General features: G+C 43.9%; 1 protein-coding gene and 1 long non-coding RNA gene across 2 annotated transcripts; one reads left to right on the forward strand and one right to left on the reverse strand.

The window, feature by feature from the left end:
- Positions 1-35,733: 35,733 nt before the first annotated feature.
- LOC149870116 (uncharacterized) lies at positions 35,734-40,735 on the reverse strand. Its single transcript, XR_016440691.1, has 3 exons — positions 40,629-40,735; positions 39,181-39,938; positions 35,734-35,855 (listed from the first exon to the last, which is right to left on the reverse strand). It is a non-coding gene; the product is annotated as an uncharacterized LOC149870116 (long non-coding RNA).
- LOC149870117 (uncharacterized) lies at positions 35,751-100,528 on the forward strand. The gene is made up of 5 exons (XM_090035606.1): positions 35,751-36,147; positions 53,309-53,437; positions 54,183-54,296; positions 72,066-72,232; positions 98,676-100,528. The coding sequence occupies exons 1-3, from the start codon at positions 35,751-35,753 to the stop codon at positions 54,275-54,277; spliced, it is 621 nt and encodes a 206-aa protein (XP_089891732.1). The 3' UTR covers positions 54,278-54,296; positions 72,066-72,232; positions 98,676-100,528.
- Positions 100,529-144,179: the final 43,651 nt, after the last annotated feature.

The raw sequence follows: 144,179 nt of genomic DNA on the forward strand, positions 1-144,179 counted from the left end.
CACTGCTGCTGCTCTCTGGGTGGGCTCAGCCCAGAGAACAGCAGCAGCCCCCTGGTGGTGGCAGAAGATGGGCAGGCAGGTTAAACCTTCCCTGCCTGCTCCCCTCAGGCAGACAGTGTGGAAAGCCACAAGTAAGTGGCAGGAGGTTGGTGGAAGAGCCACGGTAGAAAGGCCCTGGGGGTGGGGGTGAGCCCCAGGGAGTAGGGGGGAAGCCCAGAATGGTAGTGGAGAGATTCTTATCTTTCAGTCCTCCAGGCCCTGCTGGCCTGAAGTGTGACAGCTCCAAACTGGAACTAGCACTAACGCCAGTGAACATTTGTGCAGTTCACAGTGTAAGGTGTAACAAGGCTCTTAAACAGCTACATTTGGACATGTAAAAGCACTTAGCTTGAAAAGGTAAAACAGCATTTGGCCCAATATCTTAAACTCTGAAGGTGTTTTAAGGGCTGATTACATCTGTGTAACACTTTGGTTAATGAAAGACAATACTTCATTTCAGTTCCACACAGTTGTGTTGGCTGGACCTCAATGTTCCCAACTCAGTTGGCTAGGTTTTGAGTCAGTGCTATTGTTCTTAAACACAGGGCAGACACAAGCTTGAATCCCACTTTTTAAAAAATAAATGTGGTTGCAAAGTTTTAACTGCCATGTTCTATAAAGCTACAAAGTTGGATTTTGCTTATTTTAAACGTAAGGCTCTTATTTCTACCAGATTCTTTTCCCCCACAAAAACATTATGTTTTTTGATGTAAAACAGATCTCCTTTTAAAAAATGCCATAGAGAGGTTCTAATTATATTATTGAAAAGATGTATAATCTTGGACAGGACCAATGATCACCTCTTACTGTTTATTTAAAACCTACATGGGTCTTTTAACAGAGACACAAGCAGATATGCAAACTTATTTGCAATTAATGCTTAACAGCTACCCACTTTTTATTCTATTGTATATTAAATGTTTGGTCCCATGTTCTAATTAGTGTTTTTATATCACTTAAAAGCAAATTTTTTCTTAAGCAGGATTTTTTTTTTTTAATTTTGAAGTGTCTAGCTGATATAAGCTACCAAACATTCATCTATTTGTTTAGTTATTTGGTTTAAACAATGACCAGTTCTTCAGTACTTTACCTGGAATTTACCAGGGTGAGGCCCTGAGCTTTTTGCCTTAAGCACAGACCTTGCATCACAAATTGTAATGCAGTCAAAGCACCTAGTATGTTTTCCAAATGATTCCATGCAAAGAGCCCATATTTTGTAGTTGATCCTTGATGATGCTGACCTAGTGCATCTATGGGTAGAATGTATAAGTATTTACATTTAAATGGGCTTGGCTAATTAGTCTATGGTTTGAGACTCAATTATATCTTATACATAAATTGATTAGGAGTAAAAACAAAATCAAACTTAGAGATTCAAGAGAAAAGGAATATAGTTTTAGACACCATTGTTCTGGCAGGATCTAGAGCTGACTGACCGGTCAGGACAGTTAGCAATCAAGGATCCTCCCATTCAACTTTCCTAATCCTTTTCTTCAGGAACCACCCTTTATACATTCTATCTCCAGTATTATACATATGCATACTTATACCATATTCAGACATCTGAACCTCTCAGATTAATACCGCCTTCACCTTTTGTTGGTTAATACTAAATTATATATTCATCTCATTTTAATATAAACATTACCATTACTACAGCATCCTTTACAGATTTAAAGACTTTCAATTATTAAAATATCCCAGACTGTCTGATTGTGAATGTTTGTAGGTACTACTTATACACATTTCTCTGAAATCACGTGATGAAGCCCATGTCTTAGTTATCCATTCTTACCAAGCTTAGAGATGCCTGAAGCCTACTCATGGCAAGATTATTTCTGTAAGACTCATGGGTTTTTCTACTGAGCCTCACTAACTAGCATCCTAATTCATACCCTATTGACAACAAATAGCATTTGAAATCTTCAAAAATATTCTAGGAAAATGCTAAGGAATACTATGGACAGAAACATACATTAAGCCTACATCAAGTATGTCTTCATGTTCACAACATAAAAAAGACCAGTTAGCTCTGCTGACCAAGGCCATGATAGCTCACCAAAACAGCGTCTATGGCCCTTGGGCTCCACAATTGCCACCTCTGCTCTAGAACTGTCCTGTCACACCTTCTCCCCCTCAGGAAGAGAGTGACTGGGGCATCAGCCCAGGGTGCCAACCCTAAGGTGGAGAGTGAAAAAACAGAAGTGGCTGCACTGCAGGACTACCTGCCACCATAGTGCTGGCAGCACAGACAGCAACATTGTCCTACCCATGCAGTGCTGCACTCAGAGCTCTCAAGTATCATGCTGTGCCTGTGCATGGGGTGGCCCCTGGAGCACGACCTGTGTCTCATGCCCAGTAGTGAGCACACGATGGCTAAAAACCTTGTCATGTTAGCTAGGTGAATATGGTGCAGCTGCTGATACTCACTAGAATTAATCAGTGGGAAAATTATTATCTAGGGTGGTGGAATGGAAGGAATATGGTGCAGCTGCTTAAATATTCATTTTAGGGATATAGTTATGTATCTCTGTTATAGTCAAAGTGGTGGACCCCCCCAAAGCATGCTAGAAAAATGTTTTATAACAGCAATTCTGGAATGAAGAAAGCTGATAGGAATGTGGATGTTATCAAAGAAAATGCTTTGAACAGGTTTATTTTGTGTTGTCCCAGAAGACTGGGAGGCATCGGCCTAAAAGTCAGAAGTCCTGAGCTCTACTTTTGACTTTGGCACTGAATTAATGTTTAATATTGGGCAAGTCACTTTACCCTGCTGTGCAAATATTTCCCTCCCCATCCTTTGTTTATAGACTACAAGTTCTTTTGGAGGGAAAGTCTTACTATGTTGTTATATGACACCTAACACAACGGATCTCTGATTTCATCTCAGATGTGTAGGTGCTACTGTAATACAAATAACAGCAATAATAATAATAATACATCCTGCCAATAAGCATCCTTCCCTTTCAATTATTTGGTGCTTTGGTAATTCATTATGAACTATGTTGAGTGGCCAAATTTTTGCCTGAAGTAATTTTCTAACATTAAAAACATTATTAATAGAGTAAAACTCATCATTACTAGCTATCTTGATCCTATAAGACAAAATCTTTTTTAAATGGTTGTTGACAACAAAAAATGATTTATTGATTGTAGTTTTTCTAAATAAAATAGACTAACATATACTTATGGCTTTGTTGCACATTACATTTAGGGTATGTTAACTGCACTTAAAACCTAAGCATCAAGCAGGAAAACGTGCTAAGTGCTACTGAACTGTAATAAATTTAAAACTTTTTGGGTGAGGCATGTTAAGTAATACAGATTGTTTTAAGTAATCCTGTACATGTTAAGCTATCATGGAACTACTTGTAGAAGTAACAACAGTGGTCCTTACTGGCTCCAGTGCAGTGCTAGCACTGGGAACCAATAAACAGCTGTTTGTGGGTGAGGGGGCTAGGGCCAACAATCAGCTCTCTGCCAGCCCCAGCTTCTGAACTGCACTGGAGTCTTGAACTGACTTTGATGAGGTACCAGGGCTGTTTGTTGGTCCAAGTACCCTCCATGCTCCCTGCACCCCCTTCACCACACTCTTGAATTGGCTCCATGTGGTTGTAGGGGGAGAGGAGGGGACTGAGACCAACAATCAGCTGCTTATCAACCACTTAGGTAGCTTCAGCTCTGTTCAGAGGCCTGAGATCATAACAGGCATTATTATATGGTTACTCAGAAAACTCACTCAGAGAAATACTTACTATAACCTAAATAAAACATGTCCAAAGTGTAATGTGTGGCAAAGCCCTTATTCATCAGTCATTAAATTAATGTATATTGTGTTACTATATTCCAGAATAACTCTTTAGAACATTCCCTTTTTTTGTTCTAGAAGTACTAAGTAACTTGAGACCAAGGGTAATAGGGCTATATTTGCTCTATTTTTGCTTCATTTTCATACTCTCATTAGCATCTTGTTACCTATGCCATGACAAAAGGTCTCTAATTTATCTGCTTTTCTCTTCCTGGTAATGATTTAACTATGTTGGTAGCAACTGCAACAAGTGAAGCAAGAAGTTCATTAAACAAGAATTTTCAGGGTGTCCCATGCATTGTTATACTACCTTTGGTAAAAGGTAATGTCTTCTACAGTATTATCTTAAGCAGAATAAAGGAAACAATAAGTTAAGGATAAGACTGAACAACAGGATAGATTTTAAACTAGAAGATCGTATGTTGACCAGATTTTTGATCTAAGAATATGCATCAAAGAGAACACTGAATGGGAAAAAAACACTCTTAAACTTCATAGATTTCAAGAAAACTTTGACAGTCTCCATTGTGATTCATACTACAACATCTTGAAGTATTATAGTATGGCACCAAAAATAATCATCAAAACTTTATATCAAAGGTGCTGCCTGCACCGCTGAAGTCAATGCAGACTTGAGTGAATGGTTCAGACTAGATACTGCTTTCAAGTAGGGGGATGAGTTCTCTCAATGTTACTGTTAGGTAATGCCTTTGACTTTGCTATTAAGAAAAAAGTATAGGCTCACAGCACACATCACATGGCTGAACAAGAGAACACCACACCAAGTTCTCCTTTCTCTTGTCCTGGCACTACATAGATAATTTTTGACTAGGCAAACTGCCTTCTTGTTATCACCACACTGGTGTCTGAAAACCCACTCCCAGGTCCCACAAGCAGTATCTGGCAAAATTGCTCCAGGGTTATCAACACTATTTCTGTGGCTGAGCAGGACTCCAGTGTAAGCTACTGAACACACAAATTCTTGAGGTGTTGGGCAACTGATCAGGGCCAGGAATCTGAATTAAATAGTTCTTCCTGTTGGTATGTCTCTCCAGTGAGACTCAAGTGCTCTAAAATGGCTTGGAGGGCTTCATAATCCTGAGTGGGCTCGACTCCAGACCTCAGTATGTTGCTTGAGCTTCCCCTGTCAGGTAAAGGGCTAACTTAGTAGCCCACTGACCCCAGGTCCTTTGCTATATTCTGGCCACCCATTCAAAGGTTTCCAAAAAGGTCTCAGGATCATCATCTGGTCCCATCTTTGTGAACATTTCACTATCTTTTGTTTGGACTATGCTAGTCACCCCCCTGTGCTGGGCTTCCTCTGTAGCTAGAAAATAGTATTGCTGCTTCTTTTGCAATTTCTTCTGAAACTGTTGCTGGTGAAATTGGATCTACTAGGACACTTGTTGTTGCTGATGGTGTAGCCTCTCAAAGCCATTTTAGCAAGGCTTCTGTACCCATTCTTCAGCTGCTGATGGCTGAGGCTGCCTGCCTTTTCCTTCACCTGTAAGCAGATCCTTTAGCCTGCTGGCTTTTGAAGGAGAACCTGCTCCATTAAGGGAACCTCAGGCAGTTCTTCAAAGCAAAGTTTAGCCTTTAACTAAACAATCAAAACAAAACGTCTGTTTTCTTTCCAGACACTAGGAAGTGAGCCCTTTTCTGCTCTGGCCCAAGAATAGCAACCTTGCCCCTCCCTGCAGCAAGCTATACCTTTACAGCCTCCTTGCTTCTTCCTCTTGTGCTTATTTTTGTTTGGGGAGCTCTCAGTGGCATACTCCCTGCTTAGCTAAATGTCTCACAGGTGGGCTTTCTTAACAGGGCTGACTGTTCCTCCTTAAATGGACAGACCACTCTGTTACACTACCATTTACTGGTTTAAACAAGATTTGGTTATTGAAAAATCTACAACTTAAAAATCAGGGCTTCATCTGAAATAGTATGTTCATCTTAATGTATGGACATGAATGTTGGAAATCCATCACTAGTGGATATGGACTCCTAACTACCTTTGAAAACGCATGCCTTAATCAATATTAGGGAGAGGGTTGGCTACCTGCAACAGGTAGCAGCCAGAGGTTCTGAGGCAACAGTGGCTAGAAAAGACATCAAGTAATGAGCAGGGTGTGCAAGCTGACAGCTGCAGTTAAGGGCAGGGACACCTCAGAGGCATGTGCGGCTCAGTGTAGAGCCCCTAAAACCCTCCACCTCTTTTCTGTTTTGCAATGCCAGCTTGCAGGCAGCTGGCTATGAGGATTGCCAGCACCTGGGCCAAGTAGGTAGGAGGTCCAGTCACCTGACTGAGGGACAGGGGTTAACTGGGATATAAGCCTTTCCTCAAAGCAGTGGTAGTGTGGACTGGTTCCTTTGGTAGAGAAAGATGAATGCAAACCCAGCAAAAGGGTCTGTAGCCTAAGAATAGGAACCTTTGATGGTGGAAAAAGAGTGCGTGCATGCATGTATGCATATTTGCATAGGAAACACTAGGGATTTTTATGTTAACTCAGGAAGGATCCTGGGGGAGTGGTGAGTGCACCCACAAGGCTGAAGACAAGTTACGTTAACCCAGGAAGAGTCATAGAGAGTGAGCACAGCCAGAAGATTGGGGACTTTGTTGGCCCAGGAGGGGTTTGAGGCAGTGGGTGCACACAAGGGGCCATTAACATTGACCCAAAAGAGAGTCACTTTGCCCTTTTTCCTCTGCTTATTTGCTAGTGACATCTAGTTTACCAGGGCAGCTGTGAGGGTAGGTATGAAGGCCACAGAGCAGAGTGCTCAGCACTCCATGAATTTTCCCTGGCTTTTTTTTTTTTCTGTTAACTCTTCTAATATTTTGTAGTGGTCCAGAGAGGGAGGTGGGCAGCTGCCTCTGCCAGGCAGAGGCCTAGAAGGGAACTGAAACTTCAGAGACACTCTGAGCTACCCTCTGGCTACCCAAGGAAGCCTTTTAAACAACCTACTAACTCTAACATCAAAGCATGGCAGGCAGGAGAGAGGAGCCAGACTAAGGGGCCAAGTAAAGCTATACAGCCACGAGGGGGTGACACGACCACCCCTGGAGGTTCCGGCATGTAATCATCCACTTGGATGACAAGAGGTCCACTTCTAGGTTTCACTTCCAGTCTTTAAGCCAATCCTGAATGAAATCCTTTATGGGGTTTGAATAACTTGTTTTTTTTCCACATTTCTTCTGTTTCTGGCTCGACCTAGGAGACGATGTATCAAATTAGCCCAACAAAGGATCTGTATGTATTTCAGATTCAGGAAAAGCTAGAACTATAAATAATCTTATAAGAAATCTGGTTTTGTGAGTTTTCCAGTCCTGTATTTCCCTACACATGAGATTCAGAATTAATAGGAACATCTGAACTTTTGAAGGTGGCCAAACTAAACAAAAAAATCATTAAACCATGATGTATGAATTTCAAGGACCTGCTTTTCCTCTGGGAAACTGAGAGTTTTGCCATTGGTTCAGAACAGGACATGTCTTTAGGCTCTCCCATCTTCCATGAATGAAGTCAATGGGAATTTTGTCCTCGTTGGAAACCAAAATAACCCCAAATGAGCAGTTCCCAAGATTGCAGAGTTGATTTTAAATTATCAAAGTAGGCAGATAGAAACATTTAACTGTAAGAATCAGTTTATACGGTATCTAATGGATTTGATCTACTACCAAAGGGTGTCTATATATGTGCTCCAGTTGGGAGAGGGGAGGGGGGTGCATTTTAATTTGATCAGCTCCCAGACAGCCATTCTAATTAAAACTCCACAGAGTCATGTGTATTCAGTATCCAACATATCAAAATGGGTAAAGGGGCACTTTAACTAAAGCTCATTTAATGAGCTTTGAAATGTGGTGCTGAATAAGTGACACTGAAGCACATGTATGGGCACCCAGACATACCATTTTTTCCATGTCAAATGCAATTTCTCAGATGGAAATATAAACCTGTTATTTTAATGTTATCTGCCTGAAGAAATTTATTACCTCTAAAATACTTCTCAAATGTGAAGCAGCATTATGTATGTCCAGGCTAAATTGCAAATGGGATATCCTAATGGAGCATTTTGTGCTGAATTTTATATTTTTTATATTTGATGGTATAATTTACCATCTTAAATTGGGCATTCAGGCACCCTATATAAAGGAGTTACACACTCATGAAGTAGATTCATGGAAGCCAACAAGCAGAGGACAGCTTCCTTCCAGTAGCCTAAGCTAGCTAGAAGGAAAAGTCAAGGATAGGGATACAGCCCATGCCATGAACCTCAAACGTGGTCTTTCTTCAGGATTTTGAGTCATAAACACTGTCCAGAAGTGAAGCATTTAGGCCAGATGAGCCCCCACAAAACCAGAACACTGCCTTCCCAGTACTCCATTACACCCTAACCCACAGCCCAGTATGTTAGGACACTCACTGGGAAGGTGGGAGACCTATTTTAAAATCTCAACTCTGTCTGATTTGAAGCAGAGGTTTCTCAATTCACAAGTTGGTATACTCACTACTTGGCTGTGAAGTCAGCTATACTTCCTCTTGCCCACTAAATATTTAATTACGGAACAGCTTCAAGCAGAGAGAGAATCACCCCAGGATCCCTAGAAAGCTGTCAGTTAAGGCACTGTCCTGAGACACTGGGGATCTCCATCAACTGCCTGCTCCTATTAGAGAAAGTAGAGATTGAAATCAAAGTCCCCAGCATCCCAGGAACATGTTGGGTACCATGGGTTTCTGTATACAGAGAAATAGACAGGCAGCCAACCAAAGTCTCACCCCTTTTTCCACTGGCTACCTAGTCTCTGGGATTGCCTACCCTACCAGGCCCCAGAGATGAGATGGGTGTCACTCCCTATTTTAAAACTCTTTATGTAGAGTCAAAGGTTCTCTTGCATAACAGATCCATAAGATTTTCTGGAAGAACTCATGGGAAGGTGACCTAGGGCAGAAAGCTATTCAATACTATTAAAATTCAGACTTTTTGGTACAGACTTAGTGGCAGAAATGTAGGCACCTATGGGTTCACATGGCAGCTAAGTGGGAGTTTTGTGAATGCTAATGGCCATAATTGTTGGACTTGCATACCGTAAGAGCTACAGTTCCTTTTGGATCTCACACTTATTACAGAACTGGTGTCGCTGCCAGAACAGCAATGCTTACATTCAGATATATAAAAAAGCAAAGATATAAGAATCTTTCCTTTGTTTTAAATTTCTTAGAGATTGGACAGAGTTCCAGTATTTACTGAGAGAGCTGTATGCCACCCTTGAAGGGGTGTTGAGAAGAAAGAACAGCCCACAGCCCTACCCCAGTACTTGACTCAAAAAGAAACACTGGGAAGTTGCATACAGCACTGTGCATCCTGCTCTTCACAAGAGGACAGACATTTCCACAATGCTGCAAAGAGTACACATCCTGTTTATCTTCAGGTTACTGTAGACCTTTCTAGTTCTATAACAGTAAACAGTAAATGAGATAGTAATATGTGAAGGACTGGGACCTCTCAAAGAGAGTCAGAATTACAAAGTGAAGTATTGTAGTTCCCAAAGCAGCCACTCTACCACTTGAGCTGTGAGAAAATATCCATTATAATTTATTATTAGCTGTCCCAATTGAAGCCTATGAATGAAGGTTTTATTAACAAGAATGCTTTGCTTTAAAGGAGACTCAAATCACCGCTATTAATCAAAGTGCGTAGATCTAAATACTAGTTTCTGGTAGGCAATAACCACAGAAAATTATCACCTGCCTACAAACACATAATGACTCATACATTTACTGTGTCATGCAAAAAGGTACTCAAGCCCAGTTATCTTGGGAAAGAAACAACTATAAAGGGAGAGAGGAAAAAGAAAAAAGTAACCCATAGTAAAACCTTTTTTTCCTTCATAAATGAAAACTTTATCACAAAACTTTGTATTTTCCCCTTAGAAACAGATATCACGAACTCAATCAGGGGCAATCATAAAAGCTTACATATTATTATTAAAACAAAGTAACAAGACATCTATATAAAAATCTGAGGTCATATTCTAACCTTTAAAGACTCTGTGAGATGTCCTGCAGAAGAAAAGATGCTAACTTCAGACCTCTAACCAATTTTCAGCTGAGCTGTTACATTCACCTTGACTCTAACTCCTTGGTTTGAGCTGTGTAAGATATCTTTCTCATCCTGTCCTTAAATGTTTAATAGATTCATAGATTCTCTTCGATAATACTGTAAGGACACAGGATTCTCTTGAATTAATTCCCACTCAAGGCCAGTAGCTATTTGTTGAACTGAACTGAACATTTTAGAAAAACACCACACAAGCGTGGACATGTTTGGTTCCCTGGGGATAACTAGCAGGGGCACATCTTGTGTCACCTTAGTTGTCCCTGGGAAATGCCTGTGCCACATGCCCTCTGGCACCCAGCAGGTTACCCTGGGTGAGGTAGAGGATGCTTGGGACAGCACTGAGCTGACCCCAGCAGCCTTACCCGGGGTCCTGGTGGCCTCCTTGGGCTGCAGCAGTGGCAATCCTGCTGTTTAAAGTCTGTCTAGCAGCTTGAACATAGCTCCAGCTTACTAGGCTCCAATTTTGAGTGGTGTGTGCTGCCCGTGTGCGCGCTGCTCCACTTTATTTTTGTGCGGGTTTTATTGAACCCCACCCCTCCATGCTGCTTCCTTGCAGCATGGAGAACAGCTGAATGTGTGGTATGTGGCACCACAGACGTGTCTGGATTGCCACATACAGCACGGTAGGCCTGTGCAAAGCAGCAATCATTTGCTTTGGATTTGGATTCAGCTAATTCAGAGGGATGGTGATTCAATTCTGAGATTCAAATCACTGTCCCAATTCAATTTGTCTGAATCAGATCCAAAGTTTGGTGCCACTTCAGAGATTTGGCCATAAACTTAGGCGGCTGTCCTCATCATGCTGGACACAGCTGCCTCCAGCTGGTAACTCTGTTGTGGGCAGAAGAGGGGGGAAGGGGCATGGAGGAGGGAGTGATTAGGGCTAGGGCTGGGACAAGCTGCCCAGCTGGGGCAGGGGGGGCACAGGACTTGGGGATGAGGTCGGGGGGGGCATGGGATGCAGGTGTGGCAGCGCTGAGAGCGGGGGCTATGCTCTACTGCCACTTGCCTAGCTGGGGCAGGGGGTGGTGGAGGTGCAATGGAGGCACAGCTTGCTCTAGGTGGAAGGGGGCAAGTGGCAGCAGGGCATAGTCCCCGTTCCCAGGGCAGCTGTGTTTGCATCCCATGCCACCTGCACGCCCCCCCCCTCCCAGTTGGGCAAGCGATGGCAGCGCCTCCTCCCCCCAGTTGGGCAAGCAGCGGCAGTGCCTGCCCCCCCTTCCCTAACTGGCCAAGCAGTGGCAGCACCCACCCCTTCACCCAGGCTGGGTAAGTGGTGGCAGCACCTGCATCCCACATCCCCCTGCCCCAGCTGAGCAAGCAGCAGCAGGGCATAGCCACCACTTGCCCAGCTGGGGCAGGGGGGCACGGGATGTGCGTGCTGCTGCCACTTGCTCAGGCAGGGTGAGCGGTGGCAGGATGAAGGCATGGCAGCACTGGGAGCAGGGGCTATGCTGTACTGCCACTTGCTCTCTGCTGCCTGGAGCAAGCCATGCCTACATCGCACCCCCCCGCACTCCAGCTGGGCAAGCAGCAGCAGTGTGTAGCCCCTGCTCCCAGCACTGCATCCCACACCCCCCTCCCTGAGTCCCACACTCCCCTGCCCTGACTGGGCAGCTTGTCCCAGCCCCAGCCTCAATCCTTCCCTTCCTCTCCCATGCCCCTTCTCCCCCCCCCACAGCAGACTTACCAACTGGAGGCAGCTGTGTCCAGCACGGTGAGGACTGCTGCCTGTTTAGTCTATGGCCAAATCTCCAAAACAGTGCCAAATCTTTTCGAAATTGATTAGGAGGCTTTCAATTTGATTCAAACCTTTTAATTGATCTCCCAACTTGATTCAGATTTGGAGATTTGGCTGCTGAATTGGGTCAAACCTTTTCCAAATTGAATTGACAACCGAAGTTTCACACAGCCCTTCCGCACAGCTGTGCTTATCTGGATGTGGCTACAATCTTAATTTAAACATTGCAAGATTAAAAATTTAGCACAATTTTTGGTTAATTATTCAAATGTTAAAGTATTGTTTAAAAAGTGAGCTTTGTGTCTAAACTAAATTTATCTAGCTTCATCTTCCAGCTAATGCAGCTCACTGTAGAATGACTAGTTCTGTATTATCAAAATTTTGGTTATATATAGCAGCCCACAGATTGTGATCAAATAACTGTAACCTTCTCTTTGATAAGTTAAATACAGTGGATGCCATGGGTCCTCACTATAATTGGCATGGGTCCTCACTATAATTTCCTGTCCCATAATCATTCTCATGGCTCTTCTTTAAACTGTCTTCATAATTTTGAAGTGTGGACTGCAGAACTGGACACAGCCCTCCAGTATCCAGTGTGTCAAATATACAGGTAATATCATCTCTGCTTCTCAATATTGCCTTCCTTATACATCCAAGGATTGCATTAATTCTTTTGGGCCTAACATGATGTATTAATCTAATATTCTGCCAGGACCCTTAAATCTTTCTGAGTCACAACTTCTCAGGAGAACCTCCCCATTCCTTTACATAGGGCTTTCACTCCTTTTCTGTGTGTAATGATCTCATATGTTTCCATACATTTTCTACAGTCATGAACTTCATGCCCCTCCCCCAATCTGAGTTTTGGTGCTGCCTTCCAATAGCATAACTTAGCAGGGGGTAGAGACCAGGGGAGCAGCCCCAGGTGCTTCCTTTGTGGCTGGGTGCATAAATAGCTACTGCTGCAGTGGCAGCTTGTTGCACCACTGCCATTGGCAATGCAATAGCTGGCACTGCCCTGTGTGCCATGCATACCCAGGGCACAGAGCTGATCTACTCCCTTCCCTTCCCTTTTTACCCATGCTGTCTTCTTCCTTAATTTTGAAATCAAAGGGGGCAAGAGTCCTCAAAAGCCCCCATGGCTCACCAAAGGCATCCAGGAACATCTTAAAACCAAAAAGAAGGTGTATACCCAATGGAAGGGAGGGGCCATCACCAAAGCGGATTGTACATCTACTGCTCGAGATTGTAGTGGGGCTGTTAGGAAGGCTAAGGCAGAGCAACCTGGATGAAAGATAACAAGAAGTTCTTTTTTAAATACATAGGGGGTAAAAAGAAGTTATCAAGCAACGTGGGGCCTCTGCAGGACATGCTTGGTAATCTGGTGGTAGCACCAGATGACAAAGCTAATCTCTTTAACAGATTCTTTACTGACCCTACCAACTATGAAACTAAGAAACTATGAATTGTGATCTTCTAGACATGTAATAAAATTTTATGAAACAGTCTTCAGTTATCATTCACAGTTCTCTGTTTAATTTTTTCTTCCAACTGGTATGAGTCATAATTCTTTCAGCATTATTAACTTGGACCTTTGAAAGACCAAGTATATATATATATTACTGGTTGGAGATAATTATATTAAATATAATTTAATTATAACAAGCCACTTTTACTTCTGTGATCATTTACTCTGTATCTGTCAATCTGAAGCCTAATACATAATTCCCTGGGTTTGAATTCGTTTTGCATAAAGAAATGGTTTTCTATAATTTTTAGAAGGGCAAAGACTTACCTATTTCTTTTAAAATGAAACTGACAGTATGTGTCACTCATATTGTGGTCTCCCTGTGGTAAGGAACTGGTCATTTTTTTCTCCAGAAAGATTTGATAACCTGTAGCAGACATCAACTATGATCTCCCTACCTTGCATTTTTAGATCCATTAGATTTCAAGATAATCTGTTCCTGAGTTATTAGTGTCTCAGAAACAAGTAATGCAATTTTTGACAGATGACCATTCTCTCTCTCTCCTTTTACTGACTCAATTCTTCCTAAATAGTTTATAACTAGTGATTTTAACATTTCGGTGATTTGAATTTCTTAGTAGGTTTCAGTAATACCAAGTCAAATTTATACTTATTCATAAATGAGGAATTCCAGTTCCTCTTATTACTCAGGCACCTAAAACTGATATATAGGTAATTAAATAATCTCTTCTCTTCATGTCCCTTTGTGCTTTGATTAATTTTGTTCCTGACACTTCGATTTTCTACTAAGTGGATCATCTCATTTTTTGTTTCTTTCCACTTTCCCCTTTTGTTTGTAATTTAACATACTCCTAACAAGTTTAGCCAATCCTTCCCCTGAGAGGGCCTGTAAGAGAAATCAATTTATCCCCATAAAAGGTGGCCCATTCTTCTATAAAAACAAAATAATCTACCTAGAAGAATTCACTTAGCCAGTCAAATCCTTGGTCTTCCAAGACAAAATTTGAAAATTCTTCTGATTCATCACCCTTCCAAGTACTCTGAAGTCATCACTAAAATATCAGATTTAACATGAAACAGTATCATTCATAATGATCCTGACCTCCATGTGTAGAGGCCACCATCTTCTGCAGCCTTCCCTGAATGACATCTCATGCCTTGGCTCCAAGGGTAGCGCATCAGGTTGTTATCCATCCACCCCTTCCAGATTGCTCTTTCCATTCTATTGAGAGTAGAATATTTGGCTGGTTGGGGAGATTTTTGTGGATATTCTTTATAGTCTTACAGGTTAGCCTGAGAGAGAATTCATAGGTGTCACATACAGCTACTACGATAGATATTTTCTCCATCATTTAATTCTGAAAACTTTAAACAACTGGATGAAATTCTTCCATATTCTTGCCCCCCAGAGGCTTACAGTCTACCCATTCTCCTTTGATTTTAGTCATGTAGAATGCTGCCTGTGGTGAGCAGCCAGTCCTTTTTTCTACTTTTCTTCTTTCTGGTTTCTTAATCACTAAGTTACTGGCTTTAGGCAGGAAAGGAAATATGGCACGTTACAAATTACAGTAATTGATGGCCATTATGACACTCTTAGAACAAAAGCCTTGAACACTTTCTTTCTAAACTTCCGTAATGTGCCATCCCTGTACACCAGCTCAGGTGTTAACCTAACAACTGACTTCTTATAGTAGTTTCATACTTTCTAGGGTCGGAAGGGACCTGAGCAGATCATCTAGTCTGACCGCCTGCCATGGCAGGAAAGAGTACTGGGGTCAAATGACCCCAGCAAGATGTTCATCTAACCTCCTCTTAAACACCCCCGGGGTAGGAGCCTGCACCACTTCTCTTGGAAGCTGGTTCCAGACCCTAGCCGCCCTGACCGTGAAGTAGCGCCTCCTGATATCTAACCTAAACCTACCCTCTGCCAGCTTGTGACCGTTATTCCTGGTCACTCCTGGTGGTGCTCGGGGGAACAAAAACTCCCCCAATGCCTGCTGATCCCCCCTGACTAGTTTATAACAGGCCACAAGATCCCCCCTCAGCCTTCTCTTTTGGAGGCTGAACAGGTTCAGGTCCCGTAGCCTCTCCTAAGGTGCGGTTGGCCTTCTGCAGCTTCTATATGAAGCTTTTCTGCTAGCTCCACCTCCTGCTAATTAGGAATGATTAATGAGTCAGTGATTTCAAACCCAGACCCATGGGTCCCATTTTCATGAACTTAAGAGAGGTACAAGCAAACAGACCTATCTTACCTGGTTTGTTTAGTGCCCAATGGCCCAGCCACATGATCCTCACATAATAAACATAGTAAGCATAATTGTCCATTTTGATTTTAAAATCTATGGATTTAGTTTGGAGTTGGATTCACATCTGAGAAAATGCAGTGACTTACACTGTCTGGAACCTGTTTTGGGGTACTGGTTCTTAAGAGATGAGATGCTACTGTGCAGTCATTACTACTCATTTATTTAGTACCTGTATAAAGAAGTACTAAATAAATGTGCAGTAACCCAATTTACTGCATAGTAGTGTTGGTGAACACCTTTTTGTGATGCTACTTTGCAGCACCCTAATACTACTGCACAGTAGTGCTGTGTCATGGTTTTTGGCATGTGATGCTACTGCAAAGCAGTATCGGGCTACTGTGTAGTGAGCGTCTTGTGTAGACATACCCAAAGTCTCTCAAAAACTTTTTGCAATATTTTAATCACGATAGAAGGAATTTTAGGGGAACAGCTATTTCCTGCTATTCAACAAAACTTGCAGGTTTAACTGCCCACAAGCCCCGAGAAAATTTCTTATATTTTAATGTCATATCTCATGGAAACACCTCACATAAGGTAAATTCTACCAAAGCTAACCCCTACCCTAAGTCCTTATTTCAACTTAAACACAGACATAATCAAGAACTTGATCAGAACACCATTTCTGTTGCCCAACTCTGGCTAAATACAGTTTTGAGTTTACACTTCATTAATCAATTTTCTTAAAATGAAAGCACCGCCATTGTTTCATAATCATCATCAACTGTCTCTTGACTTGAGGATGATCTCTACCACTGTTCATTGATGGGTCCTGAAGTGACATAAGAGTCTGATCCTTGAGCCACAGATCTGTCTGCAGAAGTTTTAGGTCTTTCTGCAGGGGAAAGCAGGCAACAGGGTGGGATTCCTCACCTTTTTCTTCTTCCACTCTTTCTTCTCTGGTTGAGGACAAAACATTTTACCATGAAATGGGCAGCCATTTAGTTAAGGTTGCAACACGGTTGGAGTAGACTGGCTCCTCCCAACCCTTGAAGTCTGTATCTATTTTCTTGAGTTCTGCATCAATGTCTTTTTGTAGTGTTTCCTCTGGCTACCATGAAATCTCCAGCTCTTACTAAGCTTGGAGTACAGTGCTTGTTTTGGGTCATCCAGGTTATCAGTGACTCAAAGTAGTTGTCATTTGCCATGTTTCTGGTGGCCTATGTGGAAGAAATGTTAATGGACAGGTATTCACAGTACAGTTGGCACAAATGGGAGCCTTGCTGATTAGTTTTTCTGTTGAAACTAAGTACTGAATGGGGTATAGAAAATTACTGTCTCTCAGATAATTGGCCCTTCCTATCAGGCTTGAAGTACAGCGATAAGAAGATGAAGGAAGCCTTAAAAATGACTGTTTATGCTGTGTCACTCTTGTGAGCAAAGAGTATCATTCTCCACATCTGGCAGCTTGACACTGTACCTGAGGATTATTAGTTTTCAGACAGGACAATAATAATAAATATAATTGTAAAAATATGTACTGCTGTTGAAACGAAAGGGAATCTGTCTAATCATTTAGTTGGTAGCTAAAGGAAAAGGATAAATCCTTTCCCAACAAAAGCAGACAACTCTGGATATAGAAGTTTACCTTTATCTACTGCTTTTAGTTATAATGATAATTGTATTCTGTGCAGATTCTTCCTGGAAAAGGCCTCATGGTCAAAACATAATTGCTAACTTTATCTTTTCCTACCAGTGGCCATTTAATAAGCTCCTTCCTGCATTCACAGCCCACACACTGACGCAGAATCTCCTCCTGCTTTGATACTTCACCCATTAAAGTCTAGGCCTGAATAGCTTTCTAATGCTGAATGAGCGGTTAGGTCTTTCAGGTCAATGTGAAAGCCATCCAGACACACTTTACTGCTAAGAGTATTTCTATACATAAGTCCCCACATATCTAAGCTCTAATATAATCTAAATCTATATCCTAAAAGCTTTAGGAATTCAGTAGATGCAGGCACAAACTCCCTTGTTTACACCCAGTATCTCACAGGTTTGAGAACATATTTGTTTAAACTATAAAGGTGATTCCCCCCAGCATTATAGGCTAAGGTCAAAATTTTCAAACCTAGAAGCCCAGTTCTGCACCTCAATCCATAATTAGGTACTCGAATGAATGGTTTTATTTTCAACACTAAACACTTGCACCTTCTGTACAGCACTAATCAGAACCCCAAGAAGTCAATCCTTGGATGTAAATGCCTAATTATAGTTTTATAGGCCAAATTCAGTAAAGAATGTAAGTATTTAACTTTTAGGTGCCTGGCCCTTAGGTTGCAATTTGAAGCCCTCTGCCAGCTGCTGAGGCTCCCTATATGTTGTGTGGGGAGAGTTAGATACCCGAGAATAGGCTCTGAAGCAGCCAGGATATGGAGCAGGGAGTCATCTCAACTCAGGTGTACCTGAGAAGCTTTAAAGTAAAAAAAGGAAGTTGCCAATTGAGCCAAACAACTCTAGGGTTAGAAGACAGGTAAGTTGGAGTTTTGGTTGCAGTTTTAAGCTTAGATGCCTAAATCCCATCTAACATACCTTTAAGGTACCCAAGTCCTCATTCAGGAAGCCAGGGATTCTGGAAAAATCCTGGAATTTTCAAAGCTGAATAGAAATGTATACAACTCATCTAGCAGGTCAGGATAAGCCATGTTCTCACAGACTTTACAAAAGCATACATGATTTAAGTGTAAGGCAACTGTGTAGCTGTGCAAGAGCATATGTATCTTCTGGGTATTGTGGCCATAAGCGGGAGGGAGCATAATAGGAAACAAATAACATGGATTTCTGGAAATCACAGGAATAAATCTGGATAAAATTTGAATAAAGCAGTCATGGATCCAGGCATGTGTTCAGTGTAAGCACGTATGAACAAATGCAATCTATTATCTTTCATCAGAACACGTTATTGCCCTAGAAAAATGGTAAATGCCAGTTTTCCATGAGGGGAAGCTGGATTGTAAAGGACAGCTGGTGTGTATCTGATATGGCACTTTTTCTTCCGTGCTGTTGTCAGAACGTAGCACAATGTTGGCTCCTACAGTAAAACAGAATTTTAATGAATAAGCTGCAGGGAGAGAAATAAAACAAATTTGTCTCTGTCCAAGCGATCAGCCACCAGACATGCACATAAAATTCAAATATGGCAGAAAAGCGAGTGCGTCTCTGTGGTCAGATTTGATTTTTGTTTTCATTTACTTACTCATATAAATTCCATACCCACGCTTCTGTGTGAATATAAATTTACCTTGAAACTGCTTCTAAATCCCAATCCATTAGTAGTTATCTTGTTCTCGCTTCTAGTACTATCTATTGCTCTTGCACTTTTTACATTAGAAAGCCTATTCCACATAAACAATCAGTCTATTCAGGGGGATTCATCTTTGCCTTAAATTCATTCTACAGTTGTTATAAACAAACCCAGGCAATAGACCACAGTCCCCACTGGTGTCCTGCAACATCAACATCATCACCCTAGTGGTCCCAGGGGATTCCTCTGAGAATCTCCCTGTGTCAGGGAATCGCCCCTTCAGAGGCTTCTGCTTTTGTCCACCTAAAATTGAAGTAATTTGGCAAATTATGCATGAAATTACTTCAATAATTGTGGCATTTAAGATTTGCTGTGAAACGATTTTATTGTACAATGATATCTCCATGCACACTCAGAGAAATATTCTGGCACAGTCAACATTGTCTAAGTCGTCATAACAGCAAAAGATGTATACTGAAAATGGTTCTCATACAGCTAATAGTTATCTTGCTGAGGGAACAAGTTTGGACAGGACATGAGCCCAAATGAGGAATTGCATTGGTCACAATGACTCCTTTTACAGTCTTTGTTCTGTGCATTTCATGTTATTCAGTATTATGCACCCCAAATCAGCAAAATCAGAGGAGCAGAGAGAATTAGAAAATAAGTTGATATTCCAACCATGTTGAAGTAAAAGACAAAAATCTCTGAGATTCACTAGCATAATAATTTCCTCCTAGAGATCTGGATTATTTTTTAAACGATCATAATGAGAAACTCAATGAAATTGAAGGGCATATATTCCACAAATCTCCCAATGGCAGCAGGATTCATTTAACTAATAGGGACAATAATGAAAGAAGGGAGAGGAGACTATTTTTAATAGTGAGAATGGGACAGCTAGATGCCTAATTTTCCTTCATTTTATAACTTCCAGTGCAAATCTGGCTGGTAACTTTCATTTATACCTTTGAAAATCCCTCCTTCCCCCATGGCAAGTTTAACCATAGAAAAATAACTAAATAATAGTTGTTTGTATTTTTGTCAGTATTTCTGACTACCTCAGGACCTTTTCTCACTGTAGATATCTTAGCATTGCAGAACTCATGACTCTTACTTCACTGTAGTCAGTACCAATATGTACTTTCCAAGCAATGTTCAAAAGACAGAACAGAATGTATTGACATTTTGATAAGAAGGGAGCAGTGATAACAGCAGCCCTACAGAGGAGAGTGCTGTCAGCAGGCCACGTGGCAATAGGGGCCAAAATCTCCTTCCACCTAGTGTGACTTCTTACATTTCCTTCTGGTTGTTTACATCCAGGACTGCAAAGAATAGAGATAAAATATGGGCTTGATCCAAAGTCTGCTGATGTCACCAGCAGCCTTTCTTTTGGCTTTAGTGGTCACTGGCTTCAGTGGTCATTGGCTCAATCTCTAACAGTTTACAGCCCTCTCATCAGGACACACTGACAGCCTTTCACCCTGGCATCAGGAGACATTAATTGGTTTTTGGTCCTTTTCACCTTTATTTCTTTCTCACTTTTGTGCTGTCTGTAGCCAAATGATCTAACGCTGTACTCTAGGGCGACATTTTCATTTTCAACATAGAGTGGAATCTCTGTAGCAAAAGAAAATCAATGTATTTTACCCTTTCCAAGTCTTCATCTTCTACAAAGACTCCATAATTTTTCTCATATTACCCCTTAAGCCTGGAATCTACTCCTGGATCTCCTTTCCTTCAGATCCCTAAAGACTCTCTCTTCTCATTTGGTTGCTTTTGTTTTTAATGTTTATTGTAGCAATGTGTAGAAGCCCCAATCAGATACGCACTGCCCTTGTGGCAGGGGACAAAATATATAATTATTGCCAAAGTACACCGGTAGATGAAGTGCTGGCAGGGAAGAAAATTCAATTGAAAATCTCAGTTAAGAGTCAACCAAAACGTATGATAAACTACAAGAAGGAAAATAAGAAAACAGCTTTCATGGTATTAAAGCTAATAAGTAGGGCCTGATTCAAAGCCTAGAGGGAATCTTCCCATATCTTTAGATGGGCTGTGGATCGCACCTTAAGTGCATAATTTAATCATGCCAATCTTTATTTAGTTATTATTTAAAAAATATGTATGTGTTGCCAGGCTCTCTCTACTATTTGCCATGCTCCTGATAACAGTTAACCCTAGCTGAAGGCATATTCTTTTTCAACTATTATATTTAACAGATTCCTTATGTTGTTTTTTCTCCTTCTATCTGGTCTATACCCAAATGCTACCCTCCCAGTGTCACTAATTCTCTTAAATCTATATTCCCAACTATTTGACAGATGATAATCCCCATCTCGTAAAGTGCCTGTCCTGCACCAGAATGGGTCTCAAGGGTTCTCCAGCTCTTTGAGTACGTCCAGGAGTGTGGGGCTAGGTCCATGGAGATATTGGATGCGATAGGTTGTTTTACTTTAGATTTCTGCCCTGCTTTGTACCACTCCAAGCCTCTTGATGACAACTCTCCCACACATTACCAGACTGATGTTTTCCAAGCTATCCAAGGTATTCACATCCTCCAATTCCCACACCCTTTAAAACAAATCCCTTCTATGTCTTTCAAAATCTTAGTTGAAATATATTGCATTCAGTGTTAAGAGAATGTAAAAGCTGTATGAGTAAGCACTCAACACTTTGGACAAACAGGAGTTAAGGCTGAAGGAGACTGGCAAGATGTGAATGCAAAGAAAAAAAGAAAAAAAACTATTGCTTTGTCTCTCTGTAAAAGCCATCTACTACCGATGCTTCCCTTTTGTTTTCCATCCCTTGCTGAGCTAGATCTAACATAGATTATAAACTCCTAGGTGCAGATACCTATCTACTTTATTCAAAACATAGGTTGCTGTTTGAATAAATTACAAACAGCACAAGTACTGATAATAATTCTGTGCAGCAATGATATTTAGCATTGCTAAAACAGATAGTTAGGAATTCCTTGCCCCGGAATTAATAGTCAGGAATAGGAATAGTTTATAAATGTGGCACAATTCAAAGAAACTAATCCCATTAATGAATTGTATTCATGCAGCTCAAGCAAGATCAAGGGCCAATTCTGTGCCATGGTATTCAATGTAAAATAAGTGAATATTTCTGTCATGGACAGTTCATTGTTCCAAGGCTTCATCTTGAAAGATGTTTCCTGATGAGGTATCCCTGTCCATAGGCAGATCAGGATTGGGATGTCAACAGAGGAGTCAGACTAAGGATGTAGTTATCCCCATTTCACAGACAAGGAACTGAGGCAGATTTTCCCATGTGACTAAAATGAAAGTATGTGTCAGAACCTGTAATTGAACCCAAATGCCAGATTAATACCCTAAACACAGCAATCTTCCTTTCTTCCTAAATTTAAATGAGATCTATATTTAAAAACCATCAAGCATTTTCTAATGTTTCCTCAGTAATGAACTTTTGGCCGTTCAGCAATGAACAAACTAAAATTTAATTCCTTTGAAATGAAGTTGAATTCGATTTCTACTAAAAAATTTAACATATAAAAGCATGGTGGTGTGTCTGTGGGGAAAATAAAAGGAATGACTTTAAAAGATAAAATTAATGAGACACAGACACAAAAATGATAGCATGAACTTTCTAACTGGGGTCTTAATAAAGGATAATGTTCTGGTACACTGAAAATTGGAAATAAAGGAAAATTTTATTACATCAAATAGTATATGACTGTAGGGCATATCTGACCCTTCAGGTGATAACATTTCTTGTGGGGTTTTTTGAGCTATCTTCCTGAATTTAATCTTCTACTTACCATATAAAAGTTACTTTATACCCACCTAAAAATCTTGAAATGTAAAACTCTCTTCTATTTCCTCTTTACTTTTCTGAACCTTAGCATGCCCTTTTGTTATTCTAAATTAATATAAATCCAGAAAAAATTATGAGCAAATTCTGAATAAAATAATATTTACATAACAAGATACTTCACAATCTACCCAAACTAAGGACAAAAATTATTAACCTCCTCTATTTTTTATAAAACTCCTAAACTTTTAAAATTTGTTTCAATATTAATCATTTGAGAAATTAAATTTTCTACTACAATTTTCATGGTGCTAATGTAACCCTTTGGTTTGCTTAGTGTGTATTTCAGGGCCTGACTGGCCCTGACTCCTAGGGGATGAGAATCTGTAGCAATCACAGCTCAAGAATGCCAAATTAAGTGGTAGCAACTCATAATCCTAGCTCTCAACATCCCAGAATCAGATCTGCATGTGCATACTCAGTAGAGGAGAAGCTGAGAGCCAGAGCAGTGGTTCAGATGGCTGTGTCTGGCTTCCCATTTCAAGTTGGTGAGTGTATATAGCATATTATTACAAGTGCTCACCTTTGTTTTTCTCTTCATGATGTGTTTTTTGTATGGGAGGGTTTTATTGAGGGTACCTCCAAGGAAAACTGGGTTTGCACAGTGGGAAAGTGGGGTCCCAGACCATGTAATGTTGAGCAGGTGGTCGGCCTTATGGCTTTTCAGATGGAAGACACATACTTGTGTTTTTGCTGGGTTGGCATGTAATTGATTGTCAATGTTGTATGAGGTTAGGCCAGTTAGTGCCTGGCTTAGAGATTTTTCAACATGGTCAAAGCCAGTGTTTTAGGCTGTTATGCACAGGTTGTCGGCGTAGATGAAATATTTTGTTTCTGAATCAATTGGTTGGTCATTTGTATAGATCAGGGGATTTCAACCTTTTTTAATATGCGTACCCCCAGCAGGGGGAGTGGTGGATGGTATGCAGCCAGACATAGAGCAGTGGCAGTGCGGGGTGATAGGTAGCGGTGGCAGCTGCCATGTGCCTGCCCCCGCCCCATGTCCGGCTAACTGGGCAATGCCTGTGTGCCACAGAGGGGCACCACTGCCCTTGCGGCTCACCCCCCTTCCGGACCTACTCCTGGGAGGCTACGGCATGGGGTGGTAGGTGGCGGTGCTCTGTCCCTGCCCACCTGCATGTACTCCCTACGGCTTTCTCAAGTACTGCTGGGGATATGCATACCCCCGGTTGACAACCCCCAGTATCACTATTATACAACAGTGGTGCAAGTACACATCCTTGGTGGAGGTCATTAATCTGTCACCTCCATCTGCTTCGCTTCCCATCCAGTTTGACAAAAAAAAAAGTCTTTTTTTGAGCAGGGTTTATACTAGCTTGGTATCTTTTGTCATTTCCAGGGTCTTGTGGACGAGCTGTGGATGGTTGACTGTATCTTAGGCAGCTGTTAGGTTAATGAACACAACTCTAAACCATGATTTTGTAAAGATACTGTAACTTATTCATGGTCTAGTTGCCGTTCCATCTGTGTTAATATTGAAAGGTACATCCTGTTTGCTGTATGCCACAAGTGATGACTTTCCTGGACAGCACAGTATCCTCTCACTAAAACACTGGAATCTCAGTGACATGGATTGCTATTTGTTTGCACACAGGAGTGACTTCTTCATGATGCTTTCTAACAGCTTGTGATCAGACTTCAGACCCACTTTGTTCTAAAGGTGAATTTACTTAACAACTCCAAGAGTACAACGAGCCAGTCATATCTTCTTTTCTGGGTTTGTCAGAGATCTATGAGGAAAGGCTATGGGCTGCTGGCTTTGCATCAGTGTTCAAGGCACCACACTACAACTTAAAATGTTCCATTGACTTGTAGTGCCTTGGAACAACTGCCTTGTTAATAATTTTATTCACTCTTAACTATTCTCACACTGCACCATTAGGCGTTAACCATCTCAAGAGTCCATGGGCTTTTTATAGTTGGGTGCAGAATCTGGAAAGACAGTTGGCCTCCTCTTTAAACTACTTAACGTCTGTTGATCTGGGCAGTTCCTTAATATCTTTGCTTTGCAAAGAGGTCTGACTGGAGTTCTTCAGAAATTTTGAGTTCAATATAAGGGACCATACCTCTCCTCAGCTTCACTTTGTTTGCTTTCAGCCTAATCAACTGCTTAGAAATGATCACATCTCAGTTTCATGGCCCTTGACTATATACCTTATTTAAGAGAATGGGATGTAAAGAAAGAGATAATCTGCCACATTATTGATGTCGGAAGTTGCGTCTAACCCCTGGTTCAATTTACAGTGAAACAGCCCTTAGGATGGGCTGGTTCTCAAAGGCGTTCATACCAGACTGGACATTAGGAGGAACTTTAGACTGGACATTAGGAGGAACTTCTTCATAGTTCGAGTGGCCAAGGTCTGGAGTGGGCTCCCATGGGAGGTGGTGCTCTCCCCTACCCTGGGTGTCTTCAAGAGGAAGTTGGATGGGCATCTGGCTGGGGTCATCTGAACCCAGCACTCTTTCCTGTCTATGCAGGGGGTCAGACTTGATGATCTATTGGGGTCCCTATCAACCCTAGCGTCTATGAATCTATGAATGTATGGATCTATGAAATGCTGTCAGATGGCTGGACAACTTATCTAGCTCAGAGCCCATTCCCGACATGGCAAACACTTTGGCTCTGGATAAAAAGGGTAGCATATCCTCAGTCTCTGGAAATAGATGACTTTTTCAAAAAAAAATTCAGTGGTTTTAGATCAATGCAGCTCTCTATATACCAGAAGGGTTTTTTTGTTTTTTTGTTTTGGTTTTTCAGTTTTTATTTTTTACCACTATTAGCCTGTTGATTGACTCTGTACTAGTTTCAGTTGGTTCAACCACATCCATGAATTGCCTTACCCTGCTGTGCAGAAGTGGATTATACTTCTGTGTGTCAGGAATTATATACACCAAACAATAACATTTCTTGTTTCCTAGGTTTATTATGAACAACCTGCATTTGTCTGCTCAGCCTCAAAGTGGTTTCACTGGGTGCATCTACATGTGCCATTAAGGTGATGTGATAAGCTCCAGTTCAGTTTCTAGTGGAGTCAGCTGCTTCCAGGTACAACAACTACATGTGCGCCTGGGACTGCACCAATTTGAGCTGGGGTGGAGCAGCCCCATACCGGAAGGTACTCTGGGGGATCAGCCCCAGGCTCTGGGGGGCAGCTTTTCATGGTTTTGAGGCTGGCTGGGACATGAGGGAGCTACAGTGCAGGGCTAAGCGGCAGCCCCATGCACTTTAGTACCTTTGTGCCCCAGCCAGCCCCTGTCACTGTCGACATGTGCATTCCAGTGGAGTTGATTAATTTTGTATGCCCTAATACCAGCACAAGTGTAGACTGTGATGCTTTACTGTGGAACCAATTAGTCAACTCTGAAGTAAAGGGCATGTGTAGATGCACCCACTATATATCCTTAGCATTTGGTACATTTCTTCATCTAAAATTGCTGCTTATCAATGTAATTGGGATTACATTGCAGCTGACATCAAATCTCTCTTTGATCTAATAGCATAGTTGCAGATATGGCAGTTGAGTGGCTGGCAGCTTTCTTCTGCAGTGTGTGTGCATGTACTGAAAGCTAAAGTCACACTTCAGATGCTCTCCTCAATGGCAGACCTCAATTACTGCATATACTGCCGCATTTTTCCCCCTGAACAGTTGTGATATTGGTTCATAGAATGGTTCTGTTTCCCATACTCTGTATGTTTCTGTATGCCCACTGGCTGGGCATTTTTTCAAATGCTTTCTACAGCACCTTTCAAGCTGCTTTTCACAACACATATACTGGACTATGTTATTAGTATTCTTAGTCATATTGGGTGTACCCAGCTGCCCACATTGCATTAACTAGAGTTCATACATGTTTTTTGCAAGAATGTCCATTAGTTTTGATCCCTTCCCTTAATAATTCAGGTACTTTTGTTATATGAAGACTTTTTCTTGAATTAGACCCCTCTCAACAGTCTTTCATGCAGTTTGGAAATACATACCCCACAGATGTCTGCCTTCAAATAGGGAACATTTCCCACAAAGCTGTGTGTGGGTACCAGAGTTCGCAGGTGTGTAACCTAAGTATGTATAGCACAACCCAGATATTTCATAGGTTTAGGTTTCATAGCCTTTTCTGAAGATGTGGATTTGCCAGCCAAATGGGACTATGTGGAGCCATAGCAACAGCTGCCCCTGCCTGCTGCGTGGAGAAAGAGAGTCCTTTAAAGTAGAAGCCGCAGCAATAGCTCATCTTCTGTTTGGCTGCTCACAGAGAATTTAGTGGGACACTGAATAAAGTACAAGTCAAATCATTCCGGCTTACTTCATTCTTCTGCATCTTGGTCTCAAATTAAAAAAAAAAAAAAACCTGCCAAGATATACTTTCTTTAAAAATGTCTTTCTTCACACTCATTCCATCTGCAGTTGCATGTCTCATTAAACTGACCATTGTTTTAAGCATCATTTCTGATGGAGAATTCTATATTAATTTTCTGTAAGTGGGAACAGAGTGTTGTACTGTAAACTACTAGACCCAAAGAGGTTATTTTTTTCTAGAGAAAAGGAAAATAAAGATGGACCTTGGTCAAATGAGCAAGCCAAGGTTGGTATGACTGAATTATCAAGGACTGTCTCAATGTAAAAATGATATTACTTCAAAGATGCAATGGAAGATCACCAATCAGACACAAACTTTTAATAAGTGCCAGCCAAGAGAGGCAGAGGTGGTGAAAACAGTGTGACTGCAATTAGAAATGAAGAACTAAAGTGCCAGGACACTGAGTTAAGATATCTCCTGGTGCAAGGAACAAAATGAAATTGTGGTAGAGAGAGAGAATGCTGCACTCATGGATGAGCTTGTAAACTTTTCTTTTCCATTCTCACCAGAGGACCCCAGAATACTGTGTTCCAGTTAGCCAACAAATTCTGGCTTATTTTGAAAAGGCTGTTTTGTGCATGTCACTAAGTGTGCTGGTCAAAGGCTCCTAAGAGGGACCAGCCCCTAAGAGGGTGGAGTCTCTATCTATTCTTGTCCAGCTGGCTGGAAGAACCCTGGTGAGAAATTAGAGGTATTAAAACCAGGGTGATCTTGTGGTATTGAAGGTAGGGGACTCTTTTCTTACTGAAAGTGGAAGCTTAGATCTTACCATTAAGAAGTGCCTTCCCAAGTGGACTATACAAAATTCAAAGGTACAGAACTACCTCTGGAATACCTCGGAGCCCTGTTCTCCACACCCAACTCATACCTTATCTTCTCAAGGAGATAGTAAAGAAGTTTTACCTTCACTTTTTGTAGAATGCTACATATAATAATAAATTATGATGATATAAGTTATAATTCATATTATATTATAATTTATAGTGTATATACATTTATATAAATTTATATAGATCCCTAGTTATAGAAGATTGTCATTCTGGGTGGCCTAGTACTTGAGGGGGATGAGGTGCACACTTTTACAGTGGGTTTTACTGACAGCATAGGAATGCTAAGGCTCAAGAATTTTCCATTCCATTCCAGGTACCCCAGGGGAGTTTCCTATACTGCACAGTCTTTTTTTCACTTTTTCCTATGACCTTGCCCCCCCATTTAGCTCATTCCCGCATGTGGGTTACTGTTCTAGTTCTCTCTTTTTCCTACCCCACCTCTTGTTCCAATCTCACTCTCCTTGCCTAATCAGCTCCAGTCTCCACTTCTCAGGCTTCTCATGTCATTAATAGTCTTCATATTTAATCATTCCTAGTCTCCTCTTCCAAACTGGCTGTCTGAGTTTGTTTCCCACTAACTCTCTCCCCATACCCTATCCTTGTCTCCTTACTCAGGATGTCCCTAGATTTGTCTTCTAATCTGTCTCTCCTGCCCCTCTCCACTGCCTCCTCATTCCATTTCAGCCTACCACTACCACCATCTATTTTCTTTCCCCTTTGTTTTTGCCCAGACCTTTTCTCTCTCACCTTAGCTATTTTTAGACCTGCCTCTCTTCCTCATGCCTCTCTTGTTGTTTTGACTCCACTCTCCCCATCCCAACTCTTCACTCAACCTTAGTGCTCCTCATGACCCAACTAGCCATAGTCACTCCAATTCCCTTCATTTACATTTGATTACAAGTCTCTCTTTGATAGTGTCTACTACAAGATTTTACCCAAATAGTAGCACTCTCCTCCTGTCACCTACTTCTTTATATAAGTGTCTTTGTCCCAGCTGTTCTCAGTTTTCTACCATCAACTTCTAGTTGGAGTTTCTCAGCCTACTTGCCCCTGGCTCTTGAGCTCATTGTCCAGCAAATATAATTTCCCCCAACGGCCAGTCTCAGTGTTAGTTTTCTACCATCAACTTTCAGGTACAGTTTTTCTGCCCATTTCCAGTTCCAGCTAGACTTCTTATCCTAGTCTACTTTCTCTTACCCAGTCTGTTTTTTATCTCCTCTGAATTCAAATCTGGCATATTTCTTATCCATACTGACAGCTCTAAAATTACTAAAGGTGTAGACAGAAAACCTCCTGTACACAATTCCAGTACCTAGGTTGGAACAATCTATAACAGTCATTATAAGGCAAGTCCTTTTGAGCCCCTGTAAGCCTAGGCTGGATCCTGCTTAATCTTCTTGTGGTGGTAGCTTGCATATTTGCACTTCTGTCATACAAAGGAGCTCAGAGGGGAAGGACCACATACAAGAGGGATAGAATTAGAGTGTAGCTGTGACGCTTCCCCAAATTGCAGTTAAGCATGTGAACTGTATGGCCTGAAAGTCTCTGCATGCTTTCCCCTCCCACTGCCTGGCAAATAAAAGGAATAAATCATCCTGAGGCTGACAAAGCTATAAGTAACTGAACATGGAGGCTTTTCATTGTAGGTGTCAGGCAACCTAAATAGTAGGTGGTGCTACCAACTTAGATATGTTTTGTTCTGGATAATGTGTATGTTCCCTTTCCTTTGTTAGTGCTTTATATATACCTTGCTGACAAGGAATTTCCTGTTTTTTTTTAAATTTAAATGAAGATATTCCATATTCTTATGAGCTTCATTTAATTGGTTACATGTTTATAATTGTGTCAAAATCAACTAATGTATTAAAAAAACAACTAAAAACATCTTTCCTTCAGGTGCCTCAGAAGATAATGTTTTTGTGTCTCTACTTTTTTCCGCAGGCTTGTTTGGGTTCTATGATCTATGGTGATTTTCACAAGTCCTATGCACTACTCACCTGATTTAAGCCCTAAAAGAGTAAATTGTGTGTTGGTGCATCTACACTAAATGCTTTACTATGCATTGGACTAATCTAATGTGCATTAAAGGGTCACCATCTACATGTGTGCAGCAATTACTGCACAGTAGATTAGTTTAATATGCTATTTTCTAGTACCTAGAAATCAGTGCATTAAACTAATGCACCAAAATGCAAGTGTAGATGCAATTTGCTCCTAGTCAGTCTAGGCAGCAGGGGGCCACATGGGGTGGGGACAGCTGTTCCAGCTTGGTGGGAGGCTGCCTGCCAAATATGTGGAGATCAGGAAAGGTCCCAGTCTCCCTGTGGCAGGAAGAGCTGCCCTGACTGTTAGGCAGCTCTCTCCCAGCCAAGTGGAGATTGGGACTCATGAACATAGGGACCTGGGACTCCAGGTTCCCCTGCGTGCCAACCCTGAGTTGGCAGGAGAAAAGGTGGCTGGTCCTGATCTCTTCAGGACACAGGGGAGCTTTCCAAGCTGCTGGGGAGCTTGGTCCCAGCCATGTGGAGATGGGTTCTGATCTCCATGTGGCTGGGAGTCGGCTGCCCAGCAGCTGGGAGAGCTCTCCCCTGAGCTCTCCCTGGCCCTGTGGAGATTGGCACCCACCCCTTTTCCCCTGCCAAACCAGAGCTGGCACCTGGGGGAGCCTGGAGCTCCCCCTGGCTGCTGCAGGGGGACAGAGCAGGGCAGGAGCAGCTCTGAACTAAACTGCTGCTGTCAGAAGCAGATTTGCTTCTGATGGGTACATATTTGGATGCATGTGAGGATGTAGTTTAATGCATCAGAATTTTCTGCACAGAAAATTCAGGTCAATTAATTGCACATGTAGATGCACTCTGTAAAGACTCCAGTGGGATTGAAGTGGTATACAGCCCTTTGACAGCTCCTCCATATATGCATGATATGCTCATTTAAGAAGGGAATCAGATACATTTTTCCTACCTCAGGATTTGCAGACAGTAGTTTAGGTTCCTCTTATTGTCAGCAGTATGAAACCTCATTTCTCCTATTGACTTTGAATCATACTATGCTAATCCTGCCATCTTCTTGATTTCCAGCCATGTGACTCTTTTATAACAATTTCAGAGCATGTGGATGCAACATGTATTAGCAATCACACCTCACCTCTTACTAAACTTTGAGAACAGTAGGCCAATTTCATCTCAGTCACTCAACAGACATCATGGATCATCAGAAAGGTTAGAAATCCTGAACTGTATAGACTACGTTCTCATCCATGCTTCCCAAGTGATGCATGAGAATATGCAGGAAAGTTTTTGGTTCTCTTTAATTTGATAATATATTAAGTGAACAGCAGGCAGTGAATGAACAGGGGCAGCAAGGAGGGCAAGCAGTTTGCTGGAAGTTTGCTGGGGGCAAGAGGAAGAAGGGGAACAGGAAGAGAATCCAGGCACCAGATCCTGCCTGGACAAGGTAAGTGATTCAGAGCTGCCTGCTCCTGTGGCTTGCTGAATGTTTTTGGTGGGCTATGTATGCTTTGGGCATATGCTCTGAGAAGCTGGGAGTTTTGCCATCTGAGTGATTGCTGAGTGATCGCTGCCTGTACCTGACAAAAGCCCCAGGCTATAAAAATGGACTTCCTGACTGACCAGGGGGTAAGTGAACAGGGGCAGCAAACAAGGCAAGCATCTCGCAGGCAGTTCGCTGGTCAGTTTGTGAGTCAGTTTGCACTCCACTTTTTGAGGGGGAGCCTTTCAGCTTAGTGTGAGGAAGCAGGGGAAAAGGAACCTTTTAAGACAAAGGAATACTAAACAGACCAGCTTCCAGGGGAGTTTCCTAGAATCATAGAATCAACGAGTTGGAAGGGATCTAGACAGATCATCTAGTCCGACCCCCTGCCATGGGCAGGAAGGAGCACTGGGGGTGGCAGGGTTCATAAGACCCAGCCAGGTGCCTATCCAGTCTCCTCTTAAAGATTTCCAGGGAAGGTGAGAGCACCACCTCTCCAGGAAGGCTATTCCAGGCTCTGGCCACCCTTACAGTGAAGTAGTTCTTCCTAATATCTAACCTAAACCTATCCTCCCTCAGCTTGTGGCCATTGTTCCTGGTGACTCCAAGGGGGGCCCTGGTGAACAGACTTTCCCCGAGTCCCTGCTGGTGGCCCCTGATAAAGTTGTAGGCAGCCACAAGATCCCCCCTCAGTCTCCTCTTGCGGAGACTGAAGAGATTCAGGTCCCTCAGCCTCTCCTCATAGGGCTGGCCACGGAGGCCCTCAGCCATACGAGTGGTCCTCCTCTGGACCCTCTTCAGGTTCTCCACGTCCTTCTTGAAGTGCGGCGCCCAGAACTGGACACAGTACTCCAGCTGTGACCTGACCAGCACTGCATAGAGGGGGAGCAAGACCTCTCTGGACCTGTTAGTGATGCTCCGTTGATGCATGACAGGGTCCGGTTAGCTCTGCCTATTGCTTGGTCACATTGGTGACTCATATTCATCCTGGAGTCAATCCTGACTCCACGATCCCTCTCTGCCTCTGTGCTGCTGAGAGGGTCAGCCCCTAACCTATAACCATAATGCTGGTTCCCTCTCCCCAGGTGCAGCAGTCTGCACTTGTCCTTGTTGAACCACACCCTGTTCAGATCCGCCTGCTTCTCTAACTTATCCAGATCTGCTTGGATGCGGTCCCTGTCTGCCAGTGTATTCACTTTACCCCACAGCTTGGTGTCATCAGTGAACTTGAACAGGGTGCTCTCTACACCCTCGTCCAGGTCGCTAATGAAGATGTTGAACAGCACTCGCCCAAGGACCGAGCGCTGGGGGACTCTGCTGCCTACACCCTCCCACGTCGACATTGACCCTTCCACTACCACCCTCTGGGTGCACCCCTGGAGCCAGTTTGCTACCCATGTGGCTGTGCATTCGTCAATACTGCAGTCCCTCAACTTGACCACCAGAATTGGGTGGAACACTGTGTCGAAGGCCTTCTGGAAGTCCAAGAAGATGACATCGACTTCCTCCTTCCCATCTAAGCTCTTTGTTACCTGGTCATAGAAAGAGACCAGGTTAGTCAGGCAAGGTCGGCCTTGCATGAACCCGTGTTGGTTACCCCTCAACATCAGTTCCCCTTCAGGGCTCTCACAAATGTGGCCCTTGATAATTTTTTCAAAGACCTTCGCCAGGATAGAAGTGAGGCTGACTGGCCTGTAGTTGCCAGGCTCTTCCTTCCTCCTCTTCTTGAAAATAGGGACCACACTGGCCCTTTTCCAGTCCTCAGGGACTTGCCCGAGCACCAGGACCCCTCGAACAGTCATGCCAATGGCTCCACAATGACACCAGCCAATTCCCTCAGCACCCACGGATGAAGGTCATCCAGGCCCACCAACTTGGACACATCTAAGCCCTCCAGGTAATCCTTAACTAGGTCTGAACTAACAGTTGGGGGACTTGCATCCTTCCCAGGCCTCTCTACGCTATCACCCAAGAGCACCTGATTGTCAGCGGACAGGAACACAGAGGCAAAGAACTTGTTGAAGAGTTCTGCCTTCTCTTGCGTGTCTGTCACCAACCACCCTGCCTCACTGGGGTCCAATGTTACCCCAAGACTTCTTGCTACCTATATACTTGAAAAAGGACATTTTGTTATCCTTAATCCTAGAAGCTAATCTAAGCTCCAGTGCTGCTTTAGCCTTCCTCACCAAATCCCTACAAGCTTTGGTCAGGGAGGTGTACTCCCCCTTTGTCCCTGCCCCCTGCTTCCACTGCCAGTATGCTTTTTTCTTTGCCCTCAGGCCAGCCTGGATATCCACGCTCAGCCATGAAGGTTTCTTGGACCCTTTTCCCGCCTTCCTGCACAGAGGAATTGCGTCCTGCTGCACCCCAAGGATAGCCTCCTTGAGGAAGGATCACCTTTCCTGGACCCCCATACTAGCTACCCCCTGGGCTCCAAGTGCCTCCCTGACTATTGCCCTGAGCACATTGAAGTTAGCTTTCCTAAAGTCAAGCATTTGCACTGTGCTAGTTACCCTCCCCACCTTTCCTTGAATAGCAAATTGGATCATTTCATAATCACTGTCCCCTAGCCTCCCTTGTACTAGCACCTCCCCCACCAGATCGTCCCCAGAGGCTAACACCAGATCCAGTATGGCATTTTCCCTGGTGGGGATGAGTACCTCTTGCATGAGGCGTAGGTCCTGTACACACATCAGGAACCTTCGTGAGTGGCTAGACCTGGCTGACTGCTCCTCCTACTTGATGTCAGGGTACTTCATATCACCCATGACCACAACATCCTTTGCATGCATGGCCTCCCCCAGCTGCCTGGAGAATTCCACATCCAGCTCTTCCTCCTGATGTGGTGGCTTGTCGTAAACCCCTACCACCAGATCCCTGTCCCCCCGCCCTCCTTGAAGTTTGACCCACAGGGTCTCAGTTAAGCCTTCCTCTGGTCCCTTTTGGAAGGTAGAACTCGTATACTAACATAGAGTGCAACCACCCCACCTTTTCCCCCCTTCCTAACTCTTCTAAACAACCTATAGACCTCTATGTCTACTGCCCAGTCAAAAGTTTCATCCCACCATGTCTCCACTAGGCCAACCAGGTCGATTTTACTACTTGCAAGCAGGAGAGCAAGCTCCTCCTGTTTGTTCCCCATGCTTCTTGCATTAGTGAAGAGACACCTTAATCCCCCTGTGGGACCCCCAGGCACCCCCCCTTCCTGAGAGACAACTGGTCCCTTGGTATTTACCTGAGCTCTTACCTGGGCAAGTCCTACACCTGGTTGAGTTATCTCTTGCTCCTGTGGATCGCCATTCCCCGATGAACTTAGTTAGATGAACTTAGACAAACTTAGGAAAGGCCTGCTTGGAAAGAGAGGCAGCAGGAGAGAGGTGGCAGATTAAGAGACTTACAGAAATGGCTGCAGAACATTGCAGTTGTAGAGCCACTGTCACGACCTCTGCTTGCATCTGTGAGCAGGCCAGTCCAAGGGTAAGTGGCACTCTAGGTGAACTGTGTACTTCGGTGCCCCCACCACTTCCAATATAGAGGAAAATAAGAAGCCTAGAATGAACTTTTACATGTACTTATTTGATATTTGAAATGAAGAATAAAACAATAACAACTTTTTTTATTGATAATACATGTATAATTAAAAGAAAATCTTCATGAACATTTGTGTAAAAAATTAGAACTTTGCTTTTCATGCTTTCAGTTTCTGTTATTTAGAATGATGTTCCTTTTATTTTCTTCTGCATATAACTTTGGTGCCCCCCTCAAAATTTATCAACCTAGGTGGCTGCCTAGTTCACCTAATGGTTGGACCGGCCCTGTCTGTGAGGTGTATCTCCAGGTAGGACCACTCACCATTGAGGCTGCCACCCAGCAGTGGTGTATCGATGGGCAGGGGGTGGTAGAGGGCCATGGCCCCTGGGTGCCAGCCTGGGGGGGTGGGGCACCAGCTGGAGAGCCTCCTGTGTTTGCTGTGTGGCCCACCCTACCACCCAGTGGGTTGTGGGCTTGTTTTGCTGTTCTGGTTGAAAATTCTGGCCAGCACCCCTCCCCTCACAGCCAGTGTGCCATACTAGTAATTCCCCCATGGACATACTGTGGGGCGGGAGGCAGGGCCCTGCAGAGGCTGATTTGCCTCGACCCCACACCCTGCTTGGATTGTTTTGGGGGAGTGGGGAGTAAATGGAGGTGTTGGCTGTGAGGGGCTGGAGACCCTTGGTACTCCACTGCCTTGCAGTTCTGCGTTTGGCACTGTGGGGAGTGCAGCTTATGGGTTCCTTCCAGTAATGGGGAGTGCCTGTGATGTGAGTGGTGTCTCCTTGTGGTGTCTCTCAGGGAGCAGGCAAGAGAGCTACAGGAGGAGGTGGTGAGGCTCTGATGCATCCTTTACCATGAGGAGTTCAACAATTCAGTGCTAGAGCAGAACTCCAAGACTGTGGAGCACTAGAGAAGGGAGAGGACATGGACTCCAAGGATGGTGGAAGCTGGAAGCTTATGACCTCTGGCAGCAAGCAGAAGTGTTCATCTCCATCTGCAGTAGTTCATCTGGACAACAGATATGAAGCCCTAGCAACAGAGGAGGAGGAGCATGTTACATTGGTGGAGGACAGGACAGGTCTCCCAAAGGTGGAAAGAGACCACAGCCACCAAGAAGAATCCATGGGTGGTGGTAGTTGGAGACTCTTCTGCGGGGCTTCCACTCAATTGTGTTCCAAGATGTCATTGACTACCACGGCACCTTCACCAATATGCGAGCTGGCTAGATGGGCAGCACCTGTGATGCTCACATCTTCCACAACTCCATCCTGCCAGTCCTGGTGGAGAGAAGGCACTTCGTGCCAGGGTGCCAGACCTCCAGGTGAGTGCATTGGGGGTGGGGTATGACCTCTCCTCATCCCACCTACCCACTCCTCCCCTGGCTTATGTGGCCCAGCACCAGCAAGGTGCACCCCTGCCAGGCAAATTTTAACCAGTGCCTGGGCCAGATCCATGCACTGGTGGAGTGTGCCCATGGCTGTCTGAAAGGACACTGATATACCCTCACTGCCCACCTCAAGGTTGCTGAGACCAACATCCTCCAGGTCATCATTGCATACTGCATAACTTCTGTGAGACCTTGGGGGAGAAAGTGTAGTGGGCAGAGGATGCCGGACACCAGGAGCACCAACTATGGTGGAGTGACAGCAACACAACACTTTCACTGGGTCCTTGGGTGAACCACTGACCTGCCAGAGAGGACCAGGGTACCAGGTGCAAGAGGTACTGGCTAACCACCTGCTCCTGCACTCTCCACTGTAGCCCACCTGGACAACCACCCCTGGACCCCCGCCCCACCATGCAGCCCCAGCACCACTCTCACTGTGGAAGTTCTCAGAAAGTAGTTTATTCTCCTCCACAAACACAGAACCCTTTCCCACCCCTACACCAGACCCCCATCCCTCCTGCCCCCTGAACTGCAGAGCTCCTTCCCCCACTCTCCACAGAGCCTCTTCACCATCCACTGCATCTGCCACCCAGCTCCCCGACCTAGCCCAGCCCTGCTGCTCACTGCAGCTTCATGCAGCCCCAGAGCAGGTCAGACCTATGCCCACTATCACCCCCAGGTGAGCTTGGAATGGGATCCAGGGCAGTGGTATCTGTCTGGTAGAAGAACTACTGCATCTCAGCACAGGCCCACTGGGGGCAGGGGGCCTGCTGCTGGGTGGTGGGTGGCTACCAGAGTATAGGATGGGGTGCTGAATGCCCAATAACACTCCTCTGGTGATGTGTCACTGGAGATGTCATGGTTGGGTGTGGGCACAGGCTCCCAGGCACCAGAATGCAGGTCAGCACTCACACAAAGGGCATAGTCCTAGAAGCCCCACCAGACTCACGACTGTGGTTGTTTACAGCCACCCACTAGGCCTCCAGGTCCTTGACCTTAATACAACACTGCCACACCAACTGGGAGTGGGCCCATGCATGCATCCCAGTCACCAGGGCCTCATAAATGTGGGTGTTTTAGTGCCCACCCTAGGCAAACTGCCTCAGAATGTTCTCTTCACCCCACAGTACCACAAGAGTGCATACATCCTCTGAGGTCCAGTTTGGGCCCCTGTGTCTCTGTATGGGCAGGCACATGCAGACAGGACCAGGGCTGGACACAAGGGAAAGGAGGACATTATGCCCTACACTGGCCAACTGGGCCCCCATGTGGCTGGCCCTGTGATGCCAGGTCTGAAGGCTGGGAGCAACACCCCTGATAGGAGCACATCTAGGGAGCTGTAGCTGCATGGCCAAGGTGCTTCAGCATGATCTTGCAAAGAGAGAAAGGTGGGGAGTGAGCAGCATTGGGGAGCAGGTGCTGGCCCTGATGGCACAGCTGGCAGGGCCAGTAGCCCTGGTAGGATTACAGGGCAGGGCAAGAGGTGCAGAAAACTGCAGTCCTTTGCAGCACTCACCTGTGGCCAGGCAGGAGCTTGGGAAGGGGACAGCCCAGGCAAACACAGTAATTTTATACCCTGCAGCTAGGGGCTTCCAGAGATCATCCAGCCCAGTAGCAGGATAGGGAGCCAAGTATGAATCCTGGGTCTGGGCTCTAGCTGGCCCCTTAGTGGCTGAGCAGACCTTTATTTGTAAATTTGCTACCTGCATCATGCACGTCTGGTAGAAAATTTACACCCAAATTGATATAAGCCGCCATAATTACTGTGCAGTTTGGGCATGCACATGTAGACATGCATCTATACTGCAAAGACATTTTTGGTTACTGTGCAGTAATTTAAGTTACTGCACAGTAAATGTGCATGTGAAGATGTGACACTAATTGCCCAATAATTTGGACTCCTACAGATTAAAGTGTTTTATGTAGATATGCCTTGTGCTGGCAGATGAACATAACAAGGAGCAATGTTCTCAAGTTTCAGTAAGGAAAGTTTAGATTAGATTAGGGAAAAAAAATCTCACTAGGGGGGTAGTAAGACACTGGAACAGATTATCCACAGAGGTTGTAAAATATCAATTCTTGAAGATTTTTAAGACCTAGATAGACAAAACCTTGGTTGGGATGATCTTGTTAGGGATGGTCCTACTTTCAGCAGTGTGTTGGACTTGATGACCTTCTCCCAACTCTAACTTTTTTTTATTCTAAAGGAAGGTTTTGAGTCATTTCTAGTCAGTTCTAGTTCAGTTCTAAGAGTCAGTTCTATTTTGTAGAATCAGTCTTATTGCCCCAATGAATATTGAATTAGTTATACATGTGTTACCAGGTTTGGTGTCTATACTAGGGGCTCTCCTGGTCTGACCCTCCTGCCATGCCTTTGATGGGAAGACTGAAGAAAAGAAGACTCAGGAGAGTTGACCCTTTTAGAACATGAAATTCATTCAGTAGGTGCAAAATGAATCCCGTCCCGTCCCCCACCCCCGCTTGGGGGTTTCTTATCTCTTCTTTTCACAGGGTCTGCTTATCCCCCTCTTGCAGGTCTGACCCTCAGTGGATACACTACAGCTACTGTTCCAGCCACAGGGCTTCTCATTACCCTTGGGATACCATCTCCACTACCAATGCCAGCTGTGTTGCTGCTGCCAAGAATGCAGAGCAGCTGCCTGTTAAGCTCTCTTCCACGGAGCCTGTCAAGGATGCTGGCTCCATTCTCCCTTCCCACACAATTGGTGTGGCACTTTTAGAGCTGGCTGAGACTCCGATTCCAGTCCCTGAGTCCGATGAGCTGGTTCCGCTGAGTCTGATAGGGATACGGACTCACTCTGTTCCCTGCATTGGCTGTGCCTCACCAGCCAAGTCAACTAGGGTATGGGCTTCACTCCCTCCCTACCGGCCATACTGGCTCGACCAAAACCATCACAGCCACTGCCTCAGCTGATCACTGACCAATTCCACCACTTCAGTAAATACCTTTTTTCCCCCTCCTTTTAACTTCCTGGTGTCAGTGTCCAACCTCAGGATCCTTTGGCTCCTTTCCTTTGCAGCCTCCGTGGTCTCAGGCATCCAGAAGTTCCATCATCCCTAGTCCTCTGCTGGGGGCTTAGTCTCTCTCTTCCTCTTTTATTCCATACTCTCTTCTGTTATTCAGAACACCTGTGGGTGGGCACAGCTGTGTAGTTTCAGTCTTGTCTTTTGAACCTGATGATGACCTCTCCTGGGGTGAAAGGCTCTTGGCTCTGACCTATAGATGACCCCTCCTGGGGTAACAGGGGCTTATGATCCCTGTTACAACATAGAATATGGAAGATTCAGGCAGGTTCAAGTCCTTGCTCTGAATTAGGTAGAGCAGAGACCTGGATTTTCATGTCCCACATCCTGAGTAGAGGTTATTGTCTATTCTGAACAGTTGAAGAATTTTAGAGGGACAAGACATGAATTATTAGCTATTTTGAAGATTCTCTGTCTTTTTCTTTTTTTGCAAAAAATACATCAAAAGGTCTTGAAGAAAGTAAATGTAAAAATGTTGAAGGTTGTTTAGAAAAATGAATTCTTCATTTCCCAGAAGCCCTAGTGATTTGTCTTTCAGAAGGAAACCAACACTTTAATATCTGATACATCTTGGTACAGAGTTCAGAATATATGCACATGTTTTTGACTGCTATTACAAGGTTGTAGTGGCTTTCATAAATGATCTTGTACACAGTTCCAAATGTGAAGCAGTGAAGGGCCTGGAAGCATAAGAAATATGTGTGTGACATACAACATGACAGAGAGCCATTGTGATACAGGAAGACCAGTGAGCCAAGTCAAACAATTAGGAACAGTGGGATTTAGAACATATGAATAAAGAAAGGTTATAAAAAATGGGAGAGAAAAGGAGGTTTCAGTGACTACAGTATTACTAGTCCCAAAAGTACAAAATGATGATTGTGAGCAGGTGTCCTAAGTCAAGTCAGAAAGACAGTGCACTTTGGCAGAGGCTTCCCCACCTCCCCTGAATTTTTCTCTCCTGCCACAACTTTGTTGGGAGGTAAAGTTAGTACTCACAGGGGGCTGGCTTCTGATTTTAACTAATGCTCAGAGTGACGCTCACTCTTTCCTTAAGGCTACTACAGCTGGGGAAGCTGGCGAACTACCTGCCCCAGAAGTAACACCCTTATGCATTGAAACAAGCTTCTGGGAAGGCAGAGGTCCTTACCCAGCACTCGGTATTTCCCTCCACCTCACCTCTGCTCTCTCAGAAAACAGAGATAAATAAACTGAAAATCAAATTGTTAATTGGCATGCTGCAGGCTTTTTTAATTCACTCCTTCTCTCTGCTTGGAGAGATCCTGCTTCCAGCCTGGTCAGGTAATGTAGTCAGTCCAGACATTCATTCCCAATGTCTAGCAACAAAGTCTCTAACTAAGCATGAATACCTGGTCCTGCAGAGTTTCCAGTGAGGTTCGCTCCTGGTGTAACAGGCTGCCTGGTCTCTGTTTTCCTTCAGACACGCTGCCTGTGTCACTCCCATGCCTCCACACAGGAAACTGGCTCCATCACCACAACTGTCTCTCAGCTTCAGCTCCTCTCCCCTTCTGGGGAAATTACTGATCAAGTCTAGCTCTTCTTATAGGGGCTCGTTAATTGACACTTTACAAGAGGGGCCGGTCTCTGATGCTGCGAAATGACATCATCTTGTTGGCTGGTCCTGAAGTGTCTGCTAAGTTTCTCTTTACTTGGACATGCACTTTGGTGTGAGGCAAGTTGTGCCATATGGGGAAGAATAAACTTGCCCAGTTCCTTCCAAATCTGAAGCCTAGGGGAGCTAGAGCCTGGGGCCAGCACCTGTAGAGGATGTGAGGTTTGCAGGATGGGGGTGGGAGTGGAGCAATGTGGGGGGGATGTGGGTCAATGTGTGGGTAGGTATGGGGGGGTTGTGGGGGGACTGTATGGGGGGGATTGCTCAGGAGGGGTGGGTCCCCTACCTCCCACAGGGTGCAGTTCCCAGCACATGAACTTCCCCCCCTGCAGGGCCCACAGCTCCCCACCTTAGCAGCAGCAGCTGTGCTAAAATGCCACTGCTGCCAGAGCTCCCCTGCAGCACAGTGCAGCGCTGATTGCTTCACAGCCAGTGCTGCCTGTGCAGCCTGCCACAGGTGCAGCCCTGCTTGGCATAGTGCCATGTGGGACCATGCGCCTTTGTGCAGCCCTGGATCACTTGTGCTGTCACCTGAGAGCTGGCACCACTCACAGGGATCGCGTGTCATGCCAGGCTGTGTCCTGCCTCCACAGAACGGGCCTGGCCTGGCCTGGCAGCATACAGGGTCTGTACACACAGGACCTGGTCCAGCACAACAGGTGGTCCCTGCAAGTGGTGCCAGCCCCTGGGTGACAGTGCAAGTGGCCTGGGTCTACAGAAAGGCACGCAGCCCTGAGCCAGGCTGGGCCGCACCCTCGAGAAGTGGCACAGGCAGCTTGAGCCCTGAAGCAATTAGAGCCATGCCATGCTGCAGGGGAGCTTTGACAGCAACGGGTCCTGAGCACCCCATGGGTCCTGCTGCTGCGGGGGGGAGGGATGGGGCTGTTCACACTGTAAGGGACCTATGCCCCCTGACCAGCCCCGCCACCTACATACACTCCCACCTACATACAGTCCCTCCATACAAGCACATCCCTCCCCCACACCCACAATCCCCGCTTACCCATGAAAGTACCCAGGTCCCAATCCTTGCTGTGCTTTTGCTTGCCCTAGCACGCTAAGCGCGCATGCCCCATATGCTGGGGCAGCAGAAGCACATAGAGAAGCTCTGATCAGAAACCAAAGCATCTCTCTGGAGAACCAGCTTCCCGATTACCTCAGGGCATTGTCCTTTTTTTTCTGGGGTATTTTTTTATACCTGGGTAGCCAGGTATCAAATTTTGAGCCTGCACTGGAAATATGCAGCATGGGGAACATTTTTCATTTGCAGCGTGCCTCTTGCTGCTTCCCAAACTGGTTTGGGAAGCAGCAAGAGGCATGTGCACACTTGTCTGGATACACCCCTTGAAACACAGCACTAGGACCCTATTGAAATGAAATGTTTGGGTGAGGTCATTTTGGTATTTTCAAAAGCAATATTTTGAACAAATTGTGTTTCTTATAAATCAATTCAGGCCTAATGAAAATATTAAAAAATTGGAATTTCTTGTGAAGTGGAAATGCCAAGTATCAAGGAGTTCTTGTGCTCAAGATGTTTTACATTACAATCCGTTAGACTGCAGAAAACAGATGTAACTCAACTTGAACATAAAACAGGTGGAAATAAAAGTTCACCATGGCTCTGATCCTATGCTTATTTTTCTACATGCTTTAAGCACATGTAGATTTCTTTAATACCCAGGCCTAACATTCTAAAACCTAGAATTCTGTTGAATCCATTGTTAATTTGGAAACTCATTTATTATAAGGGAATTCTACTCCCTTACAGAGGCAATTAATTCCATTGACTTTAAAATATGACTAACCACCTGAATAAGATCTACAGGTTGAAGAATGGAACATTGGCCAGAGTACAATGTTATTATGCTCATCTTTTCAAAGTTAAAAAGATTAACTTTTGCAGGAGGTAATCATCCTGATAAAAGCAGATTTCAATGACATTTTGACTCAAAGTCTTTGTTTGGTAAAACAAGCTTATAAAACTGCACTAAAAATCCCTTTAGATTTACAAAGGTGGAAACTTTCAGGATGTCTTATAGACAATAAAATATTTTTCAAAAACACATTAAGAATGTCTAAAACCACCTTTGAGATGAGTAACATCTTTTAAAGTCCTGAGCTAAATCAAACCAAAACCTTTGCTGACATTTTGATTGCATTTATGTTAGTTGGTATAATGAAAAATTAACTTCACACATAAAAAATTTATTGTAGCTTCTTTTATTGCCTGGGAAGGAAAGTTTAGTGTAGCCAACTGAACCATGCTTCTTCACGGGTTGTCACTTTGTACACTTTATTATTGTAACTTATGGAGATGTTTGTAAGCAAAAGAGTGTTATTTATTTTGCAGTACTCCCATTTGCTCACTCATTATACTTATCATGGCTCTATGTAATAAACTTCAAAATACCACACATTAATGGGGTTATTTAAACTATAACTACTATAAGTTAATGCGCAAATGCCTTGCAGTTTTCCCATCTTTACTTGCTACTCTGAAATAATGTAGAGGATGTGCTTTTAGCCTGGAAAGAGTCACACACTTTAGTCCAATAATATATAGGAAAATGTGCAATTATTTAATGACTATAGACAAGTTGACATTCATGCCTGTCTCATTGGGTGTGTCTGCATATTAAAATGCTTGCCTGCTACTTATTTCTCATAGATAAAACATATTTAGTATAATTTCATGCAAACTCTTATGACAAATGCCCAAACCAGCACTATGTATAGATGGAGTTGTAATCTGACTCAAGTTGCTTTTCTCAGCACCAGGAGAAATAAGAAAGAGCCGAATTGCAGATACCTAAATTCCACATTTCCTTGTGATTAATATACATTTTGCTAACTTCACACTCCATGTTGCATGCCAACCATAACCTATATATTTAAATTTTTATCTGCTCTTCTGCCTCAAGACTCATCTGAAGACAAGGTATAAGAGCATATATTAGGTCATTCCTAGGAAAATATACTTTTATTTTTTTAATTAAATAAAAATGCCTTTCTTAGCCAACATACACAAATACTAAATTTATTTTTATATTCATCTGAAACAAACTTATTCAGAATTAATATATCTCATTATAAGTGCATGTAATAGTTGAGCACTGGGTACTTTCTGTAGCTTTTTCATTTTGATGGACTAATAATTTTTAACTTCCTATTATAATATGATTGTAGGTTGACTTTTCAGGGTTTTTTTTTCTTTAATTCATCATCTTGTATCGTATTTTGATATTTATCATATTTACTTGACTACAAGTCAAGGTTTTTTCTCCATTTTTGGTGGGCAAAAAAAGCACTTCATGTTGTATTTACATTAAAAGGAAACTGCCATTAAATGCACTGGGCACATCTGCACATTCTGATTTAAGGACCTTTTACAGGCGATACCTATAAAAGCAGGTATCAAATTCAGGTGCAAATAGAAAAAAAGCCTTAACGCACCTGTAAAGAAGCTAAGGCACATTAATGTTGTATATGTCAACTGACTTGGAATTAACTTTTGTCCAAAGTCAGACCGTACAACGTATTAATGTACCTTAGTGTGTGTACGTGTAGACACATGCCTAAATCACATTAATGCACTTTAGGTAAATGTGCATTAGGTTTAGGTGTGTGTAAAAGCACTTGTAGACATGCCCATTGTCTATCATTAACTGCAGCCTAAAGCAGCATAGGTTTAGTAATGGAAACCAACTATGAAGCTGATTAAATGTAGTCAACACAGACAATGACTATAAAACACATGACCTATATTTGGCAAACATACTGGCGGGAACCTCCTACAAGGATAAGTTAATGCAGCCCATCTGAATGAGAGATATGGTAGTGCCCACTGAGTCCAGTCCCCTTCAGTGCTGACTCTTTCTTCAAATCATGGTGAGCCACTACACTGAATATATTTCAACTTCCTATTCACTCCCATAGCTGAGCTGAGCCTTTCTTTCCCATTTACCATGATTCCTTTTTCTTCACTAGCCTTAAATATCTGGCAAACATCACCAAATGAGATCCCAAACAAGTCACTCAGAATCCCTGTGTTGCCTCTCAGCCTGTTACATATGACTAGTGTGGCCCCACCTTCCATGAAGTGGAGCAGGACCAAGTTGTCCTGCACCTCATCTGCATATACTTTTTTGGAAGATCCCAGTTCCGATCATGAGTGGGGAGGGCTAATTAGTACATGGTTCCTTTGTGGTGAGTATCTGGAATATAAACACAGTGTTGAGATGTTGAGTCACAATGGCTTTTGAAATACTGTTGACTCTGCTGGGGCCTAAGCAAATGAACTATATGGTAATTTATGAGTGTTTTGGCTTTGAAGTAATATTACACACAGTTCTTTACTATGTATATGTAGGTATAAAATTGCTGCTTAAAAGTGTGTGCATTTATGAAGCACCAGTGCTAAAACTTGCACCAGTTTAAAAAAAAGGTAAAATGCATCAATTTTGAATGAATGAAGTCTATAGGTACTATATAGAAATTACTACAGGTATGTTTATTTCAAGGTCAGTGTTTTCAAATTACCCCCTCACTTCCATTGGGGTCAGGGAGAGCAGGGTCTGAAAATAAGGAGAGAGGGAAAGGGCTGCAGGGGGAAGAAGTTGTTGGGGACAGGGCAGAGGCCAAGAGAGCTACCTTATCCTCCAGAATTATTTTCTATGCTGTAGCAGTGGGAAGGGGATAAATTCAAGGCAGAGCTTCAGTAATTAGATTTTATACCTAGAAAATGATAACAAATTTATAATTCTTCCATGTATAGAATCAAAACATCAGGGGGTTGTCTTATATTCAAGTAAATATGGTACATTCATTCAGTATAATGAGAGTGTATGAAAGAGGCAGAATGATGGAATTATATCCATATCAAAGTTGTACATTCTCATTATTCAAAAGAAGTCATCACATTTTTGAAGTACTTCCTGGTTCTCCTGAGAAATGACATCTAGTGAGGAAGAAATCTCTTGGTAGTATTCAGTGATGTAAATTTCAAACACTAGTTTATATGACACATGTTGTCTGTTCATTTGCAGAGGAATGCATATGCCTATCAGTGAACAGTTCAGGTTTAAGTAAAGAGATAAATGGATTGGGGGAAAGGAGTGTGACTTGATAGTCAATTCTTTTAAAGTTTTAAGAAAGCTATCTCTGATCTGCCTACTACAGTACTACTTCAGCCTTTTCCTTTATTGAAACAGATAACGGACAAGATCTTCTGTTTCACAATGACCCCGAAAAGTTCAGAACCAAACCCTTTTAAATTCCATTATCTGAAATGCAAAAATCCTCCATGCAATACTGCCAAGCATTGTCATGGCAACATTATACCATTGAGTGACAGAACAACTACTGTAGCATTTAACTGAAATTGAGTTGTTTTGCTCTATGAACAAAAATGTTATTTTAAAAGCTAGAGCACAACTGGGTGATGGAACATCTGTAATCTAAACATTTTTCTCACCTTCAGAGGTGGGAAAAATCACTTTCACTTCTCATCTCTAGACACCAGGAAGGGTTTAAATTACACAGGAAAGAAACATTCATTATCATGAAGGGCGAGTGTTCTGAGAGTAAAACGTTATCAGTCAGAATAGGCCTTAATAACAACTGAGAAACTAAGTACCTGTTAGTCTGACTCTGCAGATAAGTTGTGATTCATAGATAAACAGCACAGCAGCCTGTCAGAGGCTCAACTTGGGAAACACTAACCTGACTTAACTATCACATAGCATGTGGTGGGTGATATTGTACTATATGTATATATTGGTACACATTTCCCATGCCTTGTGCTTTTTTAGAACTTCTTTTCTAAAGTTCTATGTCTGAATCACTGTATTGTGAGTTAGTTGTATTCCTGTTTGGAAAGGCTCAAAGGGTTTTGAATAAGGAATTTAAAGCACCAACAGAATCCCAGAGCCAAAGGAGATTAGACCAATTACTCAAAAAACTTGATAACATCAAATACAAAGACATTTTGGAAGATTGCAAAGACCAAATACATCTCAGGAGGAGGAGGTGTCTGTATGAAACAAATGCAGCTGGAAGTCCCACACATAGCTACTGAAACTGAATCAGCCTCTAATCAGTTATATAGTGCTGCAGTAACACTTTCCGTTCTTAATATACTGCATGTTCCTTTTAAGCCTGTAATTCTCGTATTCCACAATGTCCACCAAACTTTGGACATTAGACTTAGAGGACTGTAAATATGTTCCAGTACATTTCACAAAGGTCCTCATAAAAAGTTCTTAGTGGTCTTAATTTCAGAGATTTCACAGTCATTAGGGCTGGAAGGGACCTCGGAAGATCATCGAGTGGCAGGAAGTCAGCTGGGGTCATAGGATCCCAGCAAGATAAGCATCCAATTTACTCTTGAAGATGTTCAGTGTAGGTGCTTGGACCACCTCCAATGGCAGGCTGTTCCACATCTTAGGGGCTCAGACAGTAAAGAAATTCTTCTTTATGTCCAGCCTGAAATGGTCTTGTAGTAGTTTATGACTGTTCAACCTCATCATCCCTTGGGGTGCTCTGGTGAATAAACATTCCCCCAGAGACTGGTGGTCACCGATAAACTTATAGGTGGCCATCAGATCACCCCGAGCCTGCGCTTTTCCAGGCTAAAGAGCCCCATGGCTCTCAGCCTGTCGTCGTAAGGTCTGTTTTCCTGACCTCTGATCAAGCATGTGGCTCTTCTCTGGACTCTCTCAAGCTTCTCCACATCCTTTTTGAATTGTGGAGCCCAAAACTGTATGCAGTACTCCAGCTGTGGCCTCACCAAGGCTGAGAACAAGGGGAGAATGACATCCCGGGATTTGCTTGAGAAGCATCTATGGATGCAAGCCAGCATTTTGGTAACTTTACTAGCTGCAACATCGCATTGCAGGCTCATATTCATCTTGTGACCCCCAAGTCTCTTTCTTCCATAGTGCTAGCCAGCGTAGCACTGACGAGTCTATAAGGATGCTGCAGGTTTTTCTTCCCAAGGTGGAGAACCCTGCATTTTTCGGTGTTAAACACCATCAGGTTCTTGTCTGCCCATTTGCTGAGCCTGTCCAGGTCAGCCTGGATCACCCACCTGTCTTCTGGTGTGCTTTGCCCCAAAGTTTGGTGTCATCAGCGAAGTTGGCCAGTCCGCTTCTGACTCCAATGTCCACATCATTAATGAAGATGTTGAACAATTTGGGTCCAAGGGCAGAGTCTTGGAGGACCCCACTGGTCACAGGACACCATGATGATTGACTTCCATCATGTACTACCCTCTGGGTCCGACCATGGAGCCAATTTCCCAGGCAGTGGATCATGGTGGACCCAAGGCCACAATTGGCCAGTTTTGCCAAGAGATGATTATGGGATACCAGATTGAAGGCTTTTTTGAAGTCAAGATATGTGACACCAATCTCTTCTCCCTTGTCCAGGTGATAGGTCATCTGGTCATAGAAGGAAATGAGATTGATCAAGCAAGACCTATACACAACAAACCCGTGCTGGCTATCCCTTAGGGTGTTGGCCAGTCCTCTTTAATAAACTTTTCTAAGATCTTCCCGGGATAGAAGTCAGGCTGACGGGCCTATAGTTATCCAAATCCACTTTCCTCCCTTTCTTGAAGATAGGCACCGCATTGGCCTTTTTCCAGTCTTTGGGCAGTACACCAGAGCGCCAGGAGTTTTCAAAGATCCATGCCAGAGGCTGGGCTATGATGCTTGCCAGCTCCTTGAGTACCCTGGGGTGCAGATTGTCAGGGCCGGCTGACTTGAAGGTATCCAGCCTCTCAAGATGTTCCTTCATGAGGTCAGCATTTATGGAGGGCAGGGGATCTCCCTCACCCGGACTGCCCTGTCCCATGGTGGGCGTGGGCATCCCATGGGACTGATGAAAGACCAACGCAAAGTATCCATTTAATAGGTTGGCTTTTTCCTGGGCGTCAGTTGTCAGTTGCCCCATCTGGTTCAGCAGAGGTCCAATGTTGCCCTTGCTTTTCCTCTGGTTCCCCACATATCTGGAAAAGGACTTTTTATTGTCCTTGATGCTCAAAGCTACTTAGGATTCAGTTGCAGCCTTGGCTTTCATGGTTTGCTCCCTGCAGGACCAGACCAGTGCAGAGTAATCCTCTTTGGTGGTGAATCTCATCCTCCATCCTTTGTAGGCCTTTCCTTTTAGCCTCAGGAGGTCTGCTAGATCCCTGGAAAGCCAGGGGGGCTGCTGTGCCCTCTTGCTGCCTTTCCTCTGAGATGGAATACAATTAGCTTGTGCATTGAGGAATTGCTCCTTTGAGGAGCAACCACTCTTCTTGAACTCCCCCCTCCCTGGGGTCTTGGTCCCTTAGGGCTTCACTGACAAGCCTCCTGATCTTGTCAAAGTCAGCTTTCCTGAAGTCAAGGACTTCAGTGTTGCTGACTTGCCAGCTTTACAGTGGATGGTGAAGGTGATCAGCTCATGGTCACTGTCACCCAGATTCCCATCGATCACTAGGTCACTAATTAGGTCATCCCCACTAGCCAGTACCAGGTCGAGCAGCGCTTTACCTCTCGTTGGCCCATAGACTTCTTGAGTCAGGTAGAGGTTATCCACACATGAAAGCAAGCTTTGTGACCGCTTGGATTTTGCTGAGTGATCCTCCCACAAGATGACTGGGTAATTGAAGTCACCCATGACAACCATAGTCCTGGAGCATGTGGCCTCAGCCAGTTCCCGGGCAAACTCTTGACTTTGGGTCAAAAGGTCTGTAGTAGACTCTCACCGTTGTGTCCCCTGTGCCGTGTTCCCCATGGATTTTAACCCAGAGGGTCTCCAGTCATCCAGCCTGGTCACCAATATCAGCTTGCAGGGACACGTAGCTTTTCTTAACATAAAGAGCTACACCCCTGCCCCTTTTATCTACACGATCCCTCCTGTACAGGGTATAGCCATCTATACCCATGGTCCAGTCATGGATGGAGTCCCACCAGGTCTCTGTTATCCCTATGACATCATAATAATTTGCATTAAGCAGGAGGACGAGCTCCTCCTGCTTGTTTCTGAAGCTCCTGGCATTTGTGTACAGGCAGGCAAGTGTCCCCTTCGGGGCTCTTGCTTTGCCCACAGATTGTACCAGGGCTGGGGCAGGGGTGGGCTCCCTTAAGTGCCTTGGCCTGCTGGCTTTGCAAGTGTTGCTCAGTGGGCCAGCAGTGGCGGTAGTCCCCTGTCCCCCAGCGGGCTTAGTTTAAAGCCCGGTGGAGCAGGTCAGCCAGCCTGGCTGAGAAGAGCCTCCTCCCCAGGGGGGAGAGGTGGAGGCCATATCTTCCCAGCAGCTCACTGCCTGTCTCACCAAAGAGTGGGCTGTGGTCATGGAAGCCAAAGCCTTCCCTATGACACCAGCACCACAGTTTTTGGTTACCTACATGGATCCTCCTCTCCCTCCTCAGCCCATACCTGAAGACAGGGAGGATTAAAGAGAACACCACCTGTGTCCCCAGACCTTTAGCCCCACTCCCAAATCCCTGTAGTGCCTCATGACCCATCTGGGAGTGCTCTGAGCCGTGTCATCAGTGCCCACACGAATAAGGAGCATGGGATGGTGGTCTGTGGGCTGGAGGACCTTAGGGATCCCCTCCACAATGTCCTGGATGCGGGCCCTCAGGAAGCAGCAGACTTCCCGGGCTAAGGGGTCGGGGAGGCAGATTACCCCTTCAGTCCCCCTCAGGATGGAGTCTCCCATAACAAACACCTTACATTTTGTCTTGGGGAGAGCGGAGGCGGTAGCTGCAGTTGAGCCCACATTGCCTGCGAGAGCTGGTAACTCAGCAGGATCTGCTGGAGCAGCAAGAGGTCTGTACTTGTTGCTAAGCTCTGGCAGGGCAAGGGCCTTGGTGCGGTGGGCCTTGGGGCCCTTCTCCACCTTGGTCCATGCCCCTGACTGGACAGAATGGGAGGTCCCAGAGTCCTCCTTTGTCCTGGTCTACCGTCCGGCTCCCAGGGGAAAAGGGCCTGGCAGTAGGAGTCCACTTCCTGCTCACAGTCCCTGATGGCACACAGTCTCTGGACTGCAGCCTGGAGCTCCTCCAGCTGGTGCGCCAGACACCCCAAAAGGGACCAGACCCCACAAGGGGAGGTGCCCATGTTCCAGGGCCCCAGAGCCTGAAAAAGGGACAGGCAGCCCCCTCAGCTGAGAGCCAGAGGCTCTGTCTGCGTGGAGCCCAGAACCATGGGTTTGCAACCCAACCAATAGGTTTGCAACCCCTGTAGCTACAGTGAACTTCTCTAAACCAAGTGAAATAAAGTAACTGAAAGAGTTGTGTTGTATTTGAATTTGTGACAAAAACAATGAAAACTGTATTTTTGGGAATGCAAAGGCAAAATGTAGAGAGAGAAACTGAGGCTAGGCTTGTTAACCTGCCAGTTTTTACAAAAAACCTGGACCAAGTTCCAGGCTTGTGAAGAGGCCTTTGTTGAGGGCTTTTAAAAAACAAAAACAAAAATTTCAAGACATTTTGCCCATCTATAATTAGGATATTATTTTTTACCCATTTTCATTATTTCCTTTAAAAATGGACCAAATGAGAACAATGAGAGCATGACTCATGGAGATGCTTGAGACAAAATAGGACTAAGAAAATGTTCAGGTTACATCTAAGAGCAGCTGAGAGTATAAAACTTTGCTTTACCTTGCCCCAATATTCTTCAACTTTGGATTTTTCTAGAGACCCCCATAAAGCAACCACTAACCTGTTTTCTACTTACTTAGGGCCTAGTCCAAACTGTAGTGCATTCTTCCGTTAGCATAAACAGAAGTCAGAAAAGGCCCTTATTTATGCCATGGATAATGGATAGTGTGGTGTTAATGTGTGGTAGCTTTCAAATTTTTTGAGCAGAGTCCCACTTTGAGCAAAAATTTTGTTCATACACCACCCCCCTGCCCCAACCCTGACAAAAACAGACATGCAAAATATGCCTTCATAAACTTAACAGAGATTAACACAACTTAAATTATCTACACCTGTAAGTTTCAAATTCACAGATACTGTACTTACCCATTAATGTTGAGGGTGTGCCTGTTTCTCTGCAGGCAGTTGATCAATTTGTGGAGAGATTTTTGAAACTGACACTCAGAGGTTATCCTCCACCTCCAGTCTTGGATGGTACTTTGGATTCTCTGCACTGGCGGTGCTAAAGACAGTCTCAAACAAATAAGATGAACCAAACTGTAAAAGAGCTTTGACTGCAAACTTTGACAAAGCAGAATATTCTGAGCCAGCTTTCAACCAAAACTACCCCAAAGGTGATTTTTAAATTGAATGTCCAGTGCCCTGTCACTCTGAAGTTCAATCAGCTCCTCTTGATTGCCATTTGAGAGATGGGACAGGATTACTGCCTCAGCTACAAAAGGCTGGGTAGTCCAGTCATTCAGGGGTGAATTCCCTTTTGGAAAATAGTTATCCAAACTGGCTTTGAGAGAAGTCAAGTGATTCTTGATGGGCTCCACAACACTCAGCAGTTTTGATTCCATTCCTTTGATAGCATCACTTAACAATGGGAATGGAACACCTGAACCAGCTTTGATCTCTGTTTTCCAGAGATCTAGCTTTCTCTTGAATGCAGTTATCTTGTTGTGCACATCAAAAACAATATTTTCTGCTCTTTGCAATGAGAAATTTAGACACGTCAGTTTGTCAAAAATAAAATATCATCAAGGTAAGCCAAAAGTACAAGCCAATGTGGATCACAATGTATCTGCATTGCTGAAATTCAAATCCAACAGAAAAAGAGGAACTTTGCTTCTCAGTTCATAAACACATTGCAATACTTTACCTCTGGATAGCTACCTGACTTCCATGCAAAACAGCAAAGTGTCATGCTTGACTCCCATTTCTGCACAAAGCATTGCAAAGAGATGTGTTGTGTGGGGTGTATCTTGATAGAGTTAATGATTTTGATACCAGTACTCAGAACATCATCCATGTTTCAAGTTGCAAGGGGTTGTAAGTCACTGAGGGTTATCGGAGCAAATCACTTACTTTCCTGGTGGAACTAGGTGTGTGCTAGCCCTTAGGTCCCAGCAGATTACTATTATCAGATGTTTAACAGCATGTCCACCCTATCTCACCTGCAATGACTTGATATTAAAGGTAAGTAAAAAGGGAGGCTTGTTGGCCTGAACAGCTGTTGACGCCTGGTAACTGATGTTCCTCAGGGCTCTGCCTCCCCTTGCACCCTGGCCTGCCACTGACCTGGTGGTAGAATCTGAACATACTGTCACCTGTTTTTGGGTCCCCAATGAGTCCGTACAACAGATCTGAAGACCTAACCATGACTCTGTCCACAGGGGCTTCAAAGAAGGAGAAAGTTTACCACTCTCCTCCTTTCACCCCTGCCAGGGCATTAGTCCGAGCCTATGCTCATTCAAAGACTTTTCATTCTCTTCTCTCACAGCCATTGCTGGGCATGCTTTTCTGATGTCACTCATCGCATGCCCAGGCAACTGGAGCTGGCAGGAGCTAGCAAAGTGCATCATCCATGGTTCCAATGAGTCCTATGCCTCTGCCGCTCATCCCCAACACGGTAAGTAATCATGCCCAAAGCTAGCTCTCCAGCAATCTTTGGCGTCCTCAAGGCCCTTTCCCCTGAGCCCCAGACCCTCCTTGGAACTGGCAGCATGATCTTCACTGCTACAGCAGTGTATCATATAACATGTTCACAGTTCCTGTGGCTCAATTTCAAACACTTTGGCTTTTGAGCCTACCCTACCTCCAGCCACTGAGGGAGCTTTATCAGTGCAGATTGCAATTTAGGCTTCCTACTTTTGATCATGAGAATTTAGGAAGTTGTTTAAAATGTTAAAAAGTTCAAATCCAGTTGCACACATCCTAATTGGCATACAGAATGAAAAAATCTTTCAAAATTCCTGTTTTGTGAGTAAACCCTACATATGCCATTAAATGAGCTTCTTTCAATGTATCTGTTGCTTCATCCAACTGGATTGCAGATAAACTGATAAATTGCAGATAAATTTCAGTTGAGAGATCAGTTGTGCATTGATAGTTACTGACAAGTCAGAGATCTGACAGCTGACTGTGTTGTCTGAGAGCAGGATCAATTTTAACTTCTTGGCCACACTGTCATCAAGCACACGTCAGTTGCTGGTGGGAGAATCAGTTTTTCCCCAGTTGTGTAAGACTTTTTATTCTTGTCAATATGCTACTTTTAAAGCATTTGCAGGGGTCCATACCACATTTTTCGCTGTGTTTTTTTGTTTGTTATTTTCCTGTGAATTTCATTTAAAAAATTCTCTGTTCTTTTCTACCAGAGTGCAATGTTTTGTTCCTAAGTGGTATCTTAATTTTGTTGACTTCTGGCTACCATTTGCCAAAGTTACTGCACACAGTACACATTGAGGCCTAATTCCTCCATTGACTACACTGTAAGTAAAACCAAAATTCAAATATGCTTCATCACATTTTCTTGTTTTTGCAGATATTTTCTCTTTATTGGCTTCAGCCATTTTAGCTTCCACCTTTCATTTCAGAACAGTATCTTTTGGCAATAAGTAACGATCCATTTTCACCTCATAATTGTATGAAAAATATCAAACTCACCAGCAGAATAAGCTGCACTGCACAAATGCTTATAATATTTTTGTGCTGCAAGAGCTGATATGATAGGCATGCTAAACCTGAAGGCGGGAAATGTCTTTGTTGCCATGGAAATGAACACTGGATTAATTAAATACATTGTAACACCTGTGAAATCAGTTGCAAAAGGTTCACGCATACTATTTCAATGTGTGATGTTATCAAATATCACATTCTTGTTATATAATAATAATAATAATAATAAAAAGTGAAATATGCCTTGCACAGAGCTGCTCCCCACCAACATTCCTTCATAGTCCCCAGGGGCCCTGCCCCATAGTTTGAAAACTGCTGTTAGTGTCTTTGAGTTTGTTACTACGCTCTAATATGTTTCAGTGAAGTCATTGCCCTTAGGTAGCTAGGCAGGGGTAGTTAATGTTGTGTCAGCACTTCAATTACAATCTCTTTTTGCAGCAATGTTGAATTAGTTTCACAGTGGACCACAGTTCCACAACAGAATTGCTTGAGTTGAAGTCAACATGTGAGCTTTCATTTCTAGATTATTCAGCTTTTCTCACTTTGGATTGAACTTATTTCCACTGAAGCTGGTGTTGAAATTACCGTTGATTTCAATGAGAGCAGCAGTTGCTCTGACAATCAGGACTTGTAAATTGGTAGCTTTCTGTAGATTTAGTATCAAACTTTAGGGCCCCAAATTTGATTTTTATTTTTTTTTTCAGAAGGGGGGCTACTTTAGGTGAGGCAACTAGTGCTAAGTGCAGAGTATGTGTTACTGGTTTGCAAGGAGAGTGGGTGCCAAAGAGGCAGACAGCTAGGATAAAGGCTTTTGTTCTGTTTGCTTGTATAAACTAATTCATGCTAATGGTCCTTTACAAGTCCCAGTTCACTGGACATGTGTTAACTATTTAGCTGCAGTCATATTTAACAAGATTGTAAAGTTAACATTACATGAATTATACACGGTTTATAAAATGATTATTTAGTCAGCGGAAAATTAAGTTCCTCAGTGTTTTCTAAATCTGAACTAGGACATTCATCAGCAGAGCTGCTACATTTTTAATCAACTCTACTGTCTTGCTGTAGCTATCATTCTAAATTGTCATCACTCTGCCAGACCTCTAGTTGCAGTATATATCTTAGAGTCACCAGCTCTACATTGCTAATTGATTTTTTTCAGCTCAGATTTAAGGCAAAGTGACATGCCATGCGGTATTTTCATCAAAGGGCCACTTACTTGCTTTTAACAAATGAAGCAGTTTACATATTAGGATGAATGATCTCGCATTCTGCCTAGTGATCTTCAGTTACTTCAGATTGTTTTATTACTAGGGATATATTTTTGAAGCAAGCTTGTGGAGGAAAACAGTGAGCAAGTGGGTTGAGAATTCTGCTTATGTTGAAACTAGTCCATTCAGGCATAGATTTTTCCCCCCAGAGCTGTTTCATTTTATACTTTTGTTTACTCTGCTTGAAAAAATATTTGGGACCCTTTCTTCTATTGTTCTAATTCACTAGTAAAGGGAAACATTTCCCAAGTTGAACTTCTAGAGCATTCCTACTAACAATAAGTTGAATATATACAGACTATGGTTAGACCAGTGTTTCTCAAGCAGAGTGCCTCAAGATCATTTTCAGGGTTTTGGGGGTATGCAGTATTATCATGGTGAGATCTGCAAACAACTACACATGATTCACAAGATAAAACCTGAGATTTCAAATAGGAATCCAAGGTGTCAAAAACATCCTTATCTGTTATAGTCTTTCCAAGTTCTTCGGAACAGAAGAATTGTTTTATTATTTTTCTGTAGTCCAAAAATGAGTGAAAGCTAAAAAGGTGGCATTTTCTAGTTCACCACCCCAATTGTGTTGTTGTTGTTTTTCCTTCATTTGTCCTGTCTAAACAGGGTCACAGTTGCAGATCTGTGATTTCATACACAGAAGGCCCAGTTCTACCAGTGTGTAAAACTTTGAATGATATTAGTGGGAACTACAGGCACTTAGGTTCAGAGCCAGTGAAGGACTTTGGTGTCCCGAATAGAATTTAGGCAGCATTAAGGTACCTACGTCCAAAACTGAAATCCAGAAAATTCCTGTGTGCTGCTGCCTAACTCCATTGAGGATTGAACTCCATGGTCATTTTTGTTTTTGACTTTCAAATCTCCCATGCTTACAACTGGCCCAGTCTTGAAAGGGCTGAGCAGGTTGGGAACTAGTTTAGATGTACATTTGACCAGGTGTTCCTCTACCAACATTTCCTGAGGAATTTTAAACAGTCATCAGATAAACAAACATCATTTTCTGCATTGTCATTTAGTTACTGTGCTGTCATTTAGTACTTCCAAAACACGTGAGGCATTTCACTGAACCCAGTGGATTAGAGTTAAGCCTTTGCAGGACCAAGTCTAAGCGGCATTTGTTCTGTAGATCTGTGAATCCTAAACAGGAAGGACTCACTAAATGACAGCGCAGTAACAACAATGCTGTAGGGGCATGTGTAGATGTGCCCCTGGAGTGGTGGAGATTCCCTCTTCTCTCTCCTCATAACCTGGTAAACACAAGATTTCAGGTTAAATCCTTTCAGAATATAGACTTGAGACTGGATCTCTCACTTCTTAATTGGGTGCACTAACACAAGGCTGTTACCACCATCTTGTTTTTAAAAGGAGTTACCACCACCTTGTTTTTAAAAATGTAATGAGCCCTATTTGGTTCTTTGAAACAAAGGGCTCAGTTACCAACCTCCCAGGGAGGGGTCAGGACTGTGGCTTCTGAATGGATAGAGATGCTTCCATCTAATCATGACTCAAATACTACTTTCCAGAAAACAAATGTCATTATACTATAGCATAGAAGTCTGGCATTTTTAACGGTTGTGCAAGTATCTGGCAAAGACATGTAGGACATTTCTAAGTAAATATCTGCCTTCATACCGGCCCTGGATAAATAAAGCTGCATATTTTTGTTTTGTGTGTTTTTCAGAGATAATCTAACTTTTCACTACAGGGCTATAGTAAAATAATGTCCAGTAGAAGTGCAGTAATTGATTTAAAAGATGTATAAACATATATTTCTATAAAGGTCTTTAATCTTCAACTAAAGCATTAATCCTCCTAGTAATTCTCAAATGCTGTTACATTTTGTCAAAGTTTTATGTTAGTTTGAAATTCAACTTTTCAATCAGATACCTTGGAGCTTACTGACAGCTTCTTTTTCTAGTATTTCCAAAATAATCGTAAGTTTTCTTCCCTCATATTATGCCTTGAAAATGTATTACAGGAAAAAGCCAGAATAAAGTCAGTCTTTATGCATCAAGGCACCTGACTCTAGACTCTGACTGACATAATGTTTAGCTTGTGGAATCCCCTAGTAAACCTGTTTAACTTTCTGTTGTTAAAATGAACACAAGGAGGCATCAGAAAATATAAAAATATTTTGGAGATACATGAGATTTTGACTGTGGAGTAGACTAATTAGCTCCACAGCAAACAACTTCTACACTTGCAGCTCTATTGGGCCACAGGAAACTAATTAATTCCACATCAGGGTATTACTTGTAAATACAAGTACAATTCTGCTACGGAGTTTTTTACTCCACAGCACCACATGTGTAGACACTGATGCGGCTGGCTGGGGCATGAGGTGTTTCAGTGTGGGGCTGCGTGCCAGCCAGCCCCACACTGGAGCACTCTTGTGCCCCAGCCAGCCCCTCTGCAGCATGCTGAGCCAAGTCAGAGCAGCCCTGTGCTGGCAGGCTGACCCCAGGGGCCTTCAGCCAGTCAGGGCTGCTCCTACCCAGCTCAATGTGCTTCAGTCCTGAGTAATAAACTCCAGCACAACATACATCAGAGTTTATTGTTGCACATTAGTAGCATATGTAGACACACCCATTGAGTTGTCAACTACAATTGAGAAGAATTTATGAAATTGATGCACTTAGATTTGTTTCTGTTCTTCTGAACTCTTCTATATCCAGCTTAGCTGTATAGGGGACTTTTTTTTCAAATATGAGGTTCAGTAGGACTTACACTCCCAACTCCTTGGAGATCTTAGGAATTTTGGAAATTCTGTCCCACATACACAATACTGTGTCAATTTTGAAACACTTTGTGCAATGCGTTTTGCATACTGTATACTATTTCTCGCTATAGCGTGTTGTTTATATAACTAGTCTGAAAAGTATAAAATGCAGGCAAGATGCACAGTTTCATAGTTGGTAGGTGTTGCGGGCATCTCCCCAGATGAATGGCCAGGCTGCAGCAAAATGGCAGAATGCTAGGCTGTAACACAGGCCTCTGGACGGGTGACCCTGGTCACGCTCACGAGGCAGGGAAGTCAACCGCATCGAACTGCCAACGAAGCAGGAAGGAAATTGCAACATAACTGGCTAAGGAGAAAACAATGAGGGGACTGCGGAGAGGAAAGGGCTATTGACGAGTGGAAACAGAATGCTGGCAGAAAGGTAACACAATTGGCCAGTAAAAATAAGTGAAAAAGAGTGAGGGTATAAAAGGGTAGAGCCACAAGGCCCTGACAGGGGAAGTTCAAACTGTAACTTCAAGCGTCAAAGGGCCCGCGGACTGATTACCCGCAGGGTTGCCCCCCCCGACCAAGGTCGTCCCTGATCTTGAAAGCAAGGGGCCTTGACCTGAACCCCGTGACTCAACGGACTAATTTCCCATTTAGCTGTTTGAAATTATTTTGATTGATTATGTTTTAATTATTAAATGACCTTTTAAGAAATATGAGTTGTTGACCAGGTCTGAGACTAGGGCCCCGGCCAGCCGCACCAAAACCACTCGTGGTTTTGAAAGCAAGGGGCCTTGATCTGAACCTCGTGACCCAATGGACATCACTCCCCAGCTTTGATTGTTTAATTATTGTGTGTTGTCATAGATTAGTATTATATAGGAAATCATTTGCTTGAGTTGTCAATATTTTATAGGTTAAAGCCAAATAAATATTGCATATTAATCATAAACTGCGTCCTCATTGGCGTCAGCCCACCGACCTAGCCACAACTGGGCATTTTCAACCTAGTGTGACAGTAGGGTCAGAAGGGACCTGAGCAGATTATCAAGTCTGAGCCCCTGCCATGGTAGGAAAAAGTACTGGGGTCAAACGACCCCAGCTAAGTGATTATCTAGTCTCCTTTTGAAGACTCCCAGCTTAGAAGTGAGCACCACCTCCCTTGGAAGTTGGTTCCAGATCCTAGCTGCCCTGGCTGTGAAGTAGTGCTTCCTGATGTCTAGCCTGAACCTACTCTTGGTCAACTTACGGCCGTTATTCCTCGTTACTCCCAGTAGTGCTCAAGGGAACAGGGACTCTCCTGTTCCCCGCTGGTCCCCCCGGTAAGTTTGTAGATGGCCACCAGATCCCCTCTCAACCTTTTCTTGTGGAGGCTGAACAGGTTCAGGTCCTATGGCCTCTCCTTGTAGGGCCTGCCTTGCTGCCTCTTGATTATGCAAGCGGCCCTTCTCTGGACCCTCTCCATGTTGCCCACATCCTTCTTGAAGCGCAGCACCCAGAACAGGATGCAGTACTCCAACTGTGGCCTGGCCAATGTTGCATAGGGGGGAGGATCATCTGCTTGGACCTGCTCATGATGCATCTGTGGACACATGACAAGGTGCAGTTAGCCTTAATGACCGCATCCTCACATTGGCAGTCCATGTTCATCTTGGAATCAATAATGACTCCAAGATCCCTTTCTGCCTTTGCAATGATGAGAAGGGAGTTCCCTAGCCTGTAGCTATGCTGCTGGTTCTTCCACCCTAGGTGCAGTACCTTGCACTTGTCAGTATTGAATCCCACCCTATTCACAGCTGTTCTAAAATTTGCACTATTTGGGATCTTGCCCAAAGTTCCCCAAACCTCCTAAGATAGCACTCAGCTGGAATCTGAAACTACTCCCACGTCACTTCATTGTCACTGTACAGTCATGCAGAACACGTTTTGCATGGTTCTAGGGGGAGATTATAACTAGGCCCACATTCACTCAAAACATTTTATGAACTTCATTGTACCTCCTGAAAAATGTGCACTGACTTTCAAAATGGTCACTAAACCATAATTGTTTACTTCGTTTTGAATTTTCAAACAAAATTTTGGGATGGGTCTCCTGCTGATTTTATATTGATTTGATATACACCTATTCTCATAATTTTTTATCCTCTTTCATATACCCTGTGCTAAGTTTACTCCTGCATATAGAAGTAAATCTGGAAATCAGAGGTGATTCACACTGTACATCTAAGATCAGAAGGGTCCAAACTATGAACAGGCTCTCAAATGAAATAGTTTAATTAGTTCCATATTTTACAAGTCTATTTATGGAAATAGCACCAGCTTCTGTTTGCACATGTATAATAATACTCTCTGTTCCTTAAATTGCCAATTGTTTGGCTGATTTTCTTTTTGCAATAATAACCCAGATATTTCAGATTTAGACCCTTTGTATTAGGCTGTCTGCAGTTATTTTCTTCCAAAGAATTATATTAATCAAGAAGGAGAACAGGCAGGTATTTTAAAGACTTTTAATTTTATGACTAAGCCTCCAGTGTACCGAATTACACATGTGCCTAACTTCAGACATGTGAGGCATTTCACTGAACCCAATGGATTAGAGTTAAGCACGTACTGGCTTTGCAGGAACAGATCTAAGCGGCATTTGTTTTGTAAGTTTGTGAATCCTAAACAGTGGGTCAAATGATAAGTAGATGCTAAATATTGTGTTTTGCAATGGGTGAGTCTACATGAGATGCTGACTGCAAAGCAGCCAGAAAAAAAACTGCAGTAGCATGTCACAGTACAGACAGTGCACAGTGCATTACTGCACAGTGGCATCACCTAAAAGACATTCACTGGCACCACCGCGCAGTAACTCCAGTTAGTGCACATTTATTTAATACTTGCTAATAGAAGTACTAAATAAATGTGCAGTAATGACTGTGCATCTTGTGTAGATGCACACAGTATAATTTGGATTCAAAGATGACTGATCTTGAGGGCAATGACCTAGTTGCACCTTGGGAGATATTGATGCCTCACTGACTTTGAGTAAATCAGCTAGGCCCATATCTACAAAGGTATTGTTTTGCTGTCTATTTCCTATGGACTTCACATTCCACTTTGAGTCAAAGAGAGTTAGGTGCCCATGTACTTGTACATGTTCTGCAGCTGAGCTCACAGAAGACCAGGTAGAGTTCCATTACAAGTACAGCAACCCCTCTAGCAACCCACCCCTACAATCAATAACCGTACAATTAACTCTCTGGGCCCTAATGAAGTGGTGGATTTTAAAAACACCGCTTCAATTTAGGGCTGATTAAAACCCCGAGTTGTGCACACTCCCTGTTGACTTACCTGCCTGTCCAGCGGGGAGGGGAGGGGGAGCTGCCAGTGGGCAGAGCAGTCCCTGGGCTGCAGGTGTGGGGCTGGTGCTTCCCTCTGTGGCAGTGGCAGCCCCCCTTCCCAGGTGGCATCCGCCCACAGGCACCTGGCTTGGGTGGTCCCAGGGAGTACCACAGCCATGGAGGGAATCACCAGGCCACCATGCAGTTCAGGGAGGCAGGCAGGGTCTGGAAGGGGGAGAGGGAGACAGATCAGGCTCACCACTTTTCTTGGATGAAGCCTGGTTTCCTAGGCTGGTGCCAGACTGCTTGCAGGGCTTCCTGAAGAGCAATGGAGCTACACAAAGCGTAATGCTTTGCTCCATGGATATAGGGCAACAAACTAAAACTCCTCAAAAGAGTTTGCTGTGCCCCAAGTCATTTAAGGTGGATTACACTGCTGAATTTCCTACAGCAGCTGGAATTAATGTGCAATATGCCACCAGGGTGTGCAAACACCAACACCATTAAGGCAATGCAAAAACATTTAGCCCATTTTATAGTGTAATGCAAACATGCCTCTACTTTTGTCTATGCAGTCACACAGTGTCTCCATTCCTATTCTCTTAAAAAAACTGGGACAATTATACTTCTTCTCCCCACCTTTATTTTCTCTTCTGTTCAGATTGCAAGCTTTTTAGAAGGGAACCAACTCATTATGTGTAGTCCTGATTTCAGCAAATAATAAAACAACAACCATGAACATCAGGGTAATATCAGTGTGTGATTATTCTTTGTGTGTTCATTAACAAGTGTCTAGAAGGTAAAGAATGCACATTTGAAGTCACATAACATACCAGTATATTCCATGATGCTAGGCTAATTACATCATTTATATTCTAGAGAACGATGGCAAGGTAAAGCATAATTTCCTGAGCTTTCACTAGATACCTCTTGAGTGGAACATGAGTCAGAGCCTGAACTGCACAGCTTATTACAGTATTATTAGCATAAGTTGTTTTAGTGATATAGTAAATAATTCATAAGGGAATTTGCAAAAGCAAATATGTTTCTTTCCCTACTCCCCCCTCCCCATTTTCATCAGGATCAAAGGAAATTGTTCAGTTTCTTCAAATATTTGACTTATTAATGCAGGTACTGTACATTGTTTGCCACTCCAGCTGTACTGTGTTTTCCTTTTTGAAAGTAAAGTGTCTGATACCTTTGTGAAGTAATTAAAGTAACAAAGAAGTTTGGAGAAAACTGATTTTCTAAGTTCATTCTCAAGAGAAAGTGAGACCAACAAAGCAGGGTTGGGCTCAATTTGCAATATACAAAGGACCAGATTTTTAAATACCTTTAGAAATCCGGTCCTGAATGCATTCTGAACAACACTGACTTAATTTCAGCTGAAGTCACTGGGACCTTTTTTTGCCATTGAGTTCAGTGAGAGCACAGTCACACCAAAACTAAGCACTCATTATGATTTCCTGTTTATATTATGATATCACATAAGGCACACAGGTTGCACCACGTGAGCCCAGATGTTTGGTTCCCCAGGGACAACTAGCAGTGGGATACTTTGTGTTGCTGCTACTTGTCCCCGGGAATGCCTGTGCCATGCACCCTCTGGTGCACAGCAGGTTACCCTGGGTGGGGTAGGGGAGGCTGGAGCTAGCCCTGAGATGGCCCCCGCACCCTTACCTGGGGGCCTCCTGGGGCTGCAGCAGTGTCGATCCTGCTGCTTGGAGCCTAGCTGGAAGCTGGAGCGTGGCTCCGGCTGGCCAGGCTCTGGTTTTGGGTGGCACATGCTGTCCCAGGAGGCTGCCTGGGAAGAGGCCCAGAGGGAAGAGGCCCAGAGAGAAGAGACAGAAGCCCATGTGCAGCATACCAGGGCAACAAGCCAGAGGGTAAACGAGCCTGCACCTGCACATGGTCAGCTGATCGGAAGGCGCAAGGCTCTGGGCCCAAATAAACCCCAGGACTGGGCCCAGGGAGGGTAGTTCCCTGCCAGCAGCCAAGGGGGAAGGAGCTGTCCCAGAGCAAGCAAAGGGGAGAGGCCTGTCTGCAGGAGCAGCTTCCAATACCGTTAAGGGATGAAGCATTCCCCAGTAGGGTTTGTTTGAGATTCTAGCTGAGCGGCTTGAATTTATGTTACAGCCCAGGGGCTTGTGTTTTGTTTATTGTTGTATAAAATCCCAGTGGTTTGGGTGAAGCTATTAGGGGAAGGAGGTGGCCTCACAGGGGACCCATGGCAGCATGGGGACCCCAGTGCCAGACAGGGCGCAGCATTTGGGGTGCACTGACCCCAGCACCAGAGAGGGTGCAGCATTTTGCAGGGCTGTGGAGAGCCCAAGCACCAGTGAGGCGCCAAGTGAGACAGGGCTGCGGAGAGCCCAGGGAGGACAAGGGGGCCGAACTGCAACAAGGCCCAGACCGAACAATGTCCATACCACCTGCAACGCTTGGGGCATGGTAAAGGGGTGGTTGGAGCCATGCATACAGCCCATAAGTCTAGGATGCCCTGAAACACCCACTGTAAATCAGGACCCACAAGGGATCCGGGAGCAAACTGTGTCCAAGAGGACGTAAAGGCAGCCTTCCTATTATATATTTTCCATCAAAGATGTGGTGGGTGAGAATCGAGGGTATCCATTGGGCCAACTTGACATGGTAAGGGGCTTTGGGAGATCATGGCCATCCTTTACAGCCCCTGTCCCATTACACAGATGTGTCTGTGGCACTACATACTGCCAGAGGCACCAGAACTTTGGGTTAGGCTTTGCACATGCACAGAATAGAAATCTCTCATACCCCAAACTGTTTACAATGTAGATTATTTCTAATCCATTTTATATAAGTAATAATAATTCAAGAGAGATAAACATTAGCAGTAGGGCTACAAAATGAAAATTAAATATAGATTTAAAAGAGCTCTGGGTTTTCTGATGAATGAATAATGTTTTGCTTTTACAGAGTATGACAGGGGCCATCTCACGGCTGATCAAGTCATTGGCTTGCTCACCTGTCTAGGGTAGTCTCCCCACCTGCTTCACCTTTGATGTACCTAATTAGTAGATGTCTACAAGGTGGGAGGCTGCTCATTTATCGCCATATGCCAAGAATGTAATCCCTGGCTCTGAACCTCCCCTTATACCATGTTTCATGCCTCACAGATGGCATTCAAATTACTCCCATTTCTCCCAGTCCCATTGCTGAGCCTGAACTCAGCCTCTGGCCCAAACATGGCCTCAGGGGTCCGAAGACTTACCTTGGCCACATGCCCCCCCTCATTGAGGCCTCACACTATCCTCTTGCTGGGTTAACTACTCTGCCCCCTCCCTGGGGTTTGCTCCATCAAACTACTAGGGCCAGCCTATGCACAGTCTTTCAGGTCCCTCGCACAGACCCTATTCTATGAAGCCCCTGTGCAGCCCTTCAGGTCTGCCTGCAAAGATCCTACTCTACACCACCTATGCGCAGCCCTTCAGGCCCCATACGGGCCCTATTCTAAATGGCCTACTGTGCAGCTGTTCCCTCACATGTCTTTTGACTGAGACCACCACACCACCTCCTTACTGGGGCTACTGTTCTGTCCCCTGCCTGGGGCTCTTGGCTTTATGCCCTTTGGGTCTCAGGCCTGATGACATACCTGCACCCTTCCCCATCCTGTCTATAGGGTAACCCATAAGGTCATGGTGGCTGCAGCTATAAGGCATCCCAAAGTTGCCTTTCACTAGGGAGACACAGGTGTGGCACTTCCTGGGGATCACGCCTCCAAAAGCAGCCCCACCCCACCATCCAACTTTAGCAGGGTGTAGTTTTAGGTCATGCCCCAGGACTAGGACACTCCTCCATTCCCATAGTTCCAGGTGTTCTGGAAGCAGTGGCTCTGGCCAGGCGATGCTGTCTCTCTGGCTCCCTGAAGCAATTGCCCACTCAGTTCTGAGGGCTTGGGTTTACAGTGAGGCTGCTCAGCCCCATCTTTTAATTCAGGAACTCCCTTCTGCTCATGTGACTGCCTCATGTAGCCACACTGCACCTGCTGGCTGCTCCATAGGCCGTTTAAGCCTCTTAAAGTGTCAAGCATGAAAGGTCCCCTATGGCATAGAGTTTCAAAAGGGTTAAAATGAAGATCATGTAATTACCATTGTACAAAGTAGTACGATGGTAATGGAACCAGCTTCCAAGAGAAGTGGTGCAGGCTCCTACCCTGGGGGTCTTTAAGAGGAGGCTAGATGTACACCTTGCTGCGGTCGTTTGACCCCAGTACTCTTTCCTGCCATGGCAGGGGTCACACTCGATGATCTGCTCAGGTCCCTTCTGACTCTAGAAACTATGAAACTATTATTATAAAGCATTCCCCATTTTAATGGGGAAATGAAGACACATAGAAAGAGTGAACATGAAATGTTGCAGGGAGGCAATTTTCATTCCAGAGTCTAAACTATCATTTCATACAGAAAGTTCATAGATTAGATTCATAGATGTAGGGTCGGAAGGGACCTTGTAGATCTTCTAGTCCGACCCCCTGCCCTGAGCAGGAGAGAAAACTGGGCTCAAATGACCCCAGCTAGGTAAACGTCAAGCCTCCTCTTAAAGAACTCCAAGGTAGGAGCCAGCCTTCCATCCATGGTTCATCCATGTGGTTTTCCTTTCAGGGTTTGTCTCAAGCACAGGGTTCAAACCTGCTCAAAATGCAGAGAAATTCTATCACAACTATGCAATTTCATCTGACTTAGGTTGAAGTTGGAATAAAAATTATTCTGTTAAAGAGAGAGTGAATTCTATCTTGTGTCTAAACACTAGATTCTTCCTGACAATTTATCAAGGCAAATTAGGAAAACTTTGAAGGGATGGAGAATGTATTTCTAGGTTGTTACATTCAATTCTCCATCTCAAACCTCATCCAAAAGGAGGGAGGGGGAATGTTCCCATCACCCTGGAATGGTGAATGGCCTTTGGAATACTAAGTTAGTAACTGGTCATGGAATAATATTTATTAAGGAGAGAAAAGATTTTCATATACTCATTAAGTTTAATAGGGACTTTCCTTAGCATCTACATTAATTTTGAATGGATAAACCAGGTAGTGCTTTTAAAAAAAAATTAATTACCCCTCTGGAAGTATACTCTTGACCTCTGCATCATGTATGTCTGTCTGTACTGTCCAGACTAAATTCATTTGAGCTTCTTGAGAGCTAGGACTTTTATCTCACTGTTTTTGTGCAGCACCAAGCACACTGTTATCAAGCAGATAAAAAGAAAGATAGAGCTCAACTGTGCTTGCATATATAGAAGGCCAATCAATGTAAACACAGGGTATCTCTAAATAGGAGAAAAGCGGAAGCCAGATGGCATGAAATCACTGATAGCTGTTTCATAAACTTTTTCCTGCAATCAAATCTAATTGAAATAACACTAGATTGTAGGCTTTAGCAGGTGGGCAGCACACACAGCTGCTTCTTCCAATTTATTTCCAAAGAATACATACATAAAACATTTCACAGGGGATGACATATGGGAAAAAAAGGTTAACCCAGATGGAATGCTGTCTTTGGATCTTCATTTTGCCAACAGATTTCTAAAGCCTGCATCTTTAACAATGTAGGCAGAAACATTTTCCAGCACAGTTGTATTATCTGCAGCAGTGTAGTACAGTAGAGATGGGCAGTTTCATTTCGGCCATGCAAGAGTCTTCAATTTTGATTTGTAGCTCATAAAAATCATACAGAGTTTGCCCAGGCAGGACTTTTATAGGTTGCCTACTCTATCCCCCTGTGGAGGCACCATTTGTCACAGCTGTTGATCTAACATGAAGTGAGCTCAAGTTCACAAAAGCTTATGCTGTACATATATCTTATTTAGTTAGTCTATAATATGCATATCTGTCTTCTGCCTAACTTCAGACTAACACAGCTAACTACCTCTCTTAAAATACCTCCAGTGAACAAGTTTCTGTCTCTAGCTACCTTCCTCCAATGCTTCACTATCTTTACAGTTAAAAGTTTTTTTCCTGCTGCCTAGGAAAAAATGGTTGAGTCTGAGTTTATGCCAATTTCTTTTTATCCTACTTCCAGAATATATGGAGAAAATTCACTGGGTTTTTTTTTGTGCTAGTCTTTATATATACTGAAGGAATGTTTTCATGTTCTTGGTCTTCTCTTTAGTAAACAAAAAGCCCCCACATTTCTTGTATTTTCTACACATATGCCCTGTTTTCTAGATATTTTACCATTCATGTTGCTCCCCTTTGGCCTTTCTCTAATTTACCACTGTCTTCCTTGAATGTGGTGCTACAAACTAGACATTGTATAAACTACTGCACCCTCTGCAGTGCTGAATAGAACAAGACAATTCTCTACATGTCTTACAAATGACCTGTTAATAAATCCCAGAATGAGATTTTCTATTTTTGTGATAGCAGTACATTGTGGAACATCCCAAAAATTCCCAGATAAGTTAGAAAATCCTATACTAGGTCTCGTCATAAACTATGGAACATAATTGTATTTGGCAGTTTCACATGGCTTTGACCAGAATTGTGTTGTTTGGGCAGAATTTGACTTCGATGTTATGTGTTTGAAACCAGTGTTCAAAGCAGAATGTGAGAAGAGAGAATATGGATAGAATGGGTGAATATGGACCCTAAATATACAAAAGGCTTATATGCAATGGCTGTGTGAAGCTTTGGGTGCTGATTCGATTTGGAGGGGATTCGGCCCGATTTGGCAGCTGAATCAAATCAGGAGACCAATAAAAAGGTCTGAATCAATTCAAAGCTCTCTGAATCAATTCAGAAAAGATTCAGAGAGCTTCGGTGATTTGGGCACTCCCCACTCATCAATGCAAGGAGCTGGACCCAGACTCTGTGCTGGTAAGTAGGGGCAGGGGAAGGAGGTTGGAGGAGAGGTAAAGGGACCATGGGGGGATCCCTACCAGTCCCTACCCCCTCTCCCAGATCCCCCATGGCTGCCTCACCCACCCCAGCTCCTGGTTTAAAAAAAAAACCAAAAAAAAACCCAGCCCCCACTCACTGGCTGCTGTAGTAGTCTTGGGGCTTCTGGGAGCTCATGGCAGAGACCCTACACACAGCGTGGGGCAGTGGGAATGGCCCCCTTGCCTGACAAGAGCTGATGAAACTGGGGCTTGTTTTCTTGTTTTTTTTAAACCGGGAGTTGGGGCTGGGCGGAGCAGCCATGGGGGGCTGGAAGAGTATGCAGGAGATAGGGGGATGCATGGGACAGTGGGATGCAGTGGGCATGGCTCCCCCACCTGGCAGGAGCCGATGAGTTCAGGGTTTTTTTTTATAAGAATCGAGAGCTGGAGCCGGGTGGGGCAGCCACTTACAGGGCTCGGAAAGTGGGCAGGGGATGGGACCTGTCTAATTCAGAGATTTGGCCGATTCAGCAGAATCTCGAAATCAGATTTGGCTGAATTGATTTGGGACAGTGATTCGAATCACCAGATCGTATCATTGTCCCCCAGATTGGCTAAATCTGAATCCAAAGTGAATACTAGTCACTTTGCACAGGCCTACTATATACATAGGGTGACTATGTTCCAGTTTAGCCAGGACTGTCCTGGATTTCATAGGCCAGTCCTGGCTGGCTGTTGAGAATTATAAGGGGTGTCCCAGAAATGCAAGGGTGTGGGGTGCAGTCTGGCTGACAGTTGGAGCAGCATGAAGACACTTGCAGGTGGGCAGGCAGGCACTGTTGCCCGACACACCACCCTGCCCCCACCCCTGCCAAGGAGGGGGTAGTATCTTGGGATGTCACAAACGAATGCCCCAGATTTCCTTAAGATGAGCCTACTTATATGAAAATTTTTAAAAAAGTAAGTTTCACATTGTTGTACTCAGTACAATAACTGTTTTAGACTGATTCCTAATGTCCATTCTCTTCATAGTTTGTTTTACATGAGACATGCATTTTTAATGGAATATAAAGACACACAGGGCTTCCTCTAGCAGTATTTGTAACATAATTCATTTCAAAGCTTCAGTCTAAAGAATCATGAATTTCCATTGGCACCACAAGAGAAATCAGAAGAGATATAATAACACTCCATAGTAAGACTTCATGTAAAATATGCCATTAAATATCTCTGAGCTCTTGGACTTCAGGTATATAAAAGCAGCCTTCTGCTTCCTTCCTAAATCAACTGTTATGTTCCAAAGAACAATATTTTCCCAAAAAGTAGGTCAGGAAGCTAGTGGCAATAGCACCATGTAGTGGGAGAAGATGTTTTGAAGCAGCATTGAGAATGAGCCCTGAGTGATATGACTTAGCAAGAAATAAACAAGTATGAAGTGAATGCTTTTTAAAAAACCTCTCTCACTTTTGTGACAGAGAAACCAGGAACATTCAGAAAGAATCGGTGACAAAAAGACCCAGAAAAGTCTCTGTGGGGAGGGGGAAGCAAAAAGTTTACGAAGCTTCAGAATAGTACAGAATCAAGATGATCCTTTGAAATGTTTTAGCTAAGGCCAAGCTCACACTTTTTAAAATGTAGCAATGGTTTCTATGATCATTTATGAGTCACCAGATAATTAAAAAGTCCAGTCCATACATACCCTGTTGAATTTTTGGCCTAAAATAGAAATAACACCAAATAACCACCATAACAAAGTGATATTGGAGAGGGATTATGCAAGATTAATAAAAATAAGGTTGTGAATTAGGTTAGGCCTTCATTGCCTTGTTTTCTACCTCTGTTTTTTAAATAATTTTAGATGACTTACTGAAAAAAATGGGTTTTTTGTGTGGAAGCAGTGAGTGTAGGGATGATTGCATAGGAGGAAATGGAAAAAAGAGGACAGAAGGAATGATGAAGATAAAGGGCAGGAAATATGCAGATCGAGCCCTTTGTATAGATCCCAGTATTTTAATAATACCTGGTTCCTATGTAGCATCTACCATATATAAATCTCAAAGGCTGCTTGCAGACATGAAAAAAAAAGAGGCACTTTACTTTCGTCTCCATGTGTTCCTGAGCCAAGTGCAGCACATACCCAAAAGAGGCATTACATTAGTTTGACCCAGCTCACCCAACACCAGCATCTGTATAGATTGAGCACTTCAGCCAGGCTTTTTGGCACTTTTATTTAATAACTGATTGGGTCATATTTAGATGAAAGTGCAAAAAAGCCCTGCTAAAGCACCTGATCTATACAGATGTTGGGAGTCAGGTCTAACTGATGTGCTTCCTCTTCTGGTAAAGCACTGGGGTTTTTTGTTTTTTTTGGGGGGGGGAGGGGTTTATGCCTGCAAGCAGCCAAAATGCTGAAAATGGAGATTTGGATCATTTTACAGATAAGGAAACAAGAGACACGTGGGGCATGTCCGCACATGCGCTTGCAGCAGCTCAAATAAAAATGGTGCAAATTTGAGCCAGGGTTTTTGCCTCAGCACACGTGCTCTGACATGCACTTTGTTGTGGAACAAATTGTGTCACTTCGGGCAAAATAACCCTGCCTGGCTCCTCCTGGACCTGCAGCCAGGGGGAGTTAGAGCTTGTGCCAGCACCTGTGCTGTCCCCAGAAGAATAAAAAGCTGCCCTGGGCAGTACCTCAGGACTACTTGTCCTCAGGAGCTTCAGGGGGAGAAGCCTCTGGGAGGAAGTTGGCCAGGCCCCTTCCTGTCCCAAGTGGTGGTGGCTGCTCCTGCTGTTGTTTCTGTTGCTGCAAGCTTGGTCTCAGGAGCTCCTGGGGAGAAGATAGCCAGGCCCTTTCCTGCCTCTGGCTACTGCTAGCTGCTGGCTTGTTCTCAGAACTTTTAGGAGTGAGTTGGCTGCATCCCTTCTTGTCTTGGGTTGCTGCTGCTGCTGCTGCTGCTGCTGCATCCCACCATGAGGGAGGTCCTCTGTTGCATGCTGCTGCCCCCCCCCTCAGGGAGGGGCCCACTACACTGCAGTGCACCCCAGCTTCTGCACCCCTGTTCCAGCCTGCTGCCCAGCCTGCTGCTAAGCTGCAGTTGGGGACAGCCTGGGGAAGAAGCCTGCACTGCCTCCCCCACCATCACTGCCAGAGCCTAAAGGTGCCTTGCCTACCCCAGCTGCCTTGGCAGGCCAACCCCCACCTTCACCTCTACTTTCACTAGAAGCACACCCTGAGTGGCTGAACCAGATGTCTCCCACCATCACTACTGCTGATGCTGCTGCCCCCTCTCAGGAGAGAGGGAGATTCCTTGCTGTACCACTTTGCACCACGCCTACATTGGATAGTCAATTTCCTAATTGACTGAATGCTCCTGCTCTCCCCCACAGCTACCTCACTGCATCTGATCCTGCTTTGTCTTCCTGCCTACTGCTATGCTGCTGAGTGCCTGGCTGGAGGCCTGAGGTGCTTCTGGACAGATCTTCAAAAAACAAAGCTCCTCCACAACTGAGCCATCTCATCAGCAGCATTCCCTGTGTGTTCTGGCCCTTGTGTGGTAAGTTCTGTGGTCCATTCCCCCTGCCCTGGTGATTGTTGTGTGGCTGAGTAAGCCATCTTGAGTTTCCCCAGCCCTTATGTGTGTGTTTTCCCCCTCCCACACATTTTCAAAGCAGAGGCTTCCCAGTTTTTTTTCCTGTGGGGCTGTAGCTTGCTGAGCTTCAGACCCCTTCCTCCCTACCCCACTTCTCCCCCACAACCCCAGGCTGCCCCTATTAGATTCATCAGTTCCACTAGATATTTTGTGTTTTCTCAATTGTCTTCCCTGCCTCCATGTGAAAAAATGCCAGTGCACTAACCTCCAGGGAGGGGGGGACAGATACCCCAATATGGGGGTGGATCCCAGCAAAGCCCCTAAGGGGATACATGCCCCTGCAACTTCCACTCTGGAGGCAGAGTCTGACCAAACTCCTCCATAGTTTCATAGTTGGTCCCTCACAGACATGCACCAGGATAATTCTCTCAAAAAGCTTACCGAGGATCAAGTTAAGACTAACTAGCCTATAGTTTCCTGAGTCCTTCTTCCTCCATTTTTGAAAATGGGAACCACATTGGCCCTTTTCCAGTCTTCTGGCACAATGCCAGAGCACCACGAGTGCTTGTAAAGCTGTGCCAGGGGTCCCACAATGATGTCTACTAATTTCCTCAGCACTCTGGGGTGGAGATCATCAGGATGTGCTGATTTTAGATGCATTCAGTCCATCCAGAAGTTTCCCTGACTAGCTCCTCTCTGACCCTAGACCTGGGTGCGTCTCCCCTAGGGCCTATGGGGATCCTAGTGGGGGGGATGACCTGGTCCCTGCTCAGAAAAGTGGAGGCAAAGAAATTGTTAAATAGGTTAGCTTTGCTATCTGGTGCAATGACCAAATTTCCTACGTTACTCGGTACCTTCTTTTCACCCCATTTTTAAAAAAGGACTTCCTGTTGTTGAACTTGGTTGCTAGTCCCAGTTCCATCTCCGCCTTAGCCTTCCTAAGAGCCCACCTACAATCTCGAGCCAAGGAGGTATAATTCTCCCTGCTTATGACCCCCTCCTTTCCTTGGGCGTATGCCTCATTTTTAGCTATGAGACATTCCTGGATGCTTTTGGTGAGCCATGGGGGTTTTGAGCATTCTTGTCCCCTTTTGATCCGCATTGGGATTGTCACCCTTTGGGCTTGGACGATTATCTCCTTAAGGAATGACCACTCTTCTTGGCCTCCCAACTCCCCTCCCTTCCAGGACCTTGGAGCCTCCCCAACTAGCCTCCTTACCTCATTGAAATCTGCCCTCCTGAAGTCCAGGGCTACTGCCTTGCTGCAGGACTTTGACACCCTGCGCTGTGAATTCCAGTAGGCGATGATTGCTATCACCCAGGTGGTTGAGCACCTGCAGTCCCCTCACCAGGTCGTTATCTGTGGCTAGGACCGGGTCCAACAAGGCATTTCCCCTGATGGGAGTGTGCACCTTCTGGGTTAGATTGAGGTCCTGTAACTTGGCTAGGAACCTATGTGAGTGGTCAGACCTGGATGAAGTGCCAACTGCCCAGGTGGAAGGACCTGCACTTCGAGACCTGGGTGCAGGCCCTGGCTTAGGCAGTGGGGGCCCCCAAGATCATGGCGGCCTCCCACTTTCACAGCAAGGGGATCTTTTCCCTTGCCTTGGATAGTGCCGCACAAAAGGTGGTGGAGAGGGGGCTTATGGTGGAAGGTGAATACGTCTCCCTCAGGCCTCTAGATGAGCTGAGAACTGGGGTAGTTCTCAGCTCTGTCCCTCCCTATATCCCCAGTTAGGCCCTGCTTCTTCAGTTCCAAGCTCTGGGGAGAGTTATCTCCCTGGTGGTGGCCCTCTCGCTGGGGCGCAACCACCCAACCTCGGCCACGTGTGCTCTTTCTGTCACCAAGTTATGATCCAGCTGGCAGTGGGAGCACACCTGGAGGCTGAGGGGTGCCTGGAAATTTCTTATCAGGGGGGCCTCTGGTGAGGATTTTCTATACACTGGGGGAACTGCGGTGCTTCTGGAGCTGTGCCCTGGGGCACTTGCATCATAAGTGCCCCATGGGTCAGGTGGGGAGGGCATCTATGGGTCCCACTGACAAGAGGGGTGCCCCTACCACCGGCAACCCTCCCCCTTCAGGCTCCCCTGGCACCCCAGCCACAACTATGAGCTCCCCCCCGTGAGCTGAAGGGACCCCACCCCCAATTTTAATGAAGTCCTAGGGAGGGCAGCAGCAAGCAGGGGAAGACAGGGAGCAGGGCCCCCCTGTCCCAGTTATGCCCCTGTTGTGGCTGCCCCACCCCTCCAACCCTCCACTTCTCCTACTGGAGCGTATCCACCTGAGGACCACCCCATGGCTGAGTGGGTGCAGGACCCCTCTGGGCTTAAAGGCAAAAGGAATGCCTGGGCACAGCTGGAGCCCTCTGACAGAGGACTCCTCTCCCTCTCCCAAGACCACCACATGGTGGGAAGGAGCGGCCCAGCCTCCGGGAGGCTCTCCAGCTGCACCTGACACCCCACTCCTGGGAAAAATCAAATGGGTGATCCCTGTGGAGGAGGTTTCAGGGCTGCTAGATAGTTCTGAATAGAAGCCCATGGAGAAAGCCCCTCATTCTGCTCACCAGGGCCTACCCCCTGAAACCACAGGCACCGAGGCTGAGGCCTACCCAAAGGAAGGCCCTGCAGCAAAGCCTCCTCCCTTTGATCTGGGGGATATAAAGGTGCCAGGGCTCACCCTGCTGAGTCCTGAGGCAGATGCAAAAGCCACCCCAGTGCCTGGTGGGTCTGCATTTGTCCACTTGCACATCCAGCTCCTTTGGGAGAAGGACAGTGGCTCCTGCTTCTTCTATCAGGAGGTGAACAGGAGGTGGGGGGCTCACCTGCCTTCTGGTGGATGACAGCACCCCCCTCACAGATCCAGGCAAGATACACCAGCATGTGTGGGCCTTCTATGAAGAACTCCTTCTCCCTGCATCCAACCAATACTGAAGTCTGTCAGACCCTGTGAGAGGGACTCCCACAGGTCAGCGTAGGTGACCAGGATGGGCTGGAAGCTTCTCTCACTCTGCCTGATACCTGGCAACAAGGTGCTGGGCATTGATGGGTTGACTGCAGAGTTCTTATTGGGCTTTCTGGGGCATCCTCAGCCCAGACCTTGCCATAGTCTGAACCAAATCCAAGGGAAGTGGGGAGCTCCCCCTGTCATGCTGGAGGGCCATGCTGCCCCTCCTGCCAAAGAAGGGGGAACTCCATGACCTGAGGAACTGGTGTCCCATGTCCCTCCTCTGCATGGATTACAAGGCAGCAATGAAGGCCATCTCGCTCCGCCTGTGGTCCGTGCTGATGGATGCAATCCATCCTAACCAGATGTACACGGTGCCTGGATGTTCCATCTTTGACAACCTGGACCTGGTTTGGGATCTCCTAGAGCTAGCATGCTGGGAGGGCCTGTCTTTCACCCTCCTGTCCCTGGACGAGGAGAAGGCATTTGACAGAGTGAATTATGGGTACTTCACAGGCATGCTGCAGGCATCTGGCTTTGGGCCCTGCTTTGTGCAGGCTCTCCAGGTATGGTACCCCTCTGCAGAGTGTTTGGTCAAGCTCAACTGGACCCTTATGGAGCCCATTCCATTCAGGAGAGGGGTGCATCGAGGCTGCCTGCTGTTGGGCCAGCTGTATCTCTTGGCAGTGGAGACCTTCCTCATTTTCCTGCAGAAGTGGGTGGCAGGGAGCTGACGTGGCTGGTCTTATCGCATATGCTGACAATGTACTCCTCATAGTCCAGGACTCATGTGACCTGGCACAGGTGGAGGCCTGCCAGACATTGCACTCAGCAGCCTCCTCTGCCCAGGTCAACTGGGTCAAGAACTCTGGCCTGGCAATGGGTGACAGGTAGGCTCACTCCCACCCATGCTTCACAGGATCCACTGGAGTGTGGGATCACTGCTCTACTTGGGGGTCTATCTGTCCCCCCATAGACCCCTCCCCACCAGAGAACTTGCACCAGCTGGAGGCAAGGGTGGTGGAGCAGCTCTGGGCATAGGCAGGGCTCCTGAGATATTTCTCCGTGTGTGGGAGAGTGCTGATGCTGAACCAGCTGGTCCTGTCAATGCTTTGTCATTGCTTACACACCCTGCTTGTGCCCCCTGAGATCCTGGCAGGACTTCAGAGATGGGCGCTGGAGTTTTTCTGGCCAGGACGGCACTGGGTCACTGCAGAGGTCCTGAGCCTCCCCTTGTGGAAGGGCTGCCAGGGCCTGGTTTGCTTTTCAAGCCGGGTCCTGGCTTTCCACCTTCAGGCCTTGCAGTGTCTGCTATATGGTGTGAGTAGCCACGTGGCATGGGACCACCTGGGGCATGCTTTCCTCTGCTATTTCCAGGGGCTTCAATACTACTGGAAGCTCCTCAGTCTGTGAGGCTTCTTCTCCCTGCAGGACCTGTGAGGGCTGCCAGATTTCTACCAGGACTGGAGGCTGGTCTCCACCTCCAGTTCCTCCACAACAATTGTCCAAGGTGCTGACCTGCTCACCCCCAGCTGGAGGTGCTGATGGCAGAGGCACCCCAGTTCTGATGGAGGTTGATCCTGGTTGGTGTCACCATGTGGACAACATGGAGAGTGTCCAGAGAAGGGCCACTCACATGATCGGGGTCGGCAGGGCAGGCCCTATGAGTAGAGGCTACAGGACCTGAACCTGTTCAGCCTCCACAAGAGAAGGCTGAGGGGGGATCTAGTGGTCTGTTACAAACTAGTCGGGGGGACCAGCAGGCACTGGGGAAGTCCCTGTTCCCCCGAGCACTGCCAGGAGTGACCAGGAATAATGGTCACAAGCTGGTAGAGGGTAGATTTAGGCTAGATATCAGGAGGCGCTACTTCACGGTCAGGGTGGCTTGGATCTGGAACCAACTCCCAAGAGAAGTGGTGCTTGCTCTTACCCTGGGGGTCTTTAAGAGGAGGCTAGATGTGCACCTTGCTGGGGTCGTCTGACCCCAGTACTCTTTCCTGCTATGGCAGGGGGTCGGACTAGATGATCTGCTCAGGTCCCTTCTGACCCTAGAAACTATGAAACTATATTGGAGACCTCCTAGACTATGATAGGTGGGAATGGGTGGACCCTGCTGCACTGGCCCAGCGCATGTGTCTACCCACAACATGTGCAATGTGCCATCTGGTCCAGGAGATGAAATCTGCCCTACCTCCTGACACCCTTGCCTTTGTTGACCAGGTCCTGTGCAGCAACGGTCCCGGTTCCCCCCCACCCCTGCCTGGTGTCCTCCAGCCCACTGGAGTTTGTCATGGGGCTTGCGCCTTTCCCAGCTTCATGGTGCTCCCTGCTCCACCACCGGAGCTGGCTGGAGGACAGCAGACCAGTCTGCTTTTCCACTGTCCATCCCCGCCACCTCTATGTGCTCGTGAACCACACTGTCCATCATGTCGGCCACACGTCCCACGCAGACACCAAGTGGTGGGACCTGCTTGGTGAGGGTGTGGTTGGGGCACCCCAGTGGCTGAGTCTATACTCCACCCTTATCCACAAGCCACTGGGGATGTCAGCTGGTGGAGCCATCACCATAGGCATGTATGTGGGGAGCTTCACGGACACCCCAGTTTCCTGCCTCTGGACACCCCAGTCTCCATGACCCTCAAGTGCACCAGGTTGCAGCCCCTCTACCTCCAGAGCCTCCTGTTGAGGTTCTGGTTGAATTTCACCCCCCAGATTTTTGTTTTTGGTCACTTCATCTGTGGCCCCACCAAGTCCTGGGACCTCCTTGTCAACCTCCTCCTGGACCTGGCCAAGTGGGCCCTGTATTTGACCAGGAACGAGGCTTTGGCCGGAAAGGTGCCCGGAGACTGTGGAGCTGCTTTCCTCTCACTTGTCAGTCCACATTTCCGGGCAGAGAACCAGTGGGCGGCATCCACCGGCTCCTTGGATGCCTTTGAGGACCGGTGGGTGTAGCCCGGGGGGGCTCTCCTTGGTGTCCCCTTCAGGCACATTTATAACCCTTTGACACACACAACACTCCTATCCTGTTTTTTCCATTAATTGTCCCAAGTATTTTGTTGTAACAGTCACCCACTAGCCCCCATACAATAAGGGCTACTCATAGGGAGGGAAAGACTGCAACAAGACCTGGATAGGTTACAGGAGTGGGCTGACATAAACAGGGTGCGTTTCAATACTGACAAGTGCAGGGTGCTGCACTTAGGCAGTAGAAACCAGCAGCACACTTATAGAATGGGAAACTCTCTTCTTGAGAGCATGGAGGTGGAAAGGGATCTCAGAGTCACTATTGACTCCAAGATGAACATGGGCCGACAATGCGAGATCACGGTTGGCAGGGCTAACCGGACCTTGTCGTGCATCCACAGGTGCATCTCAAGTAGAGCCAGGGAGGTGATCCTCCCCATCTATGCGATGCTGGTCAGGCCACAGCTGGAGTACTGCGTCCAGTTCTGTGTGCCCCATTTCAGGAAGGATGTGGAGAACATTGAAAGGGTCCAGAGGAGGGCCACCCACATGATCTGGGTACTACAGGGCAGACCCTACAATGAAAGACTGTGGGACCTAAACCTGTTCAGCCTTCACAAGAGAAGGCTGAGGGGGGACCTGGTGACTGTCTATAAAGTCACTAGGGGGGACCAGAAGGGTTTAGGGGAGACACTGTTTCCCCTAGAGCCCCCTGGCATGGCAAGGAACAATGGACATAAGTTATTAGAGAGTAGATTTAAATTAGACATCCGCAAGAACTACTTCACAGTTAGGGCAGCTAGGAGCTGCAACCAACTTCCTAGGGAAGTGGTGCTGGCTCCTACCCTGGGGATCTTTAAGAAGAGCCTTGATGACTACCTGGCTGGACTCATTTGAGTCCAGTCTTTTCTCCCGCCCAGGCGGGGGGTCGGACTTGAAGATCTACAAGGTCCCTTCCGACCGGACTTCTATGATTCTATGATTAGCTGGGTGGGCCTTAAGGCCCACACTATTTTGAATTTTACAAATAGACAGAAGCTTCTAGGGTCCAGCCACTTGGTATCTGGGGACACTAGCCCCTTGTGTCAGCTAGACTGCTGGAGCAACATCCCCAATTCACTTTTTAAAATACCTCCAAATCCACATTCTTCCACAATTAGAACAAAAGAGAGAGAAAGGGAGACTGATCAGATGGGAGATGTTTTATTGCTATACTTACAATGTTAAAGAAATTTGGAAGCCTACTAGTGTCTCTAGCATCATCATAAAATAAATCCTAAATATCTATATGTTTTAATGGTTGCTTTTGGTTTCCTTATCACATGGTGGGTGTGTTATAAGGGATGTGCTGCAGTAGGGGAGACTCCAGAGACCTTTCCCCACAGTAGCCCCCAGACAGGCCAACCCACAGTGCTACAGCCTGGGGTGCTTCAGGGGCACAGACCCCAGAGCCCTTTTCCCACAGCCCCTGCCCCCCTGCCAGTCAGCAGCATGCCACAGCCCAGCCAAGGTGGCTGCCAGGACAGAGGCCTGGAGTCCTTCCCTTGAAGCACTAACTTGGGTCAGTAACAGTCGAGGGAGTGGAATCAGCCTAGCAGTCAGGCAGAGCTCTGGAGCCCTGTCTGAGGCTTGAACACAGCCCTGCACAATGTCACCTGAGGCACTGGCACTCTAAATTAACCCTCAATGGGATCTGGCACAGATGTTCAATAAAGTGCTCTAAAAGAAAGTGCTTTAGGTTAGTATATATCCATCCAGGGTTAACTTAGGGTGGGATCCACCATTTTTAAAGCACTTCATGAGCCATCAACATCTGTTCTGTTAGGGCTGTAAAGTGCTTTCTGCATGCTTAAAAAGCGTGAAGGGTAACATCTGTACTCACCCATAATCACTAAGCAACATTGTCTTCCTAGACTAAAGTATGACTATTCTTTTCTTAACTTCTAGGCTAGATACAGATATTCAAAAAGTCTGAGGCAGTGTTGATCTAAGTTACACGGTTTTCGGTTTTTTAGTTTAGAGCAGTAGCAAACAGAACATACATTCACCATTTGGTAGGAGGAGGGAGGGAACAAATCTTAGACTAGGTTCTGCCACTTTTTAACCAGTCTATGCATGCTGAACTTTTGTTCTGTTACAGGTATAGACTGGTTTCTAGTCGCTTGTACTGGTAAAAGTGTGTACCTGGCCTTACTGTCACATATGACCTGATGCTTGCAACTCTGTAAAGTATTGGAAATACATGTGCCAATGAGTACATTTTGTTTTCTTTGTTACATGCTGATATATCATGTCAACTAATTGTGGCACATGGAATATGTCTGCATAGTACAACGTGGGGTTGTGAACGGATACCTGAGCCAGCTGTGAAAAGCTAGGCTGCATACCAGAAGTAGCATAGTCATGTTAACAGAGTGCTTCACCTAGGCTTTTATATGCCTCAGCAATGCTAATTAGCCTTGGTGGAATGCTCCATTAACATAGCTGTTCTGCTTCCAGTACCTAAGCCAGCTCCATGTTGTTGTGCCATGTAGACATACCCACGGAGGGCAAGGGACTTAATGTGTAAATTTGAGTGAACATTTTGCTTTTTGCAAACATGTTGAAGATTCTGAATCTGTGCAAAATGAATGAGTGAAAGATTGTCATGTTTGTCCTACCCTAAATATATTGTAGGACCAAGGATAGAAATAGGCTGACTTGGCTTCAAAAATACAGGCTTCTACTATTTGAATGAAAGTAAAATTCTCTTCAAGCACAATTAATAGTAAGGATTTTAATTTCCAAGGGTTGGTAGTCTAATTGCACATTATCTTATACAGTGAGTTCAGAAGGAGCTTTAACTACTTAAAATATATAGGGGTTCTCCTTTTTTAAGTGCTTTAACAACAACATTCAGGAATTTTTTTCAGCTATTGTCACAGAACTGGTATGGAGAAATCTATAGACACTCCAACTGTATATTTATCAACTCAGATATCCACTTCCCCTTGGAGTTGTAACATTTATTCTATCTTCCCTCTACCAAGTTATAGCTCATCTCAGACTATAACATATTCAGGGTAAAAACCATGTGTTTATCTGTCTGGGTCATACACATTTGTGGTAATAAAATTATCTTAATTCACTGCTATTTTACAGTGGAATTCCTATTTGTCTGATCCATTTTTTAAAAATTACTCAACATCTGTGCTGCAGACACAGTCACACAATCACAAACACATCTAGAATCTCTGTTCTGCAGCACTGGTTTCCATACCACAAAAGATGTTTTATATCTATCTATCTATAAAAATTGGTTTGTGTTTGATATGGAACGTGCATCCATATACATAGAATAATTTCAATATAATTCACCTGAGCAGATCCAATATCAGTGAGAACAATTCATGACATATAGTTATTATATGAAGTGTTGACTTAAAAGGCCAGTAACAAAGATTTGATGTTTTTCTATTACCCACATATGTCCAAAGATATTCTTGTTCCTGTATCGGTTTAAGGGAATAATATTCTCAAAAGGCCAAAATTGTAATGGTTTGAAAGATATTTGACTACTAATCCTAATTGCTAGACATATATTAATTAAGGATTTTTTTTATTATGGGACATTGAGTGTTGTAGCCAAGAAGATCATCCAGGAAATGTTCAAAAGGCAAGGACTTGTGATATCTTTCATTGAACCAACTGTATAGTTGGGAGAGCTGTTGGACAAGCTTTCAGGCATCAAGTTCATTCCTTCTGGTCCAAAGGAAATTGTTTGGAGGCAAACTGTGTTGCAGGGAAATTGTTTTGAGAAACTGTGTATTGCTACTGTAATACTGAACCACTCTGTAATAGTGACCACAATGCAATTGGGTTTGATGGCCACGTAGGAGGGGAGATAAGAAGAATATCTACCACAGTAGCCTTTAATTTTAAGAAGGGATACTGTATCAAAATGAGGAAACTAGTTAGACATAAGTTAAAAGGGACTCCTAAGGAAGTGAAGAACTTGAAAGCGGCTTGGGAACTGCTTAAAAACACCATATTGGAGGCAGAACATGCATGATTTAAATAAGAAAAAAGGAAAGTAGACCAAAAGAACACCAGCATATTTTAATGGCAGGGTTACAGGGGCAAGAAACAGGAAAAAAAAGGTTTCTTTCAAAAGACAGAAGACAAATCCTAACAAGGGAAATAAGAAAGAGCACAAACTCTGGCAAATCAAATATAAAACTGTTGAGGAAAGAATTTGAGGAGAAACTTGCTAAAGACATAAAGGGTAACAGTAACAAATTCTTTAAATACATTAGAAGCCAAAGACCTGCCAGGGAGTCAGTTGGACCTTTGGATGATCAAGTTGTAAAGAGGATGCCAAAGACTAATAGGTCTTTGTCGAGAATTTGAATAGATTCGTTGCATCTGTCCTCATTGTGGAAGAAGTTAGGGAGATTCCCTCACCAGATCTACTTCTCTCTATGGACAAGTCAGTGGAACTGACCCAAACTGAGGTTTCCATAGATGAGGCCCTAGGGGAAACTGATATACTAAAAAGGAGTAATGTGCGTTCACCCTAGGGTCCTGTAGGCGCTCAGGACAGAAATTGCCAAACTCCTAACTGTTGTATACAATCAGTCACTAAAACCAGCTTTTTACCAGATGACTGGAGGATTGCCAATTTGACTTCCATATTTAAAAAAGGGATCAAGAGGCCTGTGAGTTTGACTGCTGTTCCTGGAAAACTGGTAGAAACAATAATAAAACAAAATCATTGTCCAGCACAAGGATGAACCTGAGTTGCTGGGAAGCAATCAACATGGTTTTGTCAAAGGGAAATCTTGCCTCACCAACCTACTGGAGTTTTGTCAAGGTGTCAATAAGCAGGGAGATCAGGGGGCATAGCTCATTAGTACTGTGCAGCAGGGCATGAACTGTGATGCGATGCTACTGTGCAGTAGTAACAAGTTACTGCATAGTCAGCGTCACCCAGAAGTCACGTGTGAATGCTACTGCACAGTAACTCTGGTTACTGCACACTCATTTAGTACTTGATTGTGTAAATACTAATTGACTACATAGTAACAACTGCACATTCAGCTTCTTATGTAAATGAGGCCGGGGTGATCCAGTTGACATAGTATATCTGGATTTCTAAAAAGCCTTGTACAAGGTCCCCCATCAGAGTTTTTTGGAATTACAGAGAAGGTCCACTCGTAGATCAGAAACTGGCTTCCATATAGAAAGCAAAAAAGGGTCCTACTTCATGTTCAATAAAAGCTGGATAAAAACCAGCTACAGAGTTGTTACACATGTTCAAGCACTAGCTTTTTATCTGGTTGGCTTTATTTGTAACTGCATAGTCATTTTTATGGTGCAATGACTACTTTGCACATATGGGCGGTCTAAATGTATTGGGTGTTTAACCTGTTAATTGTGTAGTATATGTAATGTGTAGCAGGGGCCAAAGAGTGAGTATAAATGGTGAGTTTTTGGGAAAGCAGTGGAGTCCCCCAGGGATATGTGCTGGGATGTGTGCCGTTTAATATATTCATATGTTACCTGGAAATGAGAGTAAGTAGTGAAGTGGCCAAATTTGCCGATGACACAAAAGTATTCATAGTAAAGACCAAGGCAGACTGTGAGGAACTACAGAAGGATTTTCAGAAGGAACTACAGAAGTGATGGATATGGGTACAAATAATGGAAATTATACCTACACTGTGACAGGCTGTATATTAGCTATTGCCACACAGAAAAGAGATCTGGGAGTTCTTGCAGATAGTTAGCTAAAAACATTAGTTAAGTGTTCAAGCAGCCATCAAAAAGGCAAACAAAATGTAATGAATTATTAAGAAGGGAATTGTAAACAAAATAGAAAGTAACATTATGTCTGCTTATAAATTCATGCTGCATCCACACTGAATACTGTGCCCAGTTCTAGTCCCCACACCTCAAAAAAGAATATAGAAGAACTAGAGAAGGTACTGAGAAGGGCAACAAGGATGACTACTGGTATAGAGGGGTTTCCATATGAGAACAGACTAGAGGCTAGGCCTATTAATTTAGAAACAAGACACTGAGGGGGAACATAATAAAGGTTTACAGAATACTAAATGATGAAGAGAAGGTAAATAGAGATTTACTGTTTTCTGTCTCTCACAATACTAGAGCTAGGGGTCACAAAATGAAACTAGTAGGTAGTAAGTTTAAAACTAACATAAAGAAGTTCTTTTTCATATAGCATGTAATTAAAGTGAGGAACTCACTGACACAAGACGTTGTGGAAACTGGCAGTTTAACCTCTGAATCAGAACTTCCTAGCACCTAAGGCTAGGTACAGACACTCAAAAAGCCTGAGGTAGAATTGATCTAAGTTACAGTTTTCTGTAAACAGCATAGTTTAGATCAGTAGTGAACAGAACACATATTTACCCTTGGTGAGAAGGGGACAAACCTTAGACTGGGTTCCACCGTTTTGAAACCAGCCTACGTGTGCAAAATTTCTGTTCTGTTCTGGGTATAGAGTGGTTTCCGATCACTTACACCAGTACAAGTGTAATGTCTGTATCTGGCCTAAATGCTGGAGGCTGCAAATGAGAAAGGAACAATGGGGAAAAAAATCTGGTCATACCCTGTTGACTCACCCTTTCAGCACCTGAGATACAGGATACTGGGCAAGATGGACTTATAGTCTGATCCAGTAAATGCCAATCCTGAGGCAGGATATATTTTAGGCCAAGTGACTATTTTTACATGCCACAAATGGATTGCATATATTCTATTGCACATACTGTATGACACACAGCAGTTCTCCCTCATGGGTATTGTGTTTATCAAATGGTTATTTTAATGCTATGGCTAATTAATTCAACCCTAGCTGTGCACAATCTTGTAATTCCATGGTTCAGGATCCACATCAGTTAATCAAACTGCTTGTTCCATGCAATTGTATATTGATTCAGGCCCCAACTCACCAAAACTGCCTGAATATTAGACATGTGAGTAGCAAATAGGACCTACTCACTTTGATTAAATGCATTGCTGAATAGATGTGGGATCATAAATGTGATTAAATTATAAGTAGGTTTTTACTCAACTTTGCGATATTGGGGTCATATTGTGTAAACAATGAATGCATTCTGAAGTTTAGCATGTTTGGAAATGAAGTATTGACCTCTGGCAGAAATGCTTTTTTAATGATACAGTCAACAATACAAAATCTCAATTCAGCACTTAAAGCAAATAGCAAAAGAGGGGCGGAAATCAACTGAATCAAAGCCCTAGAGCTAATATTTGGTAAACAATAAGTTGTATAAATGTTTTCAGTCAATGGCCTTTTTTCCCCCCTTTCAAATATGTAGAATTATACTATCTCCTGTTTCTTTAAAAATATGTTATTTCCTGCAAGGACTAGGTCTCAGCAAAGAAGTGCAAAAATAATGTGAATCCATACATCAGCCATTTAGCTGTTAACAAACAGAGATAATGGCCACTGGGAATGTAAAAGCTAGACTACTTGGCCGTTTTGACAAATGAATTCAAAGGGCAATGAGTCACTCTAGATGTGATCCTTTGAAAAGAAAACTTGGCAAACTCTTGGACTTTAAAATAACTTTGCTGAGATCAAGTGGAGCTGTCTTCAGGCATGATGAAAAAGCTAAAAGCAAGTATCTGACTGTGCACATAATTCCGGCAGCCTGGCAGCATTCATTTACAGAGTGGCCCAGCCTGATAAGGTTTTAGCATTGTTGTCAATAGAAACTACCTTGTATGGATATATGTTACATAATGACCACATAAACAGTACCTGCCGTCATATACCAGAGTATATGATTATTATCATAACGAAATGATGGAGGTGAGGGCTTTTATGAGTTTTTGTTGTTGTATTTTTTTTGCGGGGGGGTTCCCTTGGAAGTCTGGCTATGCTTTATAAGGCACAAATTACTAGGACTGTGCAAAGCTTCAGTCACCGATTCTATTTGGAAATGATTTGGCCTGATTCGGCAGCCAAATCTCTGAATCCAAACTGAATTGGGAGACCCATTAAAAGGTCTGAATCAAATTGGAAGCCTTCAAATTGATTAGGAGAGATTCAGAGATTTGGAAGGCTTGCAGGAAAATGAAACTGGGAAGAGGGAGGGGGATGGGGTGACATTCCATGTAAGTAAAATGCTAAGGGGAGAAGACTGCTCTGATATTGACATCTGTAGCTGGCCACTGACTGTGATCTTTCTCTGAGTTCCCTTTCAATCACAGTGCTCGGGGGGGATGACATAGAAACAATATATAAAGCTGCATCTGAAGTGGTTTGTGCTTTTTGTGAGCTGTGTCTGCTCTTTCCTGGCAGCGATGAGTCTTCTGCTGCTAGTGGGAGCAAGGAGGTGGTAACAGTGCCTGCACCTGGACCACTACCACTAACACCACCAACCAGCAGAAGCATGACATTCTCCACCCCAATTTCAGTTCCCAGCATGAGCCTTCCAGTGCCAGAGGAGGAGCTGGATCTGGAAGCTGAGGGCCATAGCGAAGGAAATTCTGGGGAGGAACTGAGTTGTGCTCCACACCTCTCAAAGTTCCCCTAGAGGCAGGTCTCCTTCTCCGGAAGGCACTTGGGAGGAGGTTGTAGGGGCAGGTGACTCAGCTTCTCCTGTTGTTGTGCCTCTGCCTGGTGAGGAGAGGGATGAGGCAGGATCCCTACCCTCAACCCAGAAGCAGGTGGGTATTGTAGTACGGGATCATTTTGAGGTGGCAGATGATCCCAGGTATGCTACCTGTCAGCACCGCTGAAGGCAGATCAGCTGGGGCAGGGGTGTGAAACACATCATGGAGATGCTGCTGCATCATCCTCTTGTAAATGTTTCTCTTCAACCTGGCACTAGTGGGAGCATGCCCAAAAAGAAGTCTTCCTCTTGCTCCAAAGCCCCCATCCCCAAGAAGTAGAGGCAGGCCACCCTGGACCTGTGGAGGAAAGGCAGAGCCAAAGGGGGGTGCGTTCCGAAGGCAAGCAAGGTCAGCCAGAGCATTGAGGAGATGCTTGCTCTTAATGGCCAGCCCTTCTCCTTTGTTGGACGTTCCAGCTTAAGGTGGCTCTTGGTGCTCCTGGACCCCCCGTACCAAGTGCCCACATGCACCACCTTTAACAGAACGGTGGTGCCCTCCCTGTATGAGGCATGTACTTCCTCACAGGGCACTGGGGCAATCAGTCAGGCCATCGGTGGGTTCTCCTTCAAGTGGAGGTGATGGATGAGTCCCACGTGGCAAGGGAGATCATGGTGGCCATGCACATGGTGCAGGGGTGGCTTGTTGGGCAGGGAGAGCTCACCCGCAGGTTCATGGCCACCAACAATGGGGCCAATATGGTCAAGGTCATGAGTGATGCTAACTTTGTTGGCATCCACTGTGTGGCACACAAGTTCCACCCTTGTAGTCAGGGATGCCTTGGAGGGGGACAGGGCTCCCGGTGATTGCACCATCACTACCAGCCAGCTTATTTTGAAATACATTTTTCTGTTTCCATCCTCAACCACTTTACTGTTCCAAGAGGGCCAAATGTGTCTTCTTATATGGCTGAAGAATATATTTACAGTATTAACAGTCAAAAAGTTTCTAGGAAGAAGTGCATCTTTCCCCTTTAAGAGGATAGTGGCATTTCCTATTCTGGTAAAGGCCTGAAACTGAATTACAAACTATGTTACTTTGTACAGTAATAGATTGTGCCATTAATAGAATCATAAAATCTAGGGATCTCTAGAGGCCATTTAGTTCAACCCCCTGCCAGAAGCAGGATCATCCTTTACAAATCCATTTTTAGACTTCTAGCAAAATTACAAAGTTGCCACAGGACAAGACATAACTCCTTAATCTGCCATAGGTAAAGGAGGGGGAGCATGGCAGCCAGCATCCTGCTATTCCAAAAGTTGTTAAAATATGCTTGAGAGATCCCAGGGAGAGTGTCACATCCCCTGCTACAAAAGAAGGCAAACCCCTCATAGTCCCTACCAACCTGACTATGGGGTAAAATTCCGTGCTGACACCAGATAAAGCAAACAGTCTAATCCTGAGCAGGGAGGCAAGTCTCTCTAGCCAGGAACCTCCAGGTTTAAGTCCTAGCAGAGCACTGGCACAACTCAGTCTGAATCCCCAGCCTTGACTGCAGCCACACAATGTTTCTGAGGAAATTTAACAGCACGAAGATAAAAAATTCAGTAGCCAGCAAAGTCCAGAAGCATGAAAAATACCTATGGTAGAATATATGCATAGCTATGCCTACATCATCCCTAAACAATGCCTGTCCAACCTCTTATTCAACACTCCCGGTGACAGAGATTTAACAGCTTCCCTAGGCAGTCTATTCTACTGCTCATTGATCTGTTTGAAGAATTCTATCTTGTGCCTTTTCCACAAACTAACCATACCTATTTCCTGCAACCTCTTTTCATATGACTTGCCTTCAAAGTCCTTTATAATTTTTGTGCCCTGCCTCCGGACCCTCTTCATGCCCTTTATTTAAAATGTGGAGCCCAAAACTGAACACAATACAATCTAACCAGTGCCAACTAAGGAGGAGATATGCCTCTCATGTCTCGCCTATTGCTTCTATTAATGCAGCCCAAAACCACATTCACCTTTTGTGGGGCTGTATCTCACTGCAGACTCATACTGCATTTGTGGTCTCCCAACACTCCCAGATCCTTCTCTGTAGTGCTGCCATCCAGCTAGGTAAAACCCATTTTGTATTTGTATTTTTTATAAATTCCTCCCAAAGTGTAGTAACTTGCATTTGTCAGCATTTCACTTCATCCTATTAGCTCCAGCCCAGCTTTCCAGTTGGTCAAGATTCTTCTGAATTGTGCTCCCCTGCTCCAGCATGTTCACTATCCTTCCCAGTTTTGTGTCATTTGCAAACTTGCTCAAGAAGCTCTCAATTTCAGCATCCAAACAATGAATTAATATGTTGAACTGTACCAGGCCCAGGACAAGGCCCCCTGTGGGACTCCATTCAAAACCTCCTGCCATTCTGACAAGTATCTGTTTATAATTACCCTTTGCTGGCAGCTATTGAACTAGCTCACATTTCTCCAATTTGTTTATGAGAAGGTCATGTAGGACTTTGTCAAAAGTCTTGCTGAAGTCCAGACACACTAGATCAGCAGCATTCCCTTCATCCACCAAAGTAGTTACTTTGTCAAAAAAGGAGATCAACTTTGTCTGACATGTTTTGTTCTTAGTAAATCTGTGCTGGCTGCTTCTGATCAGCTTTTCCTCCTCCAGATGCTTGCAGATGGACTTCCTTAGCATTTGCTCCTGTAACTTCCCAGATAGTGAGGCGAGGCTAATCAGTTTGTGGTTTCCCAGCTCTTTTCCAATTCTCTGATAACTCCATCTCTCACAACTTCCTTAATATTATTGCCACTGTTATTTAGCAGTTTACCCACAGCTTCTTTGGTCTTTCTTTTTTGGTCAACATACTTGTGGAGCCTATTCTTAGTTTCTTTAACTCCCTTGCCAGGTGCCACTCATTCTTTATCTTTGCCTTCCTGATTTTGTCCCTGCATTTTCTTTCTATTATCTGATATGCTCATGCCTAGTTTTCCATTGCCTGTGTGCTTTCCTTTTGTATTTAAGGCATCCTAGAAGCTTCTTGTATAGTCACATTGGTCTCTTGCCATTCTTCTTGTCCTTCCGTAGTGTTGAAAGGGTTTCTTGTGTAGCAGCGTGAAAAATGGATCCACCTGAGGAATAGGAAGGGCTGCCCTGCAGGGGGACAGGGTGCGAAGAGACAGAGGTTGTCTCAGTAGGGACACCATTTGCCCTGAGGGCAAATGGAGCTGTTTTGGAGGTGGCCTTCTTGGAAGTGGGAGGAGTGATGTAACCCCAGCAGGGTTTGAATGAGAAAAGTCAGCAAAAGCCGAGGAAGAGCCCTGGCCTAGGATTGGCTGAGAGGCTTGTTTAAAAGAGGGGAGCAGTTTTCCCAGGAGGGAGAACAAAGGGAAGAGAGAGTGGGGGTAAGAAGCAGGCTAGAGACCATGGAAGGGATCTCCCTATGGCTGTGCCCCCTGGCAGAGCCCTGCAGAAGTAGCAGCAAGAGGCTGTACAGAGAGTGCTGCAGTGTCTCTTCTCCCTCCCTTCCCCTGGATCCCTGCTAGGGCAGGGCAAGAGAGGAGCTGCCTGTGAGGAGACTCCGAGCCTGGGAAGACCCTCCTGCAAGCCCTTGTGTGGAGGGGGATGCAGGGCCAGGGGGAGACTGCTGGAGACTGCCCTGGTTTTTCACCTTTATGTGAGAAGGCACTAGGGAGGGGCAGGTGCAGGTGCTGGACGGAGCCCTGGGCTAGTGAGGCAGGGGCTGCTCCAGCCACCAGAAGTCCCAGGGCAGGCAGGGAGGGCCTGCATATGCTTGGTGCTGGAGGCTGTGCTGGGCAGGGGAAACTCTTACAATCTGCAGCCCAGACACTGCTCCCTGCTGAGCCAGGTCAGGGGTCTGGGCAGGAATGAGTTCCCTTGATGGGACCACAGGGGAGGAGCCACCACCTGCTGCATGGAGACTCCTGGAGGATGCCAGCACCAGGGACTGCCCACAAATCCTGTGCCAGGGACACAGACGCAGTCCTGCTCCGAGACACCCAGCCAGGGGCAGTGCACACAGGGTCCTCAATACACAGTGTATAAGTCATAGATGGTATAAATAAGTTCTTGATAGTTTATTAGTTGGAGTATCAATGTATTTATTTATTGGTTCTTTATTTATCATGGGTAATTTGTACACCTTCCCCTAGTGTAATGTATATCCAAGAAGCAAACCCTTAAGCCACCATCACCAGGTCATGTGGTATAACATTTGTTCTATTGCATCAGCTATATATTACCTTGTAAATAATTAAATCCTCTAAACAGTTTGATTGTAAGGGGAGGCTCTCCACTTGGGGAGACTGCAGCACCTACCCAGGGAGCTGGGTGGGGCCACTGGCTAGTGGGTACCCCAGGATCCAGGTGAGGGCACAGGTAGTGTCACGCCCAGGGTCATACTTGTTAGGCTTCTAATACAGTGTCTTTAGAATTTCCTGGGCACCTTTATTCTTCAGTCTGTCTTCCCATGACACCATGCCTATTAACTCCTTGACTTCATTGAAATCTGACTTTTAAAAATCTAACATCCTAGTTCTGCTGAGCTTATGCTTCCTGCATTTCAGGATCTGGAATTCTGTCATGTCATGTTTGCTTCTTCCCAAGCTGCCTATCATCCTCACATCCTCCACCAATTCTTTCCTATTGGTCAGGATAAGAACTAAAACAGATGATCCCCTACTTGTATCCTCCATCTTCTGGAACAGAAAGTTGTCCTCCACACAAGTTAGGAACTGGCTCAACATGTTATGTCTGGCTGTATACTTCTTCCAACAGAAGTCCAGAAAATTGAAGTACCATCTCATAGCTTTTGTCATCTCCTTTGTGAGTGCCTCATCCACGTCTTCCTGACTTGGTGGTCTATAATCTGCACCATGATATTGTATCTTTCACTTTTTACCTTCACTCAGATGCATTCAGATCTGCTATCTTCTTTTTCCTGAACCAGGGAACATGTGTATACATTTTTGCCATAAAAGGCAATGTGTCACGGAGCGGGGCCTAGGACCCCCTACCGTGTCAATTAGGCAATCCAGCATCCTCTATCCTCACCCACCACGACTTTTCTGGTAAATGGTTCAATTAGGGAGGCTGCCTTTTATCTCCTAATCCACGGTATTGGCTGAACTATCCCCTGTTCCGTATGGGGTGACTCGATATGCGTCACCTTAAGGGCTATGCGTGCCTCCTACCTCCCCTTTAGCACGCCCCAAGCCTCGCTGCTGTTCCGGACGTTGTCAGGTCCTTCTCTGCGCCCTGCCCAGCACTCCCTGGGCTTGTCACACAACTGACGCCCCTCGCCTGGCACCCCCTGGGCTTGTCACGCAACCGATGCCCCTCTACTCATTAGCCCTATCGGGCTTACTGGTGGTGCTTTTACCCACTGGGGTCGGTGGCCTAAGCCTTTCCTGGCCCCTCTGGGTTCTTGTCAATAATAAGTGTCTAATTAGGCTCAGGTGACCTAAGCCTTACCTGGCCTCTCTGGCCTTTTTGGGTCCTGTCAATAATATGTGTCCAGTTAGGCTCAGGTGGCCAGAGCCTTGCCTGACCCCTATGGGTTCCTATTACTGCAGAAACCCTCCAGAATGCCTTCTAGGCCATACCCCTCCTGGGATGACATTCAATCATACATGCCCCTCTTGGGGTTGCTTTTGCTACTTGTGCCCTGCCTGGGGCCTCTCTTCAACACGTGCCCGCTCCCACGGCTTCTCGGCACCTTCCCCAGGCTCTATATAGTCACGGATTCGCCCTCACTGGGCTAGTTGCCTTTATGGCACCCACCCTAGGCTTTCACTCATGTGGCTCCCACACCTGGAGCCCAACACAAGTCCCTACAGGCTTCACTCTGGTGCTGGGACCCTCGGGCGGGATCGTCTGTCCTGTTCGGGTCTCTCACTATTGCCCATACAGGGCCACCCGCTGTGCCGCCTCAGCACTGAACAGCTGTGCCATCCCAGGCACCACTCGTTTGCCCACACAGGGCACCGGGAACCCCCAAACAACTGGGGAAGCTCCTGTGAGGCCTCCTCACACCCCTACAGCCTCACCCAGTCCTCCGGTTTTAGCAATATCAAACAGGGAACACAAAAGCCATGAGTCAACCAGCTGCAACACAACAATAAACCTTCTGGCTATAACATAAGGTCCAGGTCCCACCTGGCTTTCCAGTAAAGCCTCCTAGTCAGGGTTCTCTCCACCCACGCTGTGATGCAGCTGCTCATTCTATCAATCTGCTCGCTTCAGCTCAACTCGACTCCCCTACAGAGCGCCTGCGCCTGCGCCTGCGCCTGCCAGAAGGGAACTACTAGCTGGGCTTCAGCCTGGGCTGTTTATAAAGGCCCGGCCCTGCCCCCTTCTGGTCACCTGACCAGCACGGTTGCCCCAGCAGCCATCACCTGAGCTTCCCCCTGTGATTGGCAGCTGCCCTTATCCCTTCATAGGAATAGGGCACCTGCGTGACCCTGTGACACAATGCCACCACCTTTTCTCTAAACCATATCTATCCAAAATAGAATGTACCCCTTCAAGTTGATGTCCCAGTCATAAGAGGCGCCCACCAGGTCTCTGTGATACCCACTAGGTCACAGCTGATAAACTATATGACCAATGACTTGATGTGATGTACTTTTTGCAAATGCAAATTGTTTGCAAATTAGGGATAGTTACTTCAGAAGATCTGTCCTCAACTTTTGCTCAAACTTTAACAAAAGTTCTTCAAGCAATTGCTTAACTGTTTTGGTGTGTGTTGTTTGCTGAAGGAAGTAGTGTTTTCATTTTGATGTACATCATAACTTCCTGTTTTCAAGCTCTTTGTAATTCAAAGATATTTAAACATATATTATTATAATAAAATAGCACTTCCCATCTGTCAGTCACAGAGCATAGAGAGCATAGCTCATTCTAGAGAGAAACCTGCCCATTTAAGTAACTCAGCAAGAAAATCTCAGAAAGAAACTGCAGGGCTGAGGAAAAAAATATACCTGTCATACCATACATCTTCAAGGCTCTAAAGGGAACACACACTAATCATTAGAAAAGCAAGGCATTGAACAGAAACAAACAAGGTGAAAAAAATCTAGGCACATTTCAGCTTTGTCACAGCAAATTTCTTATAGAGAGCTCTTCAAGAAGCCTTTTCTTTTGACTTCTAACGAAATGATCACTACAAGATATAGGAGAAGTTAACACTTCAGTGCTCTGCTACATTGACTCACAATGCAAACCACAAACACTGCAGATATAAAAGACTTTATTATGCAGCTGAGAGTGTTTTTAAATGTTCAAATTAAAACTGCAGCTGTTCATATTTTTTCTGTACTATATGATATTTATTGAGTCATAAAGAAATTATAGGTATGCTATGGTACAGGGCACTGTTCTGTAAAATATTCGTATTTTACTGATATGTTACACTAGAGAAAGTGATTTGAAAACACAGAAACAACTGGTGTTTAAAATGCAAAGCAGAAATGTCACTGATCACTGGTATAACTATTACATTCAGGAGCAGGCAAAAATTAGTTTTACTGTTAACCAAGGTTGCAACACTTTCGCTTCATCTAGAGTAATAATGTGCTTTCTCAGCAGAACATGCACATTAAATAAAATTAAGTAGAGAGTGAAGGACTCTACATGATGGTGCAACATGGTATAAAGCATAGATATATAGATACATAAATGTTTAGTTTTTTAGAACATATGTGCTTCTTTTCTTCTACATTCCTTTGCTTATAACTTCTAGCTTCCTTTGTTACCGTGAGTCCAAATGTACAGCTATCAGAGGGAGGAATAGTTTATAACCAATATAGGAACTATTTTAAGTTAAAAAGTATTTTATATGGATCTGCTTGAAATCCCATTGAAATCAATGATTTAAAAAATCCACTGATTTCAACAGGGCTTCAATCAGACTATAAATCATCCAGTCCAACTTGGGGAATTCACCACCAATTTTGTGGTGAGTTTTTTTAAAGGTTTTAACTGGTAGCTGTTTGCAGCTGCTCAGCGAATGGGCAGAGTAAAGGTGAAACAACCCAAAGAGCAAAGACACAGGAGGTTTTTCACAGGGGTTTGCGATTTATCATGAGCTGAATGGACATCATCACCACATATGTCAAGTGTATGAGCAAAATGAAGCAGTTCTTAGCTTTGGTTGAATTAAAGGAAACATGTTAAACATCTTATCTTAAATACTGAAGATTTTAAGATAAAGTTTAATGACACCTTGGCTAACAGCACCAACACAACTTCAGAATCTATCCAGTCACATATCACTTTACTCATAGTAGGAAGTTAGTACTTAATAATAGAAAATGCATATCACATAAAAATGCACTTGAGATTGTTTTTAAAAGGGCAAATGAGGAAGATGGAGGAATGTAACGAGGGATGTGCACTTAAAAGTTCTGCACAACTATTTGTTACAGCTGTAAATACTGTTATAATGTCAGTTTTCAGTGACAGAAAATGTTCCTGCATTTCAACCAAGAGGATGTTCAATCTGTAAATCTCTTGGGATAAAAAACTCCTGGAAGGCAATCTAGTGCACCTGGAAAGCCTGGTGAGCCAACTGACAGCTTTAAAACAATGCACATTTGATGTGATTTATAATTCACAAAATGGTTGATTACAAACCAAGGCTATGGAGAATTCCCTAGAAGAAGCTATATTATATTGAAGCTATCCTCTGTGCTCAATTGCTTTCAACCCAATATGAATCAATATTCAATTATCCACAAGAATTAGATTCCAACTGAATGTTTTGCATAAAGTTGTATGAGAAGTGAAATATCTTGTAAAGTAGAAACAATCTGAGGCTTAATCTCATCTTTGAGCTGATTCAGAGCTGGTGAACTGTCTCACCGTTCAAAAAAAACCACAGCAGAACTCAATTGTGAATTGTAAGCTTAGTGAAGGAAAGCTATGGCAGTGAGAAAAAAAATGTTGCTTCCTAATTATGCTATGCACTACGGATGGATGAATCTCCAAAGGATTGAAATTCTGCTTCAGTTTGGTGCTTTATCCAAAGCTTATCTGAATCTCAAGTCTGAAAAATTATGTTGGAATTCCAGTGAGAGCAGACTTCCTTGGGAGACTCCTAACACATCTCCATTTTAAATCTATGGAAAGTTTGTCTTGCATTTCCTTGGAGTTTTTTATTCCTATGTGAGATGGCAGCTGAGAGTGGGAAAACAAAACATTTACTGAAGTATTTCAGAAAACCCAAAAGATGTTTTTGCCTGAAAATCAAAATGGTAAAGGCTACCTAGAGAAATGAGGTGCTTATTTTGCCATGCTAGTTTATACCTTCCAAAATCTGGACTTTTACTTTTTAAGTCTTTCCTTCTTCAACACACTGGCATGAACTATATTCTGTAGGTCAACAGTTGGCAACCCTTTAAGGCTGCAAGCCAAAATGACCCAGTGGGCGCATCTACACAAGATGCTTTAATGCACAGTAGACCAATTTACTGCACAGTAAACATCACCATCTACACATTCAGATGCTTACTGAGCAATACATTGGTCTACTCAATGGTGAATTTGCTATGCAGGTAGCAAATTAACTGAGAAGTAGTTACCGTGCAGAATTACACATGTAGATGACTGCCTGGGAACAAATTTAGCTCCAGTCAGATGGGCAGCAGGAGGCAGGAGATTGCACCCTGCCCCCAGGAGAGGCAGGCTTTGGGGTGCGCTCTGAGCTCAGAGCCTGGCCAGGACAATGTCCCTCTGTCCTAGCAGCAAGCAGCCCCTGGCTCTGTGAACAAGGCACAGGGCTGGGAAACAGCTCCAGGGGAGGGGACTCTTCTCAGCCCCATGCCCCAGTCACCCAATTGGGGCACAGGGCTGTAAAATAGCTGTGAAGGAGGAGTGCAGGCTGGAGCTGTATGGGACCTACCCCATATGTGAACAGGTCCCAACCAGTGGTGGAGAAGCCCTGCTGAGCACAGAGTTTTCCCCCAAGTGTATGGGGTGGGAGAGTTGTGCAGCAGTAGCTCTCCTGCCCTGTGCACATCAGGACCTGTCCCAATGTGTAAGGGGCTAAAAGACAGCTGTCTCCTGGCCCCATGCTCCATCTCGGCTAGCACTCAAGGGGAGCTTGGAGCTCTCCCTGGCTGCTGCAGGGGGCAGAGCAAGGTGGGAGCAACCACACGTAGAAATGCTCCCCAGTAGGCTTAATGCACAGTATTTTGACTACACAGTGAATCTACTTTGAATTAACTGCACGTGTAGACATACCTAATTTAGATCACAGGCAGGCAGGTGCTAGGACTGCTGCCACTTTTCCCTGTGGTGACACAGAGAAAGTACTCGCTGCTGCTGCTTCTCTCCACAGCTGCAAACTCTGCCAAAGCCCTCTACCGTCAAATGCCACCAAAGTCATATATCCATGGGCTGAATCAAATGTCTCCATGAGCCGTAGGTGAATACTCAATGACTTAGAGCCAAGCAAATAGAAAACAGCAGCCCACCTTTAATTTTGAAAAACACTGCAGTTTCTTTTCCATCATGCTTGTGCAAGGTGTAAGTAAAAGCAAAAACTTTGTCTCTAGGAAGCCCAATTTGTCACAATAGCAGAATCAGTCAGAAACAGGGAAGTTTTATGTGCACAGGAAGGATAATTACCTACAGGCATCATCAGATTTTCATAAACTTTGAAGGCAAAGCCCAGGTTGAGTTTTAGAAGAATTTACTGTTTTTCCTTATAGCTGATTTTCCACTTCTTGCACCTAATTCTAGAATCACAATCAAACATCATTCCTCTCAGTTCTTTCCCACATTATTCATCAATACTTTGGGCTTAAAATGAAAATAGGAGTCATACTAATAAGGTTTGTACTGAATATTCTGTCAAAATATTCTGCTAAATTTTCAACTAAATGGATATTTTCATGAACAGTATCCACCATCCACAGAAATGTTTTTATTGAAAACCCAAAAGTCAGAAAACCAAGCTATATTAATTCAGATATATTGTTCTGAGATGCCACATGAGTTGTAGTTCATCTTTTTCATGTCCTCATTCACCTCTGTAGCCTGGGCTCTCCAGATGGACTATGCCTTCCAGAATGTCTAATGGCCGGTGGGAAGGGGAAGCACGGTGTACCATGGGAGATGAGTACAATCGGCAAATCTAACATATAAAAGAGAATGAAACCACAAGGCACCCAGATATAACTCTCCCAAAGCAGCTGAGCAGCATTTTCAAAACAAAACATTACATTTTGATTTTTCTAAGGTAAATTTTGTCCATGGAAAATTTTAAGGGTCTTTTTTTCCTCCCATTTCTGTCAGAACTTTAAATGGGGAAAAGGCAGAAATTTTGAAGAGGCCTAATGGACATTCAAAACAAATGTAATAGATGACCTAGAGCAAGACAGCCACTTTCCTCTCTAGCCTAAGGTCATTTTAGATTTCTCATTCTCCCCCCACAACCAACACTTCAGTGCATATATATTAATTAATATCCATGGTAATATCCCTGACATATTAGGGTTAAAAAAGCTCCAAACATTAGATGTGGCATTGACTCTTGGAATCAGGGAAATAGGTGCTAATGCTCTTTAACATTCAAAGGGCCAAGTTTAGAAGTGACATGAAGTACACACTGAGAAGCACATGCAAAAGAGCAAATTACCTCTGAATTTGGCCAATAAATAGCAAGCTGTTACTCAGAAAGGGCAAAATAAAAACTCTGTTCTGGTAGTAGTAGAATTTGGTGAAATTGAAGGCAATGCCCAGCCTGTGTTTATGGAGGAGTTTCCATTTTTTGCTCATTTCTCCCGGAGCCTGATCCTAGACTCACAATCAGGCTTTATCCCTCTCGCTTCTTTCTCAAATTATTCTTCATTGCCATAATACAACATAAATTTCTCACTTTTGTTTTAGGCTGACAAGAGCCATTTGCTCTTGATGACTGATGACACATAACAACAACAAATCTGAAGCACTCTCTCACTCTTTTGCTGACTGACCCTTGGGGGAACTGGAAGAAGAATCAAGAATTTGAAGTGATTTAATCATGTGGCAGATTTGGACGTGACAGCTCTTGAGCTTGGTGTCTCATTTCCCCTGGGTGGAAGTACTGTATAGGTGGCTTACCCAGCCCAGTGACAGGAGTGGGACTTATACCTTCTCTGATGTGGTCTTTGTAGGCCTTGAAAAATACTGGCTTCATTCTGACAGAAATACTGAAGTGAATTTGACATCCTCCCCCTCAGTTTCCTATCTTAAGCAATGAAAATTGCTACTTGTAGGTTTCCTACTTTTCGTTCATCGCTGGATTTATTTGAACAGTTTGATAGTTTGTACTGCCCACGGTGCCACTCAGGGCTATCACAAGGAGTTTGACCCTTCATGTAAGCTGATGTCCGTGCCCCTCAGTGATAACATATCTTTGTTTCCCTGGGTTCAGACTAGCTGATAGTTTAGTTGCTATTCTTGCAAGTACAGTTTAGAAAGATCTGCCAATGTGTTAATAATTATTCTAATGAAGAACTAAACAAACCAGCCAGTGTGCCATAAGGAATGTCACTGAAAGGAGGCAACAATGTCAACAGAAAATAAATTATGCTTTGGGACAGACATGGCATATGGTATATTGCAGTGTGATCTGAGGGAAGGGAAAAAGGGTTTTTTTTGTGGGGGGCAGGGTTTGGTAAAGTGAGATATAGACTTTGGGTTTACATTTAGCAATTTGGTATGTCTTGGTTTTATATTTTGTATACACACATACCTACATTTCTTGTTAAGAGTTTGAGTATTATATTTAAAATTGCACTATCTGGACTAAGTATAGAATTATTTATGGAGAGCATTAAACATACAGTTGGCAAAATTCATCCTAGAATAATTCCTTTAACTTCTGTTGAATTTTACCATGGGTCACTTTGGCCCTACATTCACATGTTACCACATTTCATGTTTACATAACTGAGATAAGGGAAAAAGTGCAGGGAGTCCCGGCCCCAAACATTTTGTGACTTCATGCACTTGGTTTTAGTGTAGATCTGTTGCCAGTCCCATTGCGCCCCTGAGCCACTGTCCAGGCTGTGATGCACTAGTAGACAACCTGGTTTTGTTGGCTGCCCTTCCTGCCCATAGCAGTGGTTTTGTCTTTGTCCCAGATAGCAATAAGACCCAGCACCTCAAGAGTCCAGTTTACAGCCCTCCTGCAGAAATCTGAAGAGGCCATTTTGTGGTTCAGTTGAGTTCATGAAGATAGGTGATTGCCATTCGCACTGGAGCACTCAAACAGTATGGGTGGCTTGAGTGAAACTTGAAGCCTTTGGTGGGGGGTGATGCTATGTGGGCTGGGGTCACACCCTCCTCAGGACAGGTGGTGGGCATGTCACCTTGGACCAGAACCACCCTCTGGGCATTAAAAGTTTGGACAAGTGAATAAACTGGCTTTTGGAGCAGGAGGTGGAGTGGTTGGGAGTGGTGCATCCTGGGATGCTTAAGGATTGCACGTTGCTCATATTATCTTTATCAGGCAGGTTAACAGTAGCTGAACATATGTTACTTAATTCAATCTGAAGATATTCCTCTCCAGTAAAGTTGTAAGTTTGCTATGATATACGCACACTTACCATGTGGTATACTGCTTGAATGTGCAGACACTCATGTTTTAAGTGCATTTAATGTGTACTAACTATCCCATGTGATGTGGTCCTTAGCTTGTCTTTGAGATATAATGTAGGATTCAAACATTGAGTTCAATTACAATAAGATGAAATAGATCAAAATGGTATGTGAAATCCTTGAAAAAATACTTCAGGTTAAGAAAACAAAACTTTTCAGACCTAAAGGGCACAAATCTAAAGGACATTCTAAAGGATAAAATCATTTCTATGGTAACTTTTACCAGACCCAAGGCACACACTATTGAGAAATCTTATTTATAATCCTTGGCTTTCCAAAGTAACTTCAGAGAACCCCTGAATGTAAACTGAGAAATGTTGGGGAAAAATCATCATTAAAAGTACTTCTTAACATACATGTTGTTTCATGCTGCGTCAGTGAGTTCAGAATTTTTTTAAAGAAGTGCCAAGAAAATTGTTTCAAAATGGTGGTACTGTCATTTAATATTAAGTATCTGCAACAGGTACAGCAGCTGAAACCGATGGGATTATCCAGCTTTACAACCCCTGCTGAGTAAGCTTAACTAGAAGAAGGCTTTGTTTCTGATGGAAAAGGTGCCACCATGGCACCGCAAATCAAACATATTAGGATTTACGTTCTTGCCTCCGAGCTAAATGGTTGCTTGCTGCACTACATAAACAGAAAGAAAAACACTCTTTTGGCAGATGCCCTGACCTGTATGAGTTGAAGGCTACATAAAAGCTTATGAGAAAGGCCCGACTAAAGCTGATCACAGAGAAATGTTCCCTTGGAGACTGCTGGTGTCAGCAGTTTTGGATAATCTCTGTCATATTAGTGACATTCATATTGTAGTAGTGATTTACACAGCCTCTAATATAACATTAAAAATGTGAGCACAATGCAAGTGGTTTGCATTTCACTTCTGACATCTCTTTTCTGCCAGAGACTTTTAGAAACCACTAATAGAAACTGTTCTTACTAGAAAATGTACTGCAATAAAAATAGAACAGGTAGGAGTTTTATTTTTTTTTTTAAAAGGGCACTAAACCTAAGGAACCATCAGAAATATTTAAGCATATGAGAGGCTTATGGATTTTGAGGCCGCACAATCACAGACAGTCTTTCATGATTGTTTTATGATTGCTGACTGGTAAAAGCACAGATTGTGTCACATTTGCTACTATTTCTATCACCTGACCTAGAAATCATAAAGTTCTATGCAGTCCCAAGGAGTCATACTGTTACTGAAGAGTGGATAATGCTACATTATTCTTAGAAATACTAATGTTTTTCAATATTTTAGAAAGTACATTTTTATCAGTGCCCCAATTGTGGAATAGCCTAATTTAAAAAAGTGATCAAGGAATTTAGTATTTGAGATCTTTGTCTCCTTTCCTGTTTCTGCAATGAATCACTTGATGAGATTAGTCAAATTGTTCAATCTCCTGATATAGCTGAGTTTCACCACATGTAAAATAGTTAGAACAATACCTGCCTAACAGGAATGTCATAGAGCTTAAGTTAATAAATGTTTATGCAGCACAATGAGATCCTTAGATGAGTGATATATAACTGCAAAGAGTTGTTGATACTGTTTACTTAAATGATAAGAAATTATTCAAATCAAGGCAAGTGATTTTGCTGCTTTCTTTTGCACTGGATGAAGCCTCATTTGCTGCTTTCTTTTGCACTGGATGAGGCCTCACCTGGATTACTGTCTCCAGTCTTGGGCTTCACTTCAAAAAGGATGTGGACAGATTGGAAAGAGTCCAGCATAGGGCAACAAAAATTATTAGAGAGCTGGAAAAAGGCTACCTACAGACCCTGTGCAATTTTTGTTTCTGAATATTTTTAAGAGTAGATTAGACTAGCACTTTGTGGCTAAGGACAGAAATTCCACATAAAATGGTATAAATCATCACAAACTGATTCAAATCTGTAACACAACAGAAGTTCAGTGCATATAAACAGCTTTCAAAATGGCTGAAACCAGTTTACGATAAATCTGGATGGGCATAGTATCAGACTTAATTGACTTGGGCTAAATCAGTTTATTGAAATTCTGTCCTAGATCCCCTCCAGATTCAAGTTAACTCAAAATCCCCTAGCATCCCAGGATGCTTTGCACCTCCCTTGCAAACCCCCTTCACAGGGTGGGCAGGTGGGCTAGCCTTGGCCCAAGCTTTTTGCTCCAGCCAAGCAGGCAGGCATGCTCTAGCAACCCCCAGCTTCTGGCCTGAGCCACTGCAGGCATGTGGCTGCATGTTCAAACTCAGAAGTGAATGTCTGTTCACTTGCTTACCAGTTCAATCTACTCGGCTTAGACTAACCTGCAAAGATTGAATTTATTCAGCCTCAGGCTTTGTAATTTTCTGTACTGAACCTACTGGAATGGTTTAGTCAGGGATGATCCTGCCTTGAGCAGGGGACTGGCTTAGATGACCTTGTGAGGTCATGAGTTCAGTTACGGTAAGAATCAGCCTGAGATTTTTTTCTCAACGTCTGAATGAAAAAAATTGTTTCAAAGAAAATTGTTACCAGCATCATGACTGCTAGGCATTGTGGACATGGCTGTACCAACTCCATAGCACTCGCAAAAATAGTGCCAAGAAGCAGACACTGCCCACTCCTTCCCGTTCCATACATAACAAACTCATTGTGATGGGGTCTAAGGCAGTCCATCCACCTACCTCTTCTGCCACACTTTTGATGTGATTGATGAGTGGTTTCTAAGGTGGGAGGCTGCCCATTTAATGCCCAATGAGAAGGGCATAATACACAGCTCCGGCCCCTCCTTTACTGTGTCCCATGCCTCACAGATGACATCCAAATTACTCCCAATTCCCCTGGCCCCATTGCTGGACCATACTCAACCTTTGGCCCAAACTTGGGCTCAGGTGTCTGAAGATTTACCTTGGCCTGTGCCCCCCACCCCCCACTGGGGCCTCAACTCATGCCCTCACATGTTCCCTTACTAGGATCACTACACCACCCCTTACTGGGGCTACTATTCTGTCCCCTTCCTGAGGCCACTATTCTGTCCCCTCACTGGGGCTTCTGGGCCTTAAGCCCTTTGGGCCTCAGGAGTCTGTTCACCTACCTGGGCCCCCAACTCAGCCTATGGCCCACTCGGGCCTCTGGTGTTTAGCAATGTGCCTGGACCCTGCCTGTCCCTCATATGGGGCTACCCACCTGGTTGTGGGGATTGAGGCTATTAGGCACCCCATATTCACCTTTCACTATGGAGGCAACAGGTGTGGCATTTTGTGGGAGCCACCCGACCATAGGCAGCCCCACCACATCATCCACCCCTACCAGGGTGTAGTTTCGGGTCATGCCCTAGGACCAGGAACCTCGTCCATCCTTATAGTTCCTACCCTGAACCTCCAGGTATTCTGGAAGCAGCAGCACCAGTTGAGCAATGTTGTCTCTCTGGCTCCCTATATGTAACTGCCAGCTCAGCCCTGAGGACCTGGGTTTATAGCAAATCTGTTTAGCCCCATCTTCCAATCCAGGAGCCCTCCTGGGGTCATGTGATCACCTCATTAGGCTGCACCACACTTGCTGGCTGCTCCACAGCCTACTTAAGCCTCTTAAAGTGGTAGGCACCAAAGGTGCCCAGCCATGCCTAGTCATGGGAAAGAAAGCCACCTTATAGTGCTCTTACCACCTCTATCAAGATCTTTGTTTCTGATGTGAAGTTTCAGCTGCTTGAAGGCAGCAGTGGGGTTATCAGGGAAACTTCACTGCTTCATGTCAAGTTTGACACTTGGTCAGGGCATGCCTCTTAGCAGTGCTCTCAGGAGTACCATGGAAGTGGTGTAGACATACCTGCATCATTTGGTTTATAAATGAAATGCTGCAGTTCATTTTGCATGGGATCCAAAACAACTGGAATGCTGAGTGGGGAAACAGTCTGAATTGGCAGGTGCTTACAGCTATCCAACAGGGAAATATTGAAAACAAAGGTGTGTCTTAAATCTAATCCCTCTCCAAAGTTTGCAGAACTTAATTTACTTAGGAGTCACAACCTAGAACTGTCTCAGGAAAGTAAAGACCAACAACACCTTTTTTTAAAATGGTGTGGGTAACTCTTGCACTCAAAACATGGCTGGACAACCTGTTCTCTGTAGTGATTACTGGGTTCAATAAACAGAGGTATACATGAAAGAGAACAACTAACAACAAGTTTTATTTTATAGATGAACCTCTACAGGCCTTTAATCTCTCTCTCTCTCTCTCTCTCTCCCCCTCCTTAACTCTCCTTGAAGCTGCCTGAGTATACAACGCAGAACTGTTCCTGGTTATTTCATCACCTGCAGCAAAGGAAAATTTGCCTAACCTTCCCCCCCATTCCCATAGGTAGCTATGTCAACCAATCAAAAGCTGCTGATCACTAACCAGATTAGTGGTCCCACCCCCAAAACATGCACAATTCTGTCACCTTGGACAATTGCGCATAGGATCCATGAGTCCCACATGCAGAAAAGAATTCAAGATTCCCTAGCTGGAAAAAGGTGGTGGCAGGCACTGTATTTTACATGTTGTCTGATCCAAAAGGTGTGCTCTGAGAATATTTACCAGATTAAGCCCCTCAGGGGAGATAGGCAGAGGAACAGCTAGTTTCTGGATCCCAATTCAACTTTGGCATGAGACTAGCTCCCACCTACTCAACCCACTCAAGACTGAGGCTTTTCTGGGCATGTGCAGCATCAGCAGCATGGGTAACTGAAACCTTTAAGTAAGGCTAGGAACAGACATTGCGTTTGTCCCTGGACATGTTGTGCCTGTGTTTATCCTGAAATAGAAATATTCCAAGACTGGTGTGTACATACATTGCTCTTCTAATCAGGGTTTAGTGAGTGGCTGAATGCACTACCACTTTTCTGCCATTGATTTGATAATGAAATCCAGGTACAACCCTTCAGAAGCACTTTACCATGTCCCAGGATAACTTATCAGTATTTCTTTTCCCATGAACCCTTATAGGTTTTTTCCCTGGCAAACAGACATGGACATCTGAATGTTGGCATTTTGTCCAGGGATAAAATAAAACCTGCTTTTTCCCTAGGACAAATGTGATATCTGTTTGTAGCCTAAGGCACTTATGGTTTTTAAGTACCATTATGGTGAGACATCACCATTAATACTGTCCCCTTTCCCAGAAAATGAAAGGGAATCTAAGCAGGAGTTTTCAGGCCTGCAACTTTGGGCTTAGTTGCCTGAATTCCTTCTACATTTGATTTTACATATTTAAGTCCTCGTTTGGATATGGCCCTGAAGTAACTTTGTTATCTGATAAATTCAGTGTGTTTGGAAGCATCTATAAAAATAAATTTAATTTTAATAAATATTGTTATATATTATATATTGTATTTTCCTGGCTAGAAAATAAAGCCAAGATATTCAATGATATTTAGTACTCAACCCTAAAAAACATGAGGAGTTAGGTGCCTAAGTACCTTTGAAGTTCTAGGTCTAAATTATTAACAAAGCTGGGAATTGTCAATAGTTATATCACAGTTAATAAAGATCACAGGAGTTGACAATTTGAGAGATTTTTAGAGCCGTATGTGTAATCAAAGTGAGTTTTAATATATCTGTGGTACTTAGCCTCCAACAGTATCCTTGAAAAGAAAAAGCTGCACTCTTTCATGTGATCTTCATGAGAAAGCAATCCATCTCCCATTGTTTTTCTCAAACGGATTGCACATGATAGTAGAAATTCACACAAATAAGTTGATGCTTGGTATTTCCTCTTGCAGGAAATTAAATTTTGATCAGTTATTAAAAAATATTTTATTGAGTGGAACTTGGACACCTTCCCTGGTGTTTCCTTGCTTTGTCACTTTCTTTTGTCTTAGCACTTTGCTGCTGGCCCATGAATAATGAAAATGAACAATTGCAAACAAGTAATGTCTCCTGCAGCGAAGCCCAGAAACTAATCTTACTATGTTTTTTCTTCTGCTTTTGAAAGTCTGGGCACCCCTCAGGGGGAAGAAGTAGGCACTTGCCCTTAACAAGCTGGGTAAAAGGCACTTCAGACAAATCAGCAGGAGATTTCACAGTGCTCACTGTACTTAATATTGTAAATATTTGATATTGGCCTAAGGGGGGAAAGTAACTGAATTTTCAAATTTGTTTGTCCCTGTCTTTGTGTTTACTAATGAGAAAAACAAATTTAAATGTCAGCATCTATATATGATGCCATGTCCCTATATGGTCCTTGTGTGAGTCATATAATCCTGACACTTTTCCCATAATTTCCAAACTGTTCCAAGAGACCTTGGATAAATTCTGCAGAACTGCAGGTGTAAAGAAGGAAATGAATCTACTGACACAGCTTTAGCAGACACTTTTACTTCTGTACATTAACTTTAGCTAAGCTGTTTCCAGAATTATATAAATAACATAAGGGAAACTAAAAAAAAAAAGACTCATGCTATTTGTTTTCTGCTGTGTCACTTCTCACTGCTTTTCTCTTTGTATTTCTAACTGGCTGGTGATCAAACAGACTATTGAGGTCACAGTACAGAAATGAATGGCAAAAGTTAAAAGTTGAAAATGTAATTATCCTTTTCTATGCCAAAGAGAATTACAAGAGCAACATCACTGTTGTTACAACAGAGAAATTCTTATAGTTTATGATGGTTTGATCTGGCATATATTATGTCTTTCTTTCTGGTTATCTTTACATGCTTATTTAAACTTTTTACTGTGGTTTAACCGCATATTTTTTGAATAATAATGTTTAATGTATTCTGTTTGAGTCTAAATCCCTCACTTTATGTTCATCCCACATAGTGTATTAAAATACAAGTCTCAGATGCTAGAGCCACAGTTAAACTTTCTGTTCTTCCACAGGTCACAAAATCAAACACAGTAAAATCAGTATTTTAAGGGAAATGGAATTTCTGTTTCTTCCTTGTTTTCTTTTTTTATCTTCTGCTGCATCTCATGATTCTTTTATTTTTATTAGATTTTTAAATGAATCCTTTTCCTTGCTAAATTCTTTTAAGCTATTCAAGTACTAGGTTGCTTCTGTATAATACACAAAGGTGTTTGCCCATCTACCTATTGGATTGTCATTATAAGAAAACAAACTGAAGGCTGTAACTGCTCAGATAGATGAGATTTGAGTTCAGGAAGCCTACAATTGATCACCACAGCCTAAATCAGCAGATGTTACAGAAGATAATGGGAATGGATGTTGGGATTTAGCAGGAAATATGTTACAGGGAACAGAAAAGAAACACTATAAGGCAGCTTTTAAATTTAGCATGTGCTTCTTCATTAGTCTTTCTCCTCTGATGCGAACTTCATCATTCTTTTTCACTAATTTATATTTTACAGTGTGTTATAAGCAAATATATTTTCGTAACATTTTCATTATTACAGGCCTTTCCCTGTAAACTCATTAAGGAACTTAAGCATATTATTGATAATGCATGTGCTAAATCCGTTGGATTTTACACTTAACCATCACCAAGACCAGTTTGACGAGAATAATGAGGAAATCCTAGCATTTATCTATCAGAAGAGAGCCGTATTCTACAGTTGGCAAAATGAACCCCCCAACCAGCAAAAATGAGAGGCTTACCAGTGGCTCAAAGCTCTATTTCAGAGGAGGCTACAGGGCATCAAGAACCAGCGTGGCAATCCAAAGGCCTTGGAGATCCAAATTTTCACTGACCAACGTGACATGAGAAGCTCCTTTCTAGCAAGAAAAGCTATCCATTGGCCATATTTCAATGGCTTAACCCCCTTGCAATCCCTAGACAGTGCCAATCTACTCAAGGACAATGTAGCCATCAAGCAACACTGGAAGGAACACTACAAGACTCCACTCAACAGTGATCTTCCTTCCAAGTCCATCCCTCAACACCCAGGAATAGAATTTCCTGCTGATCCCCCATCCTTCAAGGAAGGCTGGTATGCCATTACTTAGACCAAGAACAATAAGGCACCAGGTCCAGACGGTATCCCTGCAGAGGTCTTCAAAGCCCGGTGGAACAGCACTAATGTGACATCTCACCAGCTTCTCATTAAAATATGGGTTAATGAGGAAATTCCACCTGACTTAAAGAATTCCAATGTTTTGCACATCTTCAAGAAAAAGGACAAGTCTGTGTGTGGGAACTTTCTTACTCGCTGCCTTCTTAATCACCTCCTCCCCCTTGCTAAAGATGTCCTCCCAGAATCCCAGTGTGGCTTTAGATCATTTCAGGGTATCACCAACATGAAGTTTTGTTGCACAACAGATTCAGGAGAAGCATAGAGAGTAACACCAAGAGATATTTATAGCATTCATTGACCTAACCAAGGCCTTTGACTCCATCTATTGTGAAGTCTTATGGAAGGTACTGGTTAGGTTTCATTGTCCACTGAAGTTCGTCAGTGTCCTCAGGCTACTCCATGATGGGATGACCACCATAGTCCTTTGCAATGGATCGGAGACAGATGTATTTACCATCTGTATTGGTGTCAAGCAGGGCTGCATTATTGCCCTAGCCCTTTTTTCCATCTTGGTGTGATTTTGACTGCCTTTCTCCTGGGACTGAAGTTAAATATTGAATGGATGGTCAGCTTTTCAACCTGTGGCACCTTCAAAGCAAAACAAAAGTTACCAAGGCTGGTATCACCAGCCTTCAATACACTGTGTTATATTTGTGCACAGTGAGACCAGTCTGTAGTCCACCTTTTCTCAGGTGCCTATCATAGCCTGGGACTTTCTCTAAACATTGGGAAGACCAAGGTGCTTTATCAGCCTGCCTCAGCACAAGCTTCTCCCCTCCTTCAGCAAATTACTATTCATGGAGAACTGCTGAAAAACATGAAGCATTTCCCATACCTTGGCAGTCACCATTCCCAGTCAGTCAGTCTAGATGCAGAAATTGAATTTAGGGTTTGCCATGACAACATATCCTTCGGAAAGCTGCTTCACCATGTCTTTGCTGACTAAGATCTGTAGAAGGAAACTTAAGATCCTAGTCTAGAATGCAGTGGTTTTCCCCATACTCCTCTATAAGTGTGAGACGTGAGTGACATATGAAAGTCATCTTAAGCACCTGAAATGGTTCCATCAGTGTTGCTTCAAGAAGATCCTTTGCATTAGATGGGAAGACCACTGCACCAATGCCAGCATCCTCTCTGCAACTAACATAACCAGCACTGAGGCAAAGATCATGAAATATGAACTCCACTGGTCTGGCCACTGTGTGTGGATGGCTGGCACTGACCTTCTGATGCAAGTCTTCTTCTATCAACTTAGTCATGGTGAGAGGACCCACATAGGACAGAGGAAGTGCTACAAGGACACCCTGAAAGCATACCTTAAGAAGGGTAGCATCCACCCTGTAAATTGGGAAGTGCTGGCTGGTAACATATCTCAATGGCACTGTACCATACATCAAGCTACAGCCCACTTTAAAGAGAACTGTCTAGCTCAGGTGAAATGGTAGAGGTGGAAGGAAAGTGTACAAAATTGTGCACCCTCTCCCTTCCCAAGGTACCACTTGTCATATCTGTGGAAAAACTTGCAAAGCATTGATTAGATTCCTCAGCCACCTTAAAACTCACCAGTAAGCTGTATGCCCCCGCAGACATGATCCTCATATTGGGGGATGGCTGATGATGATTCCTATATATGCACCAGCTACTAACTTGTTTTTAATAAATTAATCATATGGCATTTATTCTTGATGAGTAAGGTTTCATATAACCCTGTTAACTGTTGGTTCACTCCAGTTTCCAGTAGGGTAACTAGCGGTGGGTGACTAGGGCATAAGCCATGAAAACTAAATAAGTGGGGAGTGCCAGAATGGAGACTGGGGCTCAAGGTTCTGGCCACAGGAAAATATCAACTCTCCCCCTCTCATCCCCACCTTGTGGGAGATGCTGCTGGTTTGGAGGTAGCTGCCAGTGCAGTCAGCAGCCAGCAGGTTAACCCTCTTGCCTGACCTCACAGCTCCTTTTCTGACACCAAATTAAGGATTTCACATTGTTGCTTGCTATGGGAATCTGCTGCTGCATCAACACTATAGCTGCTGGATGCCCCAACAGACACCTCCCCTTGCAGCAGTGGTGGGCTGCATACTCTACCAGGTCTCTGCCAGGTTAACATCATTGATTTTAAACTGGGTAATTCCTGTTTAATGCCAATGGACCCAGTAGGAAAATTAGATCTGAGGCCATTTGTCTATTTCCAAATGAACCCTGAATGAGTTGGAGATATCAAAAGCTGAATATATATATTTTAAATATACAGATGTGAAATGTTTACATATATGACAGTGATAATGTGTTTACCATTTGAAGTAGGAAACACTCCTCAGTAATACTGAGTTGTAAATTAGCATAGCTGTACAATTTTACAAGTATTAATTTAAACTGCTTGTTTTAGCCTGGGCACAGCAGACAGTTGCCAGCTCAGTGTCACTGATTTTCAGAACTTTCCTTTCATTCAAGTCATTAGCAATCACCTTGGTTTTTAACTGCAGTGCTGCCTGTGTGGTGGAATAGAGTTATATCAAATAAATCATTGTATCTTTCCTTTCAATCATTGTACTCAAGTTCTTAGGGGACACACTGATGGAAAATGAACAAATAAAAGGAAAGAAAGAGAAATAAAAAATTCAGGTCTGTTAACACTCATAAATCCCCAGGCTTTTCTATAGATTAAAGGCTCAAGGTAAGGGGATAAACTTAATCTTAAATTTAAGACAAGTCACTTTTCTTTTCCACAGCACAGTATTTTTGTACTGGTAAACAAACATTCTGTCATTTGTACCTTCCAAAATGTGTTGCGTGATCTTTGCAGACAGTTTTTAAAAATTCTTTTTAGCTTACACATTAGCAAACTACTAGCAGTGATTTGATACTAAGAATATTTTTAAAGGATAGAAATATAGTTAATTACAGTAAAAAAATAGAAACATTTGCTATTGCTCTTCAAACTGAATCTAAGCTAAATGCTGAGTCTTAAATCCAAAAAAAGCCTAAAAATAAAACAATCATAATCTTAAGAATACATAAATTCTGCATGAATCAAAATATAAATAATCGAGGTAATTTTGTGGTATAGGTGATAATTATGATAACTTTCTATTGTGCAAGACATCTTCTTTTTTTCCTTATCTGTCTGGCTTTAGTCATCATATCCATAATGAAATGCGACCTATTAAAATTAATCTTCTCTAGAGTGATTTTAAACTGAAAATTGCTTCAAGCTAGAAATATATGCAACTCAGTTTTGAACCAAAACCCAGATCTGATTTTAGGCTTGAGTTTTGATTTCCCCAAATCAGATAGTGCTAAGGCCTGAGGTAGTAGCTTTAGCACATCTATGGACTTTTCACAGCAGAGAATTTCAGGAAAGAATTCACAGCTGTGCTTCTATAGATTCTATTACATTGGTGCAGGCACTTGGGTGACTTTCAAGATTTTTACTTGATGCTCCAGTCTTCTTTGTTGCACCAAGATTCCCTTCTTAAAAATGTGTTACAGGGGCATGTCTTACAGGTTCTTAAAATGTGTTACAGATTCTTAGGGGAAGGGCAAAATCATGAGTCCTTCCCTCCAAGTATGTGTGGACTCATGCAAAGGGAGCTTTACCATGAGAGGTTTCTCCCCCTATACTCAGCTTTGGAGTGCAGAGCAGAGAGAAGAGTGTGGGTAAAGCATATTCTATTTCTCAGCATCAGCTAACCAAATTATTTCTATTTTTACATTCTTTCTATGGAAAGAAAACACTTTTTTGTGAAGAATTTAGTTGTTCAATTTCCCATCAATAAACAGCCATAAAGAATAGTTTTCAACCAGTCAAAATAGTTACACAGTATCCTAATGGTGCTACTACTGGCAAAGATAAAATGTGTTGATAGTGCTTAAATATTTTTGTTAAAATTCCTAATGTAGACAAGACACATACTATACTCTGTGCCTGAAAACATTTCACAAAGTTAAACACTATGGCTGCTTAAAGACATAAAAAACCCTCAAAATCAGTGCTTTACTTTAAGTTTGGTGTCCCCATGAGCCGAGCCCAGTGCATACCCAGAATAGGCATCGCGTTAGTTGGACCTGGTTCACCCAACATCTGTATGTTGGGTGCTTTATTGGGGCATTTTTGGCACTTTTATCTAATACTTGATTGATATAGTGGATGAGCTATACCTTGATTTTAGCTAGGAGTTTGAAAGGATCTCCCACAACATTTTTGCAGGCAAGCTAAGGAAGTATGGGCTGGATAAATGGACTGTAAGGTGGATAGAAAAATGGTTGGAGCATCAGGGACAGAGGGTAATAATCAATGGTTTGATGTCTAGTTGGTAGCTGGTATCAAGTGGAGTGCCCCAGGGATTGATCCTGGGTTCAGTTTTGTTCAATGTCTTTATCAATGACCTGGAAGATGGCAAAGAGTGCATCCTCAGCAAGTCTACAGATGACACCAAGCTGGGAGGTGCAGTAAATATGCTGGAGGGTACGGCTAGGATTCAGAGTGACCTAGACAAAATGGAGGATTGGCCCAAAAAATCTCATGAGTTTCAACAAGGGCAAGTACAAAGACCTGCACTTAGGATGGAACAATCCTTTGCACCAGTGCAGGCTGGGGGCTGACTGATTGGGCAGCAGCTCTGCAGAAAAGGACCTGGGGGTTACAGTGGACAATAAGTTGAATATGAGCCAGCAGTGTGCTGAAGGCTAATGGCATATTGGGCTGCATTGGTAGGTGTGTTGCTAGTATGTCAGAGGAAGTGATTCTTCCCCTCAATTCAGCACTGGTAAGGCCACATCTGGAGTACTGTGTTCAGTTTTGAGCCCCCCACTACAGAAAGGATGTGGACAAATTGGAGAAAGTCCAACGGAGGGCAACAAAAGTGGTGAGAGGACTGGGAGACCTGCCTTATGAGGAAAGACTGGCTTTATTTAGTTTAGAGAAAGAAGACTGAGAAGGAATTTAATAGCAGCCTTCAACTAGGTGAGGAGGGGTTAGAAAGAGGATGGAACTAGACTGTTCTTAGTGGTGCCAGATGACAGAACAAGGAGCAATGGTTTCAAGTTGCAGCAAGGGAAGTTTAGATTAGATATTAGGAAGAATTTTCATACTAGCAGGGTAGAAAAACTCTAGAACAAGTAACCCAGAGAGGTGGTGGCATCTCCATCCTTGGAAGTTTTTAAGACCCAGCTAGATAAAGCTTTGGCTGGAGTGATCTAGTTGGCAATGGTCCTGCTTTGAGCAGGGGGTTGGATTAGATGACCTCCTGAGGTCCCTTTCAGCCGTAATTTTCTGATTCTATGAATCAGCTATTAGATACAAGTGCCAAAAAGCCCCGCTGAAATGTGTGATCTATGCAGATGCTGCAGAGCCAGGTCACACTGAAGTGCTTTCTCTCCCAGTAAATTGCTGGGGGGGAGAGATGAGGGGGAAGGGTTCACGTCTTTCGACAGCCTACAGGCATGCAGTTGCTTTCTTCTTTCCTTTCCATTTACAATCTCAGGGAAATAAAACATGGGGGACCAGTCATATTTTTATATATTTAGATACTATTTAGATTTTAGATATTTATTTAGATATTATTCTAAAATCATGTTAAATCAGAGGTTTAAATATAAGGAAATTTGGGAAGGCTGTTTTAGGGTTAGGCATTAAAATGGAAAAGGCTCTATATCTGCCCTGTGATGTTCAGTAATCACACAGGACCAAGGAGTATGGCCAGAGCCTCTTTACTTGGTATCTTGATCCGAGTCTCTGCACAATGCAACCAGTTCCAGCTCACTGTAGTGAGGCCCCCTTAAAGATACAATTCCTTAAAAAGCCAACAAAGGCCAGAGTTTTTAAGACAAGTACCAGAGACACAGAGCACTGCTTTACTCCTGAGTATGTGTGCCATCTCACTTCTTTCCAGTTCAAAAACTCTCACCAAAAGCAATCATGGAAGTCCCATTTCAGGAAAGTATTTGAGGATTTGCCCCTTTCTGTCTTATTTTACTGATAATCTTGAGCACCACTTCAGCTCTTCTGCCACCTTATACTTGGCCTTCAATGCTTTTACACTGAATCCCATTGTCTTGGGGAAACAGTATGATTCAGGGAATAGGATACTGGCTGAGGAGTCAGGGAAGATCCAGTTGCTAGTCTCAGCTTTGCCACTGACTTTGGACCACTTTGTATCTCTTTTATCCCCTCATGCTTTGTCTGTCTTCCAAACACCTATGTAATTTGTTTTATACATATGAATCGTCCTCTTAAAGGCAATGGGACAACATATGAATATATTGTTAAATGCATAGGTGTTTGCTGAATCAAGACCTTAGACTGAAAATTCATTAAGGCGTGTGTCATCGCTCCCTACATTTGGGGGCATTTAAAGCAATATAATAATTAATTCATTAATAAAAGGCAACAATGCAGCATTAACTTGAGGTTCAGCAATGTTGCAGATTCTTGTGTTTATAAAACCTTTCATTTTGTGCCAGCTGAGTGACACTGTTACCTTTCTTAGGCCTGCCTAATGGACACAATCAGGCTCCTGCCAAAGTCCTGTCTGCCAGATGATCTGCTGCCAGCTTGTAAACTTTGGAGGACCCCTTAGCCAAAGGAATAAAAGCGTGTGCTATCAGTTCACATTTTACAATGTTATTAACAACTTCATTGCCGCCTCACACAAAAGCTGCATCAGTCAAAGTGTGCCCACTGGGCTGCATGGGTACAGAAGCCTAAGCCAGCACACATTGAAGCTAATCAAATGGCTCCAGCTGGTTTCAGCAGGATTTGGATCAGGCTACAGGGTACATCCCAGGATTTTATTCTGGGTCCAGTGACATGCCAAAGCTTTAAATGATGATGCCACATCTGTGAGACCAGTGGATAAGCAACCCAATTAGTTAGAGGTAACTGAAAGGACCGACATTTTCATTCAGTTAAAATTTGATTCTATTTTGTCTAGCAAACCTCTCATATCACCCTATTAATACCTATTATTTACACTATTTTTTCAACTTTAAAATGCAAAATGAATGTACAGAAGGCAGCTTGATTCAATAGATATGGCCCTAGACTTGGAAAAAAATGTCTCTACTTACTTCCTATGCTTTGATCTGGTGTATAATATTAGGTGAATCTAGTCACCTCCTTGGGTTTCCTGAATATTTGAACTGTAAGCTCTTTGGGAAAGACATTTTCTTCCCAAATGTGGTATACTGGTATATTGTCTCTCACCTGGGGCTTACTGATGTTGCTAAAATACTTTAAATAAATAATAATGATAAAAGTAGCCTTGAAATAATTTATCCTGACAACTTCCCTATGAGATATGATCATTTTACGAATTTCAGAATCCAAATAAAGAACTAAGCAGAGTGGGCAGGTGACTTTCCCAAGGTCGTAAAATGTATTAGTGGCATGAATAGGATTTAAAGACTTCTAGCATCTAGATCTTTGTATAGACCATAGATTAAAGTTAACATTCTCTGAAGTCTTATAGACTTTGAGGTTTATGTCATAGGTAGACTCTCCCTAGTGAGCTTGAATAGATTTTTTAATGATTACCAAAGAGGGTAACTGTAAAGAAAGTATTAAAACTCACCTCACATGTGAGATGTGTGAGCTACACCTACTGTTTCCGGACGACATGTTTGGAATTGGGCTCCAAGCTATTGGACAAATATAAACTGAAGTCATTGTATTAAAATTATATAGGAATTTGCATCACTGATTCCAATTCTGCATTAATGGTACTGTTTGAAGGTTAAATCATATTTAAATAAAATGAAATTTCCTACAGTATTAAAGTAGATATTCCTAGCTGACAGGTTCAATTTCACTTTGCTGGCAAAGGTTTTATTATTAACATTGGCCTAGCAGTACTGTAGATTTATAGTCTGTATGTTTATTTTAAATAAACTTTACATTTTCAAAATGAATGTACAGATGGGAGGAAAAAAACCAAAAAACAGGAAACCTCCTGCTGTTTGTTAACATACTAACGCAGACTGCTCCAAAAAAGATTTGGGTTCAGATACATAAAGGAATATAGAGTTCCTTTGAAATGTTCAGAGGCATTTTCTGGGCTACTCAGAATTTCAGTGCATCTAGTTTGTATGTGCAGTTTGAAAGACTTAGTCTCTTAGTGCAAACACTTCTTTTATTTGAAGAAAATGGAGGAGCACTCATACAGATTAGGAAAGGGAAACCAGAAGGAAAGGGAAAAATGCTAAATCTTATGGAATAGAATCTTGGAAAGTCCAAATGTCTTATAGGTACTGCCCTGTCCTCCTCCTTCCCCCTTCATATGCCATTTAAGAAAGCAATATGATGTTTTAGTGCTGCCTTCTGTAATGGAGAAGGAATGTGCTCCAGGATATTTTGCAGGTATTCATTTATTTGAAATATATGATACATGGCTGAATTTTTGCCTCCTTTCCCTTAACTTTTAATCTCCAAAATTCTAAAAGCCTAGGGCTTGCCTGTACTAATCTCCACCCACTTGCTCCTTGTCCATACTCACCAAATGCCAAAAAAAAGTGTACATTAAAGCAGCACTGGGTAGGCACCAATATTAATCCAAAAACTGAAAGCCTGACAGCAGGTCTGGGCAAGATCCAAACCATGGTCAAGGTACACTTTGAATATATAAAAGTAGTGGGCAGGAACATTTTCACAAGGGAGTCCCTTACCACAGACATGCTCCAGAGGGGTGGGGAAGAGAGGGGCTTGCCTTTTTATTTATTTATTTATTTATTTATTTAAGCTTTTTAAAAACAAATCATCAATATTTCCACTTTAGTGAGAACAAGGCAAATGGAGTTTTCTATCAGTTAGTTCAGAAGGTTTCCTATGGCCAAAAAAGAGGTAGATTTGTAGCATAAAACAACTGGCCTGCTAGATTTGCAATAAAAGCACACGCTAATAAATGTTACCCATCACTGTGTTGACCTTAGCTGTAAGACATACCCCCGTTACAATACTCACGTACACCATAACCACCATCATCCTGAAGATAGTTGCTTGGCAACTGTAGCAAGTTCTCCACTTACGCATCAGACGCAAGATAGTAAAATAGCCTACCAGTAAAACCTCAGCTCACTAATTTCTCATACCATCAGCAGCAGAGAATAAAGTGAATCTGCAGTGCTCTCTTGAAACACTCACCCAAAGACATTTGTTCTTACAAACAGAAACCATAATTCCTCTGTTTTGACTAACATCTTTACCCATAGTTTACTATTTCGTGCTGATGAATAAATAGGCAGATTTAGCATTTAAACAAGTAGCATTATCATTTATTGTGCATTGGCATTATAGCCCTGGTTAATTGGTGATAATATGCTAGATACAATATGCTAGATATTGTATGAGATTCAAAATATAGTTGCTACTTTCCCTGACAAGCTTAGTCTAAATGGAACAGAAACACACCAGGCAAAGCAAAAGAAATATAAGAGTGAGTATTGTTGGGAAAGTGAATCTTTAATTTGCTCCTGCACCAATGCCTACATCTAGAGATGGCACAGAGGCTAATACACTGGACCCCAGGGGTAACTGAGATAAGAAAAGGGACTGAGTCACAATTCCTAAATCCTATTCCTGTCTTTGCTACTGTTTTGCTAAAAAGCCTTGAAATACCAGTCAATGAGAGCCTGAATGCAAAGAAACATATGAACTTGTTGGGCATGTGGAGGCAACTTATTGTGTTTTCATTTTGGCAAGCTGAGACATATGGTAAGGGAGTGTACCAGCATGCCTCGATCAGGACCTCTATCAGGAGATATGTGTTTTGAAGCACGGATGTACCAGAATGACCCAAAGGATAATGGCCCTGTAGAGATGATGGATTGTAGCCTAGGAAAAAGCAACTGGGAAGAGAAAAAAGAAAAACCCATGGTTTGGGCAAATGTTGAGGGAAAGAAAATACAAGACCTTGTCAATACCGGTTGTGCCTAGACACTGATTCAAGCAGATCTAGCTCGTCCTGGCTAAGCACCGGGTGCAAAGGCAGTCAAGATGATATGTATGCACAAGCAACTCTACACAGATCCCCGAAAGAAATATCAAGTGGAAATACTCCAAGTGGCTTGGGAGATGCCAGTCAGCCTAGTGGAAGATCTACCTTACCAGATGGTATTGGGCCGTGACTGGGAAGAAATTTACCAGGTGTTAGATATGGTGATAACCCAGGGAGAAAACCAGTTAGGTCTTGTAGGAGAAAAATCAGAGAATGCTGCAGATCTAGAGGGTTTTGACATGTAGAGTTTATCCAGCAACATGGATTTTTGGGAGGAGCAAGTTGGAGAAGATGCATTCTGAGCCATTATTCAGACAGAGCTGGCCAAGAACAATGAACATGTAATCTGCTCTGAGCAGTGTTGCAAGTTGCCCTGGTTCAAACTGAGAAAAGGCCTGCTTTATAGAATTACGGCAGGTCAGCAAGAAGGGCAAGAGATACCCTAGCTCTTGATCCCTCAACCCTACTGGGCCCCATTGTTGAAACTGTCACATGTGAATCTACTGGAAGGACAGATGGGGAGCAAAAACTGAGGCCTGGTTGTCCAAATGGTGTTTTTGGCCACATTTGTATGAGCAAGTTGAGGACTTTTGTTGAGCTTGCCCAAATTGCTGAAGAGTCAGTTTAAGAAAACCCCCACGGGCCCCACTACAGTCTATGCTGGTAGTGTCAGACCCTTTTGTGCAGGTAGCATTAGACATAGTAGGGCCGCTACTGAAGAGTTCAGTGGGACATCAGTTTATACTAGTCCTAACTGATTATGCAGCTTGGTTCCCAGATGCAATACCACTATTATCTGCTACTGGACATTGGGTAGCAGAGGAATTACTGAAGTGGATATCGAGGGTGGGCATTCCTAAAGAGATAACTACCAACCAGGGGACTAATTTTATGTTGCACATCATATGCAGCCTTTGCAGAGTACTTAAAATCCATCATCTGTGTATGACAGTATACCACCCCTAAATGAATGGGTTAGTGTAGAAGTTTAATGACACCCTTAATAATATGTTACACCAGTGTGCCCAAAAGGAACCCCACAAGTGGGATCTGTTAGTACCTCCTCTGTTGTTTGCAGTGAGAGAAGCCACGCAATCTTCCTTGGAGTTTGCCACATTTGAACTGGTGTATGGACATCAACCTAAAGGACTCTTAGATACAGGAGGGTTGGGAGGGAGAAGAACCTACAGGCCCACAACCATCAGAATAGGTAAGAGAACTGAAACACGGGTTACAGAGGGCCAGAGAGGTCCCCTCAAGATCATCTCCATCAAGCACAGCAGAAACAAAAACAGTATTATGACAAGGATGCACAAATGAGGGACTTACATGCAGGACAGAAGGCGTTTGTGCTCCTGCCAAGCACCACTAGTAAGTTCCTGACCTGTTAGCAAGGGCCCTTTGAGACTGAGAGATAAGTCAGCTCTGTAGATTACTAGGTGTTTTGCCCAGGACGCAAGATAGAGAAGCTTTCGAGATAAAGTTGTCCAATGGGGGGTACAATTACCACCTCCCGATCGAGATCATCATTAAGCATTAAACATTAAGACATGGCAGGTGAGAGCTGGAACTACTGCTATGACATACAGGCAAGTGATCATGAAGTTCATCAGCCTACTAGGTACAGACCCCACTGGTTTCATTGAAAGCTACCAAAAATGACAAAGTTACAGGCAGCTTTGTGCTTCCCCATTATAGACTACTGGCAACAAAACGAAACAGAACAGTGCTTTTGAAACAAAACGAAACTCAAAATGAAACACTGTCCCATTGAAATGGCAAAGCAGAATTTGAAATGAAATGGTGCTGTTTTGCACAGCCCCACCATTCACTACTTCATTTATGAAGTACAACAAACTAAGAATGTGCTTCCCAGAAGAATCTGATCATAATTGAAAACATTAAGGTCCTGAAAAACTTGACGGTACGTAGTAAGCAGAGTCAGAGCAGAAACAGAACCAAGAATAAGTTCTGGCTGGGTGTGGAAGGTGAGGACAAAGAGTTTAAATTAGAGACCCTGGCCACTGACAAGGTTAGGGTCAAAACACAAACTGTTTGTATCAAAGAACGATGGAATCAGATCAATCTAATAAACTTCTATGATAAGCTTGCTTAAATGATGCAATTGCTTAAAGGTAGGCCTTGGCAAGTTTAAGGAAGTAATATGGAAGGGTATTTAGGGGGAATAATCAGTACATGTAGTAAGTAGATTGTGGGTGCAGACAGAAGTGTAGCTCCCAACTGTAACTTTGCAGGAAGTGTATTGAGTTACAAAGATCCCCAGGACCAAAGAGAAATTCACTGTTGGTTCCAGTGGGGAGGGTTGCAAGCCTGCAGCAGGTTTCCCCTACCAATGGCCTCTCCTCTGTCCCAGCCTGTCCCTGTTTTCAGAATGGGAGGGTGGAAAGGAAGCAGAGGGAGCCCTGCTCTTTCCTGTGGCACTTTATAAAGTGGAGGAGGGTTGTAGTTTGAAACTTTGGTGAGTCAGAGTGGTCAGATAAATGGTCTTGTGAACCCTTCTCCAATCATCCAAGACCTCTCCTAATCACCGTGAGTTTTCAAAGATGATGTCAAATAGCTCTGCAATCACATTAGCCACTCCCTCAGCACCCTCGTGTGTACTGCATCCAGCCCCATGGACTATATGTCCAGCTCTTCTAAATAGTCCCTAACCTGTTCTTTCACCACTGTGGGCTGCTCACCTCCTCGCCAAACTGTGCTGCCTGGTGCAGTAGTCTGGAAACCGACTTTGCCTGTGAAAACTGAGGCAAAATAGGCATTGAGTATGTCAGTCTTTTCTGCATCCTCTGTCACAAGGTTGCCTCCCCCATTCAGTAAGGGACCCACACTTTCCCTGATTTTCCTTTTGCTACCGACATACTTGTAAAAACCCTTCCTGTTACTCTTCACATCCTTTGCTAGCTGCAACTCCAATTGCATTTTGGTTTTCCTGACTTCATCCCTGCATACCCGAGCAATGCTCTTATATTCTTCCCTAGTTACTTGTCCAAGTTTCCACTTCATGTACACCACACAGTCATAGCTATATCCTGTTCAGGACATACCCTGGGAATCCTTACCTTATTCTGACTCTGAGTAATGACAATAACTGTGGTCAGTTATTTAGGACTGATTCTTTTTTTTTAATGGATACACACTTGCACATGGCTAACTTGCACACACAAAACACATAGACCAAAATTGTTCACACCAATTTATGTTGCACAGATGCCCGCATACCATAAAAGGCTACTATTTTCTAAAAGTATTAATGATTTTAAGTCTTCACAGTTTTCCGGTGCCTGAATAGTGATAGGCCTGATTTCCAGAAAATGCTGACCGTGTGCCCTCTGAAAACAAGGCTTTCAAAGCTGAGCAGCCAAAAACAGTAAATTGGTTCTGACTTTAAAATGTAGTAATTTGTGTTCCTTTTGGAAGATATGCTGTATTCAACAGTAAGTAATTATCATGCTTACTACTGTACTGTACTGATATTTGCAGCACTAACTTCCTGAGCCACTAATTAAAATGGGCATTGAGGACAGAATGCTAATTAAAATAGTAGTAGGATTCTGATGGGTGAGCAGGGGACAGTTGCGATTCCAGTCACCTGCTAGCTAGCAGTGCCATGTTTTAATATTCCACAAGCCTTTACCTTCTACTCCATGCACTGTACATCACAGTTTAAATTCCTGGCATTTGAAATTCCAAGTATGGCTCATGTCATCATGTACTTCACGTTCTAAAGCTGTATCAGGACTTCTGTAGCCTACATAGGGCGCATCCAAACAAGCACGGTGATGTGGTATGTGTCACTGCAAACATGTTTGCAGTGTCACATACTGCACAGTCTGGTGTTCTCCATGCTGCAAGGGCATGCTGCCCAAGCATTTGCTGCTCTGGGATTTTTTTCCTCAGGTTTTTTTGTCCCCTGGATATCCAGGCCACTTGGAGCTGTGCTGCAGCTGTCGGACAGGCTCTGCATGCCAGAATCTCAGGGCCTGCTGGCTCCAGCCTCCCCTAACTCAACTGGGGCAACTTGCTGCATGCCAAAGTGTGTGTGGCACCAACATTCCCTGGGGACAAGTAGCTGTGGTGCAATGTGCAAGGTACACAGCTGCTAGTTGTCACTGGGGAAACAAACATCCACACAGAGCTGGACATGCCCATAATGGACAATATATCCAAAGGCCTTATATGTTGTCTCAAATATATTTTCACAACGGACATTTATCATGCAAAAAAACCCACTAGTACATGAGTTTATGAAGAATGTGAAACATGGGTGGCTGGTGCCACCTTAGTGGAGGCATGTGCCCCCTCTGCGACCAGTCCCACTGACCGGAGGGGGAGGGTCCCCTGCGGGTGATCCTGAGGTCTGGGGGGGGTCCCCCTTGGATGATCCTGCAACGGCCGATAGCTGCGCTCGCTGCAGCCACTTCTGGGAGTGGCTGCGGCTGCTTCTGGGAGCAGGCGCCAGCCAATTGCTGCAGTCACTCCCAGAAGCAGCCAAATCCACTCCCAAAAGTGGCTGCAGCGAGCACAGCAATCCCCCCTGGTATTCCTGCCTGCCCATCACCTAAGCAGTGAGCGTAGCCGTCAGGGGGTACTCCGGCGCTCTCAGGGGTACACGTGCACCCTCCTGCACCCCCTACATGGCGCCACTGGTGGGAAACATGGTAAAACAATGGTGGGATAATAGCTCCATGATCACCACAAATACAATTCATTACAGTAGTTTATCATAAACTAACACAGTTATAATCTGGAGGTGAGCTTTTGAAAGCTGTCTGGGAGAATGAAATCGTCCATTAATGTTGATATTTCTAAATGCCCTATATTACTTGAAAATCTCAGCCTGTTTCCTGCAGAAATAATAAACATCTTCAGTACACTAAGGGATTGTGCCTTTACCAGAGTGACATACCAGATAGAGCTCAAAACATGGCTCTTTCTTGTGGTACTTTTACATTATAAAAAATGCTTTCATTCAAAATCAAAATTAAAAATAAATGTTTCCAAACTTCCCTGAAAATGCCATTTCTGAAAAATAATGTTTTTAGAATATTTCATTTCAGTTTTATTTTTCAAAAATTTACTTCTGTTGTTTCATTTTATACATTTAACATTTTTATGTGATTTCATGACAGAAATGACTAGTATGCACTATTACTACTGGTATCCCGTGAATTGTAGAAAGTAGGGCCAGAAGGCACCTGAGGAGGCCTTCTGATCAAATCCTTTGCTCAAGGCAGGATCATCCCTGTCTAAACTATGCTGTCCAAGGTTTAGTCAAACCTGCTCTTAAAAATGAGAGGAGATAATACTCAAAGCAGTCTCTTTTCATTTGTTCTCTCTTTTTTCCTTTTTACAATTATTAAGAGCAGCTGCAACTTTGTACAAACTAAAATGTGTTGTCTTCTTTTCTATAACAATGGGTTTTTAATTTGTGCTGTAATTAGATTGACATTATTATATGTCATAAAATGATAGAGACATAATGAAAATAATGCAAAATGGAAAACACTATAAAATATATTTGAATTCAGAGTTCAGAAAAAAACTTTTATGGACCAAAAAAATCAAACCAAAATGCTTCATTTGACTTTCTTTCCAAGGGAATTTTCTCAGAACTGAAATTATTTCACCAGATTATGTTTGAAGGAAAAAATATTTTGAAGAAAAATTTCTGATTAACTGTGATGTTAAATACAAATTTGAAACCATTTGAGCAAGACACTGAGAACTTCCAATGCAGAATGTATTTCACATAAAGGCAGGCAATCAAGCATTCCAACATGGAGTATTGATTCAAAAGAAAAAGGTAAGTACAAGCCAAGAGTAGCTTTCAGAATGTATCTAAAAGCCAAGTGTAAATTTAAGACGATGCTCTATTGAAACATCAGCTGTGTCTTCCATTTTATTCATCAGTGTTAAAGGTGTGAAATTATTTCATGCCAGTCAGGAGGGAGTGTAGCTTTCATCTTTTGTGAAGGAAGAGACATTTCCTATAGGCTAACAACAGGTTTTAATGCTAAAGATTAAGAGTAAAAGCAAATATTGAAAGAGATATTTTCTGGGTATGCTGACTTGTCAGTTTTGTACAAGGTTATACTTAGTCACCACTCCTAAAACTTCCTGCCTGCCAAAACTATCAGAACGTCATGACTCCTGCTTCTGTTTGCTAATTGAATGACTTGGTAAATTCAGCTGTAAATTAAATAGCTGATGAAGGATGGGTCATAGACTGTGCTCATTTAGCTTTGAAAAAAATGATATCGACAAACTGCTGATGAAGATTAAGTTGATAGGTGCCAAGGTGAAAAAAAGTGTTCGTCAGCTGTACAGTACAGCACTTTGGAGACCTGGAATGCACTCATATGCATGAACAATAAAACGCTTCTTGTTGATAGTCTGCCTCACAGTTCATTTGCCTGAAAATCTCTTGGCAGCCATCTGGATCAGGTTTAAATAAAATGTAATACTAAGCCCCTAATCTGACAGTGATAAGCTGGTGACAATGATTATTCATGAGGTTAGAGGGGGAGTAGACCTTGAAGAGGCAGATGTGAGTCCTTTCTTTCAGACCCAGTTTCAGTGCTTTGAATGAATTGGAAACCACTTCAGAACATAAGGTTCACTTTAATATAAGGACAAAATATGCCACTTTAATTTGCTTGACATCTAATTGCTTTCTAATTTTCATAAATCTAAGTTACATTAAAGGGAAAATGAGCTATTTTTTACCAATGTTTCCTGTACATGCACTTTTACATTTGAAAATATATTTTTTTTATTAAATTGCTTGCATAAAATAAATCAGATGAGCTTAGCTTTGTTTCAGCAAGGGCAACATTTACAAATGTATGGTAAAGCCATTTTCCTCCATATTGAAACAGAAAACTTGGTGCATTTCTCTAAAGCACTCAGCACTGATGTAACTGCTGTCACTGAAGTTAATTTTACTATTATTTTCAAGATAAGATGAACGAAGGCACAGTTGAAAGCTCTAACAAATCCCACCTTTATTCCGCATAGGCCTAATCCAAACACCTTTAAACTCAATAGGCCTCTTTCCATTTACTTCACTCGTTTTGGACCAAGTCTTGGATTTGTTCAGATTAGGATGAGAAATATTTCTGGATATTTAGGTTTGATTTTTAAAATGCACTCAGCTTTAAGCTTCTGGGAGTGATTACAGGCTCTTTATGAAAGTGACTGTCCTATATTTATCAGGGCCCAACCTCTTTATTCCAGGTTTTTTGTTTCATAAATGTGTTATGCTGCAAATTGGGACGAGCTGTATAACTTATGCTATAAATGAGGAACTGTATAATATCATTTCCATTCCAAAAGTTCATCTAATTTTTCAAGCTTATCCACTTTATAACTAGAAACTGCACACATGATATTTCATATATATCTCCATTTCTGCTGCAACTACAGTAATGCTACAATAGCGTCCCATACTGTTAATGCTTTTCAGGAACCTGTGCTTGGTAAGTAAAGCACTCTCCTTTCTTCCTGTTCCAAAAGGAGAACTGGCTTGCTTTTCAAAACGGAGATACACGGGATGTTCTAGGTAGAAAACTGTTGTAGCATTTGAGCCTCTCCTGTTTGACCTCTTTGAAAAGTTTATTCCCTATGGTACAAACTGCATGACAAACAGTTGGGAGTCTCATGGATAATTCAAATGCCAGCAGTTCATTGGGACAATTTCAACTAGACTGGAAAAGTTACATATGTATGGTTAGACAAATCCTCAAGGAGAAAATGTCAGTCCTTGAATAACAACTCTAATTTTCTTCTGCCCTTCAAGTGTTTTTATGATATTTTATTATTTTTTTGTATTACAAGCATCGTCTAGGCATTCTTACTGAGACTGGGACTGTCTTGTGCTAGTCATTCTACAAAAAAACAATATGAGAAAAATCCCCACTTCAGAGGTCTCATGGACAAAGCACTTTGCCTATGGTTATTTACCAGGAGGAACTAGGAAGGAACCCAAGAGCTCCTGGAGTCTATCCATGGAACTACACTGTCTCTCAGTGCTGTTCTCTTCATTTCAGTCTTAATTCTCTCTCAAAGGCCTCAAAGTACTTGGTTGTAATTCAGTTTAAAGTTCAGACTCACCAAGGCACCACTGAAAGAATATTTTAAAAATATTACTCAGTGAGAGGCTTCATTACAGGGCCCATTCAGGGGCCATTCCAAGAGAGTTAGAGGATAACACAAGAAATTGCTTCTTCTAAACCTTTAGCCATAAAGGACTTTGACCAAGAAAGTAAGCTACCACTAGGGCCACGCAAAGCTTCACTCACTGATTCGATTCAGAGGAGATTCAGCCCAATTTGGTGACAGAATCTCTGAATATGAATTGAATCAGGAGACTCATTAATCTCTCTGAATAGTATCAGCAGCTTCATAGTTTCATAGTTTCTAGGGTCAGAAGGGACCTGAGCAGATCATCTATTCTGACCTCCTGCCATGGCAGGAAAGAATACTGGGGTCAAATGACCCCAGCAAGATGTTCATCCAACCTCCTCTTAAACACCCCCAGGGTAGGAGCCTGCACCACTTCTCTTGGAAGCTGGTTCCAGACCCTAGCTGCCCTGACCGTGAAGTAGCGCCTCCTGATATCTAACCTAAACCTACCCTCTGCCAGCTTGTGACTGTTATTCCTGGTCACTCCTAGTAGTACTCAGGGAAACAGGGACTCCCCCACTGCCTGCTGGTACCCTCTGACTAGTTTGTAACAGGCCACTAGATCCCCCCTCAGCCTTCTTTTTTGGAGGCTGAAAGGGTTCAGGTCCCATAGCTCCTCCTCATAGGGCCTGCCCTGTTGTCCCCTGATCATACGAGTGGCCCTCCTCTGGACCCTCTTCATGCTGTCCACATCCCTCTTGAAGTGTGGCGCCCAGAACGGGATGCAATACTCCAGCTGCGGCCTGACCAGTGCTGCATAGAGGGGGAGGATCACCTCCTTGGACCTGCTTGAGATGCATCTGGGGATGCATGACAAGGTGCGGTTGGCCTTCCTAACTGCCTCTCCACACTGCCGGCCCACATTCATCTTGGAGTCAATGATGAACCCAAGATCCTTTTCTGCCTCCATGGTGACAAGAGGGGAGTTCCTGTAGGTATGGTGCCGGTTGTTCCTCCTGAGGTGCATCACCTTGCACTTATCTGTGTTGAAACCCATCCTATTGTCGTCCGCCCATCCTTGTAACCTGTCTAGGTCTGATTGTAGCCTGTTGTATCCTTCCAGTGTGCCCATGTCCCCCCACATCTTAGTGTCATCAGCAAATTTGAACAGGGTGCTTTTTACCCCCTCATCCAAATCGCTGATGAAGATGTTGAACAGTGCAGGCCCGAGGACCGAGCCCTGCGGAACCCCACTGCCCACGTCCTTCCAGGTTGAGAAGGACCCATCTACTACCACCCTCTGGGTGCGGCCCTCCAGCCAGTTGGCGACCCATTTGACTGTGTGGGTGTCTACACCACAGCCCCCAGTTTCTTAATGAGAATGGGATGACAGACAGTGTCAAAAGCCTTCCAGAAGTCCAGGAAGACTATATCCACTGCTACCCCTGCATCTAATGATCTGGTGATCTGATTGTAAAAGGCCACCAGGTTGGTCTGACAGGACCTGCCACTGATGAACCCATGTTGGTTGCCCCTGAGCATGCAGTCCCCTGCTGGCCCCACCTGGATGTGTGCCAGAATAATTTTCTCGAACAGCTTGCCTGGGATTGAGGTAAGACTAACAGGCCTATAGTTTCCCGGGTCCTCCTTCCTGCCTTTTTTGAAGATGGGGACCACGTTGGCCCTCTTCCAGTCCTCCGGTACCTCACCAGAGCACCACGAGTGCTCGTAAAGCTGTGCCAGGGGACTTGCAATGACCTCAGCCAGTTCCTTTAGAACTCTAGGGTGGAGATCATCCGGGCCGCCTGACTTGAATACGTCCAACCCCTCCAGAAGCTCCCTAACTAAATCCTTCCTAACCCATGGCCCAGGTGTGCCTCCCCCGGGGCCCGAGGGGGGCCCAGCAGGGAGGTGGATGTTCTAGTCTCTACTTAGGAAGATGGAGGCAAAGAAATCGTTAAACATGTTAGCTTTGCCATCTGGTGTGACGACCAAGATTCCCATGGCGTCCTGCAAGGGCCCCACATTACTCGGGACCTTCTTTTTACCCCCTACATATTTAAAAAAGGACTTCTTATTGTCCTTAATCTGGGAAGCTAGCCCCAGTTCCATCTCTGCCTTGGCCTTCCTAACTACCCCCCTACATCCCCAAGCAACTACAGAAGAGTCCTCCCTGGTGATGACCCCTTCTTTCCATTGGGTGTGCGCCTCCTTTTTAGCAAGGAGACATTCCCGGGTGCTTTTGGTGAGCCACGGAGGCTTGTGTGCTCTCCTGCTCCCTTTGATCCTTGTTGGGATAACCTTCCTTTGGGCTTGGAGGATCGTATCCTTAAGGAGTGACCACTCTCCTTGGGCACCTGGCTCCCCTCCCCTCTGGGACCTCAGTGCTTCTCCAACTATCCTCCTTAGCTTGTTGAAGTTTGCCCTCCTAAAATCTAGGGATGCTGCCTTACTGCATGCCTTTGCCACCTTGCGCTGGATGGTGAATTCCAGCAGGCGATGATCACTGTCGCCCAGGTGGTCGAGCACTCGCAGCCCCCTCACCAGGTCATCACCTGTAGCCAGCACTAGGTCCAACAAGGAGTCTCCCCTGGTGGGGCTGTGCACGTTCTGGGTTAGATGGAGGTCCTGCACTCTGTCTAAGAACCTACGTGAGCATTCAGACCTGGCTGACTGTTCTTCCTAGCAGATGTCTGGGAAGTTCAGGTCCCTCATGACTACCACATCCTTAGCCTTCACTACCTCTGTGAGCTGACCCAAGAATTCCTGGTCAAGCTCTTCTCCCTTGTTGGGAGGTCTGTAGTAGACTCCCACCATTAAGTCTCCCCTCGACTGCCTTGTACTCTAACCCAAAGCACTTCAGAGTGCCCCTCCCCTGACTCCTTGCTAATTGATGAGGATGTGTATTCCTCCTTAGTATAGAGTGCCATGCCCCCACCTCTCTTTCCTATCCTGTCCCTCCTGTACAGCCTATAGCCCTTGACATTCACCGCCCAATCATGCGTTGTGTCCCACCACGTTTCCATAATCCCCACTATGTCCAGGCTGGTGTCAGCCATCAGGAGGGTGAGTTCCTCTTGCTTGTTACCCATATTACAAGCATTTGTGTAGAGGCATTTGAGGCCTCCTGTGTGTACTGACCCCCCAGTCCCAGCGTTACCCTGGCCCCTATCTCTTACCTGTTTATTCACTTCGATCATTGGTCTGGACTGGGCTGTAGTTGTGGGTGCTGTTTCATCTGGCAGTCTGATGTTTCCTCCGCCCTCATCTTCCCCTTCCCCCGACGAGCCTAGTTTAAAGCCGGCCGGTGGAGGTCCGCCAACCTAGAAGAGAACACATACTTACATTTAGGGGAAAGGTGGAGCCCATCCCATCCCAGCATGTCTCTCGTTGTGAAGCCTTTGAATCAACTCTGAAGTGCTTTGGGTTAGAGTACAAGGCAGTTGAGGGGAAAGAGACTTAATTGGATGCTTATCTTGCTGGGATCCTATGGGCAGGGGGCTGGACTCGATGATCTCCCGAGGTCCCTTCCAGCCCTGATGTCTATGAAATCTATGAAATCTATGAAATTCAGAGAGATTCAATGATTCAGCCATAGACAAAGCTTTATATGTTTTTTCTACATACCTCAACATACCGGGTGTGGCTTGTGAACGCTGAGATGGTGGGATGGATGGAGAGTCCCACGGGAGTGTCTGTGGGGGGGTCCCCTGTGCTCTCAGCAGCAGGCCCAGAAGTGGATCAGAAGTACTGGTCCACTTCCAGGTCCCCCGCAGATCTCCACCCTAAAGTTCTAAAGAAACTGGCCGAGGTCATTGCAAGTCCCCTGGCACAACTTTATGAGCACTCGTGGTGCTCTGGTGAGGTACTGGAGGACTGGAAGAGGGCCAGCATGGTCCCCATCTTCAAAAAAGGCAGGAAGGAGGACCCGAGAAACAGTAGGCCAGATATTCTCACCTCGATCCTAGGCAAGCTGTTCAAGAAAATTATTCTGGCACACATCCAGGAGGGGCCAGCAGGGGACTAAATGCTTAGGGGCAACCAACATGGGTTCATCAGTGGCAGGTCCTGTCAGACCAACCTGGTGGCCTTTTACAATCAGATCACCAGATCATTAGATGCAGGGGTAGCAGTGGATATAGTCTTCCTGGACTTCCGGAAGGCTTTTGACACTGTCTGTCATCCCATTCTCATTAAGAAACTGGGGGCTGTGGTGTAGACACCCACACAGTCAAATGGGTCGCCAACTGGCTGGAGGGCCGCACCCAGAGGGTGGTAGTAGATGGGTCCTTCTCAACCTGGAAGGACGTGGGCAGTGGGGTTCCGCAGGGCTCGGTCCTCGGGCCTGCACTGTTCAACATCTTCATCAGCGATTTGGAGGAGAGGGTAAAAAGCACCCTGTTCAAATTTGCTGATGACACTAAGATGTGGGGGGACATGGGCACACTGGAAGGATGCAACAGGCTACAATCAGACCTAGACAGGTTGCAAGGGTGGGTGGATGAGAATAGGATGGGTTTCAACACAGACATGTGCAAGGTGATGCACCTCGGGAGGAACAACCGGCACCATACCTACAGGTTAGGGAACTCCCCTCTTGTCAGCACAGAGGTGGAAAAGGATCTTGGGTTCATCATTGACTCCAAGATGAACATGGGCCGGCAGTGTGGAGAGGCAGTTAGGAAGGCCAACCGCACCTTGTCATGCATCCCCAGATGCATCTCAAGCAGGTCCAAGGAGGTGATCCTCCCCCTCTATGCAGCACTGGTCAGGCCGCAGCTGGAGTATTGCATCCCATTCTGGGCGCCACACTTCAAGAGGGATGTGGACAACATGGAGAGGGTCCAGAGGAGGGCCACTCGTCTGATCAGGGGACAGCAGGACAGGCCCTATGAGGAGGAGCTATGGGACTTGAACCTGTTCAGCCTTGAAAAGAGAAGGCTGAGGGGGGATCTTGTGGCCTGTTATAAACTAGTCAGGGGGGATCAGCAGGCATTGGGGGAGTCACTGTTTCCCCGAGCACTGCCAGGAGTGACCAGGAATAACAGTCACAAGCTGGCAGAGGGTAGGTTTAGGTTAGATATCAGGAGGCACTACTTCACGGTCAGGGCAGCTAGGGTCTGGAACCAGCTTCCAAGAGAAGTGGTGCTGGCTCCTATCCTGGGGGTCTTTAAGAGGAGGTTAGATGAACATCTTGCTGGGGTCATTTGACCCCAGTATTCTTGCCTGCCATGGCAGGGGTCGGACTAGATGATCTGCTCAGGTCCCTTCCGACCCTAGAAACTATGAAACTATGAAACTATGAATCGATTTTTGGTAATTATATGTTCAACAAATTTTGTCCTTTCCTTCCGAAATTCACATTTCTCGTTCAAAGTGAAGCCAGATTGTTGGAAGCATTGCAAAACAGCATGTAGACATTTGCTGTGTTCGCATTTATCTGTGCTGTATACAACACATCATCTGCATGGCAAAGGATACTGGACATCCTCGTCACAATCTGAGAGATTAATTTTTTAAATGCTCTTGTCCTAATGATATGGCAGAAGGCAGCCAGTTGAAACAATATATCCTGAATGGGGTAATGAATATAGTTAAAACTCTAGATCTGTGTTTTTCAACTTTTTTTCATTTGTGAACCCCTAAAAAAATTGAATGGAGCTGCAGACCCCTTTTAGTGTGGGTGTTCACATACTTTTGATTGGTCATAGCCATCTTTTGTGGACCCCTTAGACACAGTCTGCAGACCCCTAGGGTTGAAGATTGTTGCTTTAGATTCTTTAGCAGGAGGGATTTGCCAAAATCCTTCTGTAGCATCTAAGTGTGAAAATGGTTTGGCCTCTGACAATTAAGCCAATGTCTGTTCTACTGCAGGAATTATGTGTCTTTCTCTGCATACATTTTTGATAAGCTGAAGAGGTTCCACACAATTGCAAATTTTTCCATTGGGTTTTGGCACTACAATTATTCCTGCACACCAGTCTGTAGATTCATCTATTTGGGAAATAACCCCATTGTTTCCATCTTCTTGAATTCTTCCTTGACTTTCTATTGTGAAAGAACAGGGATGGAGAAAAGAGCTGTTAGAGTAAGTGGAGCTGGTGATAGTGCCAGTTTATTTTTATTTTCACCTGACATGTTCCCAAACCCTCTGAAGACCTGAGCATACATGTCTTATATGGCTGCCTTTTGCTATTAATGGACTCCAGTTTCTCTATTAGGTGTAGTCTTTGCATTGCTTGTAATCCCAGTAAAGGAACCATTGAACAACGTAGGTACACCAAGACAATTTTTTTCTTTTTTCCAATTTTCCCTTGAACTAGCCTCACACTTCTATTGCAGCATTACTTGCCCCATGAGGATTTTATCTGACCTCTGTCCCAGAACTGATCTCTGTCCGAGAACTGATCATAAACTTTTGCAGGAATGGTAGTAACTCCAGCTCCAGCTCCAGCAACTATTTGGAATGTAATGTTTTGACCATTTTTATCTATATTAGTGTACCAAGTTGTTGATTCTTCAAGTTGTCCTTGTTGTACTGCGTCTTATTATGTTCTTCCCACTTTTCCAACCTGTCCAGGTCTACCTGCAATCATTCCCTACCCTCTGCTGTGTTCACTTCACCCCACAATTTAGTATCATCCACAAACTTGGACAGAGTACACTTCATACCCACATCCAAGTCACTGATGAAGACTTTGAAGAGTACAGGTCCAAGAGTACCCACTGGGGGTGTGCAAAATGGGCTGTATTAGGTTTAGATTTGGCCCAAATTGGGAACAGTGATTTGATTTGGATCACTGTCCCCAATTCAATTTGGCCAAATCTGAATCTGAAGATTCAATGCTGATTCGGAGAATCGGTGTTTCGGCTATAGGCACAACTTTACATTTTTTTCTACACACCTCAAGGTACCAGGCATGCCTTGTAAATGCTGCAATACTGGGGCAGATGGAGCATCCCACAAGGGTATCAGGGGGCCCGCTGTGTGCTCAAAGATGACCCACCAGGTGTCCCCCAACCCAGGAGACACCAGTCACTGAGCTGGTGGAATGCAGGGGTGGGGATGGGGGTGGGGCTGGCATGCTCTGTGGCAGAACCATAAATGGACTGGAAGTGCTTTTAGTCCACTTCTGGGTCTGCTGCTGAGCATGCTATGGACCCTCCTACACTCCTATATGGTGCTTCATCCACCCCAGCATTGCAGCATTGATGAGCTGCCTGATACTTTGGGGTATGTAGAAAAAACATTTAAAGCTGTGACTACATCCAAATCACCAAATCTGTCTGAATTGCTTCGCAGGGTTCTGATTTGATTAGGGGGGATTAAAAGTCTCCTGATTCAGTTCAGGTTCAGAGATTCAGCCACTGAATCAGGCCGAATCTCTGCCAAATCTAATCAGGGAGTGAAGCTTTGCATAGTCCAACTACGTACATCCTTCCAAGTCGATACCAACCCATCTACTACCACTATTTGAGTGTGACCCCCAAGCAAATTTGCCACCCACCAGACTGTGTAAACATCTATGTCACAACCTCTTAATTTATTTATGAGAATGGGATGAGATACTGTATTGAAGGCCTTCCTAAAATCCAAGAAAACAACATCCACCTCTACTGCTGCGTCTAAGCGTTTTGTGACCTGGTCATAAAATGAAACCAGATTAGCCAGGCACGATCTGCCTGCTAGGAATCCATGCTGGTTGCTCTGCTGCATTATTTTCTCACTGGACTCACAGGAATATGATCCTTAACAATCTTTTCAAAAGACTTTTCTAAGGATGGAGGTGAGACTGACTGGCCTATAATTACTGGGATCCTCCTTCCTCCTCTTCTTGAAAATAAGGACCACATTGGCCCTTTTCCAGTCCTCTGGGACCTAATCCAAGCACCACAAGTGCTCAAACAGCCATGCCAGTGGTTCTGCTATGACACCAGCTAATTCCTTCCATACACTTGGATGAAGCTCATTCGGGCCTGCTGACTTAAACACATCCAGTCTATCCAAGTGACTCTACACCAAGTCAGCATTGACAGTTAGTAGGCTGGTGTCCCTCTAAGAACCCATTAGGAGTCTTATCTTGACCCTTGTTCAGGAACACTGAGGCAAAAAACTCATTGAAGAGCTCAGCCTTGTCCCCCCTGCCTGTCACTAATTGCTCCTGCTTGCTCAGTAGGGGTCCTATGCTGCCCTGCACTTTCCTTTTGCTCCCTACATACCTAAAAAAAGAGTTTTTATTGTCTTTAATTTGTGTTGTCAGTCTGATGTAACAGTTGATTTGTGTTGCCTGGTGTAGCGGCAAAATCTGTGCACTTCATGCCTGGTGTAGTAACCACCTGTACTGCACGTACTTCCAAAAGAAAGTACTAAAGCACAGTGCCATAGCAATGTCACCATACAATGATGTGTAGATGTGCCCACAGAGACACATCCAGCCATCTTGTAATCAGCCCCTCCTCCTGTAGCTACTTGACATGAACAGCATACTCAGATCGGCTCAAATAGTTGATTTGCAGCAGTTTTGCACTTAGACCTGCGGACTTAACAGAACAAAAAAACAGATAACTTTATAACTGTCCCCCTAATGCAGAATTCTGATCCTCTCTAGTAGGTCTGGAGGACCAGGACTCTATTACCACTTCACAACATCAAAGTATTTGCTCTCTTTCTTTGTATGCTCTTTGCTAATGGGAACTTCCCCTCTGAAAGATGGCTTCTGATGAGTAGAAAATTCCACCCTGTGAAGTAGCTTTCTCTGGCCACATTCATTCATGCTTACTATACAGGTAACCCCTTCTGGTGCATTCTGCTCTGCAGCCTGGGCCTTCACAGTTTCTGCTGCCCTAAATATTTGGATAGTGTTTTCTAGGGACAAATCTCCCAAACATAATACCCTTTTTTGTAATGCAATGTCTGCAATGCAACAAATGATCCTATTTCTAAGCATAGATTCCATCACGCTCCCAAGAGCACAGTTCCTACTCAGGCCCTTCAGTGCAGTAACATGCTCATCATGGACGACTGGTGCCTCCTGAGTCAGGGTAGACGCATGCCCCCAGCACCCAGTCAGTGACCAGAGGGAAGGGGGGATCCCCCACAGCCAGTCACGCTGACCTGGAAGCACAAGCAGGGCACCCAGAAGTGCCAGTGGTGCTCCTGGAAATGCCAGCAGTACTTCTCCTGGTGCCCCCACTCCCTGGCTGGCACTCACAGGGGGGTCACAGGTACTCTCGTCTGCTTCACCTGCCCATCACCTAAGCAGAGAGCATTGGCTCTCAGGAGGTGCACCACCATTCTCAGGGGATGCACATGCACCCCCATGCACCTCCTATGCATCACCACTGATGCTGATTTATACTTTCTCCTCTTGCTTGTGTGAAAATAGAAAACTTGTGTATTTCAAGAGTCTCATTCATTTTTGGCATGCAGTACTCCTGAGATGCAGACAGTACCTTACTTAATTTCAAATGCTGACCTTTTTCAAAGGTAAAGGTATTAATACGCAGCCTCCTCCCTAGCAATATGCAAGACTGGGGATTTTACTTTTTCATTTTTCTCATCTGCCTGTGTGGATGCTAGCTACCACTCAAACCTTTGTCTGAAAAACCCTACAGTTTTTGCTATATTCCCAATATAAGAAAGGCAGGTGAAGGTTGCAGAACTTCTATGAGGTACTTTTACTTAACTGTGAAAGCAGCTCACGTACTGTGGTCCTTGTCTTTCTACAAGTCTGTGTTTCTCCAGTTGCTCTAGTTTCAGTTTGATTCTCTAATTTTTTCAAGTTTCCTTTGAAAGGCAAGGATTTCTTACAGTGGTATCTTTTATTGGACCAACTGCATAGGATAAAATTAGACAAACAGATGTAAGACATTTTTCATTAGATCTGACAAGAACAAGACAGGCATAACACAGGACTATGCAAGCGACTCTCCTGTTGATACAGCCCAGTGTGCTATTGCCTTTTTTTGCAACAAGACCGCAGTATTGGTTCATATTCAGGTTATGGCCTATTGTAACCCTAGGTCTTTCTCGGAAGTACTGCGCTTAGCCAATTGTTTCCCAGTCTGTATTTATGCCTGCAATTATTCTGTCTCAAATGAAGGACTTTGTATTTGTCCTTGCTGAATCTTATCTAATTCACTGAAGACCACTTTCCCTGTCTAGCCAGGTCATTCTGGATTCTAACCCTCCCCTTCAGAGTATTTGCAACCCTACCCAACTTGGTTTCATCCACAAGTTAACTAAACATGCACTCTAGACCATCTTTCAAATCATGAATGATGTTGAAGAATAGGAGACCCCGGAAAGAACCCTGGGGAACTCCACTTGATACCCCCTAACCAGTGGATGTTGGGCCATTGATGACTACTTGTTGAGCACAATGATCTAATCTGTTATGTATCCATTTTACAATACTTTTATCTAGTCTGATTTCCTTAGCTTGTTAATGAGAGTGTTGTGGGAGACAGTTTTAAAAGCCTTGCTAAAGTCAAGGTATATCACATCCACTGCTCTCCACCCCACATCCACAAAGCCTATGGAAATCAGGTTGGTAAGGTATATCTTGCTCTTAGTGAATCCACAATGGCTGTTATTGATCACTTTGTTCTTCTCCACATGGTTCCTTGAAGACCTACTCCATGATCTTTCCAGATATTGAAGACATACTGTCTGGCCTGTAATGCCCCTGATTCTCCTTTTCCCTGTTCTTAAAGATGAGCATTATATTTGTCCATGACATATGCCTCTGTTCATGAAATACAGGCATATGTGAATATCTATCTTTAGGTCCCTGAATATAGAACTAAACAATGAACTTGTTCATAGAGCAGTTGATAACCTCTACAGACCCTTGGTCTGTCACTCTAAACAACAGCAGCGACTTCACTGAGGGATGATCTCCCAATTCTCAACTTCTAGTCTTCTCGGTAAGGGGGTGTCTCTAAATGATACCTTTTATCTATATAATAAGCACAGAGGTAAGCCTTACCTCTACAATGCTTTATTCAAAATTACAGGGAGATGACTTTGTCTACTCAGAGTCCATATCCTTGAAGGTAGACATCCCCCATCTTCCTGGAGATTACCTTAACTAATGGAATTTAAGGGGGGCATGAGGGAAGGATACCCTCCAATGCACCCGTTGAGCATTGGCATTATTCAGAAATTCAATAAGCCAAAAGCAAAAGCAGCAGCATGATCTATCATTTGTGATAAGGATGATACCTGGTTTTAGGTCCCTGTTCAAAGGCCTATTTATGCATTTTGCATTTAACAGTCACTATATAAAATGCAGAAACTATGATCAGAGTGGTAACTGGAAACAAAAACTCCTCCCCCATCCCTTCTCTCTTTGACCCAATGATTTTTTTCTGCACAGTGGCAAACCTTCTGTAGGAACAATACAAAGTTCCTCTTATCTCTTGCCCATATCCAGAATAACCTGTAACTGAATGATACTTTCCGTGGAGGTAGTGTATGTAGATTTGAACCTTTCAGTCAAAGGAGGGAATTTTACCATTTCTTGGGTAAGAGCTGTAACCACAAAGATTGTGTAAAGAAGGAGCTGGCATTGCCACAATGTTATTTTAAAGAAAAGAAGTGGCTGCACATTCTTTGAGCATGGAACGTAGCTTTATTGTTTCATCTTAGGCATGTGCTGAGAACTGTCACTTAATTAAGCAACACAGTGAACTAGCATAGTTCCTGGATCTTGTTTGGGCTTAGGTGTGAGATAGGCAATGAATTACTTTGCCCTGTCAAAACTGGACATGTCTACCAATACATTAAGGTACTCTTCCTAATGCTCATTAAATTTAGTACCTCCAATGTGAGGTACTAAATAAAATATGCACTAGGCTGCCTTAATGCACAGTAATGAATGAGCACAGGTTTTAAGTGATGCTTAATGTGCAGTACCCTATTTTACCAAGCATTAGTGTAATAGTACATTTTTTAATGAGATGCTTTGATGTTAGGCTACAAATATGTAGCCTAACATATATGTTAGGCTACAAATATGGGTGCCTTTGGAAACCCTGGGCAGGTCTATGCAAGGCATTTACTGCAGAGTGGCTCAATTAGTTCTGCAGTGGACATCTTGGCATCTACATAGAATCATAGAAATAGAAATCATAGAAGTTAAAGGCTAGAAGGCACCTCAAATGATCATCAAGTCCAACTCCCCTGAACTGGGCAGGAATACTACTGAGATCATATAATCCCAGCAAGGAGTCTCTAGGTTTGACCCCTTAGCCAGTTCCCAACCCACCTGAGTGTGGACTCTGCCAGCCCACAATACCCCATTTTTTTATAAAAGCATCATGGGAGATCATATCGAAGGCCTTTTTAAAATCCAAGTATATGACATCAACCATGTCTCCCACATCTACATGGTTTGTTACTTAACCAAAGAAGGAGACGAGGCTGGTCAGACATGACTTGTTTGCAACAAAACTATGTTGCTTATCCTTCAGCATCATGCCTCCTGCCAGTCTCTCACAATGGATTTCTTGATAATTTTTTCCAAAATTTTACCTGGTATCAAGGTCAAACTGATTGGCCTATAGTTTCCTGGATCCTCCCTCCTCCCCTTCTTAAAGGTTGACGGCACGTTGGCCATTTTCCAGTCTTTCAGGACTTCTCCTGAGCACCATGAATCTTCAAATACCTTCACCAATGGTCCTGCCATGACTCCAGCCAGGCAGGCACCCACCATTTGTATGCAGGAACACTGCAAAGAAATTCATTAAAGAGTTCAGCTTTCTCCTGAATGTCTGTTATCAGATGTCTCGTCCCATTCTGGAAGGGCCCCACATTTCCTCCTGCTTACTATATACCTATAGAAGGACTTGTTATTGTCATTAATTTCAGTCACTAACCTAATCTCAGTTGTTGCCCTTGCCTTCCTTATCCTCTCCTTACAAATATGGGCTATGCTTGTGTATTCCTCCTTGGTGACTACCTCTTGTTTCCACTGTCTGTAAGCCTCCTTTCTCTTTTTAAAGCACTTCTTGTCTCCTCTGGTAAGCCAAGAGGGCTTCCCAGCCCCTTTACCACCTTTCCTGGATACAGGAACAGACCTTTTCTGCCCTCTGAGGATCACTTCTTTGAGGAATGACCACCCTTCCTGAACTCCCTTCCTCTCCATTCCCTCTTCCCATAGGGTATATCCAAGTATTTTCCTAAGCTCATTGAAGTCAGCCTTCCTCAAGTCAAGCAGCTCTGCCCTACTGAATGACTTCCCTACCCTATGATGGATAGTAATTCTATCATCTCATGATGACTGTCTCCCAGATTACCCTCAATCCTCACATCTCCCACCAGGTCATCCCCTTTGGCTATAACCAAATCCAACAAAGCCTTCCCCCGGTTGGCTTATTCACCTCTTGTACTAAATAAAGTTCTTCCATGCAGGTCAAAAATCTACATGACCAGTTAGACCTGGCCAAGTAATCCTCCCAGCAGACGTAAGGGTAATTGAGGTCACCCATGACAACCATGTGTTTTGAATGTGCAGCCTCCATCTGTTCTCTGGAAAATTCCATATCCAGGTCCTCCTCCTGGTGTGGAGGTTTGTAATAAATACCTACCATTGAGTACCCTTCTCCTCATCCCCCCATATCTTGACCCACAGGGACTTGAGTCACCCTTCTCTCAAACCAATTTGGGTCTCCAAGGAGGCATACCACTCCTTTACATAGGGAAGAGGGGAGGAGGTCTAGATTTCTACCTGAACCCTTCTATGGAGCCTGTAGCTCTCTATGCATACACCCCAGACATCCCTCCAGGTCTCCATTATTCCAACAGATCATATTCCCTATTTGCTATCCGGAGTTTCAGTTCCTGCTGCTTATTCTTCATACTCCTAGTATTTGTGTATAGACACTTAAGTCCCCCCTTAGTAACCCCCAGTTCCCCACCACTCTGACATTGTTGCACCCTCTCAACATCTTTCTTGCTTGGCTGTTCTCCAGCTTGTATTCCCATCTGCACACACATCCCCTGACACTCCTAGTTTAAAGCCCTCTCCAGCAAGTCATCCATCCTGGAAGAAAATAGTTTCTTCCTCCTTGGTGTGAGGTGGATGCCATCTCTTCCCAGCAAGACTCTACCCCGGAACAGTGTTCCATGATCATAAAATCTGAAACCCTCACTGTGGCACCATCTCCTGATGCCTTCAATTGACCATCTCAATACAACTGTCCCTCCAGGGGCCTGACCTCTGACCCCTGACCCCTAACTGGTCAAACAGAAGACAAAACCACCTGCATCCCCCAACCCCTTGAGCCCAGCCCCCAGAGCCCTGTAGTCATTCATGACCTGCCTAGGGTTGTTCCTGGCTGTGTCATTCATGCCTATATAGATGAGCAGCATCGCCAGAGGGTCGGATAAGTTTTGTAATCCTCTCAGTCACATCCTGGATATGGGCTCCGGGAAAGCAGCAGACCTCCTATGCAAAGGGATCTGGCCGGCAGATGGCAGCCTCCATTCGACTGTCCATTTCCACCTCTGGACAGGGGTTTGTCTCCTTTTCTCCTCTGGAGCAAGTGCTTCCGGTCCTTCTTCCACCAGTTCTCCTTACACCAGTGATGCAAGAGTCTCATACCTGTTGTACAGCTGAACTGGAGATGTTTTCCTTGCAGGATGTGGCCTGGAGCCTGATGTGACCATCTTCTACTCAGTTCCATTCAGGTCTTCCCACTCCATTTTTTTGTCTTAATTCTTCTACTGCAAAGCCTTGCTGTTCAACTCATCTATCTCCTGCTCAACAACTCTATTAGGCTATAGGAAGTAATAAACTCCACAGTATGTAAGAACTTGTAAATACAAGTACTATCCTGCTGTAGTTTTTTTCATGCACAGCAATGCATGTGTAAAAACTGCCCTGGCTGGCTGGGGCACAAGGGTGTTTTAATGCAGGAGCTCCCTATTAGGTAACCCCACACTAAAGTACCATTCCGCCCTAACCACACCCTCTGCAGTACACTGGGGCAGGTGACAGCAGCCTCAGACTGGCAGGCTGATCCCCAAGGCCCTCTTCCAGCCAGGGCTGCTCTGACCCAGCTCAACATGCTGTGGTTCCAGGTGCACATGTAAACACAGTGCCCAGGAGCAATAAACCTCAGCACAATACATCCCTGAATGTATTACTTCGCATTAATATGCATGTGTAGATGCACCCACTGAGAGCAAAAATGAGCCCTTTACTTTCAAGGCATAGATTTCTATATTACTACCCTTTACTTTATTCTGCCCTTTACTTTCAAGGCAAAAAGTTCTGTATTACTTTTTTTTTCAGATGCAGCAAGTAAACCACAAAATTAAATATAAATGAAGAATGTTCTCAGGTATGGTGTTAGGAAGAGAACACACTGTACTAATGCATGACAGAGTAAAAAGACCACAACTGTCAGACTACAAAAAATGATGATCCAATCCATGACAGGCAACACTGTGTGTGCACATTTCAGCTTCACTGGAAAACGTTATGCCCATGGTTAGAGACAAAGGAAATCCCCAAAGCTTAAAAAAGGAAGAAAGAGCACCAGTGATGAGAAGAGGGTCTGAACAGAAGCCAAGTTAAAGAATCTTTTGAGCCGCCTACAAAAAAACCCAGAACTACATTGTAGTACATAACAGTAAGAATACTGATGCTGACTGTTTATAGTGGAGTGTCTGTTATATCCTAGGAGATATAAAATTATATTACTGGTAGGATTATATTATAAAATATAGAAATGCACTCTGCATTTAGATTTCAAGAGGCAATATAGTATATAAAAAATGACACACATATACTCTCTCAGTAGAACATGAGATGGCTCATGTTTTCTGAAATAGAAACAATAAGAAGTTTAAACCATTATGAAACCATAATTCTACAGGGTGTTCTCAGTAGGCCTACGCCTAAACAATTCATGTTTCTTGATATGCAGTATCTTTTACTATTATTACTGCTGGAGCCAGTCATACCTGTTTACGCTTTAGGTAAAGATGAAATTTGGTCCTCACCCAGTTCCTCATTCACTGTACCCTTCATGGCACCAATTCACTCTATTCCCTAACTTGTCATTTCTTCTTGGGAATAGAGACTACATTTACATGGGCAATTAATGAATCTGAATTTGCTGCACAGCAGCCAGAGGGTGCTCCAGGCTCCCCCAGGTGCCAGATCCGGGATGGCAGGGGGAACAGGGGCCACTCCCTCACAGCTGCATGGATATTAGGGCTGGCCCCAAGCCTTGGGGGCTAGGAGGAGCTGTTCCTGCTTTGGAGGCAGCTGCCTCACAGCTGTGGGAAGATCAGGGCTGGCCCCAAGTGCCAGGTGGTGCTAGGAGCTGTTCCTGCTCTTGGAATAGCTCTCTCACAGCTCTGGAGAGATCAGGACTGGCCCTGAAGCCCAGGGGTGGGGGAAGATGTCCCTGCTCTGATGGCAGCTCCCTCATAGCTGTGTGAAGATCAGGGACAGCCTCTGTGTCCCCACGTCTGTGAGTGAGCTGCCCCCAGAGCAGGGACAGCTCCCCCCGATCCTGCAGATATTGGAGCTTAGCCAAGCAGCATCTGTGGCCCCCTGCTGCCTGGGCTGACAGGTAGCAAATTGCTCCTGGTCAGGGTCTGCATGTGCACTTTGGTGCATTAGTTAATGCACTGTTTTTCTAGTGCTTGTATGTATTGGTATGAGCAAACAGAGTATTAGACTAAGTCAATGTGCAGTAATTGATACAAACTTATAGATGGTGACACTGTACTGTGTATTAAATTAGTCCAATAAACAGTAAAGCATCTCATGTAGACATACCCAGGGGTCTAAAATTTAGCTCAGCCCACAAGTTTGCAAAACTTGTTTCTAGAAATTTGAACTTGCCTCAATAATGCTCTGACAATGTCCTGCTCCTGCAGGCTTATGGAACTCATGTAAGACATGAATGTGTTTTACTGCATGTGACCAAACAAAAGCAAAATAGAAACACAGTGCCCAGGAGCAATAAACTCCAACACAATACATCTGCTATTTGTCCTCTTATGGATGGACTCACAGCTAGGAATGAGTGTTTTGGAACTGCCTTTTGATGCTGATAAATGGCAGATGTAGCACCCAGAAGTACAGGACTGGGGAATAGAAATCTGTACTCATTTTTCAGAGGAAAATCCAGCTCTGCCTGTCCTCATTTACATAAATTATAATGTTGCAAACTCATAGCTCCACATCGTTAGTGTTATTACTTCAGTTGTGATGTATTTACATTTTGATAGTATAAACAATGCAGTGTTTTTGTATCAGCACTCATGACAAGACATAGATGTTGTTCAAGATGTATCCAGGAATAAGTAGACCAACCTAATTGTCCAGCCAGGGGACTTGGGTTTGGGAATGGGATTCAAATTTAACAAGGAATGGGCATTAGTCCTACTGATAAAAAATTCTTCTATAGGGATTCTGTCCAAGAACCCCATTTGCTCTGGGTTCCCCTCCTGGATATTTTGAATTGCAGAGTGTTTCTGCTGGATCAGAGCAAGTTGACTCAGTATCACTAGCAGTAGACAGAGACCTGACGAAATCCATGTTGGGAATCCAGAAGTGACATCACAGCAAGGAGCACCTAGACTGGTCATTGCACAGAAGTGCAGCAAGTA

This window comes from Crocodylus siamensis, chromosome 2 (genome assembly GCF_052110815.1).
Source record: "Crocodylus siamensis isolate JL-2025a chromosome 2, ASM5211081v1, whole genome shotgun sequence".
Lineage (NCBI taxonomy): Eukaryota > Metazoa > Chordata > Crocodylia > Crocodylidae > Crocodylus > Crocodylus siamensis.

Bases quoted from the DNA above. Each gene is read 5' to 3' on its own strand.
- LOC149870117 (XM_090035606.1), top strand. From the start codon at position 35,751: ATGGACTCCAAGGATGGTGGAAGCTGGAAGCTTATGACCTCTGGCAGC. The intron at 36,148-53,308 runs GTGAGTGCATTG...CTTCTCTCACAG, and splicing joins CCAGGGTGCCAGACCTCCAG to CCATTGCTGGGCATGCTTTT. The intron at 53,438-54,182 runs GTAAGTAATCAT...CTTTTCTACCAG, and splicing joins TGCCGCTCATCCCCAACACG to AGTGCAATGTTTTGTTCCTA.